This window comes from Pelecanus crispus, chromosome 1 (genome assembly GCF_030463565.1).
Source record: "Pelecanus crispus isolate bPelCri1 chromosome 1, bPelCri1.pri, whole genome shotgun sequence".
Lineage (NCBI taxonomy): Eukaryota > Metazoa > Chordata > Aves > Pelecaniformes > Pelecanidae > Pelecanus > Pelecanus crispus.
The window spans coordinates 190,036,940-190,181,118 of record NC_134643.1 but is presented as its reverse complement, the minus strand read 5'-3'; positions in this window follow the sequence as shown (position 1 = coordinate 190,181,118).

Below are 144,179 nucleotides of genomic sequence, written 5' to 3'. Positions count from 1 at the left end.
AATGGAAAGTGACTGTTCCTACACTCGTAGTCCTCCAACTCAGGCAACTGGGCAGCGCAAGGTCTATCAGTATTATTAAAGACTGAGGCAAAAAATGCATTGAATGCCTCTGCTTTTTCTTTATCCCTATTAGTCAGATGACTGTCTTCAACAAGTATTGGTCCAATGCTTTCTTTAGACATCCTGCTGTTATTAACATACTTAAAAGAGCCCTTGTTATCTGAAGCAACACTGGCCAGTTTCAACTCTAATTGAGCTTTGGCCTTTCATGTCTTCTCTCTGCATATACAAACCACGGCTCTGTAATCTTCCTGCAAAGACTGACTTCACTTCCAGAGTTCATACAGTTTCTTTTCCTTCTGGAGTTCGACAATGAGTTCCCTGTTCAGCCAAGCTGGTCTTCTGCCCTGCTTGCTTGACATACAACACAGTGGAATTGCCTGCTCACACAGTGGAACTTCCTGATAGACAAAAGTGAATAAAAAACTACTTTTGGTCATCTCTTCCACACATTGGCCAGGGTTCAGATTACTTAGGCTTTGGTTCATATGGCCACAAAATAATTTTCCCAAAATAAAGGACACTGCTAAAAATTAATATACTTCATGGTCAAACAGTAAGTGCTGTGACCAGCTACTCTCAAGATATCTTAAGTGCTTTATAAATATGCTGTCCAGTACTTGCATGAGTAAGGTCAATAGAACTGCTTTGTTGTCAAGGTGGAAAAAAGACACTGGAAAGGAATATGAATGTTACAATTAAGACTGTCAAATATAGGCAAAAAAGGTTAAACTGGATTTAGATATGATTCTTTTTTAATTTTAGTTGAAAAACTCCTATCTTAAGTAATATATCTAGAATTAGATTATTGCTGAGAAAGGTGTAGAATACAAAGCATTTAAGATGTGGTGTGTTTAACCACACACATTTGCAAGATTCTTCACTGTAGTCCTCACCAAATGACAACAGAATTTCCTTCAGAATGTTTAAAAACTGTCTTGGTCTTGTTTGTTTTGTACTGTTTTATCATCTTGCAGTATAAAACAAAAGATTGTGATTTTCTAATTATAAAACTAATTATCTCTCACAAAGTAAAGGACCTGGAATTTAGCTCTTGAGTTATTTCTGTAGGTGTAGAGCACAAAACAATTCACTATCTAATCTCAACCCCAGACTTTGTATTTAGAGTACAGGGACCTTCCTTTACCAGCCTAATTATAGAGTTTTACAAAATGGAAAAATAACTGGTTTTGTTTATATAGATATAGATTTCCTACACAGCTTTCAGGGTTTTGTTCATTATTTTAATAAAGAAAATAATTAAAATGTGTCTTGCTCATATATAAAAGTTTTATTACTGCAACCACAGATTTCAATGTTTTGCCCTCAAAATGATAATAGTAAAACAGTAATGAGAGTTGTGTTTTGGGTTTGTTGTGTTTTCTGATAATTTTGTCACTTTTTCTGTCTCCTCTTTTTTTTTTTTTTTTTTTTAATGTTGTAAGGGCTTGTTCATACTTTAAAAAATACAAAGCCCTCTTAATGACACACTTGATCAATACATACAATGCAGAAAGCTCTTGTATTGGCTGTCTATAAACATACAGTTTGATATTCTTTCTTGTAACTTCCCTGTCCTTGCTTTCTTCTCCTTCACTGACTATTCACTTTATAACTTTCCTTTTACACTATTTTAGATTTTATAATTGAGTCTGTGAATGATGTTGGATTAATAAAAGCCTTGGAGACAAAAGCCTATTTTTTTCCAGAAGAGCAGTATATCCTCAGTGTACAGTTTTTATGGTATTACTATAATCTTTCTTCTCCCTTTATTTCCTTGTTTTATTCTCTGAAAATCACTTTAAAGAGTCTTTAGAGATTGCCTCTTCACACAAATATCAGGAATATTTCTTAACACTTGACACCACCTGTTCTAAATGAAGCACACTGAAATCTACACATAGAAACCTAGACACTTCTGAGTAGTGTTCAACAAAAAAAAAAAAAAAATAGAGGGGGAAGAAACCTGACAAAATGTGTTGATAGCAACTTGGTTAGTTAATTATTTTTAATTTGAAAGAAATCTATCATTTTAAGGAGAAATGCATGAAATTTAAAAAGTGCAGTTTTTTAAAAAAAACAATGGAATGGAAGGGGAAGGGCTGGATTGCTAAAAGGATGACATATAAAGGAAGACACAAAAATATATGGTTCTATGCAAATACCAAGTTTTCATCTCCTTTTTAGATTTTCTAAACAATGTAAAAATAGGTGGAATGAGCAGTCTTCTGCATCGGAACTGTACAGAAGACCAAACATTAAGTTAGTTTAAAAAATACAAACATGGAGTAAAATGGAATAGGTTTCTGAGAAAAGGATGAGAAAAGTTGAAAAAGACTAGTGATAAGTGGTGCAAAGAAGTAGTAAAACCTGCCTCAGCTATAAAATATACCTCATCACCTATAAATTTTCCTATTCTAAATGTCATTTATAGAAAACTCCCACACTACCGACTTTTTATACAGCCTGGTAAAACACAAACATAAAAACTTAATTTTCTTTTTGCTATGTCTTCAGTGAAATACAGGGCCAGGGCAGACAAAAAAATAAAAGGCTTGAAGTTTTGTTATTTTTGTTTTCCTAGTAAATGATTTAGTTGTTTCATCATTTTCTGTATTTCTACTTTAAAAAATTATATATTTAGACTGCAGACCCTGCTGAAATGTCAAACTCTTTTGATTTATTAAGTAATCTAAAAAAGATGTGCTGCAGTCATGACATTTGCATTTGATTAGCAAAGACAACATAATCCAGTATGATATTCTGTTAAGAAGGATTAAATATTATTACATAGGGAAGGTGGTCAATCAATTTACAAGAATTTGTGTTTACTTCTATGCAGGTGAAAAGTATAATTTTGAAACAAAATATTTAAAATAAGATAACAGAGAACCTTTCTTCAGTTTCTCAGTAGCAGCTATTTCCATTGCTTTACCCTTAGTCTGTCTGTTTAAGAAAAGATTATAGCCATTTACAGCTTCAGTTTTAGACACCCAAGTCACTAAGTCACTTCTAAGTGTAAGTCATTTCTTTGTATAAACTTACTCAAAGCTTAATCTATAGACAGGCAAAAGCAAACAGCTGGGACATTATTTTTAGACCAGTTAGGAAAAAGGTAAAGTAAAACTAGTTAAAGCAAAACCACTGTTGAAGAAGAAGCCTTCAGGTTTAACAAGAGCCAAAGTATGTCTTCCCATAGCCATACAAGAAACAAGTAGAAATCAGAAATTATCACAGTGAAAAGTATTTCTTCCAGGACTCCATGTGAGATAAGCATATATCATATAGTAAAGCATGTAATCAGACTGGAAACACAAAGGAGGAACAAACAAAAGTGAGATGGAAAATATATATATGTACTGAAGAAGATAAGATTAGTAGTATAGACCATAATTTTATATCAAAAAAGGTTGATTTGGCAGTGGCACATCCCAACTTGATCACATTGCAGTACTTGAGATGGTCAGTAAGACCTGTTATTTGGGTGACATTAACTTATGTCATTTGAAAAATTCTGTTCCCTGTTTCAATTTTGTTTAGAAAATAGAAGGCAAAAGTATGTAGCAGTGGCAGCACATTGTTAGAGAAGACAACTTCTGACCGAAGACTAGAACGTATTCTTTTCAATAACGATCCTGAGATACACTTACCTTTTGCATCCAGAGACAACTTTCATGAATATCCTTTGTTTAAACAATGTTTTAAAAAAAAAAAAAAAAATAGGAGAGGCAGGGGAAGTAGGAGCTGTCATCCCATGTCGCAATATCTACAGGGAAGAGAGAACACATAGGCTAAGAAAATAACATGCGTTAGCCTCTTCAGAGCAATCGGATGGCAGAAAAGATGTCATTTGGAATGAGCTGGAACATTTTATAACTTGCTCTCTCTCAATCACCCAACCACTGCCTGGTGCCTGCTTTCAAGGTACTAGAGAGGCTCGGATGGGGGCCTGAAATAGGCAGCCTGACTTGAGCTTAGATTTCAAGATGGAGATTTGTGTTCCCATGGAATTTCACAGCTTCTAATATCACTAAATGAGAAATTAAAGATAATCTCTTTTCCATTTGAAACTAGGAAGGAAATCATAAAAGAAGAAAGATAAAACATAAAACAATAGAAAAAAGAGTGTGAAATAAATTAGTATGTTAAGGTCAAATGTTCATTCAGAAGTTCATTTTTCAGCCAAAATTTTGATATGGAGAAATAAAATGGATGTCAGTGTGCACGTCTATGTCTCTACAGTCAGTTTAAACAAGACATTTTCTAGTAATTCCCCTGTCTTAATATAGTGTTTCCAGTATGAACAGTTTCAACAGTATTATACTAGTAAAATATAACAATGTATTAAAAAAAGAGAAAATGTTCCTTTCGTGCACTTCTAGGCATCACTTTAAAAAAACCACACAAAAAACCCTCAAGAACCCTTCACAGTCTCTAATCCACTCCATGGAAAGAAAGTAATGGGATTAGATCATTATCAGAGTTTCTTTCATTGAGTTAAATGAGCTGAGTGTTACTGAAAAGGACTGTGCTCTTCGATACAGCAGAACATGGAAACACTTTTGTTGGTGTTACAGTTAGATGTCCTCATTGTGCTCATTGTGTTTAGTCATGTCATTATCAAAAGCTTTCCTTCACCTAGACTCAAAAATCCTAGTATTAACATCTGCTTAAGACTATATAAAGAACCAGCAGTCTGAACTAATTTTCTGTCTGGAATTTTAAATTGTTGGCTTCATTATTAAATGACAGCCTCTAATTTTTATCCACATTTCACAGCAGTGTTTCTAACGTATCTGAGAAAGTTCTTTTATGTCTTCATTTTACAGTTCAGCCATTTCACAGATATGCAGTTCATCCAGTTATATGTCCACTGCTGTACAGTGACAATACATAATTCATCAAAATGTGTTAAATCTAGTAGGATTATCTCAAATATATGAAAGGATTTATTAATTCATTTCTAGAAGGATAATTTATCTTTAATCTGATTAAAACAGAACATTTAAATAAATCAGTTATATTAGCTTTGGGCACATCTATTCTCTATGGTTTGGTTTTAGCTTATAGTTTTATCACACATATAGGATCATTGATAATGTAGTATGGCAGGAATTTTTATTGGAAAAGAAGATTCATCAACATGGAAAAAAGTTACTATTGAAAAGCTGATGATCTCAAGTCTAAACTTTCACTTTATACACCATTTACATATATATAGAGATATAAGAAGTCAAAAACATATTATTTCATATTAATTTATGATGAAAGTGATAACTTGAATCACAAGCTAAAAAAAAAGACAGATTCTTAAATAATATTTTTACAGATTATTTTAAAATAAACTTGACTTTCCATGTAAACTTCCTCCTAGTGTTTCTGCAAGATTCTTTCTTCTTTTTTTTTTTTCCAAAGACTTTTAAGAAGGGATTTAGATTTGACTGAGCCTCTCCCAATGGTCTTAATGTGTAGTGACAGTATCAAAATTAAATACTTTAATCTTTATATGAAGTCTTCCTTATTTATCTACATTGACTTTGCAGTTCCTACAAACTACATTTCTTGCAGTGTCATAGCTCCCCTCCTTTACCTAGTTCCTGAAAGCTGACAGTTTAAAGTAAATTTTATTATGTGTTAATATAGCTAGAAAACAGAATATCTATGGTTCAAACTTTACCGGTTTAGATTTTTCTGTCTTAGGTACTAGGAAATTTTAGGTATCATATTACTGAGAAAATAAGAATAAATAGACAGAAGTCTGGGAAAAGAAGAAAAAGTGATATTGGAAGCTGGAGGGAAAGACTTCAGATTAATGATGAATAAAGCTAAAAATAAAAGAGTTTAGCTAAACAGTAACTAAGGGGAATGAGAGAGCGAGTCAGAGAGGGAGAGAAAAGAAGTGAAATTATTCTATATGTAAAACAGGCTATCCTAGAAGTAATAAGCTGAGATTGACTGCCTTGGTTTAACCCCAGCTGGCAACTAAATACCACACAGCTGCTTGCTCACTCCTCACTCCCCGCCCCACTCACCCGGTGGGAGTGGGGAGAGAATCAGAGAATCAGAAGGGTAAAAGTGAGACAACTCGTGGGTTGAGATAAAGACAGTTTAATAGGTTGTCCTGGTTTTGGCCGGGGTAGAGTTAATTTTCTTCCTAGTAGCAGGCACAGTGCTGTGTTTTGGATTTAGAATGAGAAGAATGTTGATAACACACTGATGGTTTAGTTGTTGCTAAGTACTGCTTATGCTAGTCAAGGACTTTGCAGCTTCCCATGCTCTGCCAGGTGCACAAGAAACTGGGTGGGGGCACAGCCAGAAGAGTTGATCCAAAGTGACCAAAGGGACATTCCATACCACATGATGTCATGCTCAGTATAGAAACTGGGGGGGGTTGGCTGAGGGACAGCGTTCACTGCTTGGGGACTAGCTGGGCATCAGTCACCAGGAAGTCAGCGATTGCATTGTGCATCACTTGTTTTGTATATTCTTTTATCATTATTATTATTACTTTCTCTTCCTCTGCTGTCCTATTAAATTGACTTTATCTCAACTGACAGGTTTTACTTTTTTTCCTGCTTCTCTCCCCCATCCCCCTGGGGGCAGGGAGGGTGAGTGAGCAGCTGTGTGGTGCTTAGTTGCCAGCTGGGGTTGAACCATGACATAGGTAAATTAAAAGCCATGCACACAAGCAAAGCAAAACAAGGAATTCATTCACTACTTCCCATGGGCAGGCAGGTGTTCAGCCATCTCCAGGAAAGCAGGGCTCCATCACATGTGATGGTTACTTGGGAAGACAAACACTATCACTCCGAACATCTCCTCCATCCTGCTTTTTCCGCAGCTTTATACATGTTGAGCATGACGTCAAATGCTATGGAATATCCTTTGGTCAGTTGGGGTCAGCTGTCCTGGCTGTGTCCCCTCCCACTTCTTGTGCACCCCCAGCCTACTCGCTGGGGTGGTGTGAGAGTCAGAAATGGCCTCTGTGTAAGCACTGCTCAGTAATAATGAAAACATTGCTGTATTATCAACACTGTTTTCAGCACACATCCAAAACACAGCCCCGTCCTAGCTACTATGAAGAAAATTAACTCTATCCCAGCCAAAACCAGCACATAACAAATGGAAGGTTTAGGCTGAATATCGATAGATAACCTGACAGGGAGATGTATTAGGATTTGGAATAGTCTACTAAGGCTAGTGGTAGAAGATTCATCATTTGGCATTTTCAACACTAGACAGGACAAAGCACAGGAAAAAATATAGTTGAAGAAAATCCTGCCTTGAGAGATGAAATGAATAATCTAATAGGCCTTTTCCATCTCCAACTTGTTGCTATGAAACTGCCAGAAAAGACTAAATTTAATCTTCTCAGTGTCTTTTATTCTTTTATACATAAATTATCTTAATCTTTTCTGTGCATTTTCTGTCTCTTCTGTCTCCTTTAACACAGATTTAGAAGGGGTATTTAAAATGTTTTCATTCTATTTCCTCTTCTTCAACTGTTGCATGTTAATTTTAGTTCTCATATGAACGAAACACGAAAATGAATAGTGGTTAGCTGGGTATTAGAGATGAGCAAGAATTTTTCATTTAAATGTTTTCTCTCGGAATTGTCAGGATTTTCACTAAGCTTTTGTAAAATTTTAGACTGCATTTACAATTCAGACAAAGTAAAAATAACCTCTAATCACCTGCCATGTTTTGAACATTTTATTTAGAAATTATAGTAAAAAAATGGTTCAGGCAAGCATTTTAAAAAATGCAAGAGTTATACTGCTGAAGGAAATATAAGTGTCACTGAAATCTTTCAGGCAGTACATTTTACTGTTGTCTTACTGTTCTTGATTTTGTTTGCATTTATATGTGCTCTTTTCTTTCAGCAAAGGGGAATGGCAATGGATGCTTTATTCTCAATGGATCATATAGACACGTCGCAGTGAAGCTACCAAGCAAGTGTACCATCTCTTCTCTGAAATACTCCTCATAGAGCCAAGTGCCATAGGAGACTTGGAAGTGACATGCCACAAGAGACAGACCACAACTTTCGGAGAAGTGCTGTGAGAATCATAGCTTTGTCACCCATATCAAAATGGAAAACCACAAGGAGAAGATGTGGGTTGACCCTGGTTGGTTGCCAAGGGCCCACCAAAGTCACTCTGTCACTCCCCTCCTCAGCTGGACAGCAGAGAGAAAATATAATGAAAAGCTCATGGGTCAAGATAAGGACAGGGAGATCACTCACCAGTTACTGTCACGGGCGAAATAGACTAGACTTGAGGAAAATCAGTTTAGTTTATTACCAATCAAAACTGAGTAGGGTAATGAGAAATAAAACCAAATCATAAAACACCATCCCTCCACCCCTCCCTTCTTCCCAGGATCAACTTCACTCCCAATTTCTCTACCTCCTCCCTGCGAGCAGCACAGGGGGATGGGGAATGGGGGTTGCAGTCAGTTCATCACACGTTGTCTCTGCTGCTCCTTTGTCCTCAAGGGGAGGACTCTTCACACTCTTCCCCTGCTCCAGCATGGGGTCCCTCCTATGGGAGACAGTCCTCCATGAAATTCTCCAACATGGGTCCTTCTCATGGGCTACAGTTCTTCACAAACTGCTCCAGTGTGGATCCCTTCCACGGGGTGCAGTCCTTCAGGAACAGCCTGCTTCTATGTGGGTTCCCCACGGGGTCACAAGTCCTGCCAGCAAACCTGCTCCAACGTGGGCTCCTCTCTCTCCATGGGTCCACAGGTCCTGCCAGGAGCCTGGTCCAGCATGGGCTCTCCATGGGGTCACAGCCTCCTTTGGGCACATCCACCTGCTCCGGTGTGGGGTCCTCCCCGGGCTGCAGGTGGATATCTGCTCCACCGTGGACCTCCATGGGCTGCAGGGGCACAGCCTGCGTCACCATGGTCTTCACCAGGGGCTGCAGGGGAATCTTCGCTTCTGTGCCTGGAGCACCTCTTCCCCCTCCTTCACCGACTTTGGTGTCTGCAGAGTCGTTCCTCTCACATAGTCTCATTTTTCCCCTTCTGAAATATGTTATCACAGAGGTGCTACCACTGTTGCTGATTGGCTCGGCTTTGGCCAGCTGCAGGTTCGTCTTGTAGCCAGCTGGCATTGGCTCTATCGGACATAGGGGAAGCTTCCAGCAGCTCCTCACAGAAGCCACCCCTGTAGCCCCGCCCTGCTACTGAAAGTTTGCCACACAAACCCAATACAGAGGAAAAAAATATTGTTGTGATGTACCAGATACACAAGTGGAATTAACAGTGTGATTTATGAAAAAACCCTACAGTGTGGTTTCATTAATTGCTTTTAGTTACTTAATTTTCTGAAAAACTCCAGTTGCTTTTGGAGGCCAGAAAGCCAGGTGGGTTTGGTAGGTGTTGTGCTGACCTACTGAGCCTCAGATAAGCCAAGGTCTTAATCCATGGAGGGATTAATTTTTGCTAAATTGATGATACTCTAATTTATTGCAAGACTGACAGTATTCTTTTATTTACACAAATTTTGAAAGACTGACTTTAGTTCAAAAATTGAAACTTTCCTTTTGCCTTTCTTTAAACAGCAATAATAAGAATAGTTTAACGTTGTTTTGCTATTAACTTAAAGAAGATTTGTGGTTTACCATTTCAGTTCATGCCATTGTTTAATAGCTAGGAGAGCCAAACAAAATCTAAATTAAGGTAGCAGTCGTATCTTCACTTTTTCACCATATTTTGCATAGTTATCAACTTGCTTAAAATATTATGTCTAACATGCTGTGTAAATCATTTAGCTCTGGCAAGAGATACTTCTTTCTACATGCAAAAAAAATACCTGAAACCTGTGGGTTTGATGAGGTGTTTTATAACTTATTTTACTATTGTAATTGAATAACAGAACTCCAAATCTGTTTAAGAACTTAGATAATATCAGCATGACATATCCTAAAATACACTGCAGGCATGAGGAAGCGTGAATAGACTAAATAAATAATGTTTATAGTTTTAAGAATTTGCAGCCGTTTGTAATGGCTACATTCACAGCAGAAAATAACCTTTTCTCTGCTCCTGAAGACAAGAGCTAGAACATTTCTCTCTAATTGCTACCTACAATTAAACTCTCTTCTCCCCTTAAACAGAATTACTATTATATTGACACTTGGGAACAATATGGCTCATCCATGGCTATCCCCTAGTCTGCTCCTAAGCAGTGTCTGGAGAGCATTAGCTGTCATGAAACAAAACATAAAGTTGCCAGGGAGTGTGCTTGACTACTTTCCACTATGCAGATATTCAAGGTGTCCTACATTTTGGGGTAACCATCTTGAAATACCTTCACTGTTGTGATTTTGAAAATACTCAACTGTGAAACACTCACCTCCTTAGGATTATCCTCAGGATATCTCCGACTGAGCACTTAAACTCAGTTCTTTGAAAGCTGTTTTCCTTTTAGTTTGATAGGTTTTAACATATATCTAAGTTTTCTCCTGAAGACAATCACTTGGTATTTTTTGCCTTTTCTTTCAAATCAAGAAAAAGAATACAACAGAGAAAAACAAGGTTTTAAAATAAATAAATAAAAAGCAAAGCATGAACATCAGAGAAAAATCTCAAAAGAACGCCTGCTGTAATAATACTTGACAACTCAATTATGCTGTAATTTGAGGAGCTCCACTACTGCATTGCTATCTACACATATGCATAAGTAGCTACCCTGATTAATATTAGCACATGAATACGAAAAGACATAATGATGATTTGTAACTTGTTATAAAGGCCTGCCATAGAAACTTGCTAAAAATATATAAAAATTGCTGGTTGTTTAAGTGAGGATGGCACTTTAAAATGAGAACCTTATCATTATTAATTCTTTTGATATTTACTGTATTATCATTAATCCAAAAGAGTTCTTTTGGAATTAGTGAAGATGTCATAGAAATTTCTAACATTCATTCAACATTAATTACTTGGAGCATTTATAACAAATAAACTTAAGAATGCAGCATTATGTTTCAAATTTCAGTGCACGTTATGATCATAAGTAATGGGAAATACTTCATTTCTTTTGGAAGTAACAGGAAAATGAGTAGGAAGCTATGTAAGTACTAGGAATAGTACTATAGCTCTAGGCTACAAAAAGTCTGAGTCATGTCCTCTTTACTGGTAAAATGTTCAGAACGGTGTTGTGAGAACCATTTCCAAGTGTGCTGTTGGTAACTGTATGTGTCTTGTCCAAATACTCCAACCTACTTTAACTAGGTACATGAGTGCAGGGAGGCTGTAAAAGTTCTGGCAGCTTTTCTTGAATAACGATAGATACAAAGATTGCTTCAGGAATACAGATGTGACTTCCCAGTTGTGTTTATCTTGCTAGAACATATGTGTGACTGGTCTGAAGTTCTTTTTAAGGAAGATAGGCACAGACCTCGTAATCATCTCTCCTGGGAGGCCAGGAGAAGTCTTACATCAGCCTTTTACCCTCGGGTGACTTTCATTCAGAGAGACTTTATCAAATGGCCAAAGTCCTGATATTTTCACACGGAAACGGCTGGACATTGCAAGAGATGCAACTTTGCCTTCAGATACTAATCTCATTCACAAGAGGATTCACACTTGTAATTTGCATGTTATCTTACATGGAAAGAGAAGCTCAGATAGCTGAGAATTTTCTGTCCATTTGGAAATATACCTTGAAATTCATATGATTGTGTAATGGCACTAATAATAATAAAGCCCCATTGAAAAATTAGTAAATATCAATTTGTTACAGAACTTTTTGGGATATGTAACAAAGAAGAACAAGAAAATCATGAGTCCTGTTGCATTCAGCACCTATCATTTCATTCAAAAAACAAGGTGTTTTCCTGAATCCATTCTTAAAGTTTATATTGAATTAGCAGTATGAAAAAAAAGGCAAAACCACACCATACTGCAAGGAATCGAATGTTCATGACATTATTAAAAATTAGGAATGACAAATACTGTGTTGAATCACTAGCTTCCTAATAGAAAGGAGGAAATTAATAGTGAAAAGGTATTAAAAAAAAAAAAAAAAAAAAGATGGATGGTGCAAAAGAGTGACCACAGTGGTCAAAGCTAGGGAAAAAAAAAGAGCTCCATGGAACAAAGTGGAATTATGAAGTAAATACCATGACTGCTACACATGGCTAGTGCTCACCAGTGAGAAAGATTAGGTGTTAGTAAGTATTTTGTTTGGGGATAAAATGTTACTGGAATCTTCATTAAGTCAAATACCTAGTAATACTAAATCTATTAGATTTGACAGGTTATGAAGTAAAACTCTTGCCTTTAATATGTTCTCTATGTTTTGCATAACTTATCAAAGGCAGAGAAGATTTCAGATGCAATAATATGACTAAACAAAGTTGATATTCCAATTTTTGATCTATGGTCTAATTCTATCAAGTAAGTGATAGAAAAATATTGGAGCTGCTGAGATTTTTCTAATGACACATCCCTTCATTTATCTTGTCCTGCACTTGATGGATGGGTCAGAAGTTTTAATATTTGTTCTCTCAAATTATTTTTGTTTCATGTCTTTGAATCTTATTCTTTCTTTTAGATTTGGCTTTACTTGCATCTAGTATAATTTTAAATAGTATTTCCCTGATGAATCTATGGAAGGCAGTCATATTTGAAAGTGTACAAAACATTATTTTATGTAACAGTAAATTTGTTGCAAGTCTATACAGTACTATGCATATTGTTCAAAATTTTCAGTTTTGTCATTAAAGTTGAAGATTACTACTGTAAAACTCTGAAGCTCTTGTTTCCTCTGCAGGTATTGAATGCTTAGTGTGACAATGTCCGCAATTATGGTTCATTTCTATTCTAACTGAAAACAGCAGAAAATAGCTAGTAAGTTGCAAAATATCTACTGCCAAGTAAAACTGTACTTATAAAGAAAAAAAATAAGATCGATGGATTTACCTTGAAATAAATGTAGATATCTAAATGTAGGTCTGACCATCTGAAATAAGGATCTAATGTCCTATTTAAGTCAATTGACTGCAATCTTATGATACGGTTATCTAAATATAGATGTCCATGATCTTTGAGATCATGTAGAGTACTCAAGACACTTCTATGGACCTGACATTTATAAAAGAGGACTTAATTTTTCATGGGACAGCTGAAGACTAGTAGGTACCCCACAACACCTAAAAATACCACTAAAAATGTATCTTTATCCAATTAATCCTGGCCATAGTCAATACTACCAGTGTAACCTGGAGAGAAATTCAGCTCACCATAAAGTAGACACTGAGGACGCAAGTCCATACAAACATCTAGAGTCATCTGAAATGCCCTAAGGTATCTCAGACATTTTGATGGAGTTGACAGAGGTGACATACAAGGTATGAGATATTCAGGCCCTTCTGGAGTGGCAAATGGAAGACAGGCAGAGCACTCTAAGGCTTCCAAAATGGAACTAGACTCATGTATGTGTAGTGACAAAAGAATTTACTTCCTGCTGTCTGGTCAGCTGAATCATATTCTAAGCTTTTTGGACCATTTTGACAAGTCACTCAGTGAAGTTGGCTAAATATAGAGATTTACTGCCATCTCACATACTGTAACTTCCGCCACCCAACCTCCAGTAATATGAGATCTATCAATTTATCAGCTACTTTAGCCTCAGTCATAAACCTTCATTAGAAGGTTTTTTTTTTACTTTTTTTTTTTTTTTTTTTACTTTCAAGAAACAAAAGAGGTTATGGAAGTAGTTGGATTTTATATATTTATTTTTACCTTTTTTTTTTTCCTTGTCATATTCCCTTTAACTTAACTGTCTCCTGTATAGAGCTTAACTTCTTTTCAGATGAACTTATAGAAGGTGTAAAACCTTCTTTTGGAAAGAAATAGAAAAATAGTCAGTGGAAATGACCCTGCCTGATCTAACATGTTAAAAACAGATCTTAATTTTTTAAGAACAGCACAGGCAAACTGTCTCAAGGATAGAAAGGGCAAGGAAGACAGAAAACACAGCCTTTGATACCAACCTTGTTTATAATCCAAGAGAAAAAAACAGTGACTTAACACAGTTAACACAATTTGTGCTTGCAAACTCGTAGGAACTTTCTGAGACAAGATCTGCCATTCTTAGGAAACCCAAACTGTATTTACACATAAATTATGTGGGGGATTGTTTTGTTTTTTTTTTTTGGGGGGGGGGCGGGTGCAGGGGGGGGTGTGTCTCTTACAAAACAAAGAATACAATCTGAAAATATTTCTGGAACTACAACCATACAGCATTTTACCTGAAAATATTGAGGGTGTTTCTTAGATAACACAGGCTCATTGGAATTCCTGACCCATTTGCCACACTGCAGCACAGCCACCTATTTGAGGAGCACCAGTAATCGGTGACAGGAGTTGGTGTGACTTTTGAGAATTTTAAGGCTGCTTACCTCTAATTGCTGAATTAATAGAATCTATTTTTCCTCAGCTCTCACCATAGAAGCAGCTGTGGGTCTCAGAATACCTGGAAATCTAGTTTACTGAAGCTTGTCTAGGGAGCTGAGCTATTCCCAGAGGATATATAAATCACAGATATTGTAAAACAGAGCTGAGGTCCTGGAACTTGGAAACTGGGTATCCTATTATTTACTTTTTCCCAGAGTACAAGTCAGAGAGCTTTAAGACTGTCTTTTTAATTAGGAGTTCAGAAGCTGACTGAGCAAAGAGCCAGAAAACAGGGGAGCCAGTTGGCTGTGGGAGTCTAGAAGCTTTGGAGTTCTTAATCTAAAGACATTTAGATAATGGGGAAATGCACCAATATGCATAATGGCAGTTGAACAGTTAGGCAACTTATGAGAGCAATTTTGGCAGCTACTTCAGAAATACTTGAAAATGAAAAAATCCTATTAAAAAAAAATGTATTTGAATAAAAAGCCTCAAAACATGGTATTTTCCATTAATATTATTCTACTAAAATACATTTGGCAATTTAATCTGTAAATAATCCCAGGTTTATCTTTTTATGCCATGTTAACCTGTGATTTTACTAGGAAGAAGAGCGCACCTTGTTACAAAACTTTTAACTTAAATATACTAATCTCTACTACCTTTTCCTACAGTTTTTATAAACTTCTACACATAATTTTAAATACAAGGATTGAATTAGATTTTATTACCATTGATCATTAAAATGATGAGATCTTTGTCCAGCTGCCATTCACTTTTATATGTGACAAAATCTAGAGCAAAAATGTTTGGTTGAATTATGTACTGGAAAGAACAGCATTCTGCTAGTACATGAAATAGCATAAAATAAACCCAAAGCTATCCTGATGTTATAATTTTCTCATCTACCATTGTGTTTTGTAGGCTTTTAAACACAGTTTTAGAGAAGACAAGAGGTGACATGGCCATGCCACTATATCCTATGATGTCACTATATTCTTTTCTTGACCTCACTTATTGACAGTGAAAATGATATTGCCAGACAATCATTTTGCACCTGGAGATACTGAACTAGTTCATATTAATTTAATCCATCTCATATGATACCTTCAAGCTTATGAAAAGCAGAGAAAATAAATTATTCTGCAGTTAGTTCTCTAAAAAAATCTCAATTTTTAAAGACATAAATACCTTGAAAATTATGTGATAAGATTTTCTTAAAAAACACAGTTTCCTGGCTTGATTAGTAACACAGAAATCATAGTAAATGTCTATGAAATGATTATCTTCAAAATAGAGATCACAAGACAAGTGTTGAAATGTCAAACAACCTCTGGAGATTCAGTAACAAAAATTGAAGATGTTGAGTGGAGATACTTCTCCGTATCAGTTTTAGCAATCTAAAAGTTAGACTTTGGACTAATCTGCCTAGGTCTTCTCTATCACCAGGAAGGAAAAAAAGAATTTCCAATGTATCCAATCATAAGAAAAAGTGTCTAAAATGTGCTGAAGCACCTTGCACACATACTTTTTTTTTTTCTTTCTAATGATTAGAAAACAAGCCTGACTAGAGCAGACACCTAATATTTGGATTGTTAAAGATAAGTGAAACATATCTTATACTTCATCCAACATACTCACAAAGTTTTTCTGAGCATGAATAATTTGGAGTACCCAAAAAGAAACTATGAGTGGATAGTACATTATAGCTAATCAAAGGTGGAGAGTGTCCTGTTTAAACTTGATATGCACATTGTTTTGTCAACTTATTTAAGTATAAGATGATCCATCAGAAGAGAAGGCTGGGTGAAGAGCAGATTGAGAGCAGTCCTGTAAAGAAGGACTTGGAGGTATTGGTGGATGAAAAACTGAATATGACTGGCAATGTGAACTCGCAGCCCAGAAAGCAAAACACATCCTGGGCTGCATCAAAAGAAATGTGGCCAGCAGGATGAGGGAGGTAATTCTGCCCCTCTACTCTGCTCTCATAAGACCCTGCCTGGAATTTTGTGTTCAGCTTTGGGGCCCCCAACATAGGAAGGATATGGACCTGCTTGAGTGCATCCAGAGGAATGCCATGAAGATGATCAGGAGGCTGGATCACCTCCCTTATGAGCACAGGCTGAGAGAGTTGGGGTTGTTTAGCCTAAAGAAAAGGCTCTGGGGACACCTTATAGCAGCCTTCCAGTACTTAAAGGAGGCCTACAGAAAAGATGGGGACGGACTCTATCAGTAGTAGACTGTAGTGATAGGATGAGGGGTAACAGTTTTAAAGTGAAAGAGGGTAGATTTAGATTAGATATCAGGAAGAAATTCTTCATTGTGAAGTTAGTGAGACACTAGAATATGTTGCCCAGAGAAGTTGTGGATGCCCCCTCCCTGGAAGTGTTCCAAGGCCAAGTTGGATGGGGCTTTGAGCAACCTTGTCTAGTGGAAGGTGTCCCTGCGCAGAGCAGGGGGTTTGGAACTAGGTGGTCTTTAAGGTCCCTTCCAACCCAAACCATTCTATGATTCTATGATTTCTTCTGTTGATTCAGCAGGAAACCATTAAAAAGTCATTTTAACCTACTGTTTAATATACAGTATGGAGATAATTTGGATCCTAGATTCAATTGTCAGTGAAATGCAAATACCAATTGACAGTACAATACCCAGTGAGAATACTCATGTATAAAATCTCTTGTACTTAAGAGTGAAGTGATTGCAATGAAAGTGATGAAAGGGTTGAAACCAGTAGGTCTGCAAAAAAAAAAAAAAAGATTCACAGTACTGCCTATTTCCCTTTACTATGGTCGCTGCTGAAAAAGGCATTCCCATTCTGCCCTTCTGTCCCCTCCTACATGCTCTCAGTGCCTTTGCTATGCAGGTTTGAGTATTTGGATGGCCTTGAGAGGAGCAAGAGAAAATTGATTTGCTTGGTAATTAACTATGGTTTTTGCATTTTGTGTCTTGGGATAGATTATCTGACTGATCACTATTCGACCTCATGATTGCTAAGAAAGCAGAGGGAGTGTGCAATGAGCGAAGAGAGGGAAAGAAGCCACCCTTTTCCCTGGTAGTCTACACTCATACCAGGTTAACTGATGATGCAACTATATCTAAAATTAATATTTCAGATCCAATTTCATGTATACCTTCATCTTACATGATACTTTTAGAACACAAGTGTCTCAGGATTTAAAGTACTAAGTGCTGCATAGTCTCAGTAGGATGGATAAAAAGGCTAAAAAGTAGGAAAAGTAAGTTATGATCCTGGAGACAGACAGTAGTTGATTGGGAGAGATTAATGGGAGTTGTAATATGTCCATTAGCTGAGTCTTTCCAAGTGAGGTCTTTTGCACTGTCATAGTGACGATTACTTTAGGCAGATGTGACAAGGATGGAAAGGAAGAAAGGGGAAAATGCCAGCAGCATAAGGGACTGAAGGAACTTAATGTTTTTAACAAAGGCTAACAAAGAAGTGAGAAGCACCTAGCGGATAAGTGATGACAAACTCAAATTACCGAGCAGCTGGGAATGTGGGTTGACAGGGGAAGCAGGTCCAGAAGATACTGGAGCAAGTGCTACTGCACAATAACAAGAATGGGTTTGGGGGTTACTTGAGGACCAGCTAGTAATAAACAAAGGCTTCCTGACCCTTTGGGGGACTTCATGGGAGCAGCATGAAACTTATTTTCGGAAGGCTCTCGGTAGCTTTGAGTTTTGAAGGGTTTTGTACATCAATCTTGTACTAAAAACCAGTGGTCTAAATCACAGGATTGCACACTGTTAACTGTAGTCCTTAAGAGTTTAACGAAGAAATATCTTTGAGTACTAAACATCAGAAGTGTCTCTGTGCTCCGTTACTATTTAGCTCATCAATTTATATGTCTATCCTGTTGAAATGTCCATACAAACAAATACAGACCTCAGATTTCCTGTCTTAAGTTGGTAAATAAAAAGAACTGCTTAATCTGCATGTAATTGGTATATATGAAGTCTGCACAGTTGTAGTTTGTGGACTTTAACCAAATCCTGATAAGTTGAGGTCAAAGGTATAATGCTTTTAATGTCAGCAGGACAGATTTTATATTTCTAATGGAAAACAATTAAAAGTAGTAAGACATCAAAAATTCTCAGTGACTAGATAACATATTGCCCAACCAGATAATTAGTGTCAAGCAGTGTCAGGCAGATTTGAAAGGCTAAAGCAAGCCATGGTGAATCAAACATCAGATTTCCTGCCATTAAGGAAAGTACAATGTATGAAGCACTGAAGGCAAGATGACACACTTCAACCAAAGATAAACATTTTTTTCTTCAGATGTGCCAGAACAGGAAAATGTTTTGGTTTTTTTTAAATAAATTCTTCCCAATTCTAAGTTATTTACATAAACATAGTTATAAAATTACAGAACAAACCCCCAAAGACCAAGCGTGGTTGCAGTTTTTGTGGATGAGGCGGTTGACTGTTTTCTTCATGATAGGAAGAGGAATATATAACCCAGTTGGAGTACAGGCTTTGGTAAGACTGAAGTAGAAGATAGGTAAGATTACTTCAGATCAGTTTTGGAAGTCCGCTGCTGGAATTCACTGACCAGTTTGAAGAATAGTCAGTGCTATGAATAAAAACATCAGTTTATTCTTGAAATTTGGAAGAGGTCCTTTTCATGCTAGAGATGAGTTCCACATAAAGAAATAATTTCTTTTCTAATTAAAGGAAAGAATTACCTTTTCCTGAAGTTTTCCTCCGATCATCAGACCTTAAAAACAAGGAAGATAGATTTCACCTTAACCGCTGTGATGAAGAGGCGTTTTCTAGTACATTTTCTGCAGTGGAAGATACAAGTAAGTTAGCTATCTGGTCTTTCACAAGCACAGGATTTTTTTCTCTCTGCTCCTGATACTGTTGTGACTCTCGTGTGCTGACTCTTTATTCACAGCAAGTGTCAGTTACAGGTTGTGGCAGTATACACTATTCCCTATTAATACATTTTTTTAGAAAGTTTTGGAGCATAAATTAATATTTGTTGCAATTTTAAAAAAAAAGCTACCATGACATCTGAAACATTTGTTTATGGTCTTAGTGACTTGGCATGCCCTGCTTTTCACAAGGCTGAAATTACTGGTGTAGTTTATTTTCCAGTATTTTACTTGCAAAAAAAAGGTAAACTCTTCAAGCTTTAAATAATCTTTCACTGCAGAATTTTCATTATCCATACAATCTTTCCCTCTTACTAAAATACATTGCATCACAAAAATTACTGATTATTTGACAGGAAAAAGTGTGCTAATTTATACAATATATTTAATAAATTTTAAAATCTTATTTATTTATTAGATTGTTGAAATTAAGGGATGATATGCTATGCTAATTCAGACATGATATTTTTGTCTTTGATTTTAATAATTACCTGTGTATATCTATTAGCCTATCCTTACTGGGGAAGACCTTAAACACTTTCCGTTCACTATAAGTCAGTCTTTTTTTTTTTTTCTTTCCCCATTAATAATCCTGATTTAGACTTCTCTGAAGACAAGGCATTTGCTTTTACTACTCCATTAGCCTAATTTGTAAAATGATCTCCTACCAGATCTCTAGTTATGAATATCACATTCTGAATTTAAGTTTCTTTTAAATATGTAGCTATTCAGTCATCCATTTAATGATGCACAATTATTGAGTTAGAATCTGAAATCTCTGTTTAAAGGGTTTTTTTGATTTTTATTTTGAATATATTTATTTTGTATGGCATGCTGTGATAACTTAATTGAATAGGCTAAATAATTTGTGCAGTAATATAGTGTGAAACAAAAGTGTCACAGCAAAGTATTTCCTTTAAATGATGGGCAGTTAACTCTATCAAAATAATTTATGCCTAGAAGCACAAATTGAAAGATTACCAAAGGCAAATCACATTACCTTTCTCTGCATATAACAAAATAGTTTACATGCAGCCAGGAAGATATTCCCTAAAGTACCAGAGATACTGAAACTACACAGAGAAACATCAAAGACATTAGAATTAATTTTTATTGCCATATAGAAGCTGAAGGAAAGAGTAATAGTCAAGTCTTCCAACACCACCTTGGTCTTTCAAGTAATAAATAACCCATTCTAGTCTTTTGAGAAGCACACTCAGGAGAGATGAAAGCTTAAATAAAACATCTCTCCTGCTGACAGAAGTATTTTTTCTATAAAAATCACCCTAAAAAAAGAATGTGCATGCATTTTTTTCTAATGCATTATGTAGATTTGAATATTAGAGATTGTTACTGAGCTATAAAGTAGAATTAAAAGCAGTGTTGTCAATAAGAAGAGGAAATATTTGGATGGGTTGACCACAGAGCCTAGGCTTAACACTTAAAAGAAAAGATAACAGCAAAAATAACATGTGTTAATATTAATTATGGAAAATATCTAAATATCCTAAAAATGTTCACATTAATCAGATAAATATGGATTAAACTTCATGTAGTGAGTATCATAGTAACAGGAATGAGTACTCTGTTATTTGTTTGAGCATCCACTGGAAAAGATTGTCTTTTTGATCTTTTTCATGATTATTACAAAGCATGGACAATGTGCTTGGCAAAAGATTTGATCTAAAAATCTGTTTAGTCATTTAAAGTCTTTTCATTGACCTAAACCTGACCTTTAAAAGGACAAACTAATACAATCCTTGTTCAAAAATTTTACCATCCAAAATGCAAGCATAGGCAGGAGAGATTGCTGATTACTAAAATAATTTGGCTAATTATCTTGAATTTCAGGGCAGGGTGGGGATCCAGAGAATCATGGGACTCAGTATGGTCTCATACACTCATATATACGGCCTCATAGTATGGTCTTTCTGGGTATGTTTTTCAGAACAGGTATATCATAAGCCTGATCTAAATAGTGAAAGTTCCCCTGATATGTCTAAAGTATGTAAATGTCAACCCACAGACATGAATGAAATACTACAAACATGTAAATTCAGCCTTTAAGCTGATTGGGCACTGATGTAAAGTCTTTTCATAGGTGATCATTTTATAATTGACAGAAACAACCCTGTATGGTTTAACACATTTTTTTTTCCTATAGTTTTACCTTATTCCAACTAATCTTTTCACTGACTATGGCTGATATAGGCACCATTTTCAGCCAACAGTATGGCTACTTGTTTGTAGAGGAGGGAATATTTATCCTAAACTCTTCTGGACTGAGCCTTTTTATGCCATTTAGTCTTATAGCTGGAGAATATGGCCTCTCTTAATTTACAAGTACAGATCTAGGTTTGGATAACCAAATGCTATTCAATATTAAAATGAGGTGGAAAGCATTTGAATTTATGGAAATGAATCTGTTCCCATGACTTCATAATAAGATTGATAAGAAATGTGCTGAGAATAATTCAAATGAATTTTAGAAATAACTGGAAGGTGTAAAATTCAAATTATTATAGTAATTCAAGCTATAGTAACTCTCACGGAAATCTCATTTTAGACTGAACTTTTAATTTTTAACATTTATCACATTTTAGTGCTGAGACTTTTAAGTACTTACCATTGGCTTAAACTCATCTGCGGAAGTCAATGCAAATTTTACTTTTTTACAACAGGAGAAAGTCAGGAACAATCTGGAACACTCTTGACATCTCCACTCTAAATGTATCCTTAAACCTGTTTACACCATAAGTATTTTCTTGCTGAAACAATACAATCCTTAATGTAGTAAATAACCTGGCTTCATAACATTTCTATCTGGAACCAGGGCCCAGATGCAAGTTTGATCAAATTTCTGAACATATAATTCATAATTTGGACAAACCCATTTCATCTGCGAGAATGGGTTAGCAATAATCTGAAAGGCTCAACATTCATTAATCTTAATTATCTTTCAGTTCTTTCTTCAGGTTAAATATACCACCAATTTCTTTAAGCCAGCACTCTGACTTTCTTTGGCCATTTGGAAATAGAAAAGAATTATGCTTGTTTTACTAGTATATATGTTTGCGTATGCACAGATAAGGAAATAATCCAAAAACAACCTGCAGTGGAAATCATCTCTTAGATGCAAATGTCCACATCTAAACTAGCCTTCTTAAATTTCCTAGTCTGCAGAGAAAAATTAGACCTTTTACAGTAAGGGTCTTTTAATCCTGAAGTAGTTGTCTGAACTAAGTCTTATGAATTGTTGCCCTAAATTTACTTATTTCTCTCCATCTTCCCAGTAGGAAGGTTTGGGTTGCCCATCACATACATGTCTACAAGGTAGCCATGTAAATCTTGAATCCTACTACTCTTGTAATACAAATATTTTTCAGTATACTCTTAAATTTACTGAGGTTTCTGAAAACTCAAAAATAGTGAATATTATATTCTCTAATGCTAGTACTGTTTCCCTGTTGCTTAAAATGATTTTCAACACTTCCATACCTGTTTAGAGCAAGGTATGTCTGCACTAATTTGTACTATGCAATATGTGCCTGCTCTGAGTGGAGAGGTAGTTTTTATAGAATACTGTGGACTTGGATAAGGCCAAAGGTGAAACCCAGATGTTTAGCATTGTCAAAATAGCGTAATTCTTTGAGCAGATGAAAACAGAAAGTGGCCTGTGCTCAGTTTGTTAGTCCAAAGCCCTGAAAACTTAGTATGACTGCCATCGTGAGACATCGTAACACGTGGGCTACGGCTCTCCCTACGGGCAGGAGCAGTCGCTGCTCCCAGCTCTGCTAATCTTCTCGGTGGCACAAAGGCAAATTATTGTGTCTGAATCCTCAGTGGTTTTGTCTCAGATCTTATTGCCCCAGCTCCATCATCTTGCTCCCTCCTCAGACAGGTATTGCCAGCTAACTTAGCCAAGAGCGCAGAAACATTTGGCTTTGGCTACATAGGTGTCAGGACCTGCCTGGGGTTACACAGCCTGCGGGTGCAGAGAGACCAGAGCCTGGGTTCAGAGGACTCCATAACACACACCAACACAGAGAAGTTTACCTTTAAATTTCTCCACTTTATTACAGTATGTGCAGTATGGGAAGTTGTCAGAGAGGAAAAGTCCATTTGGGGCAAAAATTAAGTCATTTTTCTATCACAGAGACATAAAAGGGCATTGAACATCATGACTTCAAGCAGTCAATACATGCTGTTAATTTCTATTTTTCAGCTGGGACAGCCAATAAGTTATGGTGTTTTCTATTGTCTCAGACTGGTATTTAGGCTGTTTTCCTCTTCTTGCAGTTACTGGCAGTTACAGACTCTTACTTTCTCAGGATGTCTTCCCCTTTTTCCAGACTATTTTCCCCCTTTTCAGAGCGTAAGTTACCCTTAGAGTTCCTTCTTTTTACAGTTATCAATTTTATTCCAGGATGTCTCCAGGTACCCAGCTGTACTTCAGAGATGCCAGCTGCACTTTTCAAGGGTGGTTCTGGTTCACAGGCCTAGTTCCCAGGCTGGCAACTATTTTTTCTGTTAGTACTTCAGCAGTCATTTTCTTCTGTTCAGTAACTTTCCCCTTCTGAACAGGTCACCTTTCTGGCCACTCACATCCGTAGCTTAAAAGTCTTGGTCAAGTTATACTGAAAGAGAAGTTTCACCTGTTTTTCTTACTACCTTTAGAGAAGTACGGAGGACTTGTGCACAGCTGACAAATAAATCTATAGGAGGATATATGACTTCATATCACTTCTGTTCCAAATAGGAAGCTGACTTGCAAAGCCTTAAGCTCTTCTTGCCGCTCAGCAAAGAAGTAAAATGTGCTGGCTTGGGAAAGAATGTGAAGAATGGTGCATAAATTTATGTCATTCTCATTTAAGTAGTTTTGAGGAAGAATCGTGCCTCAGAAAGACATAATGGAGTTTTACTCCAGAGATGAGTCTTTATCAGGAGGCAAGAATTCACTTGACTCATCACAAATTATGTTCCTTTCCCACTGTGCTTAGGTCAGCCTGGGCTGTGCCCACACTCCACTCTTTTACTGCCCACGGGTATAGGTAAGGAAGAAAGGAAGAACCATAGAATCATAGAATGCTTTAGGTTGGAAGGAACCTTTAGAGGTCACCTAGCCCAACCCCCCTGCAGTGACCAGGCACATCTTAACCAGATCAGGTTGCTCAGAGCCCCATCCAACCTGACCTTGAATGTTGCCAGGGATGGGGCCTCCACCACCTCTCTGGGCAACCTGTTCCAGTGCTTCACCACCCTCATTGTAAAAAACTTCTTTCTAATATGTAGTCTAAATCTATTCTTCTTCAGTTAAATCCATTATTCCTTGTCCTGTCACAACAGGCCTTATTGAAAAGATTCTCCCCATCTTTCCTGTAGGCCCCCTTTAAGTACTGCAAGGTCGCAGTAAGGTCGCCTCGCAGCCTTCTCTTCTCTAGGCTGAACAACCCTAACTCTCTCAGCCTGGCCTCATAGGAGAAGTGCTCCAGCCCTCGGATCATTTTGGTGGTCCTCCTCTGGACCTGCTCCAACAGGTCCATGTCCTTCTTGTGCTGAGGGCCCCAGAGCTGGACACTATTACTGCCCCTGGGCCACTGCCCTCTGAGGCAAAAACTGCTCTGTAAGGTGAACGGTCTTCAGTCCTTGCTTTCAAATTCTAATGCCAACACATTTCAACACCCAGAAGGATCAAAATTTTCCATCGGTGTTAAGAAGACGTTATCAGCATTTGATAGAAGCTTGAGCTATTCCATGAATCTGATAGAAAAAAAACCAAGAAAAATGAACTTCGGCACTTCATACCAATGCAACAAATAGGTAAAACAGAGAAAGTATATTCACTGGTTAATTCCAGAAACCATGCATATATAACACTTCATAAAAAGCAGGCAAAATGGTCCAATGATATTGTGTTATGCTCCATGACAAAAGAGTTTTAAGTGTGTCCTTTAGGTACAGCTTAATTTTAGTTTATAATGATAATGATAATAAAGCACAACAATCTCTGCTATGAGAGTAAAATGCAACAGGAAAAGAAAAAGACAAAAAAGAAAAGACCTCACGTTCTCAGTGGTGAACTTTTTGCAGTCTTTTCCTTTTAGCATGTAAATTCAATATGGTTTTTCAGTATCCTGTGGTATCCTTGGAACTGCTAAAATACTAAAATTTAGTTGGTTTAAAATAGCTGTTATGAATAACAGCTTTTATGATCAAGACACTTGATCATTAGAAGATGATCACACCTAAAACAAGCTAAAAACGGCTGAGGTCAAAACAAGCCATGGAAAAGCCCTGAGATTACCAGATCAACATGAAGCCTGTGCCTTTTTATAAGTAATGGCAAACCTATGTTTAGAGGGCTACAAAAGAAAAGTGTCTACGGCCATTTGAGGAGTCTATGAAAGGGTTGGCAGAAATGTCACAGACTCCTTTCTGGAGTACGTCAGAATCCATACAAGACACACTAGTATGCCTAATACAGCTAAACATCTCTGTGGAAACAATTGAATGTCACCTTCACATTTGTTCTGCTGAGTATCTCATTGTACTCCATACTCCATGATAGTGTGGGAGCATACTGTGAAGGTGAAATGATAGCAGAAATTTTTGTGCTTTATTATAATTATCAACTAAAGTCCAGTGACTTGGACTTTGCTTATAATTGGAGATTTTGAATACCAAACTTACATCTAGACTTCTGTCGTGGTTTAGCCCCAGCCAGCAACTAAGCACCACGCAGCCGCTTGCTCACTCCCCCTGCTCCGGTGGGATGTGGGAGAGAATTGGAGGAGTAAGAGTGAGAAACACTCCTGGGTTGAGATAAAAACAGTTTAATAATTTAAATAAAGTAAAAGAGTAATGCTAATAATAGCAATATAATAATCATAATCATAATAATAATATACAAAGCAAGTGATGCACAATGCAATTGCTCACCACCCGCCAACAGATACCCAGACAGTTCCCGAGCAGTGATCGCTGCCCCCTGGCCACCCCCCCCCAGTTTCTATACTGAGCATGACGTCATATGGTATGGAATAGCCCTTTGGTCAGTTTGGATCAACTCTTCTGGCTGTGCCCCCTCCCAGTTTCTTGTGCACCTGGCAGAGCATGGGAAGCCGAAAAGTCCTTGACTAGCATAAGCAGTACTTAGCAACAACTAAAACATCAGTGTGTTATCAGCATTCTTCTCATCCTAAATCCAAAACACAGCACTATGCCTGCTACAAGGAAGAAAATTATCTCAGCCGAAACCAGGACAACCTCTCTAATAGGTGCCTAAATGTAGGTATCCTCTTTTCAAACTGAATTACATGACTGAACTTAGAGTAACTACTAATATTCCAAAGTCTGTAGCTGTCTCAGAAGTGCTGTGTCATATTCCTCAGCTTTGTGCAGAAGTCTAGTAAATTCCAGGCAGTTCTATTGCTGCAGTCTAAAGCTGGCAAACTAGATCCTATACATTATGTCTAGCAAAGATTTCAACCTATCTTTAACAAGTGGTTACTGCCAAATTGAGAGGCCAAACTTGTCAAACTAAGAATGTTTAAAAGTTGTATATGCATAAAAAGGTATCAAAAGAGGGCTTTTATTTGTATTTATAAATAATGAATTCTTCATAAGCAATCTTATGCCTAAATTCTTACATAGAATTTGGCAAAGGTATACGTTTATGCACCTCTGCCCCCATATAAAAAATATTTTATGTTGGCTTAAATCTAAAACTTCAAGTGCTCTGAAGTTTTCAAGGATAAAAATTTTCAAGTCTTCTTAACTCCATGTTGCCCTGATTGAGAGCTTTGATACAAATTTCCAAGGCAGGCAATAATCCTGGGTGGCCTCTTGGACCAGCTTATATATAGCTGGTTTCTAGATGACACTTTCTGAAAAGGCACTTTCCAAGGCACGTTCTCAAAAGATGCGCCATTTGATACATCCCATGATGTAGCCCCTGGAATCCTTTTCTTTGTTTTAGAAAATCAGAATGTTTTCTGACTGTTGGGTCTTTTTCCTTACCAAACAGAGATGTTGGTGTTTAGAATCTTCTGCCTGTGTCTGCCTATTCTATTTGAAGCAGTAGCACATGTCTTTAGGATAGACAAGAGTTATGTGTCAATGCTTTGGCTTTTGCAAAGGAGGTAGGAGTGTGTGAAAAAAGTATTTCTAATCTTCATCTGTAAAATTACTACACCTCTTAAAAGAATGGTTAGGATGTGTGTTTCCTAAAACATATGCCATTCTGTCTGGAAACAATGAATTTTAGCAACAAATACACTAATGAAAAGCCCTATCTAATATTTTTGTCCAGGTGAAATTGTTAATTCATGTGCAGAACAAGTTTCTCACTAGTATTTAGCACCAGAGAGCAGTTTCAACATTTGAAGTTTGAAAAATACACATCAAAGGCCATTGAAGAACCATTTTTGCTCACTTGTTCTCCTTTTATCTGCACCCCTTATACCTCTGTTTTCTTTGGGTGTTTTTTTAAATTTATTTGTTTGCTTGTTTGTTTGTTTTGTTTTCCTCATATTATAGCAGTATTGCTGACTCTTGACAAGACATCGTATTTTGTAAATAACACCAGGCTATCACTCGCTGGTCTGCGGAAACTCCATCTCTGGACTCTGTTGCAAGGTTCATCTTCTTTCTCCCTCTTCCCTAACAAGGGAGAGCCTTTCCACTTGAACCACTGCTTTGGCTGGAGAAAACATGTGCTTTCTAACCCTCGCAGCAGTGGGACAGGGAGACCTGCAGAAAGAGGGAGGGACCAACTGCCGATGGCACCAGTATGGGCATGAAGCATCCAGGGAAATATACACACGTACTTGTGACCAAAACCAACTTGGTAAAGCTGCTGGAAAGCAGCTTGGCAGAAAAGGCCCTGGGAGTCCTGGTGGACAACAAGCTGAACAGGAGTCAGCAAGGTGTCCTTGCCACAAAGGCGGTGAGTGGTACCTTAAGATGCATTAGGCAAAGTATTGCCAGCAGCTGGAGGGAGGTGACCCTTCCCCTCTGCTCAGCACTGTGTCCAGGTCTGGGCTCCCCAGTAAGTAACTGCCATGGACATACTGGGGAAAGCCCCCCAGTGTCCCTCTCCACCCCCCCCCCCCTCAGCGCACAGCATGACTGTTGGGGTTGGAATGGGATGCTGTGTTGACCCGGTGCTGGCCCTACAACAGCCCCAGTGCCTACAGGGACGTTGCTGTGCCGGAGTAGATTGGTGCTGGGGAGACAGGCTCTTGTCAAGCAGCACTGCCCAGCACTGGAACCCCTCTCTGCAGCCTTGCTCAGGCCGACTGGACAGTATTGTCAGCCCTGCCAGGGTGCCCCACACAACACTTCTGCGGTTCCAGGTGGGCTCCCCTCATGGCTTGGGGACACACCGGCACAGCCCAGCCCCGCAGCAGCTGCCTTCTCCTGCCCGATGCTGTCTGCTCTGCAGGGACAACCCTGACCCTGTGCAACAGTGTGCACCCACCCTGGCATCACCTGAGCCGCTGTTCCATGAGGGTGTGTGGGTGACTCAGGGCAATGCAATGAGGAAGAGGTACCTCCTCCTCTTCAGGGGTGCCTTGGTCATTGTTAAGCCCGAGTTAGACCCGGAGACCCTGGCTGCCTTTCCTCCCAAGCTCTGGCCCTGGCACCAGAGCCAGGACACCCAAGGAGCAGCCCGAGTCCCCCAGGACCCTGGTGCTGTATGCACCAATGTCTGTGCCTATGGCAGGTGTATGGTAGAGGGGAGCCACCAGGCTCATAGCAGTCAGCGTGTCCCCCCGGGGCAGTACCCATGGCTGGTGGCTGCCACTGCAGCCTGGGGACCTCCTTTCCTGGGGCTCTGTGCAGGGGACATGGCTCTGCCCAGCAAGACGTCCTGACAGCCCCCAAGGAGGCAACCCTGAGGTCACTGCCTGCCGCTCCTCTCTGCAGACATGGCAGTACCCGCTGGTCCCAGCTCTGCCTGGCCCTGGGCCAGCTGCAGGTGCTGAGCAGCAGGAAGGGGGAGGACAGGGGTGCAGAGGAGGAGGAAGGCAGCAAGTACACCAACTCACTTGTCCTCATCTGGCCCTGCAATTCCTGCTTTGTCACTTTCCAGTGAGTCTCGATGCCACATCCCATGGTGGGGATGGGCAGCATCTCTGTCCTGTCCCACAGGGTTTCATCCTGCCTCTGTGACTGTCCCCATGGGGCAGGGCTGTGCAGATGCCCACCTCTGCCTGCAGGTTGGGTGGCAGCTGGCATTCAGGCTGTTTCTTCTCTCTTTCTGCAGCTCCCAGGCAGTGAAGGAGTGTTAGAACACCCTGTGGGTAAGCCGTGCCTGGCAGTTCAGTCTGGGGGGTCAATGTTCACATTGGAGGATGCTCCAGGGGCAGTCATATGCAGAAACACTGCTCCCAAGCTGGGGAGAGATACCCTCACAGCTGTGGGCAGCTCTTGGACAGAGCTAGCAGAGCTGCTTCGCCCAGCTGTGTCCAGCCAACACCTGCCCAGCCTCATCTTTACCACTGCTGCTGCTCTCTGCTCGACTGATGGGCAGTACCTGGGTGTTTTGGGGTCACTTGGCAGTGCTCCCTGGGCTGGCAGGAGAGACAAAAGGCGGCTTGGGTCTCACAGAGCTTTTTCTCTGCCCCTTCCCCATGCAGAGGCCACCAAAAAGAGTGGAGGGACCCTGAGTGTTCCAGCTGCCCTCCATCAAGCTCCTTGTAAAGCTGAGCCACTGCAATGATGTGAGTGTCCCACCTATCTCTGCTCTGCTACCAGATGCTTCCTCAGCCCAGTATCACGTGCATCACTTCTCACCTTCCACTCTTCTCCCCTTGCCTAGGTGATGACACTACACACCAGCAGCCTGGAGAGGCTGGTCAAGGGCCAGGCAAAGGTGAGGACCTGTTGGGCTGCTTTTGTGGGAGGTCCCCATGTCCCAGCCTCCCCCAGCACTGGCATCTTGCCCCACTGGGCACATCCTGGGTCACTGGCTGCAGTAAAGCCCTTTGGCCATCCCCACCTTTCACAAATTTCTAGGGGCCGATGCGGCTCACCAGGGGTCCTTTCTGCTGCGGGGCTGCTCAGTGAGCGCTGCATCTTTCTTGCAGGCTGGTGTAGAGCAGTGGCCACCACCAGCCCTGTCTGGCAACGAAGGTGGACTTGGCCACTCGGCAGGTGGATTTGGAGAAGATGGGCAGGATGGCCCTTCTCTCCTCCTCTTCCAGACGGTCACTTATGCTGCCTGGGCTGCTGCTGCCCTTCCTGCAGACCATGTCCATCCCCATTTCTCAATGGCAGGAAAGAGCTGAGCCTCTGAGGACCTCTTGGATCCAAATGGCATCTCGCCCTTGTGCTCAGCAGTGTGGGGACAGCACTGAGAGGGTCCAGGAGTGCTCGCCTGGCAGTTCTCATCAAGGGGTTTTGCTCTGTATTCCTTGGCAGCAGGTGGGACCAGGAGGAGGAGGAGGAGGGGGCTGCCCTGGCTCTTTGCATGGCAAGGGACCTTAGGTGCTGCAGAGGCACCCAGGCAGTCAGGCTCTGGTGGCAGGGGGGCTCTGTTTGGCCGGCCCCTGGCAGCTTTCTGCCCCAACCCATCCAGGTAAGCAAACCTGGCCACAGGGTCCCCAGCCCTCTGGCTCCTCCTGAGAGCTGCTGTCCTCAGCAGATGGACCCTGGGTGGGACTTGGGGTCAAAGCTGGCTCCTCCTCATGTCACCTACCTGCAGCCACCCCTCCATCCTGCCCCAGTGAAAGCAGAGTCATCCACACTTGCTCCTGCCCTTGAGGCAGGTTCACCTGCCCCAGGGCCTGTCTTCAGCCAAGCAACTGCCCTCACGTGTCCTCTGCAGGACTTGCTGGCTCTTCTGGAAGAGCAAGGACCCTCCACAGAGGAGGTATTCTGGCTTGTGGCCAGCAAGCATGTCTCAAGGGAGCTGAGGCAAGCCTTCGACAGTGGTGTGGAAGTAAACCTGCAAAGCCAGCTGGCACACCTACTGGCTGTCATCCTGAGGGTGAATCCTCCCGACCTGGAGCCCTGCAGCTCCCAGCTCTCTCAGTGCTGATGGGTACCTGAAGCAGCAGGGAGCTAAAACCCACCCTCCTGCTCATGAGCGGGAGTGCTGTGGATGCTGCCTGTGCTCCCAGCAGGAATGCTCAAAGCTTTACCTCGAGCCCTTGACATTGTAGGGCTTCCTCCAAAACATCCTGTTCGAACTCCTCAATGTAGACCTGTACAAGGAGTAGATAAGCACCCTGAAGACGGCCAGCAGGCAAGAGAAGCTGATAGGACTGAGAGAGCAAGTATGGAAAGCAGCCTGCCTGCTCTGCAGGGACTGGCAGAGGCTGGGCACTTGTAGAGGCAAAGCAATGGCCTCCTTGAAAAAGTTGTGTTTCCTGCCAGCCACCTCTTGCTGCTGTGGGATCAGATTTTGGGGGAATGGGGCACAGAAAAACATTTCTCTCCTTGGAGCACTTCCTGAAGGCATTAGAGATTGCTCCACAAAGCAACTCTTGTCAGAAGGGCAGGGAGGGAGGTGGCAGTATCTCAGCAAAGGCAGTCTGTCTGCTGCAGACCTGGTGCGGCCAGGGAGCTTTCCCTCAGGTGGGCCTGGCTGAGACCAGCCTGGGCGATGTGTGTTAACAACATCTACTTTATTAACATTGTGTTCCTGTTCCCGCAGGGTGACCAACAAGTTGCCAGCCACCAACCTCTTCCTCCTGAAGCTCTTGCTTGGCCAGCTGCTTAATATCAGCAAAAACTCTGCAACCAGCAGGAAGACTGCCAGAAACTTGGCCATCTGTGTGGGGCCAAACCTGCTCAGCCCTGCTGAGGAGCCCACGCTCCCCCTGGAAGTGCTCATGCAGGTTACTGGGAAGGTATGCTATATTTACCAGCTGGCTACAGCCTTCCAGGCCCACACGAGCTTTGCTGTTCGGAGGTACCTGGCTGCCTCCTTTCTTGAACAAATGCTCGTGGGGTAGCTGGCAGGAAAAGCAACCCCACAGCTGCAGCTTTCTGCACAAAAGCAAGGGTAAAGTGTGGGAAAGGATGTTTGATCCATTTTCAGCTACCTGGGTTGAACCCAGCGGTTTGATGTGTGCAGGTGATGGGCCTGGTACAGTCCCTCATTGAGAACAGCGGGGAAATCTTTGGAGAGGAGATGGCTGGACTTGCCAGTGCACCAGCCAAGGAGTCACCAGCATGGGTAGCTGAAGCAGAAACAGCAGAGGTATGTCAGGTCCACAAATTCTGTGGCAGCATGCTTCGTGTGTGAGGCTATAGTTCCTGATGTAAAGCTGAGGCTGAAATGTACGCGGTCTTCTCCTCACCAGGAGCAGAGATCCTACATGTTTATGTCTTTTAAGAAAGGACTTCCTTCTTGCTGTGGACTCAGACCCTATGAAGGGGAAAGCAAGGTCATCCATCAGCCTGCAGCTCCGCAGAATTTGAGAGAAAGGCTGATGCAGGTTGGCCTTTGCACTTTGTGCAATGATGTCATTGGCATTTGCTCAGCTGAGCTGTCCTGTCAGTAGCTGTCACCTTCAGAAAAGTTGAGCTGAGATCCTCCTTCATCAGAGCTTCATCAAGTCTATTTTGGGATGGGGGACTGTGCAAAATGTGGATAATGCAAACCAATCCAAGTGATCTGCTTTAAAGTGCCCAGGTAGCTTCCTCCTCCAGGTAGGTCCTTGCCAACTGCTCACTTCTACATGTCCATTGTAGGTGGACACCTACATTGTAGGTGGATGCTTATGTTATGTACCCTAAAGAGTGAGGACTCCGAGTAATATACAATATGACTACTTTAACCTGTGGCAATTAGCCAGTCATATTCCAGGCTTGCTGTTGTGCTTCCATGCAATGCAAGACAAACAAAAAAAGCTACTAAGTTCTTGTATTGTGACATAACTACTGTGGGTTAAATATGAGCTATACAGAACACTAAAATGCCTATTGATTATAAAATGGAGCTTGCAAGAGCAGTAACATCCAGTGCTAATTATTCAACAGTCCATACAAAAATTGCTACATGAGCAGTCTCTACTGACAGACTACTCTCTTTAAAGATTTAATCTTTTTTTAAAAGTAAAAAACAAACAAGCAAAAAGTAAGCTGATGCTTTTCAATGTTCTCCTGGAAATCTTTCCTCTTGAAAAGTGGAGGCAGGACTGTTGGCCACAAAACAGACTTTGACAGCCAAACATCAATGTACATAAATCCTCTGTGACAACACCAACATGTTATATTCCCTATTATACTTCCAAGGACTTCATCCTGAAATTGTTAGCATACTGCATCAATTAGTCCATCTTTCCAGTAACTAGTGCCCTGTTCACCTGTGAAAATTAGATTGACTTTTTTATTTTTCCCCCCAATATAATTGGAAAGATATTCCGGGGCAAAAATTATTGACATACATTGATGGTTTCAGAGTTCACAAAGAAATCTATTAGGAAGCTTTCAGTATTCTTAGCTTCCAAAATAATCTTCCACTTTCTTTACAGCAAGGCTGCCAGTTTTGTCATTGAACTGCATTTGTACTACAATGCTCATTGTAATTGTAAGATCCTGAGAAATAAATGACAGCTGTATCAGGAGATCAGCAAACTGCTCCTCCAACAGCTTCTGTGGCACTTCCATTGATGTACCAAATTTAGACAGAAAAATCTCACATATAGTCCTGGCTAGAGAAGCAAACCGCTGATGACAGTTTAGTTACAGGACAAGAGTGTGAGGGACATTAACTTCCTTTTGACCTTGGCACCTCAAGATCAAAGTACAGACTTTTCTTTTTGGAAGCCTCGACAGAATATTATTCACATCCTAATATTGATCCTGTAGCTCAGGTCTGTGTATTTAAAGAAAGACTTCATTTTTAAATAAACATAAAGCTAATAACTTATTTGTCTTTCTCTTTTCCTTTTTCCCCAATTCTCTGGAGAAAAAAAAAAACAACAAACTTTTTTTTTTTTCTGCATGTGTTTTACTTGAGATTGAAAGAGAACGATACATCAAACCCACGAGGACTGATAATTCGTTGGATTTTTTTTTAAATGGAAAAGTAAAGCCATTTTTGTTATGAGAAGTGTCTAGTCTTGACTCAGCTACTCTGTAAATATTTTTTCTCAGTTATAAGCAGTCACCAAGATTGCTCTCACAGACTTATCTTAGTACTATAAAGGTAAACAGACTGGCTGTACCATGTGCCCTTGTACCATGGTATTTATTCATCCAGAGTGAGGAAATGAGCAAAGTGCAAAAAACACTCTTCCAGCTCATACTCAGTGTTTTCTTACTTCAGAAATCATGGCATGTAGTGAAGTGAAGAGAGGGTGCTGCTGTAGCCCTGGACTTGCCCTGGAATTAAGATGAGTTAAGAGTTCCGAAGTGCTTCATATCCACCAGCAAAGGCCTGCCCATAGATAACTTTGAACCTCAGACTAAGTGACCTTGAAATGGAAACTCTTCTTAAAGGACAGTAGACATGCATAATGTTCCCTAACTTGGTGTGCTGCACCGTGTCTTCTACCCCTTATGGCTTGCTTCAGAGGGAATGGGTTTGCATCAGTGACTTGGTATAAATCTGAAGCTGCCACTACAGAGACAACAGAGGATTGATAATATGATGCACAGACTGGGTCTATCAACTGCAAACTAAACTGAGGATTGACCTCCAATACTGTTGAATATAGAAATGCTTTATTTGGCCCCTAGCTAAACCAAAAACAGAAATTAAAAATAAAGAAAGACAATCAAAGGCAGAGAGTGAGAGAGAGAGGGACAACTAGCTTCATTTCTGAAAGATTCAAAACAAAAGTACTGCTGGAAGCAATGACAGATTTGTGAGATTATGGAAGAAGTGGTATGATCTGGGCTTTTACAAACATGTCTCCCTTTGGGCATTACATTTATATGCATGAGCACTATTTTATTTTTAGTAGCAGACAGGTGTCTAATAGAACATTTTAATAATTTCTAAGAATGTGAATCCTGAAAATGACTGAAAATAGAACTTTTTTCATTAGTAGTATTGTGACATACCAGTAAAATCAACAGAAAATGTGAGTTTTATAAAGACCAGAGTGATTATGAATGTATTTGAACAAGATCCCAATACTAAGCAAACTATGCAAAATAAATCTGTTGCAAATACGTATGAAGCAAAAAACTGTCACCAGTTCAATCATCCTCTCCACATGCTTTACTTTTCATACAGATCAATTTACAACACATAACATATGATTTTGGACTACCAATTGTTCATTTTCAGAACTGTCAATTCTGCAGGTCTTAAAAGCTGATATTTCACAAATACTATAGATGAGGAAAACGGCAGTAGTGATCTTACATCTTTTATCAAAAAAATTAGTTCCTTTTATACGACTCATCAAAATGGCAGACAACTTATCTACTAGTTTTCTACATTATTTTTTGCTGTTGTAAGAAAACCGAACAGTTCTGAGTATTGACTGATGAGCAACAGAAACTTGCACAAGTGGGAAAATTCATGATCATAAGATTAGGCACTGGGAGGAGGTGTGATGGAATGTAGGACCAAGACCAGGATTCAGCTGAGTTAAAATCTTTTGTCAGCATTACGCGGGTACACCCTATCTCATGTGACTACTCTAAAGGTAAATTGTGTAGAGATCTGTGAAAAATCCCTTTTTCACACAAACAGACCAAACAGATAGACACTGACTTTGCAGTAAAATGGTTGCTGCTAGGCATTTAAAATACCACTTGAGTGTTCTGAGGAGTGAGGATTACTTTTAGTCTTCTGATACATTTGCATCCTTTCATGTCACTAATAATAGACATATTAAAAGTAGTATATGGAAAAAAAAGGCAAGAAAATGAGTTTTGATCAGTAAAGAAGCCTTTTGATGATACAGGGACATCTGTAGCAATACTAGTTCATCGTCCCTTCACAGCAAAGTGGAGATGCCCTGCAGGTCATAAAGTTGGATCACTAGTGAAGACTTAAGTCCTAATTTTGGGGAGAGTTGAAGTTTAGAGATGAATGCATCTTCTCTGTCTGCAACTGATCTATTTAAACTATTATTAATTCTTGGCTGCTCCCAGTCAAGTGCCTCCCGAAGAGAGTTGTTTTGAAACTACAGGTTTGGTTTTTTAGGAAGATTTTTCCTCCAGAATTTTACACTGACATTTTTTTTCTAATATGCATGCCGATAATATATAGTCTTAAGTCCAACTTTGCAGCACTGAGATCAAGAATATACAGCTGTTGTGTCTCACAGGTGATCACGTATTTAATGGGGCTTACCATCTCAAATCTACCCTGGTGTTGGCTGTTGGCAGTATGTTGACAAACCAGAATATTTGATTTTCTTTTCCCTTCTCCAGATCATACTGTTTAATGTTACTCTGACTTCAACTTCATAGAATCATGGAATTGTTTAAGTTGGAAAAGACCTTTAAGATCATCAAGTCTAAATGTTAACCTAACACTGCCAAGTCCACCACTAAACCATGTCCCTGAGCACCACATTTACATGTCTTTTAAATACCTCCAGGGATGGGGACTGCACCACCTATCTGGGCAGCCTGTTCCAGTGCTTGACAACCCTTTCAGTGAAGAAATTTTCCTAATACCCAATCTAAACATCCCCTGGTGCATTTTGAGGCTGTTTCCTCTCGTCCTATGGCTTGTTACATGGGAAAAGAGACAGACACCCACCTCCCTGCTCCTATCCACCTCCTTTCAGGTAGCTGTAGAGAGTGTTAAGGTCTCCCCTCAGCCTCCTTTTCTCCAGATTAAACAACCCCAGTTCCTTCAGCCACTCCTCATAAGACTTGTGCTCTAGACCCTTCACCAACTTCATAGCTCTTCTATGAACAAAGTTGTATGTTTGGCAAGTTAAAAACAAGCAAACAAACAAACAAAAATGAAGCTGTTGCTATCTTCAAATCTACAGAACAATAACTGTTGTGGCTATATAGTAAATAATTAAACCTCTGGCTATCAAGCTCTATTTTCCTTTTAAAAAGGAACAACTTTATTGTGAAATGTCTAAATAACTTAACAAATTACTCCAAACAGCATTCTAATTTTGAAGATTCTTTAAATGTCACTAGTTTCAGAACAGCTCTGACTACTGACATCTCCCTTCAACCTTTTAGAAAAAAATAAAAATCCTGTTGTCACCAAGCATTATGATTTTTCATTGGTATTGCTAATTGTTTCACTTGTGTCCAAAGGCATTTATTTCATTTCCTCCACACTGTGACACCAAGCAAGTTTATAGTACAGTACTTTGAATTTTACACAATACTGAAAACAAAGATATAATATGGTGTCCTCTGAAGAAAATACAAGTTTACAAGTCAGAAGTGAAACTACTATTTTGTCGTGGTTTAGCCCCAGCCAGCAACTAAGCACCATGCAGCTGCTCGCTCACTCCCCCTGCCTTGGTGGGATGGGGGAGAGAATCGGAGGAGTAAGAGTGAGAAACACTCCTGGGTTGAGATAAGAACAGTTTCATAATTGAAATAAAGTAAAATAGTAATGATAATAATAACAATATAATAATTATAATAATAATAACAATATACAAAGCAAGTGATGCACAATGCAATTGCTCACCACCCACCGACAGACAGCTCCCCAGCAGCGATCGCTGCTCCCCGGCCAACCCCCCCCAGTTTATATACTGAGCATGACGTCATATGGTATGGAATAGCCCTTTGGTCAGTTTGGATCAACTATTCTGGCTGTGCCCCCTCCCAGTTTCTTGTGCGCCTGGCAGAGCATGGGAAGCTGCAAAGTCCTTGACTAGCATAAGCAGTACTCAGCAACAACTAAAAACATCAGCGTGTTATCAGCATTCTTCTCCTACTAAATCCAAACCACAGCACTATGCCTGCTACTAGGAAGAAAATAAACTCTATCCCAGCCAAAACCAGGACATATTTAATTTATTAAGCACTTAAAATCACATGGAAAAATAAATAATAGTAACCCTGAGATTTTTAGAAGCACCGTTCTAACAGAAGTGTCTATCCAAGACAAAAAAAGAGTGAAAATTCAGCTACATTAATAGGAAATTGGAAATTCATGATTTCCATGGTAAAGCAGGAAGCCTTCAAATCATTAGCTGCCAGTAAGTTTCAAGTCCTTCATGATCTGTTTTACATTCCCATGAGGTCAATGTTACACTAAGTTTAAAAAGCATAAGAGTGGCAGTTTATATAAATTCTGTTACTGTAGGTTTTAATTTTCTGTTTGATCCACACAAATTTAATCTTCCCTTTCAGTTCAGCATTTTAGTACTCCAGTAAAAGCATATTAACTGAACATTATAATCCTAGACTCAATATGAATAGTGATATTTCTGTAACTAGAAATTGAAATAAATCAGTAGTCTAACTCTTGAACAGCTTCTGACCAGACTCACTGTAAATTAAGTTAATTTTATTCATATTTGTCTTGTCAGCCCTTGAACTTGAATGTCTAAACCTAGGTAAACAGGATCTCCCTTTAGAGACCTCTCAAGGAATAGAACTTTCTCTACAGACTGTGGGGACTTAAATAGTTATCTCAAGATAGTCAGATCACAACCTTAAATCAATATTCATATTCAGTTTCAGGTTGGTCTTCAAAAAGTTTATTTGAATCTGGAAATTAGGATAGCACCTTCAGTTTCTAAAAATGTACATTTTTATACCCTATGGCCTTTTGCAGACTATAGCACTGCTGTGCTAGGTGTTCCTGTTAAAGCCCAATAGGCTAAGAACCTCTCCTCTCAAGACTGTATGTCACTAACCATTGCTTTTTATTACAACAAACAAACAAACAAACAAACAAACCCCACTGTAATAATAATGTTCTAACACATTCACAATGCAATTTAAACTTGCAATAATGCATCCAATTCACAGTGGTGGTTTTGAAAAAATGCTTAAAATCTTATTCAGACTTCCTATTCCAGATACACACCTGAGGAATCACAATAGCTAGGAACTGAGTATTAAAGAGTTAAATTTATTGGCTAACCACTTACTCATGGAAAGATATTTAATGGTGGCACACTGCAGAGTAAAGTCTACTGCTAAAACATGCAGCTTATAGAAATTTGTCTGAAAACCACCAGCTCTACTCACTCAGGACATACCTATTAATACCAAAAGGCTATGAACCTGCTCTGCTGAATTCCTGTAAAAGTGTCCCAACTTTGAAGTGATACTCTTACATTTCTCTTACAGTTGAGACATTATGCAGAAAGAAATGCAAGACTGAAGACTGCTTATCACCTTTGCTTGAAGGTATCTATGGCTAAAATGTGCAGAAGGACCTGCGGAGAGAGGACCCTGAACGCAGAGGATTTCCAGGACAAGGGTTACTTTCACTTATTTTCAATCTGTGCCTGGGGAAAAAAAAAAAAAAAAAAAAGTATTCCAGAGAACTAGAAAAGTGGTTGCTTGATTTGGGCTAGGTTGGTTATTTTCCTTTTTCTGTGAACCTTAATCCTGATACTACTTAATACATTGCTTTACATTAAATACTCAGTAGTCAGGTCCAGAAAACTAAAACTAAAAATGACTATGTTAATCCTGGGAACCTAAAACATTTTTTTTTGCTTTAGATAAACTTTTGCTTAATAAAAAAAAAAAGACCATGGAAGAATATCTTTTGTCTGGGAAAAAAGAACCAATTCAGGATATAAGTATTTTCTCCTCCTTGCAAAATTGGCAACCTTCATAAAGTATTACTAAGAGTAAAAGACAGAAAATGTTGTAATATGCTTTTAATGCATTGTTCCAAGCTACAAATGCACAAAATATTTTGGATCACATCACAGATCTTCAAAATGTTTAAGTGTTAAGAAACCCTATATCAACACATTGCAAAATTCCAGTCCCATTCTTCTGCTCTGACTGACCTCTCTTAAGCATGTTGTTGCCTTATGAACCACCTTGTACATTCATGTGAGTAATTTCTAAAAAACAGATTGCAAATAATCTAAGTATAAGGAGGTAAGTAGCATGTGGATAAGGTGCACCTGCATGCTTGGCTCTTGGTTTTCAGATACCTGTGTTTATCTGTATTTGCTCTTCCTGCTTGTTAGAAGACTAGTAACTGGCTCAGTATTTCTTCTCTTTCTATATTTCTTTTGGCTTTTTGAGAGGAATTTATGTTTTCTGTGTCTTTTGTGTCCACCGTGAAACCTCCTCACTTTATATCAAATAGTCAGTTGCTTACCTCTTGGAAGCCTACTTTTATGATTCATTGCCATTTCATTTTAGTTGCTTATAGATCAAACTTCTACCCTGCCTAGTCTAGGAATATTACTTGTGGGAAGACAGATGAAAAATGAGCTTTCATTCTCTTTTGGCCACAATGGATATTTAGGTGGGAGATCATGGTGCATTTTCTGGGGCAGCTTCAACACATATTACTGCCTATTTATAAAGAATAGACCATTTACCTGAACCACATTTTAAATGTTGTCACCATAATCACAGAAGATCTCCAAGACTGAGGCCCCTCTACGCTATAATGCAATATGCTGAAGTCACACTGCCTAACATATGTTTACAAGAAGGTGCCACAACTTTTACTTTCTTCCTTATATCCTTTGCAACCTCATGAAAGAAGATGTGGGGTGGCTTTTTGCTGGCATGCAGGACACAAGAAAGAATTCTGCATACAAACCTCATGCCAGATCAGTGCCTCATTTTGCATTACCTCTCCATGTGAAATGAAAGACCTGTGATTTGCCTAAAGATAACAATAATAAAAAACTTTTCTTAGCTTTAAAGAAACCTGAACCTTAAAAAAAAAAAAAAAAAAAAAAAAAACACACCAAAACCAAACCTCAAAAACTTTATTATAGTAAAATTTACAGCTTATTAAATCTGATACTAGATTTTGAAGTGGACACAGGGAAATGATAGCATAACACAGAACATTCTGGCTGTGATTCTAGTTTACAGATATGTTTTTTTTCCATTTATTTCCTTCAGTTAGCAAACTTTTAGGTCACATAGTTTGATAAAGTTGGGATTCAGCTTGGTTCTGAATACAAATAAGTTTCATTAGATAGTTCTTTGTGATTTACCAACAAATAATTTTGGAATTATTTATTCCAAACATACATACATAGAAATTGGCATAATGTATGTAGTTCCTTAGCAGTTCTTAACAAAGGTTATTACAGACAGATATTTTTCTGATTGAAAATGTGTTAGAAATGACCCCAAAATATGGGTGGCTGGAATGAGAAGGGCAAGCCTGATTCCTTTTTTGTATCCATATATGCCTTATTCTGCTTGGGATTTTTTGTGCGTCAGACCAGCCTGTTAATAATTGGTTTTCTTTTCCTCTCACACAATGCAAAGATGTTAGTTAAGCTATTGGACTTACCACAAAGATGTCTGATTGAAATCTCTTGAAGTCAAAGTGCCTCCCTCTCACCATATAACCAAGTACAAAAAAGAAAAATTACAAAATAGAATGCAACACTTTTCTTCTTTGTAATGATTTTCATTCATTTCTATTTCCAAGATCTCTCTTCTCACTTTAAAGAGTTTGGTTGCTGCAAAACTAAGTGCTCCATCTTAACGGTCTCACCACACAGTTGCGATTCCGTATTTCTGGGAAAAAATGGTCATGTTCTCACCAGTCAGAAAAGAAAGGGATTTTCCTCTGTCCATATTTCACTGAAGAATCACTATTGCTTGTGATGTAATGTTTCTATTATTGCCTGTTATGTAACATTTGTTCCAAAATACTTTTTCATGTTCAGACAGACATATGAATGCAATGGTTTTGTTACCTCAAACGTATATATTTTTCTTGGATGAAATGGAAATAGTGCAAGAGTTAGTAGTAGTTAAGAAAGGATCACAATTAGGAATGGAAACTAACACATCAGAATTTTAGAATAATCAAGGTAGTAAATAAGGCATAGGCCAGATAAGAGGGTATTAGCAATTCATGCCTCACTAAGGAACATATCCTCAAAAGAATACAAATCTGTAGAACTTCAAGGACTGACAATGGAAGCATCCTGCTACAAAGAAGGTTGTAAAGATAAGGGAAAGGCACAAATGTGAGGTCAGCAGTGATAAAAGAGAACACCTTGCCCCAGAAGATGCTGAGAAATTGGGCAATTGCCAAAGCATGGTAACTGGAGGAAGGGTAATTCTGGCAGGGGGGGATTGCGACCACCAACTCCATTGAGGGACAAAAGGACTACCTCCCACACTCCTTTTGAGCATGCACAGTGAATTAAAATCACACTGTAGCTTTAAAATTAAGCAGAAAAGATACAGACCAATGGAAGAAGAGGATGCTTAGTCAGTTCAATGATTATGTATTAGATAGGCACGGGGTGTTAACTGTTATGTATAAATGTCAAAATGAACTTCAAGAGGTGTGCTTGATTTGTGGAAATATTCCACCTTTCACCCAGTGCCAAAAAAAGTATTTCTTGCTTTTTAATACAGAAAGTGTTAAGGAGGTTTATTCCCAAGTTCGGTGACAGTTTGGTGTGATTATACATCTACCAAGAGTCAACTGTACTTCACATTGTTTGTGCCAACTATCTTCCCATACAAAAAGCTATGTACATGCATATTTATACAAATATACACACACGCAAACATAAATACAAACATAGTATACATATTACTTGGAAATATTCAGAATAATTAAAAAAAAAAAAAAAGACAGAAAACATCATAGACTAGTGCAGCTTCAATTAGTAGTTCCACAAAATGTGAAAAGTGCAGCTCCATCACCTAGTTGAGCAGGCTCTTAAAGATACCCAGGGTCAGGTTTCTTCACAGGGTGGTTTCTAAGGTTTAGATTGTATTTGGCAGTTTAGCAATCAGAAATTGATCCCTAACACTCCTCCCAGCATGTTTTGGACTGGAAGAGTCAAGTTGCTGTAAGTAATAGAGATATATCGGCAGACCTACTTGGGAAAGCCTGTATAGCCTCTTTCTTCCATGTACCTGGCCCAGCTAAGGCTATTACTGCCTATTGATTCCCTTCATAAGCAGTACATTTCATCAAAATCATCCCCACACATGAAATCGGTACAACACATGAGGAACATTTATTGTACAGTCTATTATTGTCCCAGCTCAGTGAACCATTAACAACGAAGTGAATCTCTGAAGCAAAGAGAGTTGAACTACAAAATCCTGAAATTAGTAAAAAAATTAAAAGATGTTTAGGCTGAGGGATTCTTATTTAATTTTTCTAAAAGTCCTCTCTTTTGTGTTGCCTCTGACTAATAGCAAATCATTTTTCTGCACTTTCTTCACTTGCACCTTATCTTCACATTTTTAACTTTTGGATGGCTCCAGTATTTAGGACTCTCTACAAAGCCTATTACAGGGTGTCTGCTGTTTTGATGCATGTAGTGTTGCAAACCAGATTATCTTGATTATCAACAACAGGCAGGATAGGACATGCTGTGCTCACTTTAGGGAGCTGACTGCCATGGCAGTGTGCTGGCTAGAGGCTCCTTGAGGGAAGGGAGGCCAGGAAGGGGGGGTCCCATGAGGTCTGACAGGGTCAGGGCATGGCAGCCAGGGCTGTCCCAACACCCCAGCCAGGAGCAGGGCAGCTGGGGGTTACTGGGGCAACCCCAGCCCTGGGCATTGGGCGCTTCCCTGGGGATGGGGAGAGGCTGAGGCCAAGCCAGGACATGGGCCTGCAGGTGGGGCATCAGGCCCACGGCTGAGCAAAGCAATGGCTGCGACAGGGCCGGGGTGGGAGCTCAGGTGGGCACCGAGAACAGGAGCTTCAGCTTAAAAGCATCTCCCAAGGAAGGAGGGGGGAGCCCCTCTGAGGCTTCCTAGCAGAGATATTTGGGGAAGCCCCCAGTGAAACACCTTCTAGCTCACTTTTTCATGGCTACCAGCAACACTATCTCTAGTTTGGTGCTGAGTCCAGACAGCTGTAGCCTGGGGATGAACGTGCTCAGGGGTATGACACTGACTCTTATTTCTAGAAAAATGAAACCATCTTGCTTTTACGAATAGGCTGACCACAGAGCAGCTGAAATAAGAAATTCTGGATGATCAAATGAGTTTAAGAGGACTGCAGCCTCTAATGGCTCCATTAAAAAAAGGAAACCTTCCAAAGCAGTAAAAGCTTAAATAATATATTACTCCACAGCATCAAATATGTAAATACATAAAACTCTATTTAGCACTCACCACAAGCTAATTTAGTACAATTTACCATAAAGCTGATAAATGAATTCAGAAATAATTTACGAAGGACTTGAGTATGAACAGCAAGTCATGTATATGGTCAGAAAGATGAAGCAAACTGCCCGAGGTGCTAGACGTACCTAGCAGATCAGAAAAAGAACCCATGTGAAATGAGATAAATGGAGATAATCTCTGGCATGATGAAAGGAGTGTTAAGAGAATAAGGTAGGTATGCTCTACACACCTTGAACAAGGATGGGAGATGCTGAAGTTTTTTTCTAATCAGACACTCATTGTCTTGCTTCCAATGCTCACAATAATGTGTGGATATCAGGAATTTCTTATGTATTATAAAGGGGAAAAGAAGTGCTTGTATTACTAGCAAAAAATCTCAGAGGCAGAGTGTCCCAAAGGCTGCAAGTGTAGAAGAGTAGTATAGAAACTGCAAGGGTCACAAGGAGAAGAATGTTGGAAAGAAACCTTAATTTAGGGTATTTTGTGTAACACGGGACAGATAGTATCATATATGTGATCTGGGGATGACATAGATGAACTCACAAAACTGAAGCTGAACATAAGGCAAAAAAGGCCAGGCAGAACATTGTAAAAAAAGCCCATCAGCTGTATCAGGAAAGAAAAAGGGAAAAATCATCCTCTGTCTGGCAATCTGAATCAAAAGCAATCAGGAAATGCAAGTACTTACCAATCAGTAAAGTGCAGTTGAACAGTGAAAAAGAACTTCTGGCAGGTAAATGCTTCAGCCTCCTCTACAAGGACTTAGTAACCTCGCATCAAGTTCTTCCACCCTTCCTCAATGCCAAGCGTCATTCTCCACTACAAATAAAGCATGATTCTTTGTAGGTCAGAATGGCAGAATGGGAATCTGAATGATTTGTGATGCTGAAACAAAGAGCACTTTACCCTAGTCACTGGTGGAAATACCGTTCAAGTAATCATGGTTTGTTACAAGAAAAAATCAGCTGAGATGGAATTGATCAGACTTAAATGCAAGTTTTTCCAAAGTTAGATGTCTATTGTTACCGACTTACTGGAGGTGTCTTTACAGACGATATAGAAAAGCAGGCACCTCCAGAGAGTGATTCTTTCACCTATTTTAGACACTGATGTTAGAGCAGATTAATCACTCTGATGATGCCAATTCCTCTCCTTTGACTCTAGAAAGAAACTGTATGATGACTGTAGACTAAAATGAATGACTTTTAGATGCTCTAAAGTTAGTGAGATGAATCCTACATTAGATTAGCAAATTAAAAGAATAGGAATTTTGCCCTCCCCCTCTGCACATAAAGTGAGTTAATGGATTAGCCAGATAATCACTAAGTAAAAACAACTAAATCTTCAGGAAAGATCTTTGAAAAGAAATGTGCTTCTTTTCTTAAAAAGTCATTAAAAATTAAGATTTTTCTTTTCCTACCATGTCCTCTCAAAACTTTCTTCTTACATTTATCACATCTCTCCCATGAATTTAAGATGCTTTACATGTGACAGCAATATGGATACTAACAATATTGCTCATTCAAGAATCAGCTTTTGTCCCGGTTGCATAATGTAATGGTGGCACAAGAAGATTGTCTAAATGTTTGAGTACATATATTTCTGTATTTGTCTGTCAGTTTTCTGTAGTAATGTTTTTAACTGGATTATGAATTTAGGCCAAATCTGTCGATGGTGATCTCTTTTACTTATATAGCTAAATAAAAAAAAAAAAGAGCTAGAATTCAATCTCTTGCTGTAAAATCAAGTGGCCCTGACTCATGTATACAGTGTTTATAACTAACCTCATCAAGAGTAGATCTGTATAGCAGGGAGATCTAGTTGGAGCAATGCAAACCAGAGCCTTTGGGAGAGCTAATATTTAACTAATCAGAGATCCAGTACTTGAACATATTCCCAGAAGCTTCTTTTAATTACAAGTATAGACCTGAAGTTCCTACAGGTTTTATGAAAGGAAACATCTTTTGGAGGAGACAGCTAAATCAGTGTTTTTAGTGACAGAAAACTTTTAATACAAACTTTAATAGCTGGAAAGTCACAGAATATAAGGCTTCACATATTCTGTTCCTCATAGTAGTACTTGGTTTATTGAATGACTGATCATGTTTTCTGCACACATCTTAGGCTTATTGGGTTTATTAGCCTTTCTCACATTCAGTAAAAGACTAACAAAAAATAAATATGCTCTGGTAATAATGTGGTGTAACTTTACTCACATCTCATATTTTTGTTCATGCTGAGGTTGTATTTTATCTGAATAGTTCCTGAGATTTCAGATGGGACAAACTGCTTTACAGTGCCATCATTTTTATCCATAGATCTCAAAATACTTTTCAAGGGGTAAAATCATTGTCAGTTTGGGTATACTTATCACACTGAGAGTTTATGTGACTTGTCCAGAGTCAGTAATACTACCAAAAAACATCAATGGCCTCTCAGTAACAGTAAATCCACTGGGAGAAACAGATTAGAGTCCAGATGATCTATTCAGTGAGTGTCTCCTCTACATCAGAAATGCCAGGAAGTGGCCTGCTATGTATGTGTTTATGAATACATCTATGCATGTGTATGAATGCTGTATAGTAGAGTAATACATAAATATTATGCATGCACAACATTAATTGCCACCTTATAAGTAATTTCAGGTAGACATACAGTGAAGCCTTGCTGTGGATATGAGTCTTCTTGCTTTTGTGGGTTTTATTCAAACCCTTAGTGTATGCTGAGCACAGGAATTTTTTGTAGCTTAATGTGCTAATGTTACTGCTAAAGCTTCTTACAAAACAAAGAATCAAAACAGAACTGCCTAGGGAGAGGAACAACAGCCAGAAGGTGAGACAAAGACAGAACATGAGAAGTAATTTCAGTTGGCAGGTCCAGCCAGCCACAACAGAGTGATAGTATGGAAATTTGTTGAGAGAAATTTTCAGGACACGTCTGTCCACACAGAAACCAGGGTACACATTATGCAGTTCAAAGCACAGCCCTCTACGTTACTGCTGCTGTCAAATGCCTATGCATGGCAGCAATAATTTACCCTCATGTAATTTATACTTCTATCTAAACAGTAGCCAGCCATCTTTATATACCTAAAATCTGCTGGAAGGGGAGGACTGTGCTTTTAAACATAGTTACTTTAGTTGCTTGCAGTATTTTCCAAATGGTAAATAAATCTAACATTTTAGCTAGTGACATAACTTCCCATCATTTGTTTGACATGAGCTTTCAAGAGTGAAGGGTGAAATGTTTTGACAGAAATATTTTCATTTGTCCAAGTGGAGGCTGTATAAAAAGCAAAATGAGCAAGGAGTAACAGACAGATGATTTACATCAGTGGAAGTTGTATATGTGCAATATTATGTGTAATAATATGTGTATATTATCCAGAATTCCAGGAAGCTGCTTCTTCACTAAACAGGACTTGGATCTACATCAGTTTGCAGAGGTGTATGTGTTTATTCTGTGCACTTTGGCCCACTTCCTAACAACTTTGTCTTGTGCCAAAGGATTCTTGGCTGTGGCTCATGAGTTTGCATGGAAGTAGGATCATTCACAGGATGTAGTTTGGATACAGGAACCTTCTTCCAGAGTGTAAAAGCGTTTATTAGTAGGGACATAGGCTCTTTTTAGACAATTGGCCACAGTGCCAGAAAAAGTAGTCCTGCACATGTTTCATAGATGTAGCTGGAATTGCTCTGGGAGAGGTTAAAAAGCAGAGCTGAAGGCTCAGGGCTGCCTTCAAAATAAAAGAAGAATTCCTTAGGGAACAGAAAATTCACAACATTTCTAAACAATAATGAGAGAAAGGCAGACTGGGAAAAGTCATGTCCACCCCATGGTAAATCTTTTGTGGCAAAGTACAAACCCACTCAAATTCATGATTTAACTCAAAATGACCATCCGTTAGCTTACAGATACTTTGGTGATAACAATGAAAGTGTACGTGCCTTTCAGGAGGGCACCAACACATGATGAAATATTTTGGCAATGACGGGGCAGGGGGGAATACCACACAGTACTGTACATGTCAGAATCCTACTGGACCAGAATTATTTGCACTGCTGAATCTGGCCTCTTATTGACTATTCTGTGTATATATATTACAATACACTATAGAAAACATATCTAATAAGTTATCCATAATAAATAAAATAGAGGCGATGCTGGTTTGATTTTTGTGCTCCTCATTTATCAATCCTAACACAGTCCCTAAATAAAGCTGTTCCTTTACTCTTGAAGTCCCCTGAAGAATATGCACCTTCTATGAGTTTTCTAGGGCTTTAGTGAAATATTCTTTTGTGTTGTTTTGATCATTTACTGTATGCTGAACTGAAAATTGGTTTTGGACCTATGTGATTGTTTTTATTAAGATTGTTTAACTGGTTCATCTTTATCTTTTTTTGTAACATTTCATATACAATAAACATATGGCATATTTATTCCCAGATTTACTTATGCTTTTTTTGTGGTAGGTTTTTTTCATGGTAATATTTTTGGAGTATATTAAAGAAACAGAGGAGAAAAGCTTGTGTTTTATGGGTTAGAATATTTTCAGTTTTCAGATACATCCTTGGTACAGGTAAAAGTTTCTAGACCAATGAGGTTGGCAAATATTAACTTCTATTACAGCATTCCCCTGATTTTATTTTTTTTCATTTTTCAGTACAGAAATTAAAGGCATGATCCCACTGAAATTAACAACAGAGCTTTCATTATGTTAGGCCCTTGTATAGGGAAAGTTTATTCTGTAACAGTCCATCAGTAAGCATAATTTCCCAAAATGTTTAACCATGGCAATGTACAGTAATCTCCACATTTGTTCTTACTGAATATAATTATCTGAGGTAAAACTGATCATACAAAAATGATCACTTCTGATCTTTCATCAATTAATGTTGAAACATTTTTCAGACTATGGAAAATTAGGTTCTAATACAAATTACATGGACAATGTACTTGAGAAACAGGTTGTAATGCTCTTTGAATATATATATAGATAAGGTGAAAAAATGTTACTTTCTGATTTTTAATTCAGGAAAGGGTTTGCAAGTCTGAGTTCTGTTTTTAACTGAAAAACAATCTTTTCAATTCAAATAGATTTGCCTACTTCTACAGTAATATTCTTTCAGTAGTTAGCCTGACAAGTCCCCAAGACCAATACATTTTTGGAAGGTTTACTAAAATCTTTTTTGCTAAGGTGTTTAAACATGAGAGGTATCACAGTGCTTCCTTCTCCTTTACTATGCTTTTCCTTTCAAAGAAATTCACAGAACATATGTTTTTCTTCACAAGTACTGCTTGTATTACGATTTCTAAGAAAAGGTCTCTCTTTTCCTAACTGTTCACAGTCTTGTAATGTTTTAAGTCCATTTTGACAAGGGTTCATGGAACACTGCAACAGGTCAAAGATTTCCAAGATACAGCCCTATTCCTTGTTCAGGTGGTTGATAAAACCTAATTGCATGGTAAATGGCCAGCTAAAATTCCTTTGCACTGTAAACTAAAGTGATGAAGGTTCTGTGTGCTGTTCTGCACCCAGTGATTTCTGTTATTTTTCTTCAGTCACTTTATCTTTTATACTTAACAAAGTATATTTATGAGGAAGGAGTTTATCCCTTTGTGGTAACTAGCTTTCCAAACTGTTTTCTCCACATGCTGTTGTAGGAATCTATCAGCTGTTCCACGACTTACGTGCTGCTGTCTGCTTAACAGATTTTCCATTGTCTTCTATCTTTTGCCAAGAACAAGAAACAATAAAGGACACCAAAGTTAAAAAAAAAAAAAAAGTTTCTTTTATGTCCAATTGTTATTCTCCAGGTTCCAGGAAATGTCATTTAACTTTCTGTGTTTAATGTGGTGACTACCCAGGAGTTTGGTGAGCCTGGCAGCCTTGGCAGGCATTCTTGACAGCTTGTCAAGCCTGAGGCTACTGCATGTTGTCTTTCCTCTCAATAATTAATAATTAATTAGAAGCCATGATTTTTTAATGATGGATTGATTTAAATGTACTGGGTTTGGGGGGTTTGTATATTTTAAAAATGTTCATTTTTTTCAAGCAAGAAAGATGAGTAACAGGAACCATGTACATGCTTTCAAACAAGTCAGACAAAATCACTGGAGGAATAAAGGCCTACCTTGGACATACATTTATCTGTGTATATAAGGATGCATTTGCACACAAAGAATCTAGTCCCTGCTGGCCAAACACAAGTGACTAAACACCTTTTTGCCAGCCCAGAAAACCAAACACAGCCTGAAGCACCTCATTTAAGGATTTCCCATGCATACAAAGAACAAATCCCAAAGTAGTATTTTTTTTTTCTTAATCAGTTGGTGTGTTCTGAGGCAATGTAGGAAAATTATGGCCCTAATCTTTAAAGACACTACAAGGAGCTACAGAACAGACGAGGAAAAAGAAAAGGCTGCCATTGTTAACTGATGTTAATCTAGCATTTTCCTGGTATACTTAATTTCCATGTATATTACATATTACACATTATACATATATTATACATTACATGCTATGTACTTTATACTGTGGCTTATATGGTGTATATTAAATATTATCTCTATTTCTATTTTATATAGTTCCCCCTACATTTCATTTAGCCTTTTATTCCCTTGTTGCAGAGGCCCAAGTTCAGTGAAGGCTCTGGATGTTGCTGAAGTAGTGGCAGAAGTCCACAATTGCCCCTTGGAGCACAATGTCCAGCCTTCAATCAAACAACTATGCTCCACAAACAATGCCTAAGGAACACCTTTCAGAACAAGAGGCCAGCCCAAATATACCCAACAGGGAAATGTTGGGAACAGCTCTGGTTTAAGTCCTTTCCTCTGTAGACATTAGATGCTTTGTTACCAAAATCTGTCTCCCTATATTCAGGATTCTGAAACTGATACTACAGAGGGGTACCTGCATGTTTCACCATGACACAATGTCAGCTTGGTTTCCAGGAACGGTTCATCCACAGAGAAACAGAGCTTCTCCTGGGGTGATATTGTTCCCTTGTATGTAGAAGATAAAATATCAACAGAAGAGAAGTGATTTCACAGTATACACAACAGCAGCATGACAGCTCCATACCCAGCTGCAGTCCTTGTTGTACTAAGACTCCCTGAGTGAAACTATATTTAGTCTAGTAAATGCAATTTTATTTCTACTTTTCTTGGGGGAAAAAAACCCACACCATCAGTATTAGTCAATATATTTATTAACTTTCAGACTCCAGTACCTTTTTGTAACTATTTAACATTTCTGAAAGCTTCTCTGTTTAGCTGATTTTAATTAATAGCACTACATATATAAACATCATCTCTCACACCTTCAGACTTGCCAGCATTGTCAGTAATAACCACCTAAAGGGTGATCCAACCACAGACAGAGGCATTTCCACAAACATAGTCTGTAACTTGAGACTAACTGTGTTAATCATCAAGGAATGTTCTAAATTTCAACATGGGAATAGAAGTGTTGTCCTTCAGGGTTTTTACGTTCTTCTCTTACTATTGTCATGGTAAATATCACTAGATGATGATGGTGTAGAAGTTGTGATCTCTTAGTTTTTTGGAGAAGCATCTTACAGAGAGAGGAAAATACCTGCAAAAAAATGAATATCCAGTTTATCTCAATCTCTAAATTCAGTTGCTGAACCTGAATTCCTTTTGGGGACAAAGACTCACTTGATGGACTGAAATTTCTGAAGCAAATTAATTCCTTGTTGGACCAGTCTAGCATGCTTGCCATTTCACATGGAAATAAATCTCAAGATCTATCCAAACTCCAGTGTCATTTCCCCTTATAAGGATTTAAGGAGTCAGTTTCCAATATCCTGTTACAGTCACTGTTTGGTGAAATGATGGTGCAACTCTAAGGATCGTAGAAATACCATTTTCTGACAAAAAGACAATGGGAATAGGTCTGGACCGGTTGACTAGTTTATTTCTGCCCAAAGTCGGCAGCAACTGTGCCAGTGTTGTTCTGGACAGTTGCTTTTACCAATCTGTTCTCAAAAAATTCCAGTGACGGGGATCAGACACCGACTCTAGATGATCCACTTAAGTGCTTCACTATTCTTACTGCTAGGAGAGATTTCCATTTTTGTGTGTGTGTAACATAAATCTGCCTTTCACATCATTCCTTAAGTTGATGTCACAGTGGTGTCAAAAAATAGATCAAAATAGCTCAGAGAAAATGTTTTCTCCACCTCTTGCCAACATTATCTAGAACTTCCTGAAAAATGGTGGAATGTTATTTTAAAAATTGTAGCCTGTGTATTTGTACAATTGTTTGAATCTGTAATACATGGATTGTGTAACAATGTATACATGATGATCCTGTACAGATGCTCTGCATTATACTATGTGTGTGATCCATTTCAATGAAAAATAATAATAAAAAAACCCCACAGATTTAATAGCCCAAGGGGTAAGTAGTGTCTGGCAGGTTAATTAATTTAACAGTAATCCAGAAGGAAATGTATTCCAGTGGAGACAGTGGAACACTCTCCCTTTCCAATTGATCATATTTAGTTAAGAGGATTGGCAGTAGTCTGCAATTCACTCAGGTGCTGCTTTGGGCAAGGCCTGTGTTACTTAATCTAATAGTTCTTCTCCTGCTTTGATGTTGATAAAGGCCCCTGAAACTCATCTTCCTTAATTGTATTATAATGGAAAGAGTGCCCTAGGGACAATAAAAAAGGAATGAACCCCAAAAGACCAAATCCATTTGCAACAATTAGATTGTGTTAGGTTATGTGATAAAAGCTCATCTGCACACCCACAAATGATCAGAGAGAGACAATGGCAGGTGGGGACACGAATAATACCCTGCCAGACTACTCCCAGGCCCATCACTGGAGGCATCAGCCCATCAACAAGCTCATCTCTACAGAGGATCACAGGAGTACAATGACAGATGTTGGGAACCTAAATTAAAGACTCAGAGGAACAGATAGTCTACCTGGGCTCCTCCCAGGGTTATCCCAGGAAACCCTCAGACCCAGTGTCCAGGGGTGAACCCCGTCAAGATGGGTGAACACCAGAACACCTTTTGGACTGAGGAGGTTCACTGCCTAACAGTACAGGACACATTATGGCGTACAGGAGAAGAGCATTTTGGAATCGTACAGGACTTTTTATGGGATGTTTACAGGACAAGCCAAAGGCAGGGAAAGGGGTGGATTTAGCTGATCTGAGGAGGAACAGGTGTGGGGAAATAGAGGGATGAGGAGACAGAAATAGTCTGTCACATATAAACATTTTGTTGTTTATTAAACTTGTCTGCATGGGATCAGTGCAGTCTGTCCTATCTTCTTACTAAACTCCATTTCTAACTCTTTCCTTGGGTGAGGGACTCTCCATTTGATGTGCATGTGTGTTTGGAGGTCTGAGTGTCAGCAGCTGGAGTGGGACCTTAGGTCACAGGGGCTCATGAGTGCAGCAACTGGAGCAAGTATGGATGTGCAAAGGAGTTTGTGAGTGTTAGTGTGGTAGGTTGAACATGGCCAGCATCTGAACATCCACCCTGCCACTCCACTCTCCTCTCCCAAAGGATGGTGAAAAAATGGAAGGAAGGTGAGAGGTCTTGTGGACTGAGGTAATGAGAGTTTAACAGGGAAAGCCAAAGCTGGGTGTGTAAGCAAAATAAGAGGAATTAATTCACTACATCCTATCAAGAGGCAGATGTCCAGCCACTTCTTGCAATGCAGGGTCTCAGCACACCTAATGGTTACTTGGGAAGTCACATGCCTCCCCTTCCTCCTTCTTTCCTTGAGATCTTTATTGCTGAACATGGTGTCATATGGCATGGAGTACCCCTCTGGTCAGTTTGGGTCAGCTGTCCTAGTTATGTCCCCACCCAACCTCTTGCCCACCCCCAAACTATTGGCTTTTGGTGGGGAAGGGGACAGAAAGCCTTGATGTTGTCTTACACCTGGGCTGGCGAAACCCCTGGTATCAGTACAGGCTGAGGGTTGACGGGATTGAGAGCAGCCCTGTGGAGAAGGACTTGGGGGTACAGGTGGATAGAAAGCTGGACATGAGCCAGCATTATGTGCTTTCAATCTAGAAAGCCAACTGTATCCTGGGCTCTATAAAAAGAAGTGTGGCCAGCAGGTCAAGGGAGGTGATTCTGCCCCTTTGCTCTATTGAGACCCCACCAGGAGTACTGTGTTCAGCTCTGGAGTCCTCAGTACAGGAAAAACATGGACTTGCTCAAGGGGGTCCAGAGGAGTGCCACAAAAATGATCAGAGGGATGGAACACCTCTCCTATGAAGAAAGGCTGAGAAAGTTGGGGTTGTTCACCCTGGAGAAGACAAGGGTCCAGGGAGGCCTTATTGCAGCCTTTCAATACTTAAAGGGGACTTATAAGAAAGACTGGGACAGACTTTTTAGTAGGGCTTGTAGGACAAGAGGTAATGATTTTAAACTAAAGTAGATTCAGACTAGATACTAAGGAAGAAATTTTTTACAATGAGGGTGGTGAAACACTGGAACAGGTGGTCCAAAGAGGTTGTAGATGCCCCATCCCTGGCAACATTCAAGGCCAGGTTGGATGGGTCTCTGAGCAACCTGATCTAGTTGAAGATGTCCCTGCTCATTGCAGGGGGGTTGGGCTAGATGACCTCTAAAGGTCCCTTCCAACCTAAACTATTCTATGATTCTATAATTGTGTAAGCACTCTTCAGCAACTGCCAAAATATAGGTCTGTTATCAATTCTGTTTTAGCCACAAGTGCAAAGCATACAGGCTGCTATGAAGAAAGTTAACTCCATCCCAGCCAGACCATGTCCAGCTAGGGAAGATCAAACCAGACTATCTGGTAAGCAGGCAGAGTGGCCTGCAAGCCAAGGGCAACTCTAAGAGTGAGACCACAGGAGGAGCTGGCTGTCTGTGGGACCAGAAGATCCTGGCCAGAGAGATTGCAGGGTCTGGGGATGTCCAGGAGTGAGATGTGTGTGTGTGTGTCTCTGAGATCAGTGGTGACCAGGGAGGTCCCATTGAGCTCCACAAGTGTGTGTGTGCATGTGTGGGGTTGAATGAGGCAGTCTGTACCAGCAATTGGAGTGGGGTTGCTGCCTCTGACATTTCTATGCCCAGGTGCCAGCAAATGGGGAGACTGGGATCCAGGGACAGGTACTGGGCAGACTGACGTTCTGAGCCCACTTGCTGGAGGGATTCATGCTGTATGTATGTATGTATATATTCTCACCAGTGGACCTTCATACTTCTCAGACAGAGAGGGGAGCCATTGGGGTTGTCTGGTTGTCGGGTGAGTAGTGAATGTGTATGTCTGTGTTGATCTGTGTTACCAGCCATGTATATATGTGCATCTGTGGTGTACACATGTGTTTGTGTCTACTGGGAGTGCATGCTCAGCCTCACTACTGGTTGGATTCGGGGACATGGAGCTATGGCAGGCTCACCTCTCTTGGGCTGCCAAATCCGTGGCTATTACCCTAACAGATTGTTTCTTTCTACCTGACGGAAACATGCTGAAGAAAGGCCTATAAAGTTTTCATGGTCATACAGATATTAGCTGAAGTAGTTTCTGTCAGCTTTTCCAAGGACATAAATCAGTGGAAAATCATGTGTACAATAGACAATAGAGAGTACCTCCAGAGGATCAGGTAGGTACGTATCCTTGTTAATTGAAATCAGGAACTTTTCTTCATTTGTTATAATATAAAGAACACACCTAGGAGGTGTTGAAAACTGTGTAACAGCTCTTGGATATTACATTCAGAAGTGTCGTGGTTTAGCCCCAGCCAGCAACTAAGCACCATGCAGCTGCTCACTCACTCCCCCTACCCCGATGGGATGGGGGAGAGAATCGGAGGAGTAAGAGTGAGAAACACTCCTGGGTTGAGATAAGAACAGTTTAATAATTGAAATAAAATAAAGTAAAATAATAACAATAGTAATAACAATATACAAAGCAAGTGATGCACAATGCAATTGCTCACCACCCACTGACCGATACCCAGACAGTTCCCCAGCAGCGATCGCTGCTCCCCGGTCAACCCCCCCCAGTTTCTATACTGAGCATGACGTCATGTGGTATGGAATAGCCCTTTGGTCAGTTTGGATCAACCATCTTGGCTGTGCCCCCTCCCAGTTTCTTGTGCACCTGGCAGAGCATGGGAAGCTGAAAAAGTCCTTGACTAGCATAAGCAGTACTTAGCAACAACTAAAAACATCAACGTGTTATCAACATTCTTTTCCTACTAAATCCAAAACACAGCAGTATGCCTGCTACAAGGAAGAAAATTAACTCTATCCCAGCCGAAACCAGGACAATAAGCAAGAGCAAAAAATACATCGTAGCTGTATAACAGGCAAAAGGCTAAATTTACAAATAAATTCCTGTATATGTTTTTTAAAGAGTTTGTTTAGTCATAGGCACAAAAATGTTGAATTATGTGTTATTGATAAGGTTACCAATATTCTACCCACATAACTAGAAAATTATTATTTTTTATTTTGATCAAAACCCATCATATTTTAATTCAGAAGTTTTCAGGCAATGTTGTCCTTTTCTCAGCTCAAACTTCTGTTTAAAAGGACAGCTGATGTTGAACCCCATGCTTATCCCTGCTGGTACTCCTTCATCATTGTTCCCAACTTCTCACCAGCTACAGTAGCCCCCTGTTGACTTTAATAGAGAAGCAGGGAATTTCTGAGACAAACATAAGAGGGTGGAGGAAGGTTAGAAGTTGGAGGAGGGAGAGAGAAGATAAAAATTAGAAAAGTGTTGTGCCTATCCCAAAAGCATCCTTTATAGACCCACACTGAACTTGCTCTGCCCAAATCTTTCATACTTCTTCTGATCCTCCTCCTGACTTTACGTCTATGTTTCTGAGTCTTAGTCCTGAGCTCTCCAGACACATTTCTTAGCCTCACTTCCAAGCCTTCTGCTTTTGGGGCTGTTAGCCAATGCTTAGCCTATCCACAGTGGCTATGAATAGTCTGAAGCTATTCACAATGAACACACACCTGACAAATACCTGGTGGACAACTATTTAGAAGTAGTAGTAGTTGTTGTTATTATCTTGTGACTCTAGGTTCTAAGATACACCTGGATAACAATTTTGGTGCCTCTCCAACCACATTGAGTAGAAATCTACTTCTGTTTTTAAATGTAGGTCTGGTAATTCAGAATTAAATAGAAGGTAGAAATAAACATTGGAACACAAAGTTGGCAGTATCAAGGGATACACAGTTAATGTAAGTCCAATGCCAATGTCAAAGTTAATATTTTCATTTGGACAAATGGAATTAAAGGTCTACTTCCTTTAACCTTAACCAAATCTCTGACTTGCCCAAACTAGCTAGCTAACCATCAGCACAGCATGCATGCCAAAACAGTTTCAATAGGAAGGCGACAAGATTCCTTAGACTGGTTCTCCAGCATACAGATGAGGAAATGCATCCACCTGAAATATCTCACCACTATTACTTTAGAGGAATCCATTTTTGTCAGCAACAAATAATAACAAATACTGCCTTCACTGAATCTAGAAATCTAATATAAAGCAACCCTGACTGAAATTGAGCCAAATGGGCAGAACAGCAGGTTGGTGCCTGAGGAAGACTTATGTAGGGAAGGAATACAAGATAAATTGGGAATAAGCTTCCCATAGAAGACACTGACCCTAAATGTCCCCAGCTTACTAGTTTGTAGACAAGCAAGGACAGAAAATATTCGGTTCCTTATTTTGCTTTTCCACTTCTCCTCTTCCAAATATATGACTCCTAACTTCAGTAGAAAGGGGAAAGAAAGAAGAGATTTCTGCTCCACCGTTCTGAAACCTGAGGGGTTCCCATACTCCTTACTTTGCTAAAACAAAACTTCAGCCATTGACATAGTGGGTCTGCAATTAATGTCCAAATGAGATAAAGCAAAAGTCTCAGTAAAAAGGTGAAAGGTCCTGACTTTTTTTTAAAAAAAAGCAGTCATAAGACTTTGGTGACAAGAGTGAGACAGCACTTGGCAGATCAGTTAGTATGTCAGTAAGAACAAAATAGCAGGTGTAATATTAATAAAGGCACAAGAGGACCCAGAGCTCTGTGCATCATGCTATCAGTTCTCTGGATTGTGCTGGATATTGATCATAAATAAATAATTGTTCCATTCTACTGTTGATTAAAATGTTAGTAAAAATACAAAGTTACAGGAGCAGAATCTAAAACTGTACTACACCTATGAAAAATCCATAAAAGGTGTCAAAGCATTTTTCCCTCCTGCTCAGTCCTTAGATTAATTCCACCTACTTGTCATATGACATTTCAGAAGTATAACATGTCTGAAAGATGGTATTTTAATTTTCCATCTACAAGTGACAAAACATTCTAGTTGAGCATTTGTATTGTATATATATTTGTTTTCACTTTCTTTAGTATAGGAGCAAACACATACAGCACAAGTTTATATAAATCATATATAAGTTTACTTATATAAAAATTTAAAGGAGGTAAAAAAATCTCTTTGTCAGTAGTAGGTCACTAGACCAGGTTTACTGGGCATTTTACTTCCCTTTGTAACTTACAAAAAAATTAGAAGGATAAAGCAGATTTATTTTTTTTTTTGGTTCCTAAATACCAAAGTACTTTTTATTTTCTCTCTCTCAAGGTTCAGTATATCTTCCCTACAATGGCAATTCCTATGGCCTTTATTTCAATGAGTAAATGGCAGATTGATCCTCTTAAAGTCTGTTCAGAGACTTTACATGAAACTGTACAGCATTATACTAAAACCAGCTGGCTGTTATGTGAGGTGATAACATCCAGCTGAGAGGTGGCAATAAGTAACTGGTGGGCAGTGACATCTTAAAATGACAGCCCTTTCTGCAATAACACTGGAATAGTGGCTCACATTGCCATCCTTCAGCAGGATTTATTAGCTCATTTAGTGAATCCTATGTATGGTTAAAGAAGTTTTGGATCAGAACGAGCTTGCGCCTGTTCACTTGGTATGTGGCTCACTTGGAATGCTGTTTTTCACTGCTTAAATGACTAACATAAAAGGTAGTTATTGCAACAACTATCATTTAGATTCCTATGTCATTTTTCAGAATTATTCCTTCATGCTGAGAATAATTCTTACCTGTTACAGAAAAAATAATTCCTGTTATAGCAATTAATTCCATGAACATAAATAAAACAAGCATTTTAAAAATGAATTAATACAAAATAGCTTTTATTTTGAAATAAACAATATACTGATATGTAAATTAAATGGGGGGAAAAAAAGTGTTTCTGGTTAAGTATTCATTATGTAAAGGGCCCATCACCACAGTATCTGGGTGTTCATTTAATAAAGAAAATAAAGAAAAAAAGAAGAAGAGTATGGATTCATACTGTACGCAATATACAAATTGAAATGCAAACTTTTTTGTCATTGTGTGGGGAACACAGAGTTTTTTCCTGGCCAGTCAAAAATGAGAGGCACTTTTTGTGTTGTTTTGACTGAAACAAAAGCAAATGAACAAACAAACAAAACGCCTCCAAGTCTTCTGTGAATACAGTAAAAAGATGATACTTTCGTAGAAAAATTGCATCAATCTGAAACTTTATTTGGTTTTTGGGGTTTGTTTTTTTTTTTTTTGGTGGGAGGGGGCTTCTCTAAAGCTTGTCAAGAAAGGGATGTATTACCAAAACATGTGAAAACCTAAAGGATGCTGTAAAATGAAATATTACCATGTATTTCTTTCAATAAAGGGTGTTTTCCCTGTATCCAGTACTGTTAGAAAAAGGGAAAAAGATGTTGCATAGAAGTGTCTTCTTGAGCTCTCTTTTCTATTCTTCTCAGTTATACATGTTAACATTGCAGCTACAGCTCATCTCTCCAAGATTTTGATCACTTGCCATTGATTTCAGTATTCCTCAGCTGCCTCAACCAAAAGGCCAAAAATGTGATCTGGAGTTTGAGGTGAGGAATAGTTACTGTGGTCTAAGCCTTGTGTTGATTTGTCGCATGGGCTGGTAGAGTGCATTTCTGATACATGGTTACTCATTTTTCTCCTTTGTCAAATGGGGTGGCTGAGATTTGAGATCCACCTAGCAGCAATCAATGAATTGCACAATAGTGACTGCAGCATGCTGGATGAGAGAGAAAAGGAGCTTTGGTTGTGAGCATGGCAAAGAAAGGGAATTGTTACAAGCAGCCTTCACAGAAATTGAGCTTGGAAAAAATGAAAATACTAAATGAACCATATCATTACTTGGGGAAATAGATGGCTACAACAAAGAAGGAACAGTTTAAATTTTTGTATTTGTTTGTGTTCATGTGGGTTTTGGCATCTGTGAAAGGTCTGAGTAGATAGGGTAAGCTGGGATTCAGCTCAAATACTAACTGTAATTTAGAGAAAACACAAAAATAAAGGTCTTGTAATATTTCACATATTGTTCGTATGTTCCTTTATGGCTTTATTGGACTGTTAATTTGTTTGTTTTACAATAGTAGAGATGACGATTTTTTTTCTGTCTTTTGGAAAAGGAGGAATTCTTCTCCAGCAAATGTTGACATCTCAGTTTATCTATCTTGACTATGTCATGAAAAAGAAAAAACAGAAGAAAAAAAAAAAAGCCCACACATTTAGCAGCAATCTTTAAAATCGAAGTAGGCTTGAGGCAATCACAATGACTGACAAATTTACATGAAAGACAGCAACTTTTGCATTCATTTATAGCATTTTTCCCCTACTACATCCATTTTAAACTTAAACAAATGACAGTTGTTATGAACATGTTCTTCTTATCGCATAATCTATTTCTGATAATAAGAGTTTTTTAAGCTTCATATTACTTCAATCAGAAAACTAATGAATTGGGCTTTTGTAATATATGTGATCTGTACTTACTAAAAGACTTTATTTCTTGAACAAGATACTGAATTTACTCCTTCAGTAGGTATGATGTCCTGAAGACACTCTACCTTGTAGAATCATTATCATATGGATTTACTAAAAGTTCACTGTCATATCTTTTTTGTGTTCAAAGCAGTGATGTGAATTATCAAGTAAAAGACATTATCAATAGTGAAATCTAGTGGGTAAAATTGTAGTCCTTTCTCTCTGGAGAAGTTCTTTGCTACTTCTCCATGATTCTCATTCTCATTCTTACAGTCTTTTAAACAAATCTATAAAGCAGGAGGCAGAAATTGTGCTATGGCAAAATATATGTTCTACAAAAAATGCAATTAATCCTACATCATGGTTGATCAAATGCATTAATTAACATAACCAACCCCCAAATCAAGGGAAAACTTTCCATATCAACATAGAAGACATAAGGCAAAACTCCTCTTTCTAGTTTTTCTGAATCATATTCAGATTATTCAGCATTAAATACAGTGTAAAAGAATCCAAACTACAAAGAAACAGAATATCTTTGCTAATAAATGAAAAGAAAAGAAGACCTCTAAATTTAATTGATGTAAATAATAAAGAGCAATTGGACAAGGGCTCCTAAATTATCACATCCAGTACTCTGATGTGACTGTCAACTAGATATAAGGATATGCGCCATACCTAATAATGTAATACAAAACATAAGTGTTTTAAAAAAACACAAATAGCCGTCCTCATCCAAACCATATTGTTGAGTCTCTCCTGAATTACGATATTGACATTTTATTAACAATAATAAGGACACCTTTGGGCTTTTAATACATTTTATGAAAATGCTTTTTAAACTATCTCAGAAATCAGTCCACATTAAGCCATGCTCTGATCACACTATTCCTCTATAAACATGAATGGGGCTGTGGTGGGGGGGAGAAAACTTAGAATATTATTAGTGTAATTGCAACAGTGGTATTCACCTCTAGAGTGTGGACATTTTTGGTCATAACATTTGTCTAACTGTCTGAGTGTCATTATAGTCAGTGAAGATTTAGTTAGTATAACAGATAAATTCTAAAGACTTGATTGAGTCCCCTCAACATAAGCATCTACTGCTATTTCAGATGACCTGTGGTATCCTATCCAGTGTCCAGCTGATACTCAGCGACTTGAGTCTTCTCTGTGTGCTATGTCAACTTTGACAGCTATTATGACATGTCTGTGACAGCCTAGAGTAGTCAAATAGCACTAGACATGCAATACTAGACAATTCAATTGATCTGTAGGTGTCTATTCCCTTGACCTGAATCTCACTCTAAGACTTCCAGGTTTCAGGAAAAATACTAAAAATCAGGACCATACTGACAAAAAATATGGCAACACATTCATGTGTAGTAGGTATAGGTCTCTTATAAAACAGAATGCCACCTCTCTGAGCTGGCGTGAGGGGGTGGGGGGCATACACACGTTAAGTATGATGCTTAAAATGTGACATTTGATAAATATGTGAAAAAATGCTGCTTAAAAAAGTCCGCCTATTTTGTTTTCACTAATCTACCATTCTGAAAATATTTGTAGCAGACCTACAAATTTCATACAGATGTGTGCAAATACAAAACTATAATCCTACATACACAGATGTATTTTATTTGTTCTCCTGAGCTCACTCATTTCAGCCCCACATTTACAATAGAATAACAGCCTATTAATAAAATCAAAGACTAGTAGAAGTCTAGCAGCTAAATTCCCATTTCTCAATATTTTTGCAATCAGTAATATGTTTACCTTAGGCCCTAGTACCTGTGGGGAAGGCAATCCAATGGTTGGAATTCAGTTTTTTCCTCAGCGGGAAACATATGTTGCATAGATCCCTTTGCAAAACAGGATTCCAGCTGATATCCAGAAAAGATGCAAAAATGAGTAAATTATTAAATTGTCCACCATTAGATGTGCTTAACTAATGATGCCAGAGAGGGTGTCATAGTAAATTGTCAGTGGGTGGCAAATACTGCAAAAACTCAGCTGCCCAGTAGGTCCTGGGAGGCAAATCATACATGGGCAGATAAACAATATAGGGAGAAATGTGTGAAAAAGTTTCTAAAAAGCAAGGTAAACTTACACTCCACTATTTGCAATGTTCTTTATATCACATTTGCAACCAACTAGAGAGTTAAAGTTTCAAATTATTAGGAAGTGGGGAAACCTTTGAAATAGCCTATAAGGGAAGGATGAGTTCCATCTAAAGCAAATACAACTCAAACCTAAAATAAATTTTATGGATAAGTTCTAAACTAAAGACTGAGGAAAATCCAACAGGTGTACAAGGGTGAAGTAATAAAATCTCTGCAGTATTACAAAACCTGACAGAGCAGAAGACAGTAACATTCAGGAAGGTAACAGATAGGAGCAATCTCTATAAATAAGATTCCACTGAAGCAGAACACATAAAAAAATGACAGCCAGAACAGGGCCAAATATATAAGTGGTTCTATACAAATTACAGAAATGCAAAGAATTAGCTGGCCAGGATGAAAGTCCTGATTTTAAATAAGAGTATTGTCATACTAGGGATTGAAGAAATGTGGTGGAAGGCTGATAACCAGTGCAGAACTGTAGCTTGAATGCTAGCATAAGATTTACATTAGGAATGACAGAAAAAGTTGTATGTGTGGAGGAGTGGCACAGTATGTTAGAAGAAAGATTAGATTGAAATACAGAAATACGCAGAGCAAATTAACTACTGACAAGGAACATCAAATTTTTTTTCTGTTGAAATCCTGTGCCCAAATAGTATAACATCAGGGGTGTACTATCAACACTTTGGAACACTTAGATATGAAATACTGAGGAAAACATTTTTGCAGGTATAAGTAATGACTGCTAAATGTATTAAATTTCATTAATGGAGTCAAATAACATCTGGCTTTGTGTTATCAGGTTATTTTGCTGTATATGGAATTCCAGAAAGCTTTCTGGAAAGATTCTTGAAAAAAACACTACTGTGTTTCATAGTAACAAAGGGAAGTTGTACAGATGGATTAATAACAGCATAAAAGAGGCAACAAAGGACTAGATATATTGTCTTTCCCTGCTGAATCCAAGTGTAGGAGAATTAACAGCAAAATTTCAGAGTCATTTCTGCTAAGACTTGTGCTGGTCAATATATTCAGAGGATGAATAGTTAGGTGATAAAGCTTACTGATGATGTGCAATTACTGAGAGCTATAAAAAATAAGTCTGTCTACAAAGAGTTGCAGAAGGATCTTACACTGCTAAGTGTCTGTGAAATAAAATGGCAGACAAAATTCTGTGTTGACAGGTGAAAAAAACCACACATGAAGGAAAAAGAACAGAAACTGCATCTACACAATTATTTGCTCTAAATTAGTCATTGCCACTTATGAAAGAAATCTTGCAGTCATTGCAAATCATTTCATTATAAAAAATCTCAACCCAAACCATATAGGCTTGAAGATGAGCAGTGGCCAAAAATACAATTAGAATGCTAAGTATCATTAGGAAAGGAACAAAACAGAAATCATAATTACCTCACTGCATAAATCTAAGGTGGATTCACATTTTGTCTACCAATTATAATAAAGACTTTCTTGCCTCAGAAAAGGATATGGTAGAACAAAAATAGTGCAGGGAGAAAACACAAGATGTCCATAATTATAGAAGAGCTTACATGTGAAGAGAGATTAAATAAACTAGGATTCTCCAATACAGGGGGGGAAAAAAGACAGATGGGATTATTATATGTACCTGTTAAAAAATGAAAGCCCTCACAAACTGAAGAGATGTTGTTTAAAAATAAATAAATAAAAAAATCTCAGTTCTTTTGGAGAAGAGTAGCCAACCACATAGTAAGAAAAAATTTTTGTTTTGTTTTGTTTTTTTTTAAAAAAAGGAAATTTGTATTCACTTTTCATGCCCTGAGTATACCAACAGACTCTGCAACCTCTTCCCCGCCTCCAAAGGTTTTGGCTGCCTGTGCTCCAGCCCAGCTCCCATATGGTGCTGCTGCAACCTTAGGTCAGACTGCTGGGAAAAGAGCTGTGTGAGAAAGAGCTGTGAGAAGCATAAATTGCACTCTCCCATCCTTTGCTTCAGAATTGCACTTAAGCTCACAGCCTGCGCCTTGGCTGATCTACATTGAGGGTATACCTGTGCCTGGCCACCTGCCTTGCTAAGGCTGACCCACTCACTTGACTGGCCGGCTTGATTACAGCCCTGCTTTAACCAAGTTTGGGCTTGCTTGTCAGTCGTGGCTGAAAGTGATTATCGCGATCTTCTCTGCTCAGCCTGTTTAGGTATGGTGGGACGATCCCCTTCAAGAGGCCACTGCCCCTGTTGCCTTGCTGTCCTCCTCAGCTCTTGGCTCACACACAGAAAAATAATATCACAGGGGTACCACGGAGGGTAGAAAAAGACCCATGCCTAAGCACAGCATTGAGTTGATATGAACAGTTCCTCTGCTTATGACAGCGGATTAGTTTTGATACTGTTTTGTATAAGCATTGGGCTGCTTTCTGTAGAGGACTGGGACCAAGCCATTTTCATGGCTGAGGTCTACAAACCCTTGCCTAATTGGTAAATACTCTGTATTTATGTTTTCTGATGATATATTTGGTTTTGGTAAAAGGTGATCAATTGATCTATCTATCTATGTATCTACCTACCTACCTATCTATGTACCTATCTACATATATACACACAAACATACATAAATATATGTACAATACCAATTGTGATTATTCTCCATTATGGTGTATTATTTCTTGATGCCACTTAGTGAAGTTTTACAACTTTAATGCATTTTTTATATGGTTTCACACAGACTCCAAAAGCTACCTCCAGTTATTCTGCAGTGGTCCATTGCCAATACTTCTATGTTCAAATGCAGTTTCATAAAACAGTGTTGTTCTGACCAGGAAGATAAACATAACAGCCTGTCACATGTAATTTTATATATTTTTTTAAATAATTCTTCAGTAAAAAAGTAATAGTAAAAAACAGGTGAAAGAAAGTACTATAGGTGATAATTTTGCTGGGGAAAAATGTTGATTTTTTTTAGAGCAAAACTGGGAACTTTGGGAACAAAAAAAACAGGGAAAAACATGCACACACACTTTGGTAACTGTAACTACAGTTTTGTTAACAGAAAATTCACATACTGTGGCACCCAATGCCTTATAGGGATTTGAACCCAGTCCTTTTGGATCTTATCTGAAATCTTTAAATTTTACATTATTAGACATTCTGGAGAAAAAGTCTGTCTTTCAGCAAGTGGAGGCTTACACCTGAAAAGCTTTTTTTATGAAATTGTGGCAACACAAAAAATATTTTTAAATGTTTCATTTTTCTTAATTCAGCCTTTTATAAAACAAGCAAACCAGCACTACTTAATTGAATTATTTTTGGCTAGTTGTAGTTATTTTTTTTTAAATAAATAATATTGAACCTTGGCTTATAAATAAATAAATAAATACACTTTACATAAATTTGAGATCAAGCAATAAACATTATAATTATATACAAAAGTCATGCAGCACTACACTTGCCATTATGAATATTTTCCAACATATGACTGTTAATGACAGCAACTGCTAAAGAGCGACCTTACACCTTTTTTAAATTCAGATTCTTGAAAAATACAAGTGACAACAAATCTTATATCACTGTGCTGTATCAACCAGTAGTCCTTGTATATTAAAAAACGCCTGTTTATTGGTTTCTAAACAAACACCTGTTCAGAAGAATGGGTTAACAGTAGTAAGATAATAACCTCTCTGTGGAAAGTATGGCTTAGGGAGCCTTTGCAAAAGATGAAAACTTCTCATATAAATTGTTTCCATGTGGGAGGGTTGTTTAGTTGTTTAAAAAAATCTACTTGTTCTAACTTAAAATGACTGATTCACATTACTGTTGATAGACTAACACAGAGGTTAATACTGAGAACTGCCTGTATGCATGGCCTTCATTAACACCATATAATTATACTGAGATTTCTTGAGCTTGACTTGTCAGATAAGATCTTATCTAGATGAATGGTTTTTCTTGCTTTGAATGCTTGAATGAATCTGAGAGTCATTTGGCACTTGGCAGCCTACATTATGACATGTTATCAGCCAAGTAGTGCAAAGAAAAAATTAATTATTTCAAAGAAGAAATACATGATAGAAATATTTTAAAATGTAACAATAGCTGTGTTGGCTCTAAGGAGAGAAAAAAAATTACAAAGCGTAGACAAGTCCAGTGAAGAAGAACATCTTTCTTCAGAAACCTGCAACAAGGTTACCTATCAGTGAACACAGCTGTCAACCATCAATCCCCTGCTGGAACATTATTTGGAGAAAGAAAGTTAAAGTAATTCATGAAATGTTTCATTGCAAATTAATGCAACCATTTTTGCTGTTATTGTCATTGTCTTGAGGCTATTTCTTGACATACTTTCTCTCAAGGGAAGGTAGAAGACAAATTGCATGTTGAGATAAAATGCTGGAAAGCCTTTTTTTTCCTATCCCACCTTAATTTCACCCTCATTCTGTGGCTACCTCATTCACCAGGTTACCTGGTGTTGGGCAGCCTCAGCGTAGCACAGAAATGCAGTTGTTTTGTAAGAAAGCTCAAAGCCTTATAGGAGTTCGGCTGCTGTTTATAGAAGAATTATGGTTAAATGTAATTCAGTGATAGCAGAGTAAGTGACTGCCCTTGTGTATAAAGGCACATAACTGAGATTCAAAGGATTCATATGTTAATTTGCTATAGGCACTTTGTAAGGAAAATACTGTGTCTACCCTTCAAACTTTTCTGAACGTAAAGCACATAAAGCACAGCTTTTGTTAGGGTTTTGTTTTTTTTTTGTAACTGTACTTATATCAAAGGACTACTTACTATACATGCAGTTATGTCTCTAAAACATTTTTATACCAATGTAACTTACGTTTTTTCTATGCTTGATATTAATGAAGATTAAAATATAATATGAATTAAAAACACAATAGCTGCTCCTAAATAGATCCTTGTCTAGACACTCTGACTAGCTTTAAAACAAGAAAATAAAATGGTCCAGGCCCTTCTTCGTCTGTGAGTACAGATGGTATAAAAAGGGTCACATACAAACAGCTAATCTTCCTTCCCACTCAGAAAAGGTAAGGACAGTCACACTGCACATTAGGACTAGCACCTGGCTGGAATATCCCCTGAAGCATGCCTGGCTCTTGCCTGGGGAGAGTAAGCTGCTACAGAGCACAGCTGTATACTATCAATTGAACTAAAGTGGCTATTATTATGTCGGTTACAGTGCTTGCTTTGTCTACCCTACAAACCTAGCTTGAGTACTACATGTTGCACTGTTTTTCTGTGGTCTACTCCTGACTACGGGGATACTGTTTGTGGTCATGGTCCCTAATTTTGGAACCTCTGGGCTAAACAAAATCAGAGAAGACTCCTTTCAGAAAGAAAACAAAAACTATATTCATTTGCACCATGAGTTGATGGGGAGCAATTCTATGATGCCAGAGACTGTTTCTTTAGATACTGGGATCACAGTAAGCTAAAATAAATATTTCTACCATCTGATACTTGTGCTTGCTGTACCTCTTTAGAGACTGTTAAAGCAGCAAAACTTTTAAGTATGGACAATCCCAATTTTGCCATTTCTTCCACGTAAAATGAATGTAATGAAATGTCTTTCTCCATATCCTCTCTTAGTCTTCATTGAATGTCAGCTTTTTAGGACAGGGACAAAGTTATACCTTGTCTTACTCAGGAGTCTAGCTCAAAAGGGGAAACAAGCATCCACTGAGAATTCAAAGTATTACAGCAGTCTAAAATATATAAATATTTTAAGGCATTAACCCCCCCCAAAAAGGACAGATAAATTTTTCAATGCTAGTATGCTGCAATGTGTGTCCAATAAGGACCTGCCCATCTCAAGTGCATGTACAGCAATGCTCGTAGCATGGGCAACAAACAGGAGAAGCTGGAAGCCCTTGTGCAGCAGGATGGCTATGACGTAGTTGCCATCACAGAAACGTGGTGAGATGACTCTCATGACTGGAGTGCTGCACTGAATGGCTATAAGCTTTTCAGAAGGGATAGGCAGGGAAGGAGAGGCAGTGGGGTGGCTCTGTATGTTAGGGAGTGTTTTGACTGTATAGAGCTCGACAGTGGTGATGACAAGGTCGAGTGCTTATGGGTAAGGATGCAGGGGAAGGCCGGAAAGGCGGATGTCCTGTTGGGAGTCTGCTATAGACCACCCAACCAGGATGTAGAGGTAGATGAGGCGTTCTACAAGCGGCTGGCAAGAGTCTCACAATCTCTAGCCCTTGTTCTTGCGGGGGACTTCAACTTGCCGGACATCTGCTGGAAATACCACACAGCAGGAAACAGTCTAAGAAGTTCCTAGAGTGTGTGGAGGATAACTTTCTGATGCAGCTGGTAAGCGAGCCTACCAGGGGAGGTGCCTCGCTTGACCTGCTGTTTACAGGGAAGTGCTTGTGGGAGGTGTCATGGTCAGAGGCCGTCTTGGGCTTAGCGACCACGATATGATAGAATTCTCGATTCTGGGTGATGTAAAGAGGAGGGGCAGCAAAACTGTTACCATGGACTTGCGGAGGGCAGACTTTGCCCTCTTCAGGACCCTGGTTGGGAAAGTCCCTTGGGAGGCAGTCCTGAAAGGTAAAGGGGTCCAGGAAGGCTGGGCCTTTTTCAAGAAGGAAGTCTTAAGGGCACAGGAGTGGGCTGTCCCCGTGTGCCGTAAGACCAACCGGCGGGGAAAACGACCAGCCTGGCTGAATAGGGAGCTTTTGCGGGGACTCAGAGAAAAAAGGAGAGTCTGCTGTCTTTGGAAGAAGGGGCGGGCAACTCAGGAAGATTACAGGGATCTTGTTAGGTCATGCAGGGAGGAAATTAGAAAGGCAAAAGCCCAGCTAGAACTCAATCTGGCCAATGTTGTAAAAGATAATAAAAAATGTTTTTATAAGTACATCAGCAATAAAAAGAGAACCAAGGAGAATCCCCATCCTTTGCTGGATGTGGGGGGGAACATTGTCACTAAGGATGAGGAAAAGGCTGAGGTACTTAATGCCTTCTTTGCCTCTGTCTTTAATAGCCAGACCAGTCATCCCCAGGGTACTCAGCCCCCTGAGCTGGAAGACAGGGACAGGGAGCAGAATGGAGCCCTCATAGTCCAGGAAGAAGTAGTTAATGACCTGCTATGCCACCTGGACACTCACAAGTCTATGGGGCCAGATGGGATCCACCCGAGAGTACTGAGGGAGCTGGCGGAGGAGCTCGCCAAGCCACTTTCCATCATCTATCAGCAGTTCTGGTTAACAGGGGAGGTCCCTGAAGACTGGAGGCTTGCCAATGTGACGCCCATCTTCAGGAAGGGCTGGAAGGAGGACCCGGGGAACTACAGGCCTGTCACCCTGCCCTCAGTGCCGGGAAAGATTATGGATCAGTTCATATTGAGTGAACTCAATAGGCAAGTGCAGGTCAACCAGGGGATCAGGCCCAGCCAGCATGGGTTCATGAAAGGCAGGTCCTGCTTGACCAACCTGATCTTCTATGACCTGGTGACCTGCCTGGTGGACGAAGGAAAGACTGTGGATGTCATTTACCTGGACTTTAGCAAAGCCTTTGACACAGTCTCCCATAGCATTCTCCTTGGGAAGCTGGCAGCTCATGGCTTGGACAGGCGTACTCTTCACTGGAAAAAGAAATTGTTGGGTGGCCGAGCCCAGAGAGTAGTGGTGAATGGAGTTAAATCCAGTTGGCGACCAGTCACAAGCGGTGTTCCCCAGGGCTTTGTTTTTGGGGCCAGCCTTGTTCAATGTCTTTATCAATGATCTGGATGAGGGGATTGAGTGCACCCTCAGTAAGTTTGCTGATGACACCAAACTGGGTGGGAGTGTCAATCTGCTGGAGGGTAGGAAGGCCCTGCAGAGGGACCTGGACAGGCTGGATCGATGGGCTGAGGGATAGTTTAGCTTAGAGAAGAGGAGGCTGAGGGGAGACCTTATGGCTCTCTACAGCTACCTGAAAGGAGGTTGTAGCGAGGTGGGTGTTGGTCTCTTCTCCCAAGTAGTTAGCAATAGGACAAGAGGAAATGGGCTCAAGCTGCACCAGGGGAGGTTTAGATTGGATATTAGGAAAGATTTCTTCATGGAAAGGGTAGTCAAGCATTGGAAGAGGCTGCCCAGAGAGGTGGTGGAGTCACCATCCCTGGAAGTGTTCAAAAAATGGGTAAATGTGGCACTCTGGGACATGGTTTAGTCTAGTCTACCCTTAGCTGTTTTAGTGTGGACTTGGTAATGTTAGGTTAATGGTTGGACTGGATGATCTTAAAGGTCTTTTCCAACCTAAACCATTCTATGATTCTATGATTCTATGATTCTATGATTCTATGTTTCTATGTTTCTATATACAACAATCTTATCTCTAAAGTTATAACTACAGTTAAAATAATCACAAATGCAATTTGATGATCTGTCACCATATAGTTATTTCAAAATTGAAAATAAATATATACTTTCTACTATTGTTATATAGCCCTTAGGTTAACTGCTTATGAATGATATACTCAGACTAAGCCATTAGACCTTATCCTCTTGAGAGGATACTAATGCCCTTTTTTCCTTTAATTTAATGCAGTGTTTCTTTTGGTTTTAAACAAACAAATACCACAACAAAAAATAATTTATTAATTTGTGTGTACCTTGAAATTCTGTTAATTCTCATAACTCTGCAGAAAGTTAAACTAATCGTCACAGAGAACCGCTGAAGATGTTGGTTGAACCTTTTCTCTCTATCTTCAATTTTCCTTAACCACAAAAATCAATGGCTGTCCACTGTAGTGATTTCCCTGTCTCTCTCTGCACTTCCTCAGACCTTCCAACGTAGACCAATACTAGACTCTTGTCTTTGCCTTATTTTTGGGGCATTTTGCAAAGTGACTTCAAAATATTATTGGAATTATTGAAAAATAATTCAGACTGTATAAAGTGTGCTCAGACTACAGCAAGTGATCTAGATCATAACCCAAACTCTTGAAGGAGGTGACAGGTATTTTGAGTCCTAAACTGCATTTTGTAGCAGTGTTGTGTGAGACTTCAAACAGAAATTGTGGATCTATAGCAAAACTGCTATAAACCATTAACATTTTCCATATGCACCTGATAAATACAATTAGCATACTGTTATAAATGTTGTTTTGAAGTCATTGCTGTCTCTTGTTTTAACTCTTGCTGTACTAGCAGACTGGTGACTGACAGTGAATGACTGCAGTCAGCACTGGCAACTGGCAAACATCTTTGTAGCAGCAGAATATTTGATGTGGTGGAAAATGAGAATAAAATGCCTGAAACGGGACCTTGCGCCAGCAAGTAGATTCTTTCCAACTATGTAATCCATTTGGGGGATTTAATCAGATTTATTTCTCTATGTAGGGCTAGATTAGCTAAATCTTGATAGTTAGATTTTTTAGTATTTTGACAACTTCCTGGAGTTAAATGAAAATTTCCTTAATTTCTCAATGACAAAAAGTCTATCTGGTTTGGGAATCTACTCTCCAAACACACTCTCTGATGCATGGTTAGGACAGTTTTATGTTTCAGTAACACTAAAACAGACAAATTAATAGGACCTTAAGAGATTTGTTAATCAAACTTATGAATTGTGGATAGTTAATAGTCCATTAGCAATACTTGATATTTTGACTATATAGCACTTTACAAACATTTAATAATTACTGCCTCAACATCATCAGGTGCTAGGAAAATTGTTTTAGTGTTAATGTGCAGACAAGGAAACTGAGGCAAAGACAGCTGTGCACTTTTGGAATATCCTACTGATTGGAAAGAGATAATCTCACTGTCCACAGTGCATTGACCTGGACATTTACAAAAATGGTAAGGAGACATTGGCAAGGTGATATTATTCTACCATTTTGCGGAGTATGCAATGTAATGCTGTAATGTCTGTTAATGAAACCTCTACATATTAGTTGTAGGAATGAATTGTTCACCAACAATTTCTGCTACCAGGGAAGAGATACAGGCTCAAAGGGAAATCCCGTTCATCTGCTTTGGGTGGGAAAGAGGGATTTTGGAATATATATTGTAAAACTAGAAAGTCAGAATTAAAACAGACAGAGAAACAAGCCACAACAAGAACTGTAGACATTTTATAAATATTAAAGAACTAATAACTGTGGTAGTCTATGTCATTGCTAGGGCAAGTTTTTTGGGGATTTTTTGTTGTCCTTTTTTTTAAAAATCTTTTGAAAAGAGAAAGTAATATGTACACACTATTGGCTATAGCCAACATTTAGACAACTGTTACAGGAAAGGTCTGTGTACATAGGAATAGTTTCACTGATATCATATAGGTCATTCACATAAGTAATGATGATTTAAATGTGTAAATTTTCCAGGACTAGCATGTGGGTTTATGACATCCTGAAATTTGTAGGAAAAATATTCTGTTGGATGCATCCGAATCTCAGTTTTTAATTTGTTTTTTCTTTAATATTTGTTTCCAGAGTGTTCCATTATTTTGTTTTGGATGCAAATTATTGTACTGGAAAGAAATTTCCAGGAAATAATTATGAAATGACAACAAATAAGATTTTACAGTAATTTATTTTTGCAATGACATAATCCTGAACATCTCTCTCTGATTGAGCTGATAAGATAAAATGATAAAATTGAAGTAATGTGATGTCAGCTAAAGAAACATTAATGACATTATAAATATGAACTTCAGCTATAATTCAGAATCAAATATGACACTTGCTTTATATTGAATGGTATCTATTTTAATAGTTACTGAATATAACTTCTGCTTTTATGTTGTCATTTTTAATGTATTCTGGGTCTTTTGTATATATTTGTTACTTCTTGAAAAAGCCAGGTGCATTCAAAAAAGAGACAGAGATATATTATCTGAGATCTCAAAAAATATTTCTTTAGGGTAATTCATACTCCCCTTTCTCAAAGGCCAGTTTCACAAGATTTTTCTCATAACTAAGCAGGATTTAATCTCTCAAGATAAAATTGAATGCTTCAGAAACCAAGACAGATAAGACTAATGAATTTTCCTGGTAAGGAAGACTTTGAGATTTCCATTTTTTGTAGAAATTAGCTAAAAAACCCAACCATCATCACCTTTACATAGTGGTGGAAATTTTACTTTGTTTATTTTTACATACTTTGGCTAATTAGGGTGAATTATTCATAATAAATAATTTTCTGAGTGAATTTCTGTTTGATTTTTACTAATTTAGTATTTTAAATGTTCTCCTTTTTTTCCTTATTTTGAAATTACCTGACCTTTTATTACATTGCTGCATAACTTATTCCAAAAATAATCTGATAGGTCAATTTCTGTGGAAGTGTTGTATTTGGCATATGTGCTTTGATTATGCCTTAATTTTTACCTCATAATTAAATATTCATAACTTGTGGTGTGTGATATCAGTACAACACTGATTCTGATTTTGGAGATGTGGTTGAGAAATGTTAAAACCAGATGAGAAAACAAAAGGGTTTGCAAAACAACTATGTGAATAAATAGAGAAAAAAAAAAGTTTTACAACTTTTTTGTTTAGATTCAAAAAAAATCTTTAACTACATTAAAAAAGTGCTTGAGATGCTTTTTAAATTTTGGTTTTTTGTTTTTATTTGCAGTATGGCTAGCCTGCAGTTGTCTTTATGATGACAACACAAGTCAGGTTGATAAGTAAATATTGCAGACATACATTGATCAAGTGCACATGGAATCTTCAGTTATCTCAGCAAAATAACTAAAGGAAACTAAGACAATAAATTGCTTAATAACATGGATATCCATTTGTTTGACAATGAAAAATCACCTGTAACAGACATATATTTTCAGTACTAAGAGACCAGCTAAGTTGTCAAAAAGTTATGTCTGATTAAAAACCCTCCAACTATACAAACTACATCAAATAATTTGTGAATGAAAATAAAAATAACATATTCTGTGGCATGATCCAAAATTAAATGGATTCTTTTGGGTTTTATTTTCTTTTGTGGTTGGCCATCTTTTACTGAATATTTGTCATTTAGTTTCCCTCTTCTTTGGATGAAGGGGAATAAGACAGAAAAACAGTTAGGGAAACAGTATATTCTTTCTCATCATATCCAGAACTATGAAAATTATTGTAAAAGATCACTTACCTGATTTCCTGAAAAAAAGGGGCACTTGACAAATGAAAACAAAGTAGTATTTTTACATGAAGAAACAGATAGTGTGCTTCATCTGACACATTTGAGGAAGAGTCCAGGCTAATATGAATGGCTTTCTGTGCATCAGTTTTGGGTGAACACAATGGCATACAGACATTCATAAGAGAAAAAGGTCAGAAGATCTATTTTGACCATATAGTACAAACTCCTGAACCAAGTTCAAGGTTGCAATATTTGTTTTGGTTTTCTTCTTTGCTGTTACATATGTGGTTTTCAGAGTTTTTTACTATTTTACACACAATTCTATTTTAGGAGCATTTTCTCATCATGGCAATTATATTAACTGAAAGCAAAACAGAAATGCATCAAAATTGTGCTTTGGTGGGTTCAGGTTTTCTTGTTCTTTTCTTTCCATTCGTGACTGTGTTCACTCTCTCTTGATTCACCAAATGTAAGAGCAGATTTTGCAATCTAATTCTTCTAGGTAACATAGTATGTTACTTGTAAGAAATATTATTAAAAAAAAAAATAAATTCATTTTGCTTTCTTGCATCATCCAGTAGAAAATCAGCTTCCAGATCTAGGGATGAATAACTAAAAAATCAGTTTCTTCATTCAACTAGTCCATTTATTTTTCTCTGCTGAGACTTTCAGGTGATAATTTGTTATAATATAATACAATACCTGTAATAATAAATTGCTTGCTATATGATATAATGGTGTTTTATCTGATTGTTTAACAGCTACTTGGATGCTGTGCTACACTTAAAGAATACAGGTCCCCACATGTCTCCATGTTGCTCTGGAGATATACTCCATATCTCCCATATCTGGTCATAATTCAAAGCCAGAATTACTATGTAAATCAGGTAAATTCTAAAATGTATATTTCTTAAATCAGTGAGAAAACATGGTTTACTTTTGACTACATCTAACTCTAAAATGTCACTCACTTCAAAATACCCCTGCTTCTTCTTAAGTTTCATAAGTACCTAATGAATGTCACTAGCACCTACAAGGCTGAATGACTGGTACATGGAAAGCAGGTATGCTTTCTTTCATACATACAAAGTGCTTCAAAACGGGAGAGAGGTATTGAACAATTACCATGGTTACAAGTTCAAATATCACCAATTATCGTTCAGTTCAAACTGAAAATCCAATTATTAATGAATAGCTATGCAGTATGCAGACTAAGAATAAATTTTAAATAATAACAACATCGAAACCTAAGCTATTATTGTAAATGTCCTGAAATCCCAAATGCCTCATGCAGAAGTCAGAAGAAACAAATTCTCAATTAGAAAAGGCTTAATAATAGGCAGAAAGCTGACATTAAAGTTGAAAATGTCATGAGTTATCATCCATTCTCCTGCTCTACTTCTTGAAAAACAAAAATAAAAAAAACCCAAAAAAACCCCACACCACCACCACAACAAAAGACATCCCAAAACCTAAAAGAAAAATCAAGTAATCTGGAAATCATTAAAGTAAAAAAAAAAATACCATTTGAAGGTGTAAAAACCACTGCACATAGTTTAGGCAAGTCAGTGGTAGCAACACGGAAGGAGGCAATTGGACACATTTAGATTATAAGCAGGATCAACGTCTTGATCCTGGTCAGAAGATACTGCAGCATACTAGTGCTACATACAAGTGAATTTCTAATGATATTCTAATGATTGGGCTATGTCGCGAATGCAGGTTTGTGAATCCTGCTGATTATGTCAATTTACTATGAATGAGTGACTTTACACAGTTTGATTTAGTAACAGGATTTACTTGTAGCAAATCGCAGAATTTTATTACAATATTTTTAATAGCACTCAATCATCAATGATTAATAAAGTGATTAGACAAAATTGATCAAAATGGTGACTTAGTTACAGATTCGAAGATGGCAAGGTTCACTCTATTACTACATGGAAGAGCATAAAGGAAAATTAAATCACACTGAGTTGGAATGATTCATAAAGGGATTGCGTATATAGGGGATAAGGAGGACCCTCCCATTGAGTCACGAGGTTTAGAATAGACCCCATTGCTTTCTAAACTCCTTCTCAGAGAGGAGCCCAGGTGCAGCTAGGTCTAATCTTAGTCTCAGACTTGGTCAACGGTTTATATGAATAAGGATAATATATATATGTATATATGTATATCTAGTACATAGAAGAAGTGTATAAAGGAAATTGGGTTACATGAGAGAGAGGGAGAAATCGTATGTAGGGGATACGGAAACCCTCCTGTTGAGTCACAAGGTTCAGAATAGATCCTCTTGCTTTCTAGACTCCTTCTCAGAGAGGAGTCTAGGTGCGGCTGGGCTCACTCTTAGTCTCAGACTTGGTCAACAGTTTATGAGAGTAATGCTATAAGAATAATACAGCAGTATAAGACTCACTTTGAAATTAAATAATACATCTACAGATTACTTAAATTGATTCACGCATGCACACTCACCAATATGAATGCATATATGAAAATGGTATACCTGTTAAAAATTCCCCTCGAGTTCAGTGAAATACATCTAATGTCTTGGCATTTCTCAACAGGCGAGGGTTGAGCCTTGAGGAGTGCAGGGTTTCAGCCCAGGCTCCACTGTCAGTCTTCAGCAATGGATTTCTGGTTGTAGCAAACTTTCAGAGTTTGCTGGCTCTGAGGGGCGTCTCGCTCAGAGGGAGATGCTGGTGCGGCCCGCGGTGGTCCAGGAGAGCTCAAAGGGCCTCACTTAGGACTGCTGTTTATAGGATTGTGAGATGATTGACTTTAATCACCTGTAAATTTCCATCCGAGCCACAATTTGGGTCAGTAGTTGCTGGAATTCCAGCAGTGATGATACCACCCTGTTTCAAGGCTGTCAGAGGTAGCTGTTCTTGCTCCCCTCATTAGCCATAATATGAAGATTTTGATAAGAACAGAGCCGCTCTCGGCTCCAGCCATGTAGGAGTTTCTGGTACAATTAAGGGGCGCTTAACTGACCAACTCGCTACGCAAAAGCTGCGTCCTGGAATTCCTGAGATGGTAAAGCAGCCGAAGTGAAGGGGAAAAACAGAACAGAAAAACAGGGGAGGGGGGGGATATGTACCACCACAGGCTACTACACCTGACTTAATTCCTACTTTGTATTCCATTTAAACATAAGAAAGGATTTCTTTATGCTGAGGATGATCAAGCATAAAAACAGGTTTCTTAGCAAAGTTGTGAGGTTTCCATCCTGGGAGGTATCCAGATGGCCACCTGACACAGCACTGAGCAACCTGCTCCAACTGACCCTGCTCTGAGCAACGGAGTTGGACCAGACAGTCTCAGGAGGTCCCTTCCAACCTCAACCATTCCGCCATTCCATGCAGTTTTAAAAGCCTCTCCAAGGAAAAAGACTGTGGCTGCTGGAGTCCCTGCCTTCACAAAAGATTGTGATATAACATACTGGTTCTGGCTAGGATAGAGTTATTTTTCTTCATAGCAGCCCATATAGTGCCATGTTTTGGATTTGTGCTGAAAACAGTGTTGATAACACAGGGATGTTTTAGTTATTGCTGAACAGTGCTTACACAGCATCAAGGCCTTTTCTGCAACTTAAGCAAAGGTTTTCTGGATCTTTCATTTACAATAGCCAAATTTCACAGGAGTCGCATTTTAGATTCTTAAGGTGTCTTTTGGGATCGCATAGTAATTTGTTACTAGTTAGTCATTCACTTTTATTTTTCTCTACACATTATCAGGGTTACAGGGAATTATTCATGATATTTAGTGCTTTTGGAGCATTAGAAAGATAGCAATGTCTGTTCTTCTGTCTCTACTATCCACACCCATTTGAATGGATTCAAAATAGAAAACATAAAACAGACTCTTTGGTGTCTGAAAGAACTCTGAGGCACACCTTTATGTTCTTAAGCAGAAAAAAGAAAAAAGAAAAAGAAGGAAAAAAAAGCCAACAAAAAAATAAACCAACTCTGAAGTTTTGGAACATTGCATATGTTTACTATATGTAAAATATTCATTTATTTTTGAAAACCAGTACCATGACTAAGAGTCCCCTATCTACTGTGGCCTTTATAGGACAGATTACTATGAAAGATCTCTAAATAGACCAAAACTCATATGTAGACAATATTCATTGTTAGAACTTCTTTAAATGTGTCTCCAGTATACTCTCTGGACAACAATAAAGTGAACGTCACAAGATTAAGTGAAATATGACATAATGTTGAAAGACACTTTCGTTAATATTCTTCATGACAAAAGGTAGACATATTTGAAAGATAAAATTGGTACTTTTATCCATGAATAACAAATGTCACTTTGAATACACCTTCTCATCTAGTTGTGTTAGTCAACTTTGTAACAAGTTAGTGAACTCTATAACAAGTGTTCCAAAGAACATCACCTGTTTGGATATCAGAGAAGCTGAAATTCAGGACAGAAAATAAAAGAAAAAAAAAAAGAAAAAAAAGGTTTACTTTTCATTTTAAATAATTTTTTAACAAGTCTTCCTCTATAAATCTGTATTAAAATATAAAATATAAAATGTAAAATATAAAATGTAAAATATAAAATATATATCCAGAAGCACTTAAAAGTATTTTTCAATTCATTAAGTTATAACTAGATAGCACACTATGATTTCTAGACAAAAATCCCATTGTTACGTAACAGTTCAATGATGGAAATTATAGATAAAATTTAAACTGTATGTGCATAGCAGACATATAATATTTGGCCACACTACTAGTATAGAAGAAATATACTACTACTACTCTGTTCTATCTCCTTTAACAACATAAAAATGGCCTAAGTTGCATAAAACAACAAATAATATAAAATGAAGCAGGCTATTTCATATTAACTTTTACAGGAAATAAATTATTCTACTCTAATACTAATATTTACATGAAGAATAATTAATACTTTCAGTGAACTAGCTATGAGCCTTATGGAAACTTAATTCATAACTGTATTAAAGTATTTAATTGGGTGCTTCATTGATAAATTGAATAGGTATTAATTAGACATGATAGATCTGAAACTGGACAATAAACTTTCTTGGATTCCCAAAATAACTAGTGAGATTTTTGGTGTTAGAAAAGCAAAAGAGACTTTACAAAGAGGTGTGCAGGAAATTAAGAATTACTAAGTGGTTTTACACAAAATCTAGGATGCCTTTTCCTAGCAGCGTAGGCAAGCAGCAGACAACAGGACACATAGAATTTAGACCTTGGCCAAATAAATTTTATTTTAAAAATATTAGTTGTTTTATTAGATAAGATACCTGTGTCAATTAAACTCTGAAGTTTGTTTAATTTTGTTATAACTATTAAAGGATGGAAATCTTAAGAGGCTTGAGTTTTACAGGCAGGGCACTGAGATACTAGGTTGTAATAGCTGTGGAATTTGTAACCTGAAGTTATGGGATCAGTACACTGTGAAAAAGAAAGACTGGAACTAAGATAGTCAATAGAAAATGCTAAGAAGATGGCAAGGATTAAGTCCAACTCTAGAGGAAATTTCTCTCTCCTCTTTCATGAGCACTCAGCTAACCTGAGCATGTAAACCAGACCATTTCATTCTTGTAGGACTAGCTGGAGGAGCTTCCTTCTAATATCCAACAGACAAGTGATTAAAGCACTCAGTGGCGATGTGGAGTGTGTACACGTAAATTAAGTATTTAATGGGCTAAAGAGATGGATGGTAACTGCCTTCACTGGCTGCTCATCAGCACACTCACACAGGTTATTTGACAGGTTTCTGTCAATGCCACATGTTTCTAAACAAAACTGTACATATTTCAAAGGATAAGCAGAGATCAATCCATATTAAATCACAAACTATCTGGTGGCATAGGTGATCCCTAAGAAAGAGCAGATGTGGAGAGAGATCCCAGCTCACAAAGAGGAATGAAAGGGACTGGAAGTGGAAATTCTTCTTCACAAATAAGTAGGTATTTGTAGAAATCCTTTAAAACTAGCTCTGAAGTTGCCATCATTGTAAAATGAAAACTGATAATATTTTTGAGCATATTAAGATTATTATTTTTTAGAATAGGTTATGAAATTGATGCTTTATTCAGAATATATAATGAACACCTAGAAATCATAGATGATTTTTTTTCACAATCATTTGTTATGATGGCATACTTTGTCATGAGTAATCTTTCCCTCACACCATAAAGCCAGTCAATATTTTTTTTCTCTCCTTAATTTCATATTTGAGCTCCACAAAGGATCACTCAGTAAGCAGCTTAGAATTCTTTTGAACAGTCTGCTTTTAGTCTCCATTATTTTAAAAAAAAAAAAAAAGAGAGAGAGAGAGATAAGAGAAACAGATATATTTCATTCCTTTTGAATCTTATTATGTTGTTTATATGTCCTGATACTGCAGGATGACTCCTATGCAGGAGTCAATGGCGGGCACATCTAACAGCAAACATTCCTGATCACAAGAGTTTGTGTATTAATCCTATTATATTGGGAAGAAATTAACTGGAAGAAATTTGGGGGTGGGGGGGGAGGTTTGCCACAAATCTGAAAACATCAGTGCTTTTACACTTGTGCTGCAGAAATTTGCTTTGTGGACAATGTTCCATTGCTACAGTAGTCAGTTCCACAGGTTAGCACTACTTTTCGGATACAAGTTAGCCCAGAAACAGTAGACAGAGTACAAGATGGCTTTGTTTTTCCCAGGTATGTATGAATTAGTATTGATATGGCACATATATTTCTACCCTGCAGAACTGAGAAACTGGAGAATGAACTCTGATCATTGGATTCACCTATGAATTTTAGTTCTGCTTTTGGATCTACAGAGGTACACGCTGCACCTTAATAGGGGTTAATTACTATGTCATGCTTTAGGTGTGAGTTTTCTTTGCCCTAATAAATTGAGAAGGATATGTCTGTCCTGCGTGTCCTGATAATATGTTGCCAAGATTTTTCCTTATGATTCAGTGTTGTAACTTCTTAGTGCTGAAAAAGAGCTGTCCCCAGTATGACTAACAAAACAATTGTAAGAAGATTTATATATAAGATTTTGATAACTCCCTGCCCTCCAACTGGATGCTAGAAATTACCAATGAAGCTAATTTTTTCCCTTGTAAAGTTCTGTGTGTATACATATAATTGTCTAAAATTCAATGTTATTGGGATGTCACACCTGAGCAGTACCTAAATCTGAATATTTTGTACAAAGTAAAACTTTTTCTGATCTGATTCCATGGGCTATCTGAATAGGCCATTGGACTAAGAGTAATCCTCCCCCTCTCAGGCAGATGCATATTTTGTTTGGTTTCTTTTTTTCTCACAATCTTGGACCACAAGTTGCTATACTGGGATAATTAAAAGGCAAATTTAATCAGTTGGGAAAGACTAAGGCAGGAATGTCCTCAGCTGGAGTTTCTGTCAGGCAAATTGTACTGTGAGGCCATATCTGAACTTTTTAATGTTAAACATTTTTGGAGACTAATGTACTTAGAAAAGAATCTGAAGGAGCATAAGCAGTTCTGAAGTGCATTTCTAAGTATAGTTTCTGACTTTTTTTAAAGAGAGAGGGAGTGAGGAGTCTAATCTGAATTAAAGTGTTAACCTTATAGAAAATATCAGTTGACTGGGTCATGATAGTTCTTTTCAAGCTACATTCAATTATCTGTTAAAAACAACTTGTACATGGCATGTATAGCAGTATTTTGATGATCACAGACCTAAAATGACTATGCTAAATGGACCTCTTAAAGGGCAATACATGGTTTTTTTTCAGAAAAGTAAAATAAATGGTAGAGCCATCCCACAGCAAGATCTACTCATGTTTGCAGGCAGCAAATTACAGTTCTCATATCAATGATTCTATTCCTTGTTGGTTTTATGACCTAGCTACAATTATCTGAAATAGCATAAATGACACATGCGAGTCAGAAATATTTGGTCAGATGATACAGAGGTTAAACTGATTGTAAGAATGTTTTGGTTTAAGAAAGGTTTTCCTTGAGTAGAGATTTAAACTTCAACTATGTTGTTTCCAGTCAAAATCAGAAAGTGTTATCCCTGAATAGCTTTCTACAGTGTGAAAAATCTGAAAACTTCCAAATATTTGGGACAAAGGAAGAGAGACACTCAGACTCCAGAATAAAGACATAATTCAGAAACTCACCTAAGATGCAGAAGGTAGGATTTTTTATTGGACCATGTATTTGAACCCAAATATCTACACAGCTTAATAGACTTATTTTTTCTTATCATCTGGGGGTGCAGGCTACTTTCTTTTTAATCAGAAATAGCTAGAGAGGTCTGAAGTTTGTCAGACTCCAGGGTCTTCTAATGGAGGTGCGGATGATGGTAAAATACAGTTCAGGAACATTTTCATTCACTGATGGCTTAGACCATGAGAAGGAGTCAGTGATACTAACAAGTAGATGAAAAACAAGCAAATATGTAATTCTTGTACACTGAAATAACACTGGTAATAGGAAAGGTGATAGCACAAATAGAGAATTCTATCTTTTTTTTAGAATCTGCATGTTAGAAGATCAAATGCAAAGGCAGAAATAATGCACAGATTAATGCACAGATTTTGACTAAACACCAGAATACATTTTAGTATATTCTGTAAATTTCTTATAGTGGATACATATCTTTCTGGAGGAGCAAGAGATACCTACAGAAAAAGAGCTATAATGGCACTTCCAGAAACTGAGGAGCTCAGTATCCACAAAGAGATAGGCAGAAGGTAAGGAATAGGAATTAACATCAACTAGAAAACAAATGCCTTAGGAAAACCATTAGTAGACTAGCATACATCACACACCAGCAACCTAAAACTTACCTAAACAACTGCTAGTAGAACTGAAATTTGATCATGAGCATTTTGTCACAGCTGCAAAGATAACTTTTACTTTTTCTAATTATTTTCTATCTTGTTTACATTGAAGAGGCAGGAGGGAAATACGCCAAGTACCAGTACCACTCCCATATAACTGGCTGTTGTGAATAAAAAGTATGATATGTTGTGAATAAAGATCTAGTGTGCTGACATCTTTACCTCCATAACTTTGTCTAAGAGTAAATTATTACTATTTCCAAGTGAAATTCCCATCTTCAGAGTTGTTAGAGTATGTCCGTGTATGTATGAGTGTTTTGGGATTGTATTGGTCCACATGAGATTATATGTTCGATACTTAAAGGTGAAAAAGTAATGTCTTTTGGAAAATAAGCCTTACCTAGGGTTTCTCATTTTGGATAAGTGAAAATTATCTGTCACATGCAGGTACATTAGTTGCCTTCCTCTTTCAGCAAAATAGTAAGCTAGTAAACAAGATGAAACGGGTACTTATATTCAGTGTTATACATGTATATGTGTATCATCTACATCTATAGAATGAGAATTGTGACTGTCCCCTGCTGAGAAAATTACCTGTCCTCAAAAACAGAGAGGTAAAGAAATCTTCTGGAGTGTAAGCACAATGGATATTCTTAGAAAGACAAAGCTTATCACTGAAAGAGGCAAGGCTAAAGTATATAAAGGTCTCCCCGTTATAACTGGTGGAAGTTCTTCCTTCCTAATGAACTATTTGAATCTTTAAGGACCATTTGACACCACCAATCATAATCTTTTTTCAGTCTGATTACAGTCTGTTGTGGGCATGGTGTTCAGGGATGGCTGGGGATAGCACTCTTGGGTGACTGCTCTCGTTTAGATTCAGGCATGATGAGAAATATTTGCATATAATATAACAACTGCTTACTTTTTTTTCTAGCATGTTTGATTACTTTCATAGAGAGATGCAATATAGGTTCTTCCTCCTCCCCCCTCCATGTCAATGAGTTGTATAGATTAATTGTAGCCAAAGTGGGCAGGGGAGTGTTGTAGCCTAGATGCTATGATTTGCCTGCTCTTTTCTTTGTGTACAGCTACAGCTCCTGCCTTTCAGCAAACTTTGTTCTTCCTGGGAAACTGTACATGAAGCAACATGTGTTAAGGCTGCCTACAGGGTGGCTATGACCATGAGTTGTGACTGGTAATAAATTGTTCACTCTACTTTTATACCTAAGCAAAGATAACTGGATTGAAATAGCCTTATATAGGACATTAGGATTTATTACTTTTTAATGGAAAATGAGGAAATCTGTTGTTTCAATTGAAATAGAATGAATGTAGTCTTTTTGAATAGTGTCTTTATTAGTAAGCAAATGAAGGGGGGGGGGGGGGGGCGGGGGGGGAGGAGGGGAATCACAGTAATTTTTAGCCATTCAAGGCCAAGGAAGAAAAAACTGAAAATGTGACATGGAAAATATCAGGCTGAATGTATGTAAGTAATTAAGCTGACCCTACTACTTTGAGAAGACTGAAAATTGTAAACAATAGGATTTTTAAGTGATGAAAAAGTGAACAGACTATAAATATTGGCAAGGGTTTTTTATTTTTTTTTTAGTCATCACATCTCATACATCCTTGGGTCCTTCTCATATTTTTGCAAATTAGACTTTGGTGATCAATGTCAAGATCTCCAGAGAAGCAACCTTACAAAAGTTTGAAGGGCTTCTGCATCACTGCAAATATTTAGACAGTATCTTTGCACTTGAGGTATTCCAGAGATGGTCCAATCCCAACAAGCTCTGAAAAATCTCATGCCACGACTGTTGTAGTAGGGACTTCATTTTAGCATTTCTGAGGTTGTTGCCCTATCTTTATTTCCCTATGTGACTCTTTCCATTCCCTGTTTTTTTTTCCACTTCTCCATTCACTTTTTCTCTTGGCTTCTGACCTAAGACAGAAATCAATTGTATCTTGCAGCATATGGCACTAACACATTGAGATGAGACAGCTCATCCACCCCTGACCGAACTAAAGAGAACCAGGAAGAGAAAGACCTGCCAAACTTATCCAGATGGTATCCCAGACCAGGGAAGCCAGCCAGGGCCCAGAGCTGCACCTATTATGCCGATGTGCCTACTCAGGGCTTGCAGATATACCTGACCTACAGTGACCCCAGTGGAGAGTAAATAGAAAGTGCATTTTCTGAATCTTTCTCATTCTGTTTTTCTATTGTTTCTTTTTTAAAACAAAAATAACTCTTAAAATAATATGTCCATATTCAATGGAGGAATTTTATCCTCTTAGTGGTAAAAGAAAAGAGTTTAATAAAATAAGAGAAACTGAGGTCCATTCTCTGAAGCGAACTCAGTGTTTCTTACAAACATTGTGTGTGTTCAATATCTACTCCAGTTTAAATACTTTTATTTTATTTTATTTTATTTTATTTTATTTTATTTTTCTTATTTTTCTTATTTTATTTTAATTCTGTGCAAAGACAGAATGAGTTAATGCTTTTACTATGTTGGGTCCACTCAGTCCATTAAATAACAGTATATTCAGCAACTACCACCTTGTCTGCTTTTTTGTTTTTTTCTTAGTAGAGATGAGTAGGAGGTGAAGGTAGTAAAATCTGACTGTCATTTTTTAGTGTACGCATTAGGAAATGATCTGAAAGTTAATGGATCTGGAGAGCTTGAAGGTTCACATTTGACCTGCTTATAGCTATTGGTTCAGGCCTTTCACAGTCATGTAGCTGTTGAAATTCAACAGTTATTCTCAGTTTCTGGTAGAGTCAGCATCTATTTTTCCACCTACCAATTTAATCATAGGTTTTCAGGAGTCTGGATCCATAAAGAGACTTCAGAATCACAATGCTGACTATTGCGGAAAACGTAACTTTTAGCCTTCCTGCTAAACAGTGGAATCCACAGCCCCAAGTCATATTTACAGGTTCTCTATCCAATACATAGAGAGAATGAGGCACATAAAAACTGGCTTTACAGAAATTAGTATTCTCAGTAGGAGACTGCTTAAACCATCTTTTGCAAAATATGAAGGCAAACACATTATACATCTATGTGTCCTTATTCCTTTCAGAATTAGGTATCTTCCTTATCTCAGACATTTATCTGTTAATTTTGTCTTAGATTAGTATATGCATAGTTGGTCTTAGTTAGCTTCATTTGGGATTAAATCAGAGAAAGGGGAAAAAGTAGATGGGTGGAAAAGTGGATCTTTTTTGGTGGCTAGAGAAATTTAGTGGCTAGAGACTTGGTTGCGAGGTACATAGTCTAAATCAGCTTCTTATTTGCTTCAGTCAGTTCTCATATCAGAACTCATCTCTTACTCAAAGAACCAGTTATGAAAGTATCATGTGATGACATTCTATCATACTGAAGTTGTGCCACTGGGAGAGTAGCAAGACTCTTATCTGATGACCAGGACACTCTCTTCTGAATCCCAAGTTCTATTAACTGCTCCAATAAACAGTTGCTAATTTTATACACTATAGCATGACTTCAAAAGGACATTTCTAAAAGGACTGAAGTTCAAACAAATTTAGTTCTTCAGAGGAAGAGAAAATCCTAGGATATCCAAGAAAAATGAAGTGAAAGGTGAGAGGTGGACTCTTGAGTGAGCTATGAAATATGAACTACATGAACTATAGAAATTTCAATGAAATGTTAGAGTAAACAGGTTTTTTAAAAGAGATACTGGTCTTTGCACATGGATATGTAAGATGAAGAGGTCAGAGTATTGAAGTACCTTTTACAGAACAGACACTGGGGGAGATAATTGCACTGGAAGCTGAAAGCAGACATAATTGCTACTAGAGATGTGTCTATTATTAATGAGAAAGTATGTGGAGAAGCATGGCTCAGAGCATGTGCCTCGTTCAATCATTACAAGACAACAGACAGCTATTGATGGGCCCTTAAGTAAGTACAAATAATTTGATAAGAGATTACTTAAAGTAACTGAATAGTCAAGAATTAAGTAATTCTCACATTGCAATGTTTCAGGGGCTCTTAGGAGAGAAAGAAGGGGACATTATAAAAAAAAACTTGAGGAAAACTTTGGTAGATCACCTAGGAAAACATTGCTATACGCATCCTTTCTCATTAGTCACCTAATTTTTTTATCAAGCCCTGAATAAGAGGCAATGTCTAGTATCAAACACAAAGGAACCAATTTGTGACTCAGAGATCTACAACTTGCCCTATGGTGTCTTGTTTGTTTCAAAAGAATTTCAGTGCCTTTAAATTGTCATTTTAGAACTGAAGACATGTAGGAAAGAGGATGAAGAATGTAAAATGTCTGCCAGCTTCTCCCTGGCATTACTGCAATGAGGGATTCAAGTGTAGTCCTGAATAAGGCCACTCAAAATAATGATCTTCTAAAACCAGCCACTGTTAAAGGCCACAGTGAGAGCACTCATGATCACAGCTTGTGGCACATGTAGAGCAAATTGGACACATATTGTTAGGCTGCAAATATATATCCATGGTAATTCAAATGCAAGTGTAATATATATCCATGATAATTCAAACACTGTTCTTTGATTGACACAGGGTACATGTATCCTTCACTAGGGTGAATGTCTAAGCTTAGCCTAGGTTTTCCTCTTGCCTTGGCCAAAGTACTTACATTCTGTAATTATATCTCTACTTTGGAACATGAGCAGAGACACAGCTCATCTCTAAAACAAAAAGTGTACTTTTTGCTGAAAAAAGGACTACCTTTTAACCCTTCTCAAGGAGGTCCCTCAGTTTTAGTAAGCTAGAAGATGGACAGAATAGCCAATATCTATTGGCTTTTTAGTGTGAAATTACCTACGGAGATCTTTCTAGTCTTGCAACAGATTTTTTCCATCCTGCTGAAGAAAGCTGGCAGTTACCACTGGAGGCCTGCCATTCAGACTTAGCTGACAGTTAATGAGGCAACTCCATTTTTCTCATTTAGAACAACTGTGTGATATTTTCCATGTCTACTGAGACAGCCCAGCTCATCCTCAGTCTTAAACGTTCTTCTAGACTTTCTTTGATTTTCCACATCTCCTAATGTTTTTTTCCATTATCAGTATATTCCTCTTCAAAAATCAGGCATATGCCATCCAGTTTTTCTATTTGTTTCTTGTTTCTAGAAGGATGATTAAAACAAGCAAGGAAACAGAAACAAGGTTATCAACTTTTTTTTCTGCTAGAGGATAAGCCGGATTACTTCTGTCTTATGCAGTGTACAAGATGTGAGAGGAGATGGGACCTTTCTTAATGAAGGCACATCTGCTTCACCATTGATTGAATGACCTAACAAGATTACAGCCGAAGCCTATTCCTTCCTTAAAAGTTAGTTCACCCAGACTGACAGAAGTGTAGACCAGCTTTCCAGTTCTGTGACCTATTGCAGATGTCTCAGTTTTCCCTACGGACAAAACACAAACACAAATCTGTGTGGTGTTATTGTGATTAAGTGTCATGCATGTAATGATGTTCTAAGAGAACATTTACAGCTACAAATACATGTACACTCCCATATATCTAATGTACACTTTCATACATCACAGATGTTTGTATCTACAATTTTTCTTTACAGTTTATTTCTGCTGCAGAGATACCAGTAAACTGGTAGACATGTAATTCACCATGTTAAGTTTATATTGATACTTGCAGTTCTTTAACGTACCTCTCAGGTTCTTGTATCTGAAACCAAGTGGGAATATTTTTTAAACTATAAAGGAATGATTTTTACGCAATTACATAAAGTCTGTGGCTTGCATCCAGTTAAAAAAAAAAAAAAAAGTAATATTAAAGCTATTAATGCGGATGTTGCAGCTGCCATAATCTTTATAGAAAAAAATATTTGTAAGATGTCTGAATATTTACTTAATAAATTTTGGTTTCTGTTGTCTGGAGCATCTGCATGGCCGCACTTTTTTTGTTAAAAAAAAAAAAAAAGGGGGGGTTGCAAGAACTCGAGCTTTGCTCAAGACAAAAATAAACAGTTTGTCATTGCTGCTCTAAAGCTGTTAGGATCATTACAATCAGTAGTGCATTCTGATGCCAGAAAGGACCTTATCCTCTTATATAATTCTTCACCCTATGAGGCTGGTGTGGTACTATCACACAGTACAAAGATAACTGCTGAACATATGATTGGTTTTATGTCCAAAACCATCTCCAGCAGAGAGGGCATATATTTCACTTGCTAACAAAAGTTGGATGAAGCTGTCTGGAGAGAAAAAATGGTTCATCATTGCTTATTTAACTGCCACTACACTGTACATACAGGTCAGAAAATACTCCAGATTCTTTATGCAATGGGAGTAAAAAGATTCATCTTATGTCAAGACAGGTCATTATGATTTTGTTTGACTGTTACTTTTACAGATAGACACACACGAATACATAAAAGAACATTTTATTGTAAGAACTAAGTTACAAGTGAAGAGCTGTCAGAATGAAGATTTCCTGGTTAGATGTTGAATCTCTGAGCGCTGATTTGGCCAATAAGCCATACCTCTTAGGTTAATCAGTTACTGGAAGTTTTGGGGGGCAAATATGGTCCATCTATCATACCATCTGACTGATGAATTTAGTTCTAACTGATAGTGACTGAATTTCAGGCCTTGTGTGTCAGACAGAGATAATGCAGAGGTATGTCACTAGGTAGCAGAAAACAGAATGGGACCCCTTCTAGTGTTCCTGTGAATCTTATTCCTGAGAACAGAGTTGTCCTGAATTAAATGTATTTCAGGAGTGCCTCTTTGCTTCAATTTAGTCAGAAGAGAAGATGGTGCCTGAATTTCACTGGAATGGTGCACCGAGACTTTTCAGCTTTAAAGCTGTCATGCTGTGGGAGCCTGCAGAGGCTCTACAGATAAAGCCATGTAAGTCTGACATTTGCTGAATACAGTCCTTAATGATCACACTAGATCTCTCTGAAGTCATTTGTGATCTGAAAGCTGAGAAAAAAAACGTTAAGGCAAAAGGTAAAAAGCTGTAATGAAGATAAGAGGCACCCAACAATTCACATTCTGCATTTCTTGCAAGAAAGTTGTTGTCTGTGATCCCAAAGGACTGAGTATTATGTCAGTTTATCGGAATAATTTTACAGACAAAATAACAGAGCTAGGTTTGCCAATTTAAATTCCATCTCACATTCCATTATCTTCTCAATATATAGACAAACACCAAGATGAAGGCCAGTTATCTTGTGAATCCTATTTTGTAAATACACTGCTTGGACTGCAGCTGCTTCTTTACCTGGAAAAGAGCAAAGAAAGAAAAACAGAAGAAATGGAAAAGTAATGTTTGCATCTCCATTTCTAAAGCATTTCTAAAAGACAGAATTAGGGAAAAGACATGGGTAAAAAGTATTTATGCTCACTGTAGCTGTGGTACAAGAGAATTGTTCCTTGGATGTCCAAATGAAATGAAAAAGAATTTGAAGGAAGAATTCCGGAGGGGGTGTGGGGGGGTACGGTGTATGTTTTTTTAAAAGGGATGAAAAAAGAAGATGGGAGTAGCAGGTCTTAACTAAATGATTCATAGTGAATATTAAACTCTTGATGTAGCTTCTATCAGCTGGTGAATCATTTGTAGCAGATTTTTGCAGAGACATTGTTTCCTTCAAAAATGGAAAGTGTTATGTCTGGAAAAGCATCTCAATAGTATTACTCATGATTTTATTTGCTTCTCTTCAGTTTATGTATTTGTTATTGTTTTTTTACCCTATGCCTTTTCAGAGTACTGTGCTGAGACAAATGGGCACGCTTTCCTTTTAAGTATGTTTTTCCTCCTCAAAGTCTTGTTTTGTTTTGTTTTGCCTGCCTGAGAGCAGCAAAAGAAACAACTTGTATTTGAGCACAGAGAAATAATAAAACCATTGTACTGTTAGATGTGGTATTCTTCAAGGAGATGATGCTACTGCATGTTTGTGATATTTGAGACCATACTCTAGAAAAAGGCTGTTCAGATTTTTTAAATCAAAATAGTAACATTGCAAAAATTAATATTGAAAAAAAGAGATCATCTGAGACAAAGAGGTACTAAAAGTATTCATGCTGTATGTCTTAATGACACTAAAAGGATAATATTTCAAAGAAACATTGATACAACAATGCCATATCACCATCTTTGCAGCAACATCAGTGAGATTTACTTCGTATCATCTCTTTTAGGTGTCAGATTTAGCTTTACTGTTCAGTAAAGAGGAAAACTAACTTTTCCATCCCACCTCTCCATACATACCTGCAACTCTCTGTGGGATTCCTTCTATATTGTAACCACTGAAATGCCACTTCGCTGCTTGCTGATTTCTATATAGGCTATGTAGAGGATTCAAACAAAACATCAACATTTTGGTTCAGAGCAGTAGAGCAGTTCTGAAATGAGTTCCCTGGTCATACTACAAAAAAGCACATTTGTTTGACACATACAAAGAGTATTTTTTAGTGAGTGCAAGCAAGATTCATTCTGGAGGAAAGCAAACTGAGATCTCCATTCCAGTTACTTACCAAATGTGCACCACAGATTCATAAGGGTCTAAACTAACTTCTCCATGCTACCATAAGTCTCTTCAACACACGTCCCATTAGTATATGTACTCTCACATATGCTGTTGCCCACTACCTCTCAGCAATTTGATGAATGGACCTTGTTCATTCATCCACACTTCCCTTGGCTCAAATTCATTTTTGTCATCTTCTTCCATTTGCAGTTCTTTAATATCTTTATTCTGTCTCATGCTTTCTTACTATTGCCTCTTTATTATTGCTATCTTTTGCAAAGGCAAAGATTCAGCAAGGTCCTAGCTGGGCTCCCAAGAGAATGACAGAGCTCATTCCTAAGGAAATGACAGTGTCAAAAGTTTATATGTCAGCAGGATAACATTGTGGGAGTATCTAACTGCTGATGGGTACCAAAATGGTAGGCAAACAATGCCTCAATTTGTATCAGAAGATGGACTCTGTTTATAAAGACTCAGGGCAACAACTACGCTTTGGGTGCAACACAGAAGATGTTCATCAATGACAGAGCTCTTGAACTGATCTTCAGGTGAGAAGACACCACCAGGACCTGCTGTTTGACTGCATGCTCACACCTGAGGTCCTGGGATCACCATATAGGAAAGGTTTAGGAGCCTATCTAGCGCTGCTTTGTTGTTCCTATTTCTCACTGAGGACAAGAGCACACCTACAGATACCTTTCCAGCTTGTTCACAGCCACACATTGCATCAGGACCCCCCTGTGTGAGCACTCTAGTTTCCAACCTGAAAAAAAGTTGTGATGCTTTTCTGTACCTGTCATTATTACATGTGCAGAGGGAGGGAGGAATGACAGCCCTGGTCTCAGAGTTGCAGAGAAATGACACATAGCACTGAATCATAAAGGCTGTTTTGTCTTTAAAAGCTGAACTGGGGCTCTGAGCTGTGAGGGAATCTTCTGCCTAGCATTTAGGTATGTCAGAAAAGGCCTGCCCAGCCTGTACCCTGTGTGAGTGTAATTCACCCCCAGTACTACCCAAGCCATAGTAATGCAGTCAACACAGACTTCTCAAAGACCTAAGCACGTGGCTCCTTCCCTTTTTCAAAAGTGGTGGGATATAAGCTGATGATATGATAAAACAGCCACACATAGGATGGCTTTCTGTTATGTGGCCTTTTGAATCTCTGCCTACAAACTAGAAGCAGGGGAGAGGGTCTGTTTATTCAGGATACAGAGCAGCTAGTAGTAGAGTTAATATTTGCTGGTTCTAATGCTCCTCCTTCCCTTCCCTCCCACCTTTTCCGTCATTAACAAAGTCTCAGAGAACATTCCAGCCCTCAGTGGGCTACTGAGAGTAAGCAGTAGCAGAGCAAGCCTGCTCCTGGGACTTCACTGGGTCATGGATTTCTCTTCATGTGGTTTTGTGTAGCCATTTCAGGCTCAGGTGGCTAATGATCTGCAGGAATGATGTCAGCTGAAGGTTTTCATTTCTAGTTTTAGTAGGCAGTCTGCAGGCAGAGGCTCAGCTGTGGGTTGTGAGCTTCTTTGCGGTCAGGTGAAGAGAAAGGCATATTTTGCCATGTTTGCAGACAGACTGTCACTTCTAATGGAACATAGCCTCACTGCATGTTCTATTGTTACTTGGTTTGAAATCAGAAAAAAACAAACTTTATTATCAATAAGAACTCCATGCTGTTGATTCTGAAAAAGGCAGCATTATGTTGTTTTGCACAGTATCTATGGCACACATCCCAGACCTGGACAGGCAGTCACAGGGTATGGAGCAGTGTCACAGAAAACACAGACTGGGTGACTCTGCTACTGTCTAAGACCTCAGCCACTGTACTTGGGAGCACTCAGAGCAACAGATTTTTAATTTTTTACTTTTTTGTGTGTGTGTACTGTTCTAATAGAGCAAGCTAAGCAAACCTTTGTTTGAGAGAGAGAGATTACCATTATGTGGGTGTTATCTTTTATTATAGAAGGCACCATATTTTTGAAGACACTTGGAGTATTCCTTCCACCCCCAAGTCTGTCATGCAGCATGGACTACCTCAGATTTAGATAACCAAAGGTACACTCCATTTCCACCCGATTAAGGTTCATATCTTTCATGTCCAGGTGCAACCTTATGATCTGTTAGTATGGCAAATAGATAACATTTCCCAGTATACTAGCAGGAACCAAATACTGTGAATTATTGTGTCCATCCTTTCAAAGTAAGTACTAAAATCCCCACAAATCTGAGATGGGAATGCGTAATTAACCATGTTGAAATAATTCACAAATTTGTCAGTTGATAATTCAATAAATAGTTCCCACACAGTTTAAAAACCCATGGAAATTTTTCTTGATGTTACCCACATTATTCAAACGAGGGTTTAGAGAATGACTTCTGAAGTCTTGATCATTATTTTTCCCACAGTGTATTTGTTCACCTTAAACTGGTCAGGCCATTGATCAGTTGGGGTTCAGTGTCGTGGGGCTTCATAAGAGGGAGGGAGAGATAGTTGCTCCCTTTAACATAGGCGTGATTTTCTGAAATGCTAAACCATGATAGTGAATTAGTAGTAGTTCACAGCGCTGTCAACTCACACAAGAAAGCCTACACTGCCCCTGCAAAGAATATTACATTCATTGCTAGTCATCTCGTATCCTCAAGACAATTGAATGCTGGTGTGTTAATTGGACATGAGCAGGAATAGAAACAGGCAAGAACACAGGCAGGAACAGAAACTAGGTTCCTCTTCACTTGTGAAATTTTATTTGAGCCATGTTGGAGTGGGCTATGATACGCTACTATCATTTGCCTGACACAGAAAAAAGGTCAGTATGACACTTTGTAGTGTGGTGAGGGTCTGTGGAATACCTTTACTTTTTATGGCTTTGTATCACATGTAAGATGGAAATATTAAGTCTAGGAGACAGAACTAATCTATCCTGAAGCAAAACCCCAGACCACATAGAGTGTGCTATAAGGACAGAGCTTCAGTTTATTCACTCCTCCTATTGTACCATTAGCAAGTAATTACTTGCGGATGTAGACTAGCCAATGAAGCCTGGAGGCTGTGTTAAATTTTCTCTTTGGAAATCCTCTCCATAGCCCTATCTTCAAACCGTCTAGCTTCATATAGTTCTTTGGACATGAAGAATGATCCCTCTCACACTAGAAAGAGTTAGCAGTGGTAATGTAAAAAAGGCATGTTAGATCAGTTATATTCATGGAGAGGGCCACTATCTGAAGGACAGTGAGAGTAACCAGCAGGGAAAGCTATAACTAAAGAAATCCTTTTGTAGTCCCCTTTGCTTTTCTCTTTAGTCAATGGAATAGGAAATATATAGCATTTCTATTCTTAGCCATACCACCTGAGTAGTCCCTGCCATTAATAAAAATTATTTACCTGCATCTAACTGTAGCTTTGTTTTTCTGCCCATCATCATAGTGTCCAAAAGCCGTGCAATTTAATTAGAGCTTTGTAATGAGGACCATAACAGAACTTCAGAGAAAAGCTGTGTCTTTCCTATTGTCTCTTGATAGTCAACAAAAACAAAAAACAGGTGAAAAAAATCCCAAAACATTAGGGAACAAATTCTGTTCTTCAGTAAAGCTTGCAGATCTGTCTCTCACTGAAGTTGAGTCACAGGTGCACACAGGAGGGTAAAGAGATGAGTTCCAATCTATATATAGCCCTTCTTGAATAAAAATGCTGTCAGGTATTTAAGATGTCCTCTTTCCAATGTTTATTCAGAATGTATTTTTGGTGCAGCTGGGAATATTATACTAACAAATAAGCAAGCTTGAGTAATGAGAATGTAACACAGCTGATAGTCTTAAAGGTAAATACAAAAATTTGTATCACTTCTAGCACAAATGCAGATATAGCTCCCAACACTGATGTGTTCTGAGTGACTAATGTCAGCTCAGTGTGAAAGACTGCAAAGGCAAAAGAAGTTCTCTGATCATGGATCCTCCCAGGGTATCACAACATCACTTAAAAGCCTTGGAGTTTCTGAGTAGAAGAGGACTGAAAGATCAGTTATAGATTTATTTATTGACAACCGTTCTGATGATTTCAAACCAAAGCTATAGTAACTTTTTTCTAATATTTTCATTTTCTCTCCAGTAAGTTACAATTTAATAACTGTTGTTTTATGAACAGAAATGTGTAGCCTACCAGTAGGGGTGGGGAAGGCCCACATCATAATCAAAGCATGAAGTAAATTTGTTCAGTCTATGAAACACTAACATTAAGAAGGAAGTGGTTAAACAACACAGAGAAAATAAGGACAAATTCTTCCAATTGTTTTGATTTTAATATGAAGCATTTTCACTGACTCTGTTTAGAATATTCCGGAATTAAACATAAAAGGAGAGAAAAAAAGGAGTTATATCTGACCACTGGTCCATGGAGGAGGGAGGCCAGATCTGGTACCAGCTCAATATTGGTATAAATCTGGGAATTACTCCAGTGAAGTTCAAAAGAAAAATTTGCATCTGGGTATATCAACACATCAGAGGTCTAAAGCTCTGATCTCTAGTCTAAATTAGTTTTTTACTTGGACTGCACAAATGTAGTGGGAATAAAGACACATTAAGAACCCTCTTTAAATACCCCAATAGGCAACAGTTCTTGGTCAGGATACACAGATTTAAATCAATGCTATTCATCCTATTAACTCATCTTGAGCACACGGAGAAAGAGTGGAGAAATAAGAAAAGACCAGGCTCTATGGTTTCCCCATAATCCTGTATGCTGGAGTTAATAAGAAAACAGTAGTAACCATCAAGTAGTCTAGAATGGAAGTGATTTGTTTCCTTAGAGGAAGAAGAGAGCAGAAACAAATTTATTTTCTCCATCATTGTTTTGGGCAGGGGTGAAAGTAGACAGTCTGCACGTCCAGAAAATGAAAAGCTTTCAACAGTGTTAATGAGCTTGTTACCCTCTATCTTTTCCTAGACTGTGTTCTTGTCCCTGTTTCCATTTTAATTAATGTCAAAATTCCTATTTGCATTAAAGTATGGTTATTTTACATCTCTGTGTCCTCTTATGAATTCTTTCTTTCTTTTTTTTTTTTTGAGTTTCACTCTTCCTTTCACACTGAAATGCTGTAGCTACTTCAATTTGCTTCATACACATATCCTTAAATTACAAGGAATTTGCTCATCAAAGCAGATTTGCAGAAATTTGCAAAGCTTTGGAATATTCCCAAATACCCAAATGGATTTTGTGGTTTTGACAACAAAACTATTTGTGCATAGAGCTATAAGTAAAACTGAATTTTTTAATGATACGTAACAAATCAATGAAGAAATACTTTTACGATATGTGACCATGGCATGTTGCTCAATTTGTAATTCATTGTACCATGAAACTGAAGTTTTATGATGTCATTAAATGCATAAAAGTAATAAGAAATCAACATTCATCAGAAAATAATTATTTGAAAACAGCCTCATAACAAGGCAAATAAATAAATAAATAAACCTTTCTTTTGTATCAGTACAGTAACAAAAAAAGGCAACGTCCGAGGTAAATGCAACAAAACAATGAAAAGAAAAAGGCCCTATAATCATGTCCTTATTATAGAAGAATTGAAACAGCTCCAGTTTTTCTGAACTCACTTTAAAATCTATTTTTAGGTTTTAATTCATACAAAGTTACTTGGTACTTGAAGTGTATATAGTATATATTGGTATTTGCTTGTCATTCAGTGTTAGATTTAAATACCATTCTCTAAAAAACAACTGAGGATAAATTCAAGCTGTTAGTTTAGTGCTTGTCAGTTTTTGTGAATATTATCTATCTAAACATTTTGAATGGAGTACTGACATTATATAACACACAATTCTGCCATCTTTCCTCACACATGGAAGCAACTTGATCCATGAAAAGTTCCACTAGTTCCAGATGGCCGTCTCACAGAATGAAATGATTGTTAGTGTATTTAAGATTAGGGGAGAGGGAGGGAGAAATCAGAGGTGTTGAGTACTCACAGTGCAGATTAGAAGGGGCAGTTCTAAAGACCAAAGAACAAAATAAATGTGTATGCTCTGTATAACCGTTCAGAGAAATTCTGGAAAACTGAAGTTTAACACATTTTTACTTTTTTTTTTACTTTTTTTTTTTTTTCTCCCCCACAATAATCCCGTATTAGGGACTTATATGTCACTTAATTAAGCTTATGGTGTAAATATGACTTTCAAATTAAACTGGAAGGTTCATTAACCATTGATACAAAATAACAAATGGGGTTTTTCCTCGATGAAATCTTAAAACTAAGATTAACAGAGGGATTAATTTCCAGAACTGTGTAACAAAATTTAGGTGTCTCACACAGATATCTGTATGAAAGGTAGGTATCTAATACTTTAAACACTACGGTCAGTGATGTCTGAAAAGTGATTTAGCTACCAGCTACCCACTTATGGGGAGGTGTAAAACTCCTTAGACTCCATTGATTGTATTGACTAGATCTTCAAGGAGGGATTCAGTTTCTCAAACATAAGCATTTTGGGTGTCGTTTCACCTTATTTAACCCTTTACCTTTTGTTGTGTAAATAGTACTCTTTTAACACAGACACTAAAATTTTGAAATAAAAGTATCAGTAACCCAAACCATTATTTTTTTTCTTTTTTTTTTTTTACATCTAGATTGGCCAAATCTTGCTAGTGAGAGTCATGAACTAAGATGCTGCCACTCAGCATCAATAACAGCTTCCTGTGACTCTCACCTAATACTGTTCTCAGGGGACTGTTTTGCATACAATAAAATAGTTGGCAGTTACTATATCCTATTATTATGAGTCATTAATCCAATATTTCTGACAGCTAAAAGTATTGGTCTTCATATCTAAGCAAATACTTCTGTAGCTTCATGTTGGAATTCTGTCTCAGGATGGGAATTAGAGGATTTCAGGCTGCATATTGGGGTGAGTAAAGACAAATATTGCATTGAAGAATGTGATGGAGAAAACTAAGCCATGTATCAGGTTGTGTAACACCCTAGATACCATAATTAATGTTTTATTATACTGAGATAAGTGTGAATAAATGATAAGCTTTACTTAACATACTGAGCTGAGAGAAGGGTCAGGAGTTTGAGGGAAAGTATCAAGACTTTAAATGGAGGAGGAGGAGGAGAACTGATGAATAATCAAATTAATATCTGAGAAGAGATATTATATGTGGTGAGTAATCTCATACTTCATTTTTTCTGCTGTGCTGGGATATTAGAGCTGTCTTTCAGGTCCAGGAAAATTGCCCCCAATGGTAGTGGAAAAGATAATGTAAAAAAATATAAATATTATAGCAATAATGTAAAACCATATAATTTTATAGCCGTTCCAAGGTCAGAAAATGGACCAGAGAGGAGGCTAATTTTTTTACTGCCTCTTTCTTCTTTCTAATGCCCAGGCAGCTATGTGCAGATTACTCTGAGCACACTACTTCAAACTCTGCTTTACAGATGGCAGGGCAGAGAATGGTATCAAAATAGATCACTACATCATGAAATGATACCCTGGTGAAATGACAAGAAGTTATGCATTAATTACAGTTCTGGTGGGATGGGTAACTCAACCAATTAAGATATGAGCTCAGTTTTAATGCATAGTTTGTATTCAGAAAGAAAACGTTACCATAAAAACCTCAAAAAGTATGCCTTTCAGGTAAATAATATGAAGTTTTGAGGCAAGGCAAATTCTGTGTTCCATTACACAAAGGAAGGGGAAAGCTTTCCCATACTAAGGACGAGCTATTTATTTGCATGTCTAAAATATAATGTGTGGCTAATAAAACATTCAGAAGCAATCATACTACAAAACAATGTAATAGTACTTTATCATCAGGGACATCAGCCATAGACATAGATGTACACTGTGCATCCATTCAAGCAATTTTGTTTTCCTTTCTGATTGAGTTTATATGCTGAAAGCTGTTATTCCAACAAGGGCATTAGTGTCAAACAAGGCGTTTGAAATCACTTTTTTAGTCCTATTTTTTCTCAGTTTTTTCTATGATGCTCATAAAGTTTGCACTATATTGCTGTTTTATCTGCAACATTATAATTTAGACCTTATGTAGTTTTAAGCCCCTTGTAATAATCAAATTCCTTTAAAAATTCACTGCTTTGTGTTCTCTAAGTTATAAATGAAACAGCTTTATATTAGAGTAAGAAGGTATCTCAAGATATTTCAAAATATCACAAGATATTATTACTTTTTTTACCAAGAGTGATTATGTGAAAGCAATTCCTGAAGTCTAGATAATCACACACTTGTTTTGTGACTACTTTCACAGCATATGGTTCCAAAGCTTTAGTTAAAGCTGGTCTGATGACTCACCTGCTCTCACATGGCACTACCAAGATGAAAGATTTAGGTTAGTACCTCAGGCTGACTAGCACAATCAAAGATCTAAACTTATGTGACAGCAGGATTGTACCATCAGTGTGACTTAAAAAAGAAAGAAGGTAAGCAACATTGTAAGGAAAGCTTTGTCCCAAAATGAAGGGCTCATCAGAAATTCAATAATCCCAGAGGTCTTATATTTTTTAATTTCCAGCAAATTTAGACTTTTACTGGTGTACTGCAAAACACAAAATTTTTTTAAGGCTTCTCAGCAAAACAGTTTAATTTTGCCACCATGACTTTGCAGGGTGAGGGCCTGCCATAACTGGAATGCTCCTCTCCAGAGAAAAAGGAGGGAGAAAAGAAAAGGGTGGAAGACGTGGGACAAAGAGAGAAGAAGGAGGAGGGACAAGAAGGAGTGCCAAAAAACCGCGATACTTTTCCCACTATTGCTGTGGAAGGATAAAGGCAAAAAATGATGCTTAAATCACAGAGCCATAATTTAATTAGAAAGGTTCCTTAAAAATCTGAGGGATCCACTGGGTATTAAACCTTCTAAAGTGACTCACCCTGGAGAATTCTTTTGTTTTTCTTATTTTTTTCTGATTTTCCAGACAGAGTTCTTCGTCCTGTTTTTGTTTTCGTACTTATTTAGCTGTCAGAATACTGTATCTCTATCATGTTAATGATAAATTGTTATGGTTTTTTTGTATACCTCAAGCTCTTCATTCATATTAATACTTAATTTCTAAGATGTTTTGAGATATTCAATTAGACATTTTGAGATTTTTGAGGGGCTTTGATTACTTGTTTATATGTCTTTTTTTAAGAAATACTTACATTTTTAAGGACATCTCAATCAGTGAAAAAAAAAATACTCATGATTCTCAGTGAACTGTTTAAAGCCTACACTGTTCTGATGATAATGTGCCATAAATCTCTGAAGTGCTGAGATAGTCAGCTTCCCTTATTACATGAGATGCTGCCTGAGAATCTTGGTTAAGATGATACACCCATAGATGAGGACCTTACTGTTTAGAGATAAGTAAATAATGTTGAATCTTCTGTGACAGTTCAATAATTTTTATGGCTTTTTTTCTGTTGTTTTTATTTCTGATTTCCATTCAGAGAATCAGATCTTAAAATGAAGCCACTTTGAATTAAGTTCCAAAGTATGACTTTATAAAAAATTGTTTTCATAAAATCAAGATAAGGCATTTATCCTTCCTACGTTAATTTTGTCGATTCCCTGGTACGATAGCTGGTATTTTCAGGTGGATATGATAGTGACAGTTGGCAGTGAAAGGAAGAAGCTGACCCATGGGGAGCACATAATTTGGATGAAGTATTTACAAAAGTTTACAGGAGAAAAGTGGGAGGAAAATGATGAGCAAATTGTTTGATTCAAAGCTAACAATACTTCTAAACTAGACTTGGGCGGCGGGGGGTGGGGGTGGGGAAGGTACCAGTGTAACAGGGAAATGAATGAAGACAAACAGAACTTTTTGGCAAGTACTATTCCTTTTTTGTATGTGTTAGCCAAATCTAGTCTCATGGTCTTAATCTTGTTTCTTAAGCTTTCCTGACAGCTGTTGTTTAGGCTACTCATAGGATACTCATAGTCACAATGAATTAATTACAATAACATTTACATTTCAGGAAATATATAATTTTTTTTACCATTGGAAATTGAAAACCAAAGCCTTCTCTACAGTGGTAAAAAAGCATGTAAGTAGCTTAAGTAACTTCTTATATGGTTTGGATATTTTAAAGTAACCGTTGCATTTTACATATGTAGTTTTTTAATATCCATAATGTCCTGAGCTCATTCTTTCATAATTTAATTCTTTCTTTACTTCCAATCAAGTGGCTGGGTGGGGGTGGGGTGGGTGGGGGGTGAGGGGTGAGGGGAGGGGCAGAGGAGGGACAGAATTAATACCACGTTCCATTGGCACAGTCATATTATCAATCTTTGTCCCAATTTTCTTTTGATATAACTTGGATAAGTATACTTCTCTTTTTTTTTTTTTTTTTTGTTTTGTTTTGTTCTAAATCCATATCTACCTAACTTCTTTGTCCAATAACTATGAAAAGCCATTTTCTGAAAATGGACTCTTCAGACACCAATTTGCATCTTTGTTTCAATTGGAATGCCTTTGGCCAGAAATTTGTAGTAATTTGGCTTCTTGCATATAAGCACATGACTAAATATTTGGCTGGGAGCTGGCATTTCATCATTCTGGAGCACTGTGACATTATGGTGTGGTACACGATGTAATGACCTTATGGTCTGACATGATGAATTGTTCACTCCCTGCAGAAAAAGTAAAGGCTTTTAGTTTGTGCTGACTATAAACCAGACATTTGCTCTGTACATAGGTATTGTACTGCTGCTACTCAGAAAATGCATTGTTTAAGCAGCTTCATGTGTTTGGCCAGTCCGGCTTCCTAGCTTTAATAACAACGTTGTAATTCAAGCATTACGAACTCACATGCATTTCTAAGCAAGTTTACCTTCTGTTGTAAGTCTCTAGGATCTTTTCTTCCAGCCACTGTTTCTGTTGGCTAGTTCTATTAAAGAGTACAGAAATACCCAATATGTGTAAGGAATTTGACTTTAGCATGCTAATTCCCCAAACAGTCATGTAAAAATAAATAAATTAAAAGGAGATCATTTATATTTAAGTAAGTATTTCTTAAAAGTCCTTTTATCAGATTGTGGAATAACAACATGATTTTAATCTGTGACCTTCATACAAACAGCCTGTTCAAGAATTGAGTTGAATTTCAACCTCAGGCTAGGAAAAAAAAAAAAAAAAAGATGTTAAGCATGAAGTGCTTGATCTAAACTCTTTGAAGGCAACAGGAGTTTTCAGCTGGCTTTGGATCAAGTTCACAGTTTTGTTAGAGAAGGATACTCAGCTGATGTTTTTTATATTACTGGTAATAGAACAAACTTAGGCATGGCATATAGGAATTCAGTAAAGCCATTTAAACCATTAGTGTGGCCTCTGCTAGTCCTCACTGTGTTCTCTGCAGTAGTGACCACACAAAGAAAGTCACAGTGTATGTAAGTGCATCTAAGTCTTTGAGTATCAATACTTTTATGCATCTCTGTGGCTAACTAGTACTATTGTGCAAAGGGCATAAGATCAAATAGGTACCCTAAATAGTAAATTAATTTTGATTTTTGTCTTTTGTTTCTTAACCCAAGGAAAGTATTTACTGTCTTTCTGTATGCTTCCTAGCACACCTAGATTCATATTGTAGTTTCCTGGCTCCTCTCTTTTACTAGACTGTTGATCAGTATTGTTTTCAAATCCATGCTCTGTGAGAGAATTATTATACTTTTTAAAATATGCAAATTATATTGGGATCAGCCACATAATAAAGCAAGAAAGAAAAATTCTACAGTTTATTTTTCATTATGTAAAGATAGAAAATTATAGGGAGTGTGCAGCTTTTCTATAATTAAAACTAATTTTTACTGTTAGGCAAATTTTGGCTCTCAACAAAATCCTCCAAGAAAAAGGGGCTATCAGTTGTCTCCAAAAAGAAGTTTCTCCTCCCCATTAATTTAAAATGATTTAAACAAACTTTTTAAAAAATATTAATTATAACTTGAACCACTTTGCCTTTTTTTGCCACATAATATCTGGGAAAAATCAAACCAAACTAAAAGTCTGCTTGTTTTAGAAAACTCTACTAGATTTTTTTTATGCATTTTTTTTTCACAATTTTATTCCACAAAGATGTGTTCTCTGTGGGGGAAAAAAAAAAAAAAAAAAAAAAAATCTGGGCTTCTACACCTGGGTCAAAGAGCCACACACCACTGTGTTTATTGTATTAGCTATTATAATATAACATGTGTTGACTGGGCTTCATCACTTCAGAGGGAGCAGGATATCAATTCTGATTTTTAACATTTCTCTGCTAATTCTGTCACTGGCTAAACGTGTAATATCCTGTCTTGATCTTCTTTTCTTTAGAGCAGTAAAAATTTTAATGCTTTATAGGTGCTGGGGATCCCACTTGCTGAGGGCTACTGTGCAGGCAAAGGCGCAGCATCCTTCCCACCCCCCTGCATACCCTTGCCTGGTGTGTGACAGCGTTTGGCTTTGTGCTTTCATGTGCGCTATTTGTGCGTAGCACTGGAGGGAAGAAAACCTCACAAAGATGTTTACTGAGGGTTATAAAATTCTGGTGGGAATGGATCCTAACACCCCCAAGGCAAGAGGTGCCCTTGCTTTTGAGTAAGAATTATAAATGTCTTCCAGCAGGGATAAAGTCTGCCTGTCACTTTGGCAATCAAACAGTAGTTCTGTGAGGCATTTGGAAACATGTAAAGTGTTGTGCATCCTCCTCTCTCGTCTGAATTAGTGGAAACTTTCCTATCAGTTCCTAAAGCACAGAAACGTGGATGATTGGTGCTATATATAAAGCCATACTAATTAATGCTTATGTTTAGTCAATATCAGGTCTTTGAGGATTTTTCTTTCCCTTTAGTATTTATTTCATGATTTATTTATTTTTCTCCCCAAGGCAATGAGGATCAGGGGGTTTTGGTAGGAATTTCTAGGATTATTTTATTTGTTATTTTTAAAAGACTAGTGTCATACCTGGATTTTTTCCAGCTTCTTTTTTTTTAATCCTCTGATACCTGCCCCAATATCCATGACTTTTCAGAATAATTATTAACAGTGGCTCAGTGAGCTAATTAGATAATTCCCTGTGGGAAGCCTGAAGAAGGCCAAAAGATTCAAATGTTGGTTACCTAGAAACAAGAAAAAAATGTATTAAAATAAGTTTTATAATGCTGTATGACTTTTCTGAATATAGAATTTGTGTGCTTTTGTAAAAAAAAATATTCAGTCACTTTTTAATTATGATCAACTTTTTGTATATCTCTACTGCATACAGAGATCATTTTGACTAGCATAAACGTACATTTTCTTGATGAAAATAATTTTCTTTTCATGATTACACTTGCTGACTCCTCATTACTTAAACTGCTAGAAAGGGATCTCAAGGGAGTGGCTTAGTCTATTCCCTTAAGGTCAAGAGCTTCACAAGTGGATGTAAGTAACTGAGTTATAGGGCAAAGATGAGTAAAGCTTTTAGGAAGTTAGGAAGAAAAATCCTCTTGATAAAGAAATGAATCTAATTTACAGTGTTATTTTAGTACATAAATTGTCTAATTATATTGTATCTTACAGGCAAATTTCCTATTAATTACTAAAAATAAGGGACCAATTCTGAGCCAGTTCCAGGAATCCTTTTATCACAAAGTGGAGGAATTAGCAATTCAACAAAACTCAGTGTGCCCTGGAAAAGAATTTTGAATCCTGTACAGGCTTGCTTACTAATGTTAGCTTATATAAGTATAGCTAAGTAGTTGGGATGGCAGAGCGCTGTGGTCTTCTAGGGAGAGTACTTGTAGTGTTCTGGGTGGCAATTTTTCTGAACGGGTGTAGAAATGTGTTTACATCTACGTCTCAACTGGTCATAGGGCAATCACTGTGGGAAAATTGGCCCTTTGAGGGCACCACTCATGCCACCATAAAGTACTTGTGTAAAATAGACCAGATGAATCCTGCCCTACGGCTTCTTCTGACTATAAAGGAAGCTCAAAACAAATAGCTTCATGTAGCCATATCTGTGTGGGGCCTTCACAGTGAGGGTTTAATTTAGTTATGTTAAAGAGGGGTACATAACACCATTCAGGTTCATCAAGGGAATTCTTCATGGGAAAGGCAATTATGAACCTACACTATATCTGTCCTTCTCCGGACAATCAGCTGGATGTCAGCTGGCATACCTAAGTTATCTCTAAGAAGACTATGTCTAGGTGACTATATTGATCTGATAACATTAAGTGAAATCTAAATAAACTCTCCTTACACTGAGTTATTACATTGCTTCCTGGCACCTTTACACCCTATCCTTTATTGTCTTGGAGTCTTCTGATTCAAACCTCTTGGAAATCTTTATGGTCTGTAGTTCTGCCCGACCTGTAATCATGATGCTTGAGATGGGACGAAGGTTTATGCTTTGTTTTTCCCCAGCTCACAATATAGCCACCTGAACAGCATTGCACTGCTACACTAAAGATAGCCTGAAAGGACACCACACATGAAGGAAAGAATTTTTAGGGAAATTAACCAAAACAATAACATCTTTTAAAAAGTCAACTCTTTGGGAATTCATCTCTAAGCCTGATGATGCCATCTTTGTCATTGTCTGATGTTCCAGTCACAACAGAACTAAAGAGCCTGCCAAGGACTAGGTAGGCTTACCCGGAAGCTAACCCTGACACTAATGCCCAGGTCATTGCTTTCAGCTTTCTCCAAGAGTGGAAGCTGACTGATACCGTAAGTATGTTATTACTACAAATTACAGTGTTAAGGAGCCCTCATCATGAAAAAGGATTCCACTGAGATAGATGACAAAAAATACACAATGAAAGATCAACCTTTATTTCAGAAAACATAGTTTTTCCTTGTTACTTACACTGCTCCCACCAAACATTTAAAGCATGTGAATACTTAGTGAATATTTACCAAGATAAGAACTTTTACCACTGGAGACAGTCTAGGTGTATTTATCCAGTTAAAAATCCTGTTTGCTAGCCATATAAGTTGTACCTGAGTTATTGTTTCAGGTTTTGACTCTTATGAATATTTTTATTTATTCTCTGAAAATACGTTGCTTTCTCTTAAACATAACATTTCTAAAAATAGTGAGAAATAAAAACCAATTACATTTAAAAATAATAGTAAAAGTTACTTGCTAGAGAACAGAAAATAAATACTTACAAAAATGTGCAGTTTTACTCACAGAAGTCAGTGGGATTACTCGAAAGATACTCAGTTTCATAAATATTCAGTATCGCCTCATAAGTGGGATAGTTTAGGAATATTAGCAAATGTTGTAACTGCAGAGGTGCAAAGGAGAGACGAGATTATGGAGGCGTGGTAGATAAAGAAGTGAAAAAACATACAAATTCACTATACAGGAGGGGTGAGAAATAGTAAAGAGTTAAACAAGTCAGGGCTTATTGATTTAGGCCAGAGGAGGATTTTGCAGTTTTTCACAATGACACAGAAAGAAAGCAAAGGAAGGGAATAGAGGTGTTAAGGAGATTGAGGAATTTATTTTTAATAAGTTCTTGCTGATTCTTTCTCTTCCATCATGAATCTAGACAAGAGGTAGTAAATAGTTTCAGTTTGTTGGCCACCCAGCTTGACTTGAATATATACAATTCATTGTACATTATTCAGAGACTCAGAAATGCAGGGCCAGAAGGGATCATCAGATCGTCTTGTCTGACCTGTGCTATAACCCCACAGAATTCTACCAAGCTGAAACCTATAATTTATGTTTGAATAATACATACAACAGCATTTCTCCTACAGCTTTTTCACGAATCTTCTGAGAAACAGCTAGCCTCATTAAAGAATTTTCTGAACTCCTGAGAAAACTGGAAAACCCATGCACTGCCAAAATCATAAGACAGAACAGTACCTCACCATCAGTCCTGAATAACTATGACTAAGTCAAGGTGAAAATGATTTTGATATAATTATTCATGTGTGCAGCATTCAAAGGGATCATCTCTTTGCCTAGCGAAATGTGATCTGACCTTATAGTGAGCCAGTGCAGCAGACTGTAATGAGGAAACAGTGATTTCAGGCAGAGTTTAGGCAGAGTTTAACCATAGTCTTTGGTTGTTGACACCTGTACTTTAGCATGAGTGACTGCTGTTCAACCTTAGCACATACAGTGGCTACCTTTAACAATACCACCTCTGTGTACCACTTGTAAGAGCTCATTTCTATGGAGACGGGTAAGAATGTATCACTCACAGTGAATCTTGGCTTGCCATCTAGAAAGTTCAGTATTGTACAGGTAAAAGACAGATAACTTTGTTCACTTGAAAGAATATTCTAGAAATGTGAAGAATAGTGAGGCCATTGAACTTCACCATGGATGGTAACTGCACAGCATGCCATGGTCAACGAGGAGGGGCTCATCAGATGCTACAGGAGCATCAGAAGAGTTGTAAGAATTCTATCACTTCCTTACTAATTCTGTTTTTTACAGAATAAATCATTAACTAGCCTTGCATGTCTGTGCCTTTCTTACTGAGATCCCAAAGGTATCAGCAGCAGCTTGGTGTAAAAAAGGACCTTCAGGACACACACACTGTTCTTTAAAGTTTATCCAAAACGATATTAAAAACTTCACATAAACATTATGGACATATTTATCCCTCTTCCAAACACTACTTATCAGCTTTTCTACATTTTATTCTATGTCAGTCCTTCACTCATCTTCCACAGTTCATCCTCCTCTGTCCTTGTTTTACTATTCATGTCATTATTGCTTTCTCATGTATATAATTTTGGTTTGTTCTTCTATGAAGAATTCTTTATCTTCCTCTAGTTCTTATCAAACAATTTTTCTCATATTTTTCAAACCTGTATTGTTGGTCTTTTCTTCAATTTTAGAGAGAATAAAAGCAGTAATGTTTTTAAACAGCATTACATATAAATCTGAAGACATATAAATCAGGGGAAAAAAAAAAAAATTTGGTTTTGTACCAAACTTTCAAGCCTTTTGATTTACAATTTTTATACTCTACATTTACCTATTTGATGATGGTCTTTTTTTTTTCTCAGACTACAAAAGTAGTATTTTATATGAGAACTGAACAAGCAAACAAAAAAAGTTTTTGATCAAATTAATTAATCTCTTTAAATGATCCACAAATATTGTACATAGATTGATAATAATGATAGATATTTTTTATCACAAATCATTTCATTTCAGACTGGGGGAAAACTGAAAAATAAAACCTCCTTTTTATTTTTTTTTTAACTTAAGAAACTCATTGAATTAAGCCTTTTTCTCAAAGGAAACCACATTGTCTAATTATTTTTTTAATGTCCAAAATTTAACAGTCAAGTATTAGTGAAAAACTTGCTTGATAAGTCTTGCTATACAACAGAACAACCCTATTGTCTTCTATATACATTACATTTTGAGAACAGTTAGTTATGCATGATGGTATCCTAGAAATTTTGAGATGAAGCAAAGCCAGAATTCTGTTCATATTATTCATGCATGACTTGTGGTGCACAGAACTGTAACAATGCAATCCATTTCACAAAGTCTTTTAATGTTGAACTGGCAGGACCACTTCCTCAAGGGCTTTTCTATGCCTGCTCAATCCTTGATCTCCTTTGTGTAGAAATGCCAAGAATATCAACTTTTGTTTATGAGTTCTAACAGATATTATTTTCCATTGGAGACCAAGTCTGAAAAGAACGTGTCCCCTCAAATTCTTTCTCTCTTGCAACTCTTAGCATGATATTGAAACATAAGAAATAATTAAACAAAATGATATTGTAAATCCCAAGATAAAAGTGTCACTAATGATTAATTCTTTAGTATTTTGTCAAAGCCCTCCTCATAATTTCAAAGCTCTAGACAATATTCACATAGCTAATTCTCCCTAAGTAGATTTTTCTTCCCACTAATAAAATGTGTGTGTGCTGATTAATAAATAATTTCTTAAAGTTCTAAGGATATGGTTTTAATAGTTATTTTTCTTTAATATTTTGATCCAAGCTTTGTTTTTCAAAAGTGTATTTATTGTGACATTCACACTGATTAATTACATTTTTACATATATATGTATTTCATTCTTACACCAAGAAGACAAATAAGACTTACTTTCCATAAAGGTATAAAAACCCAGTGCTGCATTTTATATGGCCCTGAGTAAAAGTTTTGTTAAAAAGCAGGTTTTGTTCAAAAAAAGAGCTTTCAGATTTCTGTTTCTTAAACTATATGTGCACCAAGAAAACAGAAAGAGCAAATGCAAATTGTAAATCTGCTTTTCTAATATATACTTATTACACATTAAACTATTACCTTGCTGATTTTTCAAATCCCCAGAAATTCTTACATCTTATTCTGATGCACATGATTTATCTATTGTTCTATCCATAGCTTTGAATTCACAATACAAAAATAAGCAGTCTAATTTAACATATTTATTTGGCTACAATACTTTCAGCTGCACAGGGCTTTTAGTGGTCCATATAGTAATAATATCCACTGGGTATTCTTATGGAAATTTCTTATATATCTTGAATTTTCTTCCCTCTGTTATTTTTAAGTGACTGTATTTGATGGTCAAGTTCCCACACAGCTTCCTTTTTTATTTTTAATTTTGATTAGAATTTTCAACATGTATGAGATGTCAAAGTCACTGAAATTATTCAGCCTTTCAACAACTATCAAAAATTAAATTTAACATTTAATTCTTTGCACTGCAATATGAAATAAGGAGAATTTCATTTTATTCCTTTGGATATGTGTGTTTATTTAATTTTCCCCTATTCTGTTACTTTAGAAATGCACTTATTTTCTAGGCATGTCAATAAAAATGTAAAAAAACCCACAGTATTCAGTGACCACTGTGAACAAGCAAACAAGATTAATTGAATCATGCTATTTTGCACTTCAAGATGTTAAAATGTGCTATTATAGTTCTGCTGAGATTGACACAGAGATAAGACCACAAAAATAGCTAGATACATAATGCAATTTCTTGCCTATTTGCTTAGACCCTAATCCAACATTTATAAGTAAGGAATCATATTTTACAGGACAAGGAAGCTGTAAGGGTATTCAGCCCCCTGAGCTGGAAGACAGGGATGGGGAGCAGAATGAAGCCTCCATACCAAGCCACTCTCCATCATCTATCAGCAGTCCTGGTAAACAGGGGAGGTTCCTGATGACTGGAGGCTTGTCAATGTGACGCCCATCTAGAAGAAGGGCTGGAAGGAGGGTCGAGGGAACTACAGGCCTGTCAGCCTGACCTCGGTGCCGGGGAAGATTTTGGAGCGGTTCATCCTGAGTGTGCTCAATAGGCAAGTGCAGGTCAACCAAGGGATCGGGCCCAGCTAGCATGGGTTCATGAAGGGTAGGTCCTGCTTGACCAACCTGATCTCCTTCTATGACATGGTGACCCACCTACTGGATGAAGGACAGGCTGTGGATGTCATCTACCTGAACTTCAGCAAAGCCTTTGACACAGTCTCCCACAGCATTCTCCTAAGGAAGCTGGCAGCTCATGGCTTGGATGGGCATACTCTTTGCTGAGTAAAAAACTGGTTGGGTGACCAAGCCCAGAGAGTAGTGGTGAATGGAGTTAAATCCAGTTGGTGACTGGTCACAAGCGGTGTTCCCCAGGGCTCTGTTTTGGGGCCCCTCTTGTTTAAAAACTTTATTAACGATCTGTATGAGGGGACTGAGTGCACCCTCAGTAAGTTTGCAGATGACACCAAACTGGGTGGGAGTGTTGATCTGCTGTTTAGGTTCCTAAAGTAGACATGCCATTTACATTGGTAGGTTGGTAGTAAAAAAGTTGTCCCTCAAAGAGTTTCTTGTTAGCAGCTAAGAGTGAAATCCAAAGAGCTAATGTGGCTGATATACAACTCAGCTGAGATCTGAAATCCAAACTGAGCAATCTAATGAGCGTTCACTTAATGGCTTAAAAGTCTGCAAGTTTGTATGCCGATCTGTTGTCACCACAGAACCTACTTAGAATACTTCATTTATAAACTTACCTTACTAAATCCTGAGAGATCTGAACATCTAAGCATTATCTTGTGCTTGCGAACGTGCATAAGTAGACTTCCATGTACCTTACTCAATCCTGAATGATTTAAAAAAAAAAAAAAAAGATCCTGTATCTTAGTGATGAATGAACTCTTATGGGGCACATCTTCTCTATGCCATTTCTTATTGGCTGACTTAGGTATTTTCCTGTACAGCACATTCCCTGCCTGAAAATGAGCTCGTGCAGCCTTTTAACAGAAGAGAGATCCAGGGGTGTGTTTTCCTTACATATTACCATAGGACACAAATCTTCTCTGGACTGCTCCAAAAGTAGCATTCCAGTCACATGACAGGGCAGTAATGTCCAGAGATGTTACTACATTATTCAAATTTATACAGGTTCATGATTTCTACTTAGCATGGATTATTAGCTTGAATATTTCACTGCATTCTTGATGAACAGATACTGACTCCAGTTCTAGAATTTTTCTGGGCAAAAGTAGATTAGAACTGCTTGTCCATATTGCACTGCATGATGCAGAAAGGCATTGACATGTGCAATTTGGGAATGTGGTTTCACTCTCAAAGTCCTGGCATTTAATTTAGCTTTCTTTTTAGGATCTGGCTTTTATTATTTAGCAAGCTGAACAGTTAGCAGCCTTTTATCTTTTAGTACACAGACCATGAGAAGAAATGATACATCAACACTGGGACAAGCCACACAAGTCAGTTATGATATTCAGTAGAAAGTAAAGGATAGCACAGTAAAATATTAGTACTGTGTTGGAGAGCATACACTATGCTGTCTAATATTCAGCACTTGAAGGCAGCACCTAGCTAAGGTGGACACCAAAAAGTAGACTAATCAATATGCCTTTTTTCTCCTCCCCTTTTTTGGTAACCAAGCAAGCAATACATACTACTTCTTGATTATAAAAGTTCTGCAATTTAAGTATAAAGTAATCTTTTGCATGTTAATAAAATATCACTTGGTATTAAAATGATGTTTTATTAGCAGGCATCAACCATATGTCAATATATTTTTTTTAAAATATAAAAAGTCTAATACAATTCATGTGATGTAGTGCCAATTTTACATCGACTGAAACAAGTCTTCAGAGACACATTCTATTTGCTATTCACTTATATATTAATGTGCCCATCTCTGTTTAAATAGAATAAGGAAGATGATGCTATCACTTACAGAAATAATTTGTTACCAATTAACAGGGAGGTTAAGTTCCTCCACATAATTTTTGAAAAGTGCAGCATTATTTGTTTTGTGGTAAGGTGTGGTGTTTTGGTTTTGTTTTGAAATATGACTATCAGAAAATGTTACCTCTTCTTTTTAAATTTACTCTTTTACTTGAGCAAGCTCTCAAGTTACATTTTGTAGCTGTTGTGTATCTGAGTTTGGAAAGAGAACGTATCTTAGGGGATGAGTTGTGTGAATTCCTTCTCTGAAATAATGTCAAAAGAGTATTTAGTAGAGTTCTAACAAATTATATATCCAATAAGCCAACTGGAGTGAGTCAGATTATTGAAGTACCTTGAGAGGATAACCTGAAGACCTCTGCTGATAGTGCAGTCTTTTGATATGACAGAATGTAAAGTCTACAGTTGATCTGTAGATCTATTTGTATTTGGAAATGATCCTGTGTATTTTTAAAATCAGTTTTCAGATAACAGGCTTAAGTAATTTCATCCATTTGAGTAAGGGAATTTAGGGCACTGTTGAAACTGTTCTCCTGAATAATCGTTACCTGACAGCACACACAAATTCTGGTCTTCTCAGGTATTTTTTATCCAACCTTTGTTACTCTCAAAGTGCCTACATATGCTTTGGGAACTAAACTTCTGAATGCAGTGCAACATTTTTCCTTTACCTTATTATCTAGGAAACAAGTTACCCAACAGTTTGATTGTTTAAAATAAACTATAATTCTTTGCTTAGAAAACAACCAGGAACTGAATAGATCCAGCACTACAGAACAGTCTGGGGACTTCCAATGTTTTCCTTATGACCACCTGACATATTTTGCTGTAGATAAATACTCCCTGACATTTTAGGAAAATAGCAAACGAGCAAATGTTCAGATACAAGTTTAATAAAGCGCCTGGATACTAGTTGCTTTTATTTTCCATCTTTACTAAGAAAAAAGTTAAAATGAAAGCCTTTTCAAAGCAACAGATCACAGGCAAACACAGATTTGATTTTGAATGGATGTCATTCCCATTTGAAAGCCTGGGACTAATGGCACGTATCAGGAACTCAAATATCATGCATTTTATAAGAAGCTAGAATCAAAGCACGTGACCCATCCTAACAGAATTTAGCTGCTATTAAAAGGGATGTTTTCAACAGTTAGTAACTTTAGTTCCTTCAGCAGTTTGCACAGATTCTAAAAATTTTACAAGCTAGCAAACATGGAAACTTATAGCTTTTTCTCCCAAAATAAGCCATTATTTTCTTCATCTGTTTGTTTCATAGCAGTTTAAATGAAAATAATTTCTTTCTTATTGTATTTATCTAATATCTTTATAAATGGTATTAGGCGTGCCTTAAAGATTTATTTTCAATGGCACCTAAAACTATGTCCCCATATAACAGACCTGAAATTATTAGGCAAAACTGTGCACACACATCAATAATTTTTTTCTTTATTCCTGCTTCTTGTATTTGAATTCTTCTAATGAAAATTATACATTTTTATGTTTTACTCTAAATTAATTACTAAATGTTTATGCTAAACTGCTTTCTGAAGAGGTCCAAAAAAAACTATAATCTATTAAATATTTCCTTATAGAAATTATTTTTTAAATAATTCTTGATTTTTCCCATGAATTACAATGTAACTGTTTTCTTTTTAATTCTCTTCTACATCACAACAAAGCAAATTGAGGTGCATCCCTGACTGAAATTGGCTAGTATTTATTTGGAATGACAAGAACTTCACTGAAACCCACAAATTAAACACTTGAACTTTCAGGAGTATGTAAAACTGAATGGGTTTCTGACTATCTCTTGTAGACATAAATAACTTTTTACTTGCAATCAAGTATGATTTGAAAACCAACAGAATCTAGTCAAATTGTTTGAAAGACTTGTAAAGGAAATATTAGAGTGCAGTGCGACTCATCTTCAGGTAAGTAACATGCTTCCCTGTGCTACAGACTCCTTGAATATATCATTTAAATGTGGGATGATTTTCTGATGATATAGAATCAATATAATATTTCCTGTGCAACTTCCACCGCAAAGTAGCAGCACATGGCTAGAGCTCCACTAAATCCAGTAGTTATCAAGTTGCTATACTAAGATCTGGAAGAGCCAATGAGCAAGAAATACATTTTCCCTTCATTGAAGACAACAGAAAGGAATAAAGTAGCTCAGCACTCCAATTTTGTATTTGTGTTGTGCACCCCTCAGTGTAGCAACGCATCTTCAATTCTCTTTTTAAAAGCATGCTTGAAATTATTTTTTTAATAAGCACAGCACAAATAATAGAGAATTTTAACAGAGAGAAAGACAGTTGTTAGCTGAAACTTTGCTTTAATATATACTATCTCAGTTAGCTAAAGCTGTATACGTTCGCAAAAGGTTATCAAGAATTTTGAATTATTCACATCCCTGGGTATAGTTAAATGCTTCCAGAGTCCTGCAGTTAGTGAAGTATTCACTATTGTAAACTATCTGTGGATAATAGAAGTTGCTCATATTCAGCAGAGATATAATCCCTTGAAAATTATGCTAGTACTTGGTATTTCTCCAGTTCTGACAGAATTAAGAGACATCCAACATCCAAGAAAGAAAAGTAGATGTCTTTATAATTCTGATGGTATACATAGGAATGGATCAAAAGTGAATAGACAATAGGGTTTTTCAGTTTTGTTTTGTTTTTCAGACTAGATTCCTTTATTCAAGTACAAGGCAAAATAAGATTTTGAAATAAATGCTGCGGATTGAACCATGGTCATTGAAATATTGATTTCTTTACTACATTGTCTGTAAACTGATGAGTTAGAGTAACCTGGAGTAAACTTTTGTCAAAAATGTGAGAGGTTTTTTTTTTTTTTAATATCATCAAATCTGTGGCTGAAAAAACATGATCAGAATAAGTTGGGAAAAATCCATCTATTTCAAGAAAAGCAAAAAACAGAAAAAAGATGACTTGGACGAAGTGAGGAAACAATGGAATGGGATGGCAAGCAAAGGGAGGAAAAGAGAGAGCTCATAATCAACAATGCATGGCTGAAAGTGGCCCATCCCAAGAGTATACATGTAAATAAAGAAATGCCTACAGGACAACATTATAGGGGAAGCTCTTACACCTTTTCTGGGAACTCAGCATGACTGGGTACCTCTCTAAAGTGCCTGTACAGAGCATGGGGAACAAAAAAAAGGAATTAGAGGTCTCTATGTGGTTGAAGGGCTATGACCTCAGTTGCATCATGGAGATGCGGTGGGGTGGCTAATATAAATGAGTGATGCCAAGGGTGGATACAGTGTCTTTAGGAAGGACAAGGCAGGACAATGAGAAGAGCCCTTCTGTGAGAAAGCAGTGTGAGTGCATGAAGCTCTGCCTGGGAACAGGTAATGAACAAGCTGAGAGGTTATGGATTGGGACTAGAGGCCAGGCCAATGTGGGTGTTATCACTGTGGGTGTCTCCTACAGACCACCTGATCAAGAAAAAGTAGATAAGGCCTTCTTCCAACTAATGGAGGAAGCATCATGTTTCCAAAATCTGATCCTTATGGTAGAGGACCTTTAATCATCCTGATATCTGCTGGAAGGGAAGCACTGCAGAGCAGAAGCAATCAAGCAGGTTTCTGGGACTGCATTGATGACAACTTTCTGACAGAGGCAATTGAAGAAACAAAAAGGGGAGACGCTTTGCTGGACCTGATATTTACAAATAAGGAGGGACTTCAGGAGCATGAAGGTCAAGGGCAGCCTTGGCTGTAGTGATCACAAGATCATGGAGTTCAGGATTCTGAGAGAAGGAAACCAGACAAAAAGCAGGATTACAACCCTGGACTTCAGCATAGCAGACTTTGACCTGTTCAGAGATCTGCTTAGACGAGTCCCATGAGATATGGTCCTAGAGAGAAGAGGGGTCCAGGAGAGCTGGTTGATTTTCAAAGAATTCTTTCCTCCAAGATCAAGAGATAGAGAAGAAGCCTAAAGAGGTGGAAGCAGGTTCACGTAGCCCAGAAGGAATTTAGAAACACTGTCAATGCAATACAGGGATGAGGTTAGGAAAGCCATAGCCCAGATGGGGTTGAAATTTGTGAGAGATTTGAATGGCAACAAGAAAGGTTTTCTACAAGTTCATCAGTAGCAAAAAGAAGATAGGGAAAATGTGGGTCTGCTACTGAATGGGGCAGGGCACTTGGTGACAAAGGAGATAAAAAAGACAGAGGTACTCAATGCCTTCTTTGCCTTGGTCTTTACTGAGAAGATGGGCTTCAGGAATTCCAGGCCTCTGTGACTAGTGGAAAAGTCTGGAGCGGTAAAAACTTCTTTGGTGGAGGAGGCTCAGATTTATAGAAATTGGACATACATAAATCCATGGCATCTGATGAGATGCACCAATGAATATAGAGGGAGCCAGCTCATGTAATCTGGTACACCAGAAGGTTGTGCTGCCATTCAGAGGGACCTGCACAGGCTGGAAAATTAGTCTGAGAGGAATCTCTTTGAGTTCTACAAGGGGAAATACAAAGTCCTGTGCCTGGGGAGGAATTCCCTCAGTCACCAGTGCATGCTGGGGGCTGTTTGGAAAGCAGCTCAGCAGAGATGGACCCTGGGGTCCTGGTGGACAACAAGCTGACCATGAGCCATCAACACACCTTTGCAGCAAAGAGGGGTAATGGGCTGCATTAGGGACAGTTGCCAGTAGGTTGACAGAAGAGATCCTTCCCCTCTGCTCAGCACTGGTGAGATGCAGTTGGAGTGCTGGGTCTAGTTCTCTGCTCTGAAGTGTCTCACCACCCTCATCATAAATAGATTATATTAATATATTATATTAAATATATTATAATAAATAAATTCCAACCAAGAAGGAGTAATTTGTTTCTCAGAAAAAGTAGTGTCTTACTACAATATTTTTCATCTAACATTTCCTTGTATGGAGAAAAACTTGTGTAGTCAATCCTTTTATTTTGCTCTCCAAGTTTGACTCCCAATCCATTGCTAAGGGCTTTATGAGCAGAGCCACGTAACCAGGAGCAACCCCACTGACTTCTGTTAGTGTTTATGGTTATTGAGGTTTACCTTTGTTAGAATTTTATGCAACATTACATAATTAGTATTAATTATAAAAAAAACCCTGTTCATTTTTAATAGCAAAACTGCTTAGAGACAGGGCATTATAAAAGTTCACTTGCTTCCACTTACTAAACTCTTTTCAAAGTTTAGTGTAAGGTAGGTGCTTCATGGCAATAAAAATTAGATTTAATAGCAATTTCAAATATATTATTTTTAATTAATAACAGAGACCTCAATAAACAAAATGTATAAACAAAAGTCTTGTAGATATAATTGAAGAAAAATGTAAACTGATCTTCATACCTATTGACAAGTAAATCTGATCTGTAAACCACATGAAATCCTTCTGTTGCAACACTGTTAGCACTTTCTTCATAACAGCAGAATAAGCAATCTTGGGAACCCTTTTGCAAATATTTATGAGTGATCATGTTAGTTTTGTCCATGGATAAATTAACCTGACTTTCTGTTTACCTTTTCACAAAGATGTCTCCTGGCTGAAGAAAGGTAATGTCACCTTAATTATGTTCTTGCCTTGGTAGCATAAATTATTTATGCTTTAACATATTTATATTTAGCCTTCTCAAGCTTTCATTTCTGTCCTCTGGTGTGTGAGCTCTGTGTAACTATTAAAGGAAGCACAGTGTTAAGGTGTATGACCTGGCAATGTTTACTATTTTTTTTCCCTGTCATATCTTTTTGTAAAATATATCATTGACTCTGAGCAACTATGTTAGCCAGCCCAAGAAGATGTAAAGGAGAAACTGGTCTTAGTTGCTTAAAGTGGATTAACATTTTATGTATCAAGAAGGTCATTCCAGCTGTTGCATCTACTTTACCATAACTGTACAGTTCTGGAGATTGTCAACATGCAATATGTACCTTGTCATAGCTAGATTATTAAAAGGAAAATTGTCATCATGGGACTGAGTGTCTTAGGAGTACCAAAAGTGATAATGCACCTATTCCCATAGTCATTACTTCAGTGAATGACAAGACTGGATTCTAAACCCAGTACCTGATTTAATGGTACAACCACTTTATATATTTTTTATATATATTATTTATATTTTATATATTATTTATATATATTTATTTATATTCATCTACCTGGACTTTAGCAAAGCCTTTGACACCGTCTCCCACAATATTCTCCTTGGGAAGCTGGCAGCTCATGGCTTGGATGGGCGTACACTTTGCTGGGTAAAAAACTGGTTGGGTGGCCGAGCCCAGAGAGTAGTGGTGAATGGAGTTACGTCCAGTTGGCAGCCAGTCACAAGCGGTGTTCCCCAGAGCTCTGTTTTGGGGCCAGCCTTGTTTAATATCTTTATCAATGATCTGGATGAGGGGATTGAGTGCACCCTCAGTAAGTTTGCAGATGACACCAAATTGGGTGGGAGTGTCGATCTGCTGGAGGGTAGGATGGCCCTGCAGAGGGACCTGGACAGGCTGGAGCAATGGGCCGTGGCCAACTGTATGAGGTTTAACAAGGCCAAGTGCCGGGTCCTGCACTTGGGTCACAACAACCCCATGCAGCGCTACAGGCTTGGGGAAGAGTGGCTGGAAAGCTGCCTGGCCAAAAAGGACCTGGGGGTGCCGTTTGACAGCCTGCTGAACATGAGCCAGCAGTGTGCCCAGGTGGCCAAGAAGGCCAACAGCATCCTGGCTTGTATCAGGAAGAGTGTGGCCAGCAGGAGCAGGGAGGTGATTGTTCCCCTGTACTCAGCGCTGGTGAGACCGCACCTGGAATACTGTGTCCAGTTTTGGGCCCCTCACTACAAGAAAGACATTGAGGTGCTGGAGCGTGTCCAGAGAAGGGCAACAAGGCTGGTGAAGGGTCTGGAGCACAGGCCTTCTGAGGAGTGGCTGAGGGCACTGGGGTTGTTTAGCCTGGAGAAGAGGAGGCTGAGGGGAGACCTTACCGCTCTCTACAACTCCCTGAAAGGAGGCTGTAGTGAGGTGGGTGTTGGTCTCTTCTCCCATGTAGTTAGCGATAGGACGAGAGGAAATGGGCTTAAGCTGTGCCAAGGGATGTTTAGGTTGGAAATTAGGCAAAATTTCTTTACGGAAAGGGTGGTCAAGCATTGGAAGAGGCTGCCCAGAGAGGTGGTGGAGTCACCATCCCTGGAGGTGTTCAAAAAACGGGTAGATGTGGCACTTTGGGACATGGTTTAGTCTAGTCTACCCTTGATTGGTTTAGTGTGGACTTGGTAGTGTAGGTTAATGGTTGGACTGGATGATCTTAAAGGTCTTTTCCAACCTAAACGATTCTATGATTCTATGATTCTATATGATGTTATTTCTGATTTTTCTTGAAAGCATCCTTATGAAATATGCACTTGATTAGAAAAGTAAGTACAATAGATACAGCATAGCCTCATAGTTAAAACAAAAAGCATAAAACCATGCACACACATGCATTGTTACAGTAATAGCACCTACTCAACTATTAACTGGCTTTACACCTAATAACAATGCTTCAATATTTCTCAGGATTGCATGATTTCTTTTAATAAAAAATCTTGAGATTCAGAAACAATTACATTTCTTTAGTTAATTGTTTTCATAGAAGTGTCCTTGGTCAAACATCACAGCAAATCATTTCTAGAGATGCATCAAATTGGCAGGTACAGAAGTCATCTATAGAGGCTCTCCTGCCCTGAGGCAATGCATTTTGAGACAATAAACTAAGGAAAGAGTAGCAAACTCAGTATGCTATGTACATAATGAGCACTTTTTTATTTATCTCTAAATAAACATTTTAAACACATCACATAGCATCATTTCTCAGCTTCAAGAACTTTCTTATATGTCCCCCTCCTTAACTCTTTTCTTCAACAGTATAACTCACAAACTTCTCCACTGCACTGATCTTTTAGGATATCTCTGTCATGATATCTATAAGAAAACAGTCATTTATGCATTCTAATTCAATAGGAAGTTGGGATCATTTGTCCTGACTCTGTTTAATCTTTAAATAGAGCAACTTTAAAGTTAAATGTGCATTTTTCTGTGCTTTTTTTTTTTTTTTTAACATTTCTTTTCATTTAGCCTTTTGGAGCTTGTCAAAGAATACACAGGGGCTATGTATTCTTAGGCATCAGTTTAGTCTAGAAAAATGACTTAGACATTGCAAACAGAGTTATGTAGAACATTTAGAACATTGGTTCCTATGTCTTAAATTAAAATCTTGTTCTAGCACCTGCTTCACTATCAGCTACCTCTGCAAGCACTTCTGCCCCTAATAGACTTTTGGGTTTTTTACTTTAAAATCTCACAAGCAAACTGAAATTTGACTCTCAACACATTTTCATAATTTCCTCAGTCTTGCTTAACTCTTCAGTATTTCAGTCATTTTCCTTTCTAGGCCAAGGTCTTCTAAAAATCTCAGTCCAGTGAGGCATACTAATTTCTAATGTTGATGAGATTGGCTGAATAGCAAGTGTGGCTGTCTCTTCCTTTTCCAAAGACAGTTGAAAGAAAACATGTTAGGAGTTATCAGAAATTAGTCCTTGGTGTAAAACATAAAACCAGTCTGTAGATAGAAGGCTTCCATAACAACTAGTGTAGATACTATGCTGTATTTGCTCTTTCCTTTTACCCTAATTATTTTTTCAGAAATGACATGAGTTTAGCATGATGTATGGACAGAAAGACAGTTACATGGGTTGAGATGAAAGGAAGCCATATGCTGTGGCTATCTGACATGATCACCTAATTCAGGCTTAGTAAGATGGGCATAAATTGTACAGCGGTTTTGAATTGTCATTCATCTGTGTTCTCATAAAAAAAACCCCCGAGCTAACTTTTCTTACTTTCGTTGTTGCTGAAGGAGGTATTGGGGACAAGAGGAGACAAAGCACTAGAGTAACACAATATCTTGTGCATTAAATGTCTTCTTAATCATTTTAATTTCACTTCAAATTAAAAATCAAGACCTGGGTGGTTAGGACACACTACAGACAGAAAAATCATATAGGCTGAAGTGCCCGTGGAAAAAGCATGACAGGTTCTGGAAACAGATCTTTTATTTTCTGGGCAAAATTTCTGACAGCTATGTAAAACCACGATATTTATAATAAAATATAATGTCAGCATGAAGAACATCCACTAAATTTTCTCTTCTGGATATGTTTTCAAAAATAATATCTTCATTCACTTTGAAAGGGTGATTGAAAGTGCTTTTGGGCTTGCATAAATGGAAGTGCTTCTTAGCAGTCTGGAGTAAAATTACTTCAGTAAAAGACTTTAAAAACAAACCATATGAAAACAAATTATTCCTCCTCAGTTGTTGCCCTGGTCTTTTTCTAATCAGCTAGAACCTGGATAAGCTGATTTTAGGTTTCTCTCTTTTCCCTATGCTTCTGTTCTTATTCCAAGATGTTGGAAGAAGTGAGCCATACCACCTAAGTTTTTGCCTGAATCTGGTTTACAGGTATTGAACTAATAATAGCAATAAGGACAATGGTGATGTGTTCTTAGACAAGCAACAGCCTAATTAGATTGAAAAAGATGTTCAAATTTTTGGATAGAAATGAAACTTCACTTTTTTGTTTGTTTCATTAACATTAGGCATGTTAGGTAGTTTCTCTTAATATAATTTATTAATTGACTGGGATATTTTAATATTAAAATGTGATATAACTGAATCTCATAAATGCAACATGTTCTGCTCAGAACATTCTACTGAAATTATATAAGCTTATTGAACTATTTGTTAGGGAGAACAAGATGAGCAGAATTTGATTGAAATGTCGTTTCAACCCTTCTTCAATGAAAACCTTCCTGTAGTGAAACTCATAGTTTCAGTTTGGCTTGCTGCAGGTTTTAAACTTTCTGTTGATCTTTGATCAAGTTCTGATTTATGTGCTCAGATGTCCATTTGAAGCTTAACTGTTTTACATATTTACTCCTGTTCAAATAAAACTTGGCACTCCTTCCCAAATTTATTTCTTGTGGTGTGAATGATCATTACAAAAGGATTCATTCTTAAACCCTAACTAAGATTTCTGCGTGAACTTGTCCCTTCCCTTCCCTTCCCTTCCCTTCCCTTCCCTTCCCTTCCCTTCCCTTCCCTTCCCTTCCCTTCCCTTCCCTTCCCTTCCCTTCCCTTCCCTTCCCTTCCCTTCCCTTCCCTTCCCTTCCCTTCCCTTCCCTTCCCTTCCCTTCCCTTCCCTTCCTTCCCAAGATGCTTTTACTTCAATATGGAATAACTCAGCCCCAGAGCTTTAACACACCTGAATCTGAAGGCAACTGTCCAGAAGTCCTCAGTTCCTCAGCTGGCATGAAAACAAATGGATTTTCAGTTTGGAAATTGTGACAGCAGTTTATGAGGAAAGCTGAAGAACATGATAAATGTGCCCAGGACTGTTCTCAGAGACTGAGGCCAATTGGCATGGAACAGCCACGTCTGTACAATAAACTTCTCCAGGACTCTCCAAGAATGTCTGTTGGGAACAGTCTCCAGGTTGTGCCAACTCCCAAACAGAGACTAGCAATTTTCTGAGGAGTACTAGTCAGCACATCCTAAACCATGGCAGAGACTGTTCTATCAATTTAATAGCACAGACAACAAAGTTACTGTGTTCAGGAGCACTCCCTGACAGAGTTTTATTTAGTAGTATACATAAGGTCTTTAAGTTCAGTGCAAGACTATCACAGGAAACCCCTGGCCCTTGTCCCATAGATGCCTAAGCATTCTGGAGTGTCTAGCTATGAACAGTTAAAATACACTGTGTTTATCTAACAGTCACTTTAAGAATACAAAAAACAAACAAACAAAAAAAACAAATAGAATTTGGTGCACCACCTACACTTCAGGAAATCAGGATAAATTAGGCTATGATTTCTGTGTGGATATCTAGGGCATAGGCAGCTGTTCTGAAGTATTTGAAAGTAATAGAAAAACAAAATGTAATTTAAATACTTTTTTTTTAGGAACTCTGTTGTTATATACACTGTCAGCAGTTTCTAAGTCATTTGACTCCTCTTTTATTAATAAACAATTCTGTTCACCTTTAACTGTATAGTAAACTTGTCAAACACTTCAGCAGAATTTTTTATTTGACCTTTGTGTAGGCTTTAATTAATGCCTGAGTTGATATTAATACCCTGCTTGAGTGTCAATGTTCTGCAAAATATAAATGAGCAATTTGTTCAGAGCACATATAAAGTAATTTTGACCAATCTGGTAGAACATACATAACAAGCTATTGAATTGAAGATATAGATTGCCTTGTACACAGTTATTACATGTTGTTTCTTCTGAAAATGAACCTGGGTGGCAAGAATAACTCTCTAAAAAAAAATCCCAAATCCAAAACTACACTCATATTCTTGTTTTGTATCTTTGCAATGCATATAGTGTTTAATAATAGTGAAGATACAGATAGTGGCAATTATTACCCCACTCATATTCTGATTCCTAACAGAAGTTGGGAAATCGGTGATTCCAACAGTTCTTTGGGACAATGGATGAAAATAGAGAACTAGGCTCAGGTTTGTCATTATTCATGAAAAATTCAGCCCCATCTTATGCAGATATCCCAAACAATGCTTGCAGAGGTTCAGGAAAGCTACTCCCACTAGTCAATAAGAATTCTGCAGATTGTTTTGACTACCACATCTAGTGAAGACTTTCCTGGAAACAGTTTCAGCTTGTAACATTCTTTATATTCCAATCTATAATGTTTATAAAATATGAAGGAATTTTACTGTAGAATCTATTTTTAATCTTTTAACAGAGATGTCTCTGTTTGGATTAACCTATAAAAATATTCTATATCTCCCATTTGTCAAAGGAGAAATGAAGAATAGCTGAGAAGAGAAGGACAGGTGGGAAAAGGTATGTATACAAAGCATTTGCCCTGAGATGGTGTCTGGGTAGGACATACAAACATGGCATTTAGCTTGAACATCTTCAAGAATCAAGCAATCAGTCCTAGGTTGAACACTAAGAGGAATCTATGGGTTCTGTAATCCAGATTTAGACTGGTTTTCTCTCTTTTGCTACTGTAGCTTTGCCTTCACCACAAAAAAAAAAAAAAAAAAAAAAAAAGCAAACAATTGAAAAATAAAACTACCTATAACATCATGCTCCAGAGCTATAATGAAGAATTCTGGACTTAAGCATGATGCCAGTAATTTCTGAAGTTATTCCATTATAGGAGTAAGATTCACAGCTACAGACCATTTCCTGAGATGATGCCTCCCACGCTTCTGAGTCACACTGTTGCAACTGGCATTTGCATTATTTCTCTAAGAATAATTCTATGGCAGAAACAAGAGATAAGCAGAGCTATTTCTGCTGATTAGAACAAGTTTGATTAAATAAGGGTCAAAAGCAAGATTCTGCAAAACTTGGAGATTACATTTATGCGACTCTCAAAAAATTTCTAATTTTTTTTTTTTTTGTGGATGCATCCTAAGTTTTATATACACAGATTGTTAAAGACAAACTATTTTCTCATCACAGAGTTAATAGTGTGTCAGATATTATACTTGGAATTTGAGCAGTAAAATGATTTTCCTGATCATGTGATTATCTTTCTGATTAGTACTGATGGCTGAAACTTCAAAAGAAGAGGAGACCTCTACAGACAAGAATAAAAATATATTCTAACTAGGTATGAGAATCCGTGTAATAATAGTCATGGATATTTCCGTTCTGGTATAATTTCTTCAGACTTTCAGTGTTTGTGGATAGTTCATGAATATGCTAGTCATTGCTCAATTATTCATAAATAGTCACAAATTGTACAAAATAAAATTCAAGTTCATTAGTGTCTAGAAATGTCTCATTGTCTCACAAATTCTCATGAAGGTTTAGTCTGGGATGTGGTTTAACCCATTGCATGGTGGGGAAACAATCACTGAAGAAATGTGCTTATAATTTACTGTACCTTTATTCTCAAAGTACCTGTCACTTCCTTCACTCAAACAAAAAAAAATTATGAGTTGCTTAAAAGTTGCTTTAAAAAAAAAAAAGTTAAAAGTACTTAAAGGCTAGACCCAAATAAAGATGTAGGTCTGAAAACAAAGTGTCTAAACACCTGTGTGAGCTGCAAATTCTCAAAGACTGAAGCTCAGGGTATATAAACTTCAGTAGTGGTCTTCACTCCCTTTTAGAATGGATACCACTGCACTCAATAAGAAGTGAGGAGCTTTTGGAGGTGATATACTGTTCAGTATGGGTCTCTGCTCCTATGTAGGATACACAAACTAAGCAGGGTGGTGTTTTGGCTCCCTGAAAGGTCCAGAACAATATGCTGTTATAAAAACATGGTATATCCGCTAAATCAGAACTTTTTTAAAAAAATGGTGATCTAATTTTTTAAATACAGCCAACAGAAGAAGTGCTACTTACATTTTATATAATGGTGTCTTACACAACAGGAGTAGAGCACTTCCTTTGACCATTTGGTAACTCAGTGCAACTGTTTTATGGATCTAACAATCACACTTGCAAAAATATTAAACATTCAAACTCTGCATTGACTTCTTATGTCTTTGTGGAGAAGTTCATAATAATTAACCACCTCAACATGACCATAGTTTGGAAGTGACTGACCTTGACACTCCTTCTATGTGTAGCCTAACAGAAAAAGGCTTGGCAGAAAAGTTATGGGTATGCATAACATTAGATATACTCTCAAGCTGCTTCAAAGGGAGACAGAAAAATACGACCCATCCTGTCAGTTCCATCCTGGAGAAGAGACAGGATATTCAAGTGCGTGAATGTTTGCTTCAATATCTTTGGCCTTATAGGCCAATAGTAGTGTGTTAATTATACAGTGGTTATGCAGTGCTGATACACACAGAAGCCTGTAGGCTATAACAACGCAGTGCACCAGTGTACTGTAGATCTATGCCCAAGTTAGCTCTCAGTGAGAGGCTTTCCTGGAATCAATTGTACGTATTCAAGATGGTCAGCAATTTAGTGTTAACCAACAGTGATTATAACAGCCAACTCATGAGAGAAGGTCAGTGTTTTCCTGCCAAGATAAATTGTGAGTTTTGCCTACTAACCTGAGGAAAGTGCTAAAGCCATTTGCATTATAATATGTTGTAATAAAACATGGTGCTACAAAAACAGATGGTGCTACCCTTATAAGTCTCTTAACCCTTATAAAATAAACTGTCTTAGAAGGTATACTGCTGAGGTGTCTTCCCCTGAGCAAGGTAGTGTGGGAACAGAGCTATATGAATAAGAGCTAGGAAACAGGAACACTGCCAGAAATGTGTGCATAACTGACTCATTTCTATGATGAAAAATCTAATAATCTGGTGTATCTTAAAAAAAGTACCTGGGTCTACTGCCCATCTGTTTTACTTGTGTGCACTTAACGATGAGGGAACTGTCCTGTTCGGTCTTACAACTGCTGTTGCAGTGATATTCAGACTTTTGAAACCCATCATGTTATTCAGTAAGGGCAGAACTTCAACGGTGGTTTAAGTCTACTGCAGGGGAAACCCACTAGTGATCAGAGCTTGAGTAGTCATTGCTCCACTGAAAGAAATGGGACTTTTAGGCTCCAGATGACCATCATGAAGATAACAACCAGCTGCCACTGTGCAGCAATTACGATGAATCAGCCTTATCACACATGCACAGGGAACTCTGCATAGCACAGTCTTGGGCTCATTGTGCATAGGGGCATAAAGCCACCTTACTTACTTCCCAGGGAAAGTCATTACTGCAGGCAGAGTTATTTGCTAATGTTATAGTATAACTGCATAGCCCTATAATATCATATTGCCATTGCTAGTAACAGGCCGTAAGCTTTGTACTGAGTTTGCACGGTCTCAGGGCTAACGCTTGTCAGATCTGCTCTGCCTGAACTTGTCTTAGAATCATAGAATCATAGAATCATTTAGGTTGGAAAAGACCTTTAAGATCATCCAGTCCAACCATTAACCTACACTCCCAAGTCCACACTAAACCAATCAAGGGTAGACTAGACTAAACCATGTCCCAAAGTGCCACATCTACCCGTTTTTTGAACACCTCCAGGGATGGTGACTCCACCACCTCTCTGGGCAGCCTGTTCCAATTCTTGACCACCCTTTCCACAAGGAAATTTTTCCTTATTTCCAACCTAAACCTCCCTTGGCGGTTGACCTGCCTGCAGCTTTGTTTCACCTGGTTTATCTGTAACACCAATTCCTCTCATAGACCAGATATCTATGGCTAATTTATTTTACTTTTGTTATCTTTGTATGGTAAAACCATCATTTTTTTATATATAGCAGTTAGTTATTCTATGTAGAATGAGATGCTTATGTAGAGCAGAAGAATAGAGGCTTGGTACAACAGAGTCCTTGAGAGGTGGGGACTCAGGATGCGGCATAGAGTACAGGAAGGGGACCACAAGGGATGGGGCACAAGCTGGCATTGGAGACCCCACAACTACAAACAACTCAGTAATTGACAGCTGCAGAAATACAGACTTGGAGCAGAACTGGTTTTGGCAGTAAAAAGAGAACAAAGACATATTTTTTTTTTTATATATATCTGACATCCATAAAGGGCATCATATATAATAATTTTGGATAAAACACGGAACTGTAAATCACTGAAGAAACAGAAATAGTGTAAAAATGTGTTACCGAACACATAAAAAGGACCACAAGTGGACTCTAGAATAAGGAAGAAGAAACTGTCAATATGATCATGACATTTCTTACAGCAAAGGTGCCAATGACTCACCACAGCATCTCTACCATCACTACCATTATGAAACCACCAAGGAGCAGGCAGAGGGTGAGCATGACACCAGGAAAAGGAGTAGAAAGTAAGGAGTGTGTGAAAACAATTTTAACTACATTACTATACACGCTTTCTTTTTCTGTGTATTTGGTTTGTGTGGCAAGGTTTTGGGAGTGGGAGGGCTACAGGGTTGGCTTCTGTGAGAAGCTGCTAGAAGCTTCCTCCGTGTCCAACAGAGACAATGCCAGCCAGCTCCAAGACGGACCCACCACTGGCCAAGGCTGAGCCAATCAGCAACAGTGGTAGCACCTCTGTGATAACAGATTTAAGGGGGGAAAAAAAAAAACCCACCAGGGACACAAAGTTCAGCTGGAGTGAGGAGTGAGAATATGTGAGAGGAATCACTCTGCAGACGCCAAGGTCAGTGAAGAAGGAGGGGGAAGAGGTGCCCCAGGCACAGAAGCGAAGATTCCCCTGCAGCCCATGGTGAAGACCATGGTGAGGCAGGCTGTCCCCCTGCAGCCCATGGAGGTTAATGGTGGAGCAGATATCCACCTGCAGCCCAGGGAAGACCCCACGCCGGAGCCGGTGGATGTGCCCCAGGGAGGCTGTGACCCCATGGAGAGCCCATGCTGGACCAGGCTCCTGGCAGGACCTGTGGACCCATGGAGAGAGAGGAGCCCACGCTGGAGCAGGTTTGCTGGCAGGACTTGTGACCCTGTGGGGGACCCAGGCTGGAGCAGTCTGTTCCTGAAGGACTGCACCCCGTGGAAGGGACCCATGCTGGAGCAGTTTGTGAAGAACTGTAGCCCATGAGAAGGACCCATGTTGGAGAAATTCATGGAGGACTGTCTCCCGAAGGGACCCCACGCTGCAGCAGGAGAGGAGTGTGAGGAGTCCTCCCCTGAGGAGGAAGGAGCAGCACAGATGCGTGATGAATTGACCACAACCCCCATTCCCCATCCCCCTGTGCCACTTAGGGGGAGGAGACAGAGAAAATCGGGAGTGAAGTTGATCCCTGGAAGAAAGGAGGGGTGGGAAGAAGGTGTTTTAAGATTTGGTTTTATTTCTCATTACTGTACTCAGTTTTGATTGGCAATAAATTAAACTGATTTTCCTCAAGTCTAGTCTATTTTGCCCATGATGGTAACTGGTGAGTGATCTCCCTGTCTGTATCTTGACCCACAAGCTTTTTGTTATATTTTCTTTCCACTGTCCAGTTGAGGAGGGGAGTGACAAAGCGGCTTTGGTGGGCACTTGGCATCCAGACAGGGTCAAACCACCACATTCTGTAATAATCAGATTTAGACTTATAATAATTTTTTAATTAGACTATTAAGATTTCAATGACACCAACAATAAATTCCTAGCTTTATTTGTAAGACGGGTTTCCTTTTTGCCCATTCACAAGATTTCGAGTTGAAGAAGAGGACACAAGAAAACAGTCTGTTCAGATTGACTAGTATCTACCTCAGAGAGCTCAAAGTATTCAATAAAATCTAGTGGATTAAATAATAATAATGTTATTAACCTTTAACAGAAGTGATATCACTGTTTGAATAATAGAAAGATAGATAAAGCTGTGTTAGTAATTACCATAGTATATTTCCTATGAAATAAAATTTAATAAAACATGGGCCTCAACCCTACTCAGTGTTTTGTAATAATTAAGTTGCCACCACACTTACTGTTTTTAATGATACTTTATGAACTTTAATATCTATCTAGAAATTGAATATTTTCTTTCAAGGAATAAAAGTCAAATTACTTGTTTTTCTCTTTTAAGCTTTATAGAGTACTTAATGAAGGTCAGAATCCAAGAGATTTGCTAAAAATAAATTGCCTAAATTAAAAGAAAATACACATTGTACTATATGTAGAATCTTGTGCGCTTTAAAATATTTCTTTTCTACATAATGAAGCACATGTACAGAATGTTGAAACCTTGTGCTGAAACAAATATTACATGTGCTCATAAATTAATGTGTCCCCTTAGGAAAATGAAATTTCACAAAGTAATTACCCCATTTCTTCACTGAAGACATAAAGGAATTTATGGAACTAATTACCCTGAAAATGGAGAGGGATTTTTTTTTTTCTTTCATTGCAATCCCACCTAGAAGCACGATATAGGAAGATGTAATTCATTGAACTCCACAGTGGCTCTGCTCTTATATATTTATTAGAAGAAACTGAGGCATTTTAATAGTTTTGTGTCAACCTTAAACATAAAGTTCCCATATAGCAATAAATACAACCTTCCAATATAATACTGGAGATGTTGGAATGACATTCTCCTACTCCTTCAGGTTTTCTTCTGCTACTTTTCCAGGTAAAAGTACTATTAAACAAAAAAACCCCATGCTTAAGTGACTTTTTCCAAGTCTTCTGTTCCTTAACTGTTTGTAACACAATCTATGAAGTGCCACATTTAATCATATTCTTCAACATAAGAAACCTTTCTTTGAAAGTGTTTATGGTTATCTTTAGGACTACCCTTAAAGGCAGAAGCGTTTATATGTAAACATTGAAATATGGATTTTTTCATAATAATAATTAGTGAATATCTTTTCCTTTCCTTTATGATCTCAAAATTCTTTGCAAATTAGAACTGTGCTAATTTTCTAGACGCAATATTCTGTCTTTAATACTTTAGAGTACATATCAGATGGCTCACTAGACAAGAGAGACAATTGTACATTTAAGGAATGTCATACCCAAGAAATCTTGTCAACTAAAATAAACAAAACAAAGAAACCAGAATAATAAAAAATTAAAGAAAGGCATTACAGTTTAGAAGTTACATCCCTTCCTCAAAAAGCTAATATTTGGGGTGGGGTGTCTCTTTTGTGAGTGTGTGATTTTGGTTTTGTTTTTAATAAATGCAGTTTACAAACCACAGCAAGAATAGAAAAGTTAATAAAGTAACCCACATCAATCAGAAAAAAAAAAAAAATATATATAGTGATGTTTTTCCCTAAAGTAAAGCCTTAAAATTACCAACAACCAGCAAACTTAAGAAATTCAGTTCTGATGGTGTTTCTTAACAATTTAGGCACTATTTGAAACGTCAGTGGGTAAGCAAGCCACTAGACACTGAAGATATTGTGGATGCCCAAGATCTTGCTGCAAACTGGAGTGTTTACCATGCAAACTGTTGTGTTGTCTTTGATATCAGTCTTGACCAGGACTATTGTGTTATTGTGTGGCTCTCAAAATTACAATATCTTTTGTATGAACAGCAAAATAGTTTGCACCAGGTTTACATATATAATACATGTAAACACAGTATGCTTCCCTCATAGCTATACTAAGTGATATAGCTGTGTCCAAAAGTGAACATAGGGTCTAAGAAGAGTTTCACAACTCTTTAATCCTTTATATAGACCTGTAAGAGGAAAACATCCTGTCATCTTAAGAAAATTAATTAAAACAAAAAAGAATTTCTATCTATACAATAATGCCAATGTTATGCTCATCACCCATGCCCTACTCATTATAGAACTCCCAGCACTATTATCAATAAATAAATAGAATAAAAATTTCTACCTAATTGAATGCTGTTTGTCAAAGTTAACAACACACAAAATAAAATACGTTCACTCATTTGTAACACCATGATTCACTTGCCATACCTCTCTTCACTCTACCTACACTGACAGCCCATGAAAATGAAAAATACAGGAAGCTTTACAATGATCCCCGCTTGTGGGATAAAGGCCACACAAATGTTATTTCAGATGCAAAGCTAATTAAATTACTAGAACATATCTGGAGGAAAACTAGTAAGGTAAATTCTGTCAGTTATTGCAATATTTTTAGAAGTTCTATATTATATTAATACTCTTCCTTCTTCTAACAGTCAGGTTCTCAGGTTCTGTGAGAGCAGAAGCCCAAATTCATGAGATTTTTCTTTTTCAATAAATGCTTGTATGTATTGTCAGTGTGCATATGCAGTTAGAAACAATTCTCATTTAATCCTATAAATAGACAGATTTTCACAGCCTCTATACGTTCTTTTTTTAACAACTTTAGGACTCAGTTGCTCAGGCAAAACACCAAGGACTTTCATGGGAGTTTGGCTTCATTAAGAGTTGCATGGTTTCAGCTTGAAGGCTAGTTTGTGCACTCTATCCGTTTGTGACTCAAGATAACCAATTCACATCAGCTGTAGTTCCAGTGCAATATCCCTTTTAATGCATACGTCTCTGTAAGATGTAGCATGAAAATATATTTCAATAAGACAAATATGAATGTGACAGATGGCTTTATAATTCGATTTGGTCACAGTTCATGTAGATTGCTTCAGTGCAGGATGGATTTGTACAAGTACAAGCTGCTAAAGAGGCTGTTAGCATAACATACAATGCAGACCTTTGAAATGTTGGAAAGGTAGAGCAGTTTCTTTGTTAAGGGCTGTCCTGAAGATGACTGAAAGCACATGGCAATGTATGTGCTTAACTGCTTACTAGGGTGTGTCTCATTCATGTTTCTGTGTTATTCCCTGGTTTCCAAAGAAAGAAAATGTAGTCATAGACAAGACAGAAGTCATCGGCCCTCTGAATAGCGTCAAAACTGCAAAATTATTAAGCGAGGATCCTGTCAAACTTCAGAAGGAAAGTAGAAAAATAACAGCAATGAACACACCAGAAAATGGCTATGGATGTGACTTTTCACCAATTATATATATATTTAAAAAAAAAAAAAAGTATCTTCTTTCTTTTACTTTTGTGTCATGCTTTTTTTATTCTAGATTTTTTTTTCCTAAATTTTAACATTTTCCACTAGTCTTTTCTGTTTCTTGTTTCCTTTACTAGATGGCCTTCTACTCATCTTTATTTTTATCTGTATGTCTCTTCTATGATTATTTTCTGTTATTTTTGATGTTTTATTTAATTTGTATTTTGATTGCGTGCTGAAATTCAGTTAGACACCTTTGCCTGATCTATGCTGACAGACACTGACATTATTCATCTGAAAAGAAAACAAAAGTTAGATTTATGTCTCTGATCTTTCCACTAAGACTATTCATTAGCACTTTTAAGCAGTAGTATCACACTTAGAACATATCCTCTTTAGGTCAAAGGTATATAAATGAGTATATAGACAAGTAAAAAAGATTAGCAGAAATAGATCAATTTTTTTTTTCTTAAAATAGAAAAACTTTAAGTTTATTTTCATTTAAATATGATATTTACCTTTGACATAAAGGCCGGACTTCAAGGGATTAAAATCTAGGCAGGTCTCAATTTTCCCTCATTTTCTGAAGACACACAAATAGATGGATTCTTATGAATTTTAAAGTGAATGTCTACTGCATTTATTATTTGCTGTGAATTAAATTTTTCTCATCTCTGTTAAAACATGTTTTCAACACTCTGTTTAATTATCTGCACTAGAGAACATCTTCTGCTTCCTATATAAAGACTACCAAAGCAAGAACAACTAGCTTTAGTGGATTTTTGTTCAAAGGCCTCATAGATGAGCACATTTTTTTTTTCCATGTGGTACTGAAATGAAAATAATTATACAAGACAGCACAGCACGAAAAAATGTTCAAAAGCAAGAAAAGATGCATATACAGTTATTTTGCATAGCACATTTAGAAAAGAGAAAGGAAAGAAAAAAAGTGAAAAGGAGATCCAATAGAAACACTAAAAGTAAAGGTCTGCTTTGGCTCATTCTTCAAGGCAGGCTATCTTCAAGGCTGAACATTACAGTGGATGAGATGCACCAGGATAAGTGGCATTCATCTGCATTTTAGTGTCTGCATGAGCTGCTACACGACTCCTTCTGCAAACCTCAAAAATCACCAGTCATGGTATGATGCTGTTCTGCTTGCAAGTGCAGAAAGGATTCAAGAGGAAAACATTGAAATAGTTCTGTTCTTCCCTTCATCCTAACCAGAGGTGCTAGTCTCTGTCTTTTTTTTTTTTTTTTTTTTTTTTTTTGTGGGTGTGTTATTTGCCACTCCTCATCCAAAATCCCTGCAGTTCATTGTTTACTGAGTATATGAATTCATCTCTGCATTATTCAGGTAGCAATACTCATAATTGTCTTTCATCCCAACCACTGGAAGATAAATGGTCTAATTAGTGCTTGTAGTAGTCTGACTTAAACATCTTACCTTTTTGGATAGTTTCTTAAGTCATATTGAGAACTGAAAATACTGGAACAGAAAGACTGAAATGAAAGTCTCCTCTGATAAAATCAGTGTAACTGATGTGCAGCACACACATGCTGTTTAACAATGCAGTAAAATGTAACATCTGACCTCAGTAGAGAGGAAAACCAGAAAGCCTGTGTTGGTATGTATTTTAAAATAGAAAGTATGCAAGCCTTCCAACTAATAGCTCATGTATTATTTTCTATTTTTGTAGTTATAGTGTGCCTGTGTATTGATTTTATTTGAATAACCATTTATGTGATGCTTACACTCCTACTGAGTTTTGAATAAAACTCTGAACCTACAATTTATAGGCAATATTTTGAGTCCTCTGAGATAAACTGAGCTCTTTAATAATCACCCTTCGGTGCTTCAAATGAACATAACATATACAGGTTACAAGTTTAAGAATAGTAGGTGTACAAGAAAAATCATATTTAGACAACAAATGCATGAACTGGAAATGACAGATGAGCAGAGAATCCAGTGTTTCAATCTGAACAGGAGAGACATCTTGTACTTCTGGGATCTAGTCTCCAGGCAACTAGAGATCAGAATAAAGCATTCATTTACTTCCTGTTCTACAGCAATAGTCTCTGAATAATATGAATGAACACCACGAAAAGAGGAGAATGTGGCAGGCAGGACAAAATTTTGTTATAAAATATGTGGTAGGGGGAAGTCTACTTCAAATGTGATGATATTTCTGTATCTGATCCAATTGTCATAATTTCAAGTATATCATAAAAACCAGTCACAGCTCTAGGCAGTTACGGAAGTCATCTTTACATCTCAACTTTTCAACAGCAGTTGCCCACTCCAATGGAATCATTAATATATAAAATATTAAAGGGAGGTGGTATTTTTGTAGGGAAAAAAATGTACAGTCATAATGCACAAGACTTGGGAACACCCATACTAATTTACTTTGTCAATATATTCAATATTCACTGTAATGTTCCTACAACTATTACACAATACAGTGAGCCAGTTGTTATATTCCTGATCTCTCCACTATGACTATGTGTTCATTACATTGAGGACTAAAAGTATTTGCAAAATTGCCCCATTTTAATCTGTGATTTATTAGTAGACTACAATCTGATACACTGTGCAGGGGTCCAAGAAACACCATAATAAATTGTGAAAGGTGTGTTTATAATACATTAAAATTCTTTCATTGATTTTATGGACACTCTTGTTTACGTGTGTGTGTGGGAAGACTCTAAGTTCTCTATATTCATAAATACATATATAAAATACACAATTCATACATATTTTTATATATATATAAATATTTTTTTCTGTGTTTGTTCCAGGACAAAATGGGAAGATACTCACTAATGAATAAAAGATTACACTTGCATTGAATAGTAAACCCTTATTTTTTAAAAACTTCATTGAGTCATAAAGAAAAAAACCCACCTTGCTCTGCTCCTGAATATCTCCATGGTGTTTTCTACGTACAAAAGATTAAATACCTACCTTCCAGAAACCTTGATTGCCTCTTTGGCTGTTGGATGACGTATGTAATAACTAGTGGCAAATTGAAGATGGTATTGATTCAAGATTTTGATGTCTTGATAAAGGATGAATTTTCTTCTATGCAAGATGTTATCCAAGAGAATCCAAGTTTTATATGCTTTACAAGCCTCATTAACCTATGTTTATGTCCTTTTGATAATGGTATGTATTTTCATGCACACACATATACACAAACTATTTCTACAGGTAAGATACACAATAAGGATTTTTGACCTAGACACATGTAATCTACATTTAGCTACTTAACTAAGACATTTGATGTGCAGGCTGTAGTTATCTCCAATCTCCCTGCTTTGTCCATGAATAGATGCAGTTGCTCTACAGAACACGTCAGTTATTAAGAGTCTAAAGCCACCTGAAATGAACCAGTGAAAGTCTCTGGAGGGAAAATTCTTTATACAAACTCAACTAAACTCTCTACTTACACAGTCTGCCAAATGCTTGGTTTACCTTCCCAGGTTCATATTTCACACACAAAATTTAGCAAAACTTTGCAGGAAGGAATTTAATTTTACATACCTGGTTATTGTCTGTGTGTGGAGCCTGGGGAGGCTGTTTGGGGTTTTTTTGTGGTGTCCTTCCCTTCCCTTCCCTTCCCTTCCCTTCCCTTCCCTTCCCTTCCCTTCCCTTCCCTTCCCTTCCCTTCCCTTCCCTTCCCTTCCCTTCCCTTCCCTTCCCTTCCCTTCCCTTCCCTTCCCTTCCCTTCCCTTCCCTTCCCTTCCCTTCCCTTCCCTTCCCTTCCCTTCCCTTCCCTTCCCTTCCCTTCCCTTCCCTTCCCTTCCCTTCCCTTCCCTTCCCTTCCCTTCCCTTCCCTTCCCTTCCCTTCCCTTCCCTTCCCTTCCCTTCTCCTCTCTTCTCCTCTCTTCTCCTCTCTTCTCCTCTCTTCTCCCCTCCCCTCTTCTCTTCTCTTCTCCTCTCTTCCTCTATATTCACTGCAGACCTATCTGATTTTCTAAGCATGCCATGCACCATGCATTCTCAATCATCTGTACAATGACTTGAAAGAAAGTTGGTGCATCTTCAGCACATCAGAATCACTTCAGAGGAATCATATCATATGTTTTCTTGTACTCCCCTATTGAGGAAATCCCACGGAAATAGGGAGCCCCAGATACCACTGTAATCTTGTTCTTTTCCTCACTGGTACTTCTATGCTAGTTTTTTTCATTTATTTATTTTTAAAGAATGGCAAAATTACAACAATCAAAAGAGTGAAACTTCAAAACCATTTAACATCCCCTTCTCTTACTGAATTTTAAGGAATAGTTATTATATCAAAGTGCAGACAGTCGTAAACGAAATGTCAGGTAGGACTGGTTTGCCTGAACATCAGTGCTTTAAAATTCAATGCCTAGTGCTGTGCTACTCATCTTGGGCCTGTGTTATCGTCAATGAAAAGAAGTAGGCATCTCCAGAGAGAGATTAATCTCATCCTATGAAAGGCAACCAAATTAGATCAAAGCAGTCACCCTCTGGAAGTGCATATTTATCTTCAACAACCATAAATGAAGCCTGAGGTGAACAGCTCAGACTTAGATGTCTAACACATAAATGTTAGGTGAAATGAACCTCTAACATTTAGCACTGAAAGCTCTATACAATATTAACTCTGTGTGTTCTTCAACTTCTCTTATTTAGCATACAGCACAAGTCTCACACAAGAATTTATAAACTTAAGACCTTTTGAACAACAGTTGAAAAGGTTGTGTAGCCAAAGAGGAAGTGACACATTCTACTGGGCATTGACAATGCTCTGAGGCATTAATCCCATAGCAGGGAATTGGAGTGCAAATGTCCAGATAATCCTGAGAAGTAGATCGCCGTTCCCAAAGGAAGCAGTAAAGACTCAAAATAAAAATAGGCTGTTGCTACCAATCTCCCCAGGAAAAAAAAAAAACAAACAAACCAAACAACAACAAAAAAAAACCCCCCAAACTTTCTTGACCTAGACTCTGGTATTGAAATAAATGTTTGACTAATATTGTCTAGCTGGATTCCTGAGGTCAAAAAAGCTGGTGCTGAAATTTCCAGCATTTACATGGAAGGCAAAGAAACAAGAAAGAAAAGAAAGAAAGAAAAGAAAGAAAGAAAAGAAAGAAAAGAAAGAAAGAAAAGAAAGAAAGAAAAGAAAGAAAAGAAAGAAAGAAAGAAAAGAAAAGAAAAGAAAGAAAGAAAGAAAGAAAGAAAGAAAGAAAGAAAGAAAGAAAGAAAGAAAGAAAGACCAACCAGAAGTAACCCTTCCCTCTCCCTTTTTCCAGACATATCCAGAAACAACAGAGATACGGTTCAAGAGGAAAGATTGCCACCAGCATCAATTTAATTGCCTGGCACTAAAAGAGTCAATTTTTAATAGGTATGTAATTAATAGAAAGAATCTAATATTTTTGAGTTATTGAGGTCTTTTTTCACTTTTGTCCAGTAATGTTAAAATGTACATTTATGTAAGTCAGAAAGGAACATTATTTTAAAGTTAATACCAAGTCACATCATTAAAAGTGTGATTAAAAGTCTTTACCAGGGCCCAATTAACAGTGTTGCAAAAGGTAACTTCTAAGACAATCTACATAGCTCAAACAATGCTCAAGCAACTGAAAATATTAAAACCCCCCAAACCAACAGACTAAAACAAACCACTCCAAGCTAATCATAGAATCATAGAATCATTTAGGTTGGAAAAGACCTTTAAGATCATCCAGTCCAACCATTAACCTACACTACCAAGTCCACACTAAACCAATCAAGGGTAGACTAGACTAAACCATGTCCCGAAGTGCCACATCTACCCGTTTTTTGAACACCTCCAGGGATGGTGACTCCACCACCTCTCTGGGCAGCCTCTTCCAATGCTTGACCACACTTTCCGTAAAGAAATTTCTCCTAATTTCCAGCCTAAACCTCCCCTGGTGCAGCTTGAGCCCATTTCCTCTCGTCCTATCGCTAACTACATGGGAGAAGAGACCAACACCCACCTCACTACAACCTCCTTTCAAGCAGTTGTAGAGAGCGATAAGGTCTCCCCTCAGCCTCCTCTTCTCTAGGCTAAACAACCCCAGTTCCCTCAGCCGCTCCTCATAAGGCCTGTGCTCCAGACCCTTCACCAGCTTCGTTGCCTTTCTCTGAACACGCTCCAGCACCTCAATGTCTTTCTTGTACTGAGGGGCCCAAAACTAACAAATATTTATAAAATTTTCTAGGGATATTTGTGACTTGAAATAGAATAAGTTGTAACACAAATGGGCAATAGATTGAAACCAGGAAAAAAATAAAAAAAATAAACCACATTTCTCAGAAAATTGTACTAGATTTATTCTAATTTATACTAATTTAGACACATATTCCTTCATTTCTGCTAATGGAAAAACTCATTAGAAAGTCTATATAATAAATTATGTGTTTCTATAAATATTGAATCTCTGACACCAAACCAAAACAATTAACTTACATATCGATCATAAATAGTATTTTAATTTGTCCTGTTGCTTGATATCTTTCAAAGGTTTGGTCAGTATTACTTAAAAGACTTCCTTGAGCATGGCTTCCTTTGAAAGCTACATTTCAATAGAACAAGGAAACTTCTGAGCAATTAAAAGTCTTTCAGATCCAGAGATTGTGTTTTCATGTAAACTAAGCAAAAATCTTGGAGCTTATTGCCATACTTATTTGGGCAAGGGGGGAATTTTTTTTTTTTTCCCTTTCTGCGGAGCTAATAGTTTAGAAGGAGACAGAGAGGTAAAAAATGACAATTAAAAAGTTAAAAGACATACAGAGAAATAGAAGGAGAAACAAGACTCTGTTTTGAAATGCTAAAAGACAAGAAAGAGTATATTATTTCTCAGAGTAAAAATACTTGCAAAGGAAAGGATGAGACCTCAAAATGTAAAGAAAAAGTAGTTCTTAAACATCTAATAGATGAAAGAAGTAAATAAAATCAGAGAGAATTCCAAAATGCTCTTAATGGACAGGAAATAAATTTAGTAGTTGTAGCTTACTCATTCAGAGAATTTTAAAAGAAGAGGAGAAAAAAGTGGATAGTGGTGGTGGTGGTGGTAGTGAGATGATATTTTTCAGTAACAGAGAAAATGAAAACTTTTTTATTTAAGGCTAAAATAATGAGACCTTTGTAAGAAACTGCAAAACAAGATTCAGCTAACTTTGGTACTTTGAAAGTTTTTATATCTTCAGACAATGTTTTAATGCAGCTATATTGGTGTAAATCAAGTTCTAATCTCCTAAGATTCCCAAACAGAAAAAAAAAAAAAAAAAATTGTTGGATAAATTGTTGATTTTGAGCAGTTTGTCCAGCTCTGTTATTTAGTAGATGCGGTCTTTATACGTGTTTGTTCAAATATTATGTCTAAATTAACTGTTGTGTCCTAAATTTTGGCCCCCTTGGCATTCTTTCATACAATCCCCCATACTTGGAACATTTCGGGGAGCGGGGGGAGGGGTATAATTCTAACTTATCTACATTCCATCTCACACCAAATCTAATTAAATAGAAAAGCTTGTCCTCATTTCCCTCTTTTAATTCCATCACCCTCCCACTATCTCCATTATTGACTTTGTGACTGAATGCTTTAATTTAAATTGCATTCCTCATCTGTTTTTACACCAGTATATGCACAATTTATTCCATATACTGTTCTTATCTTGCATTATTTAATTCTGTTATGTGTGTTGGGAATAGAATATACTTTCTCAAAATTAGTTGTATCATAATAGTTGCAAAAAAACATGCTGTATATGCTGAACTAATCCATAGATCCTAAAGAGGTCTTGTCTTTCTGAAAAGAATAATAACTTTCTGAATTTCTATGAAAACAGAGTTGATGTTTACTTCTATTCACTTACTATTTCATATAATGACAATTGGGTATTATTGTGTGATTACAAACAATCACGATTGGTTGTGTGAAAAATAACTCATAGTAAACATAGCTTAGAGATATAGTCTAATTATTTGATGGATTTTGTTCAGAAAATTCTTCTTTAGCCTGGCTTGAATACTACATTGGAAGTTTCAATGGATCAACAGACAGATGGATAGACAGACTGAACAAACTTAGATTTTAGTTTCTGTAATTTGTGATAGAAAGTCCCATCTGGGGGGCAGGGGAGCAGGAGCCAAACATGCTGATATGAGAAGCAAAAGGAAAAGGAGCCTAGAGGGAGAAGAATGAAATCTTAAAAGTGTTAAAGGATATCTGCCTGTGGCAGAGTAGAGGAAGCAAATAAATGACAGGCAATTGGGACTGAAACAGAAACTTTGTGGGAGACAAGATGGGCTACAGTGGGCAAAAAAATAAGAGAAGAGCACATATAAGATGAGGCTAAGTAAAGATAGTAGAAAAGCATGATAAAGAGCAATGCACAGCAAAATGTGAGGAAATGCAGGCATGCAGAGATCAGAACAATAAACAGGAGATCATGGAAAGTAACAAAACTGAACTGGGATTCAGATGGCACTGGCAGGAAAAGACAGAGGTGGAAGGAACTATGAGATATTTAAATTATATTCTCTTCATAGTGGTAGATTATATTGAAATATATAATTACAATATTGAACAGTAATCTTTTCAAGATGCTCCAAATATGTAGTCCTATAAACAATGTGTTATAAAAATTGATAGGTGTAAAGTTCTAGTGCTATTGAATCAACACTTTTCAATGCAAAAAAAGATTCTGCAGAAAAATGTAAATCTAGGTCTACCAACTAAGAACTTATTATCTTGGGTTGCATTTCCTTGAAGAGATATCACTTTTAAACTGTCCTAATTAGTTGTTAAAGCTGACTTCATTATTATTATTATTATTATTATTATTATTATTATTATTATTATTGTTTCCATCTTAGAGATAAGTCCATAGCTCTTTATTTGACTTATTTCCTCCCCCTGCCCAATCTGTTTGGACTGTTAATGGAAATAACATCTGTTTAGATGATACAACTGTTTTTGCAAGATGGTCTTCTGCGGTTACATAAATGACAGGCAATGCCAATGCAGTTATAGGAAACAGATACAAAGGGAAAAATGAAATTCTTTAATAGACAGCCAGGTAGAGTCTAGCTCCTTTGTGTTACTCTGGAGAGCAGCCAACAATCTTCTAAGTGCCAGAGTGTAAGGAACAGAGGGGTGCATCTTGGATAATACACTCCAGAGATATGTTGCCTTGGGGTAACAGTGAAATACTGGAGAACTTGCAGAACCCATAAGTCTGTCAGGTAGGAAGAGAGATTGAGAGAAATTTTCCAATGCTCCATGTACTCAGGAAAGCAATGATTCAGCAGAACGTCTTCTGAAGACAGAGTTTTCCACTTGACTTTCACATTCCAGATGGTATGTTGGAAAATAAACTTTTTGTATGGTGGCAATATTTCACAGGATTATGAGTCCAGTGAGTCATTATTGATTAAGCTAAGCTTTCGGTGTTTTAAGGAACAGAACTATTCCATCACATTTTATCTTACTCCTAAAACTATTAGTATTAAGGTTTTTCTTCTGTAAAACTTCTGGATTAGCTGAATTTTCTTTTTCTTGTCTTTCCTTTTCCATTCTATTCAGTGAACAATCATCTGCCAGCCAACAATG